This window comes from Prionailurus viverrinus, chromosome C2 (assembly GCF_022837055.1).
Source record: "Prionailurus viverrinus isolate Anna chromosome C2, UM_Priviv_1.0, whole genome shotgun sequence".
NCBI classification, from domain to species: domain Eukaryota; kingdom Metazoa; phylum Chordata; class Mammalia; order Carnivora; family Felidae; genus Prionailurus; species Prionailurus viverrinus.
Genome location: NC_062569.1, coordinates 144136142 through 144280320, shown reverse-complemented (window position 1 = coordinate 144280320; position 144179 = coordinate 144136142). Strand labels below are relative to the sequence as shown.

The window sequence follows — 144179 nt, the reverse complement described above, 5'->3', positions numbered from 1 at the left end:
AGTGGGAACACCACAGCCCTGAGATCTCACAACGCTATTTCAAACTCTAGATTGATGAGTACTAGAGTTCTTGGGAAGCAATATTTACCAACTGAGAGCACTATAATTGTCAGAGTGGCTCTTGTGAGCCTGATCGCATTCTTGCTGACAACAGGGAGGCAAAGAATTAAAATGGTTGCCTAGAAAATTTAGTGGAAGTTCCCCAAGTTACCTGCCACACAGGTTTGTTTTTCCTTAATTATCCACGTAATTGCTTTAGTCCCGCTATTTGCCCTCACCAAGAGATACCTGGGCAGAAGAGTGAGTGTTTTTGGGGGCCGCCTGTTGAGTAGGCTTCAGGCTGCTCATTCCTGGTGCAGCAGCTCCTTGGCTGCCAATGGGATGCTCCTGTCAACTCTCCCTGCACTGGAACTAATGAGGCCTTTCTAATTAATCTAAGTCCCTACTTTTCTGGAATGGAATGGTTGCTTTTAATGTATTTGAAACTATCAGCTTAAAATCAAATCATTTTGTTTAAAAACATAACACTCAGACTGACTTCCTGATATATGAATTTGGAGAATAGTTAAGACAAAAGCTCTCAGGTTATGTCAAGGAAAGAAATGCTTTCTCAAATATAGTTTTTGACAATTCTGTGCAAACCAAGCCAAAGTTCATCAAACACTCTCTGAATTAGTTTGAGTACAGTGCTCACCAAACAGCTATCGCTAAAGTCCCTGGACATTATATAATGGGAAAAAATTAGGGGACAAGTTGAGATTGGAACGGGTAAGAAAGTTAACCAATCCTCTTAGGTAGGAGAAGATACATTTTGGAGGAGTAAAAATATACTCCTTGGCCTGAACATGAAAGTCCACATACAAATCAAAGAGTAAACCAAAAGATTCATAGGTCTTCAGTGTGAAAATACCAAATAATTACAGATCAACACTCTCTACTTGATGGCAACAAGAGGTGCAGTCTTCCATATTCTACTTCCTTTGTGTTTATGAAAAAAATCTCATTATGTGAGTCAGTACAGGGCAGGTTTTGCTGAAGTAACAAATAATCCCAAAGTCTCACTGGCTTATAGCTACAAATGTTTACTTTTTTGCCCACTGTATTAGTCAGAGTTCTCCAGGGAAACAGAATAACTTATAGGTAGATAGACAGATAGATGATAGATAGATAGATAGATAGATAGATAAATAGATAATGATAAATTGTCTCATCTGATCATGTGATTATGAAGTCTGAGAAGTTCCATGATCTATGAGCTGGAGACCCAAGAAAACTGATGGTGTAGTACAGTCTGAGTCTAAAGACCTAAGAACCAGGACAGCTGATGGTACAAATCCCAGCCCAAGGAGAGGATGAGATGAGATGAGATGTCCCAACTCAAGTACTGACACAAAAGAGAGGAAATCTTCATTCCTCTTCCTTTTGTTCCATCCAGGCCCTCAATAGGTTGGATAATACCCACCCAGAGTGAGGAGGGATATTTACTTTACGGAGTCTCCCAATTTAAATGCTAATCTCATGTGGAGATTAGGAGACATACCCAGAAATAATGTGTAGCCAAATATCTGTGGCTCAAGTTGACATGTACGCTTAACTTTCACACCCACACATGTCAAATGAATGTTGGTTGTGACTTTCTTCACTGCACCTTCATTCTGGGACCCAGGGTGCTGGAGCAGCACCAGCTGGAATGTTGTCAAGCCCAGGGCTGAGGGAAAGGAGACATCTAATGCTTCTGCCCTGAAATGGTCTTTCCTGAATTCAGCGGAGCAGGAAAGTAAAATCCTTCCACATCAAAAAGATGGATGAAAAATAAATATTTGGCAAACAGAAACACAATCTACCGTAGCGATGAAATTTTTATGTGGCCCACGAATTAACTCTCATTCTAGACCATGCTTCAGAGACTTTTTCTCAGATCAGCACTGCATTTCTTATCACTTTTCCATGCAAGCCAAGTTCCTCCTGCATCTAAGGAGAGTTGCAAGCCACTCCCTTAATTCCTAAAAGTATGGCAAATACCTGGATGAAAATTTAACACAATTTACTGAAGTCTTGAGAACAAGAAGGAAATTATAATGGAGAAAAATAAAACAACAGTACTGGATAGGAAATATCTCCGCTTCTTTAGTTGAGTCCATTAGCCATACCACTAGCTTTCTTTTTTTCTTGGCCTCCTCTGGCCCACCTATCACCGGGAGCTCCCCATCCCCAGAATATATTCCTCAACCCTCCTTTTCCTCACTGAAAGAAGGACATAATCAACCACATCCTCACTCACAGGCAATACCATCATAATCCCACAGAGATTCAATGCTGCTCACAATGAATTCAGCCCCTGATAATTTTATTCAGAGTTGTTTATTATGTGTGGTTTAAGCTTTTTGATTCTAGGACAGGATTTTGATTCTGCATAAACAAAGGCCCATTGAAGAATAATTTTACTCAAATATGGTAAGTATCTACTATCTGAGCAAGAGAAAATTACAGGTAGATTCAAAATACAATTTGCAAAAAGTCCAATTAAAGATGGTGAAGCAGGGGCACCTGGGTGGCACAGTAGGTTAAGCATCTGACTTCAGCTCAGGTCATAATCTCACGGTTCGTGGGTTCAAGTCCCATATCAGGCTCTGTGCTGACAGCTTGGAGCCTGGAGCCTGCTTCAAGTTCTGTGTCTCCCTTTCTCTCTGACCCTCCCCAGCTCTCTCTCTCAAAAATAAACAAACATTAAAAAAAAAGATGATGGAGCAGCATGGAGACCCTAAGATGGTCTCATCCCTGAAATGCAGCTAGATCAGTACCAAACCATTTGGAACACCTAGGAAATTGATCTGAGGAATAACACAAGAATCTGCAAAACTTGAGCCACAAACTCTGTAGGTACATGGTGCAGAGAGGCAAACTGGGGGACAGAAAAGCCATGGAGGGTAGGGAGCTATTTTTGTAGAGAGAGGAGAGAGAAGTGGGAGAGTGTGGTGCATCAGGATCATGCAAGAGAAGCACTCTCCTGAAAGTAGCTGGAGAGAAAGAGAAAGAAAGAGTGAAAACACTCGCAGGGGACTGAACGAGAAATCTGTTCCCAAAAACCATTGATGGGAAGAAAGGAGAGGGCTTCAATACCACCAGGATTCTATAAACAGTGGAGCACAGAGTCCAAAGTTCCAGAGCTCAGTGCCTGGTGGTGCTCTGGTGAGGAAGTAGGGTGAATCCCCAGAAGCAGGCAGCAGGGTCTGAGGGGTCCATGGGCCACACTGGAAGAAGCAGTTCCCCTACTTGGAGAACATTTGGTAGAGACCATACAGCCTCCCCACAAGCAAAGTCCCAGAGGACCCTGGAGAGCAGCCACGTTTGCCAGTATTGGGACAAAGACACCAGAGTGCGGTGAAACCTGGCATCAGCCGTGTGTCGTGATTTGCCATAATCTCTGAACCTCTGCCCTTGCACGATCACACTAATGTTTTCTGGCCCAAGCCAGCACCCGGCCATTGCTCAGTGAGACTCTCCCCGAGAGAGTCAGCAGGGCACCAAGCTACAAGGGTGTCTGAAGCCTGGGGTTTTGAATCACAACCCCACCTGAAATAAAACACTGGAAGGAGGTGCTGCCTGGCAGGTGGACAGCTTGGACGCGGACAGGGTAGAGGAGGGGAGTGGACAGGGGCCTAAGACAAAGGAGCAGTGCTTGATTGCAGATCAATGAGAGTGTGAAGTTCCTATGCCAGAGACTAGGGAGCTGGGTGAAGCCATTTTCACCTCTCCTATGCACCCACAGGTGAGCCACACTGATCCACCCCAGAAAGCTAAGTAGCACCACCTAGTGGAGAATGGAGCTGTTACACCAAGCCCCACCCAACTGCGCCCTCCAAGCACATCTCCTAGAAGATCAGCCACAGTCACTCCATCTGTTTAGTGTACAGACTACAGAGAGCTTCATAGTTTCAGTTCTAGGGAAAACTGGATGTAACTTCATACGGGTTTCATTCTGTTTGCTGGTTCATTTGTTCAATTTCTTTGTTTCTGTTTTTGCTTAAACTGTTTTCTTTTTTCTTTCTTTTCTTCCTCTTTCTTGGATACAGAAAGAGAAAATTGTGTTTTTATTTTCCTTTTTTCTTACTTTATTTTTTATTTTTAAAAATTTTCACTCTATTTAATTTTCTTTATTTCATATTATTCTATTTTATTATATGATTTTTTTAGTTTTTAAATTTCTTCCTAACTTTTTTCCTCCCTTTTTTTCTCTATCCTATTAAGCTTCTTTCAACAAGCAGACCAAAACACAACTAGGATCTATCTTCCTTTATTTGATTTTTGGGTTTTTTTTATTTTTTAATTTTTATTTTTCATTTTACTAATTTTTTCTTCTTAAAATATGGCAAAACAAAGGAATTCACCCCAAAAGAAAGAACAGGAATAAATGACAGCCAGGGGCCTAATCAACACCGATATAAGCAAGATGTCTGAACTAGAATTTAGAACCACAACAATAAGAATACTGGCTGGGGTTGAAGAAAGCACAGAATCCCTTTCTGCAGAGATAAAAAAAAGTAAAATCTAGTCAGGACAAAATTAAAAATGCAATAACCGAGATGCAATTTCAATGGCAAGGATGAACGAAGGAGAATAGAGAATCAGTGATATAGAAGATAAAATTATGGAGAATAATGAAGCAGAAAAAAAAGAGGAAAACAAAGTCAAAAGATCATGATACAAGACTTAGAGAATTCGGTGACTTATTAAAAAGGAATAACATCTGAATCATAGGAGTCCCAGAAGATGAAGAGAAAGAAAAAGGGGCAGAATGTTTACGTTGGCAAATTATAGCAGAAAACTCCTACTTTGAGGAAGGGCACAGACATCAAAATCCAAGAAGCACAGAGAACTCCCATTAGATTCAACAAAAACCTACCATCGCCAAAGCATATCAGAGTCAAATTCACAAAATACACAGACAAGGAAAGTATTATGAAAGCAGCAAGGGAAAAAAATTCCTTAACCTATAAGGGAAGACAGATCAGGTCCATAGCAGACCTATCCACCGAAACTTGGCAGGCCAGAAAGGAGTGGCAGGATATATTCAATGTGCTGAATTGGAAAAATATGCAGCCAAGATAAAGTCAAGCTTTATCCAGCAAGGCTTTTGTTCAAAATAGGAGCGATAAAGTGTTTCCCAGACAAGCAAAATCTAAAGGAGTTTGTGACCACTAAACCAGCCCTCCAAGAAATTTTAATGGGGACTCTTTAAGTGGAGAAAAGATTAAACAAAACAAAAAAGACCAAAAGCAACAAAGACTAGAAAGTACTAGAGAACATTACCAGAAACATCAACTCTACGTTTGGCACTGTACACAACTCTACACAATGGCACTAAATTCATAACTTTCAGTACTCACTCTAAATGTCAACAAACTAAATGCTCCAATAAAAAGACACAGGGTATCATAATGGATAAGAAAACAAGACCAATGTATATGCTGCTTACAAGAGACTCATATTAGACCTAAAGACACCTGCAGATTGAAAGTAAGGGGATGGAGAATGATCTATAATGTTAATGGTCATCAAAAGAAAGCTGGAGTAGCCATACTTATACAAGACAAACTAGATTTTAAAATAAAGACTGTAACAAGAGATGAAGAAAAGCATTATATCATAATTAAGGGGTCTATCCATCAAGAATATCTAACAACTGTAAATATTTATGTCCCCAACATGAATCACCCAAATATATAAATCAATTAAACACAAACATAAAGAAACTCATTGATGATAATAATACCATAAGAGTAGGGGACTTCAACACCCCACTTACAAAAATTGACAGATCATGTAAGCAGAAAACCAACAAGGAAACAATGGATTTGAATGACACACTGGACTGGTTGGATTTAACAAATATATTCAGGACATTTCATCCTGAATCAGCAGAATACACATTCTTTTAGGGTGCACGTGGAACATTCTCCAAAACAGATCACATACTGGGTCACAAATCAACCCTCAACAAGTACAAAAAGATTGAGGTCACACCTTGCATATTTTCAGACCACAATGCTGTGAAACTCTAAATCAACCACAAGAAAAAATTTGCAAAGACCATGAGTACTTGGGATTAAAGAACATCCTACTGAAGAATGGATGGGTAAACCAAGAAATTAAAGAGGAAATTTAAAAGCACATGGAAACCAATGAAAATGAAAACATGACAGCCTAAAACCTCTGAGATGCAGCAAAGGCAGTCATAAGAGGGAAGTATATAGCAATCCAGGCCTTCCTAAACAAGGAAGAAAGGTCTCAGATACACAACCTAAACTTACACCTAAAAGAGCTGTAAAAAGAACAGCAAACAAAGCCCAAAACCAGAAGAAGAAGGGAAATAAGAAAGATTAGAGCAGAAATCAATGATATTGAAATCAAAAAAACAGTAGAACAGATCAATGAAACCAGAAGCTGGTTCTTTGAAACAAGTAACAAAATTGAGAAACCCCTAACCAGGTTGATCAAAAAGAAAAAGGAAAGGACCAAATAAATAAAATCACAAATGAAAGAGGAGAGATCACAGCCAACACCACAGAAATACAAACAATAATAAGAGAATATTATAAGCAATTATATGCCAATAAAATGGGCAATCTGGAAGAAATGGACAAATTCCTAGAAACATATAAACTACCAAAACTGAAACAGGAAAAAATAGAAAAATTTGAATCAGTAATCAAAAATCTCTCAACAAATGAGAGTCCAGGACCAGATGGCTTCCCAAGGGAATTCTACCAAACGTTTAAAGAGTTAACACCTATTCTCTTGAAGCAGTTCCAAAAAATAGAAGTGGGAGGAAAACTTCCAAACTCATTCTACGAGGCCAGCATTCCAAAACCAGACAAAGACCCCACCAAAACAGAGAACAGACCACTTTCCCTGATGAACATATATGCAAAAATTTTCAACAAGATACTAGCAAACTAGATCCAACAATACATTAAAAGAATTATGCAACATGATCAAGTGGGATTTATTTCTGGGATGCAAGTCTGGTTCAATATCTGCAAACCAATCAATGTGATACATGACATTAATAAGAGAAAGGAGAAGAAGCACATGATCCTCTCAATACATGCAGAAAAAGCATTTGACAAAATACAGCATCCTTTCTTGATAAAAACCCTCAAGAAAGTAAGGATAGAAGGATCATACCTCAAGATCATAAAAGCCATATACAAAAGACCCACTGCCAATATCACCCTCAATGGGGAAAAACAGAGCTTTCCCCCTCAGGTCAGGAACACAAGGATGTCCACTCTCACCACTGTTAATTCGACATAGTATTAGAAGTCTTAGCCTCAGCAATCAGACAACACAAAGAACTAAAAGGCATCCAAATAACCTAGGAGGAAGTCAAACTTTCACTCTTCACAGAGGACATGATACTCTATGTGGAAAACCTAAAAGACTCCACCAAAAACAAGTGCTAGAACCGATACATTTATTCAGCCATGTTGCAGGGTATAAAATCAATGTACAGAAATTGGTTGCATTTCTATACACCCATAATGAAGCAGCAGAAAGAGAAATCAAGGAATCCATCCCATTTACAATTTCACCAAAAACCATAAAATATCTACGTATAAACCTAACCAAAGAGGAGAAAAATCTATACACTGAAAACTATAGAAAGCTTATGACAGAGATTGAAGAAGACACACACACACAAAAGAAAAATATTCCATGTTCATGGATTGGAAGAACAAATATTGTTAAAATTTCAATACTACCCAAAGAAATCTACATATTCAATGCAGTCCCTATCAAGATAATACCAGCACGCTTCACAGAGCTGGAACAAACAATCCTAAAATTTGTATGGAACCAGAAAAGACCCCAAATAGCCAAAGCAATCCTGAAAAAGAAAACGAAAGCTGGAGGCATCACAGTTCCAGACTGCAAGCTGTATTACAAAGCTGTAATCACCAAGACAGTATGGTACTTGCACAAAAACAGACACATAGGTCAATGGAACAGAATAGAGAACCCAGAAATGGACCCACAAATGTATGGCCAACTAATCTTTGACAAAGTAGGAAAGAATACCCAATGAAAAAAAGCCAGTCTCTTCAGCAAATGATGTTGAGAAAACTGGAAAGCGACAAGCAGAAGAACAAACCTGGACCACTTTCTTAACCATATACAAAAATAAACTCAAAATGGATGAAAGACCTAAACATAAGACAGGAAGCCATCAAAATCCTAGAAGAGAAAACATACAAAACTTCTTTGACCTCGGCCACAGCAACTTCTTACCAGATATGTCTCCAGAGGCAAGGGAAACAAAAGCAAAAATGAACTATTGGGACCTCATTAAGGTAAAAACCTTCTGCACAGTGAAGGAAACAATCAGCAAAACTAAAAGTCAGCCAATGGACTGGGAGAAGATATTTACAAATGACATATCAGATAAAGGGTTAGTATCCAAAAATCTATAAAGAATTTCTCAAACTCAACACCCAAAAAAACAAATAATCCAGTGAAGAAATGGGCAAAAGATATGAATAGACGCCCAGATGGCTAAAAAAAAAACATGAAAAAAATCCTCAACATCACTCATCATCAGGGAAATGCAAATCAAAACTACAATGAGATACCCCTTACACCTGTCAGAATTGCTAAAATTAACAACAGGCAGCAACAGGTGTTGGCGAGGATGTGGAGAAAGAAGAACACTTTTGCACTGCTGGTAGGAATGCAAACTCATGCAGTAACTCTGGAAAACAGTGTTCAGGCTCCTCAAAAAATTAAAAATGGAACTACCCTATGACCCAGCAATTACAATACTAGGTATTTATCCAAATGATACAGGTATGCTGTTTCGAAGGGGCACATGAACCCCAATGTTTATGCCAGCACTATTGCCAATAGCAAAAGTTTGGAAAGAGCCCGAATGTCCACCAATTGATGAATGGATAAAGAAGATGTTGTGCATATATATACAATGAATATTACTCGGTGGTCTTAATGAAATATTGCCATTTGCAACAACATGGATGTAACTAGAGAGTATTATGCTAAGTGAAATCAGTCAGAGAAAGACAAATATATGATTTCATTCATATGTGGAATTTAAGATACAAAACAGATGAACATAGGGAAAGGTAGCAAAAATAATATAAAAACAGAAAGGGAGATAAACCATAAGAGACTCTTAAATACAGAAAACACACTGAACGTTGCTGGTAGGGTGTTGAGTCAGGGGATGGGCTAAATGGGCAAGGGGCATTAAGGAGGGCACTTGCTAGAATGAGTATTTACATTTATATGCAAATGATGAATCACTAAATTCTATTCCTGAAATCATTATTACACTATATGTTAACTAACTTGTGTGTGTTGTGGGTATGTGTGTCTGTATATAGCAGATACTTCTGGGGTGATCATATACATAGTATATATATTCATGTAAGTACTATTTTATATTCTGCTTTTTTACTTATGCCTTAAATATATTTCAGTATTTTATATAATTGTCTTAATTAATCTAAAGAGTTTATAATATTCCATTTTGACAAACTGACATAATTTATTAAAGTATTCTCTCAATTTTGTTTCCTTTATTTATAGGATTACAAAAGAAGTTCTCATAAACTGCTTCATACAGATGTATCTTCACTTTTTTTCTTTTTTCTTTTGATCTTTACTTCTGTTATTTTATTGAGGTAAGTTTCTAGGGATAAATTTCCTGAGTTAGAAGTATGAATATTGTTACCTGCACTAACTGTTTTTCCATTTCTTTCTCAACTGGCAGTGATTATAAATAATGTTTACCAAAATATTAGGTAACAGTCTAGTTTGGAACTTGTGTAGTCCAGTTTAGTCTGATAAAATAGTAATCTCCTGTAAAAACAGATATTAATGTTAACTTCTAACATGAAAAAAAAATTTATCATCCCCCAAAATAAACCTTAAAACTTTGCATTGGAATAAAGAAAGCTTCTTTTTGATATAAAGTCCCTCTAATACAGGAAAACATTACATAAGGATCATAACCCTTTGTCTGCAAGTCACAAAAAACAAGTTTACACTAAGTTCTGCAAGAAAGGAAAGTTTGGAGAGCCACGAAGTAGCCCACGTCATTAAAAAAAAAAAAAAAAAAAAAAAAAAAAAAAAAAGCTCGGACATCACCAGAGACCTTGTTAAGAACAAGAATGTAATCAGAACTCTCCACCATCTCTTCCCATCTTCTTCCATCTAGAATTTGGCTTTGTCTTCTCCTACTGTAGACAGATGTCTTCACATGGAGCTCATTCCCAACCGCTCCACACCCATAAAGGAAAGGAGCTGTGGTATATTGGAGGATAGGTTGCAATTCTTCACCCCTCCATGTATCCACACACTAGCTGTGGTCTCCTCATGGGGGGTGCATACTTCCTCTCTGGCTCTGGGCTTCTCCATAGGACTAGCTTTGGCCAATATCATATGGGCAGAAGTGACAGTGTATACTTGGATACATTGCATACTTCTGCTCTGGCTTTGGGCTTCTCCATAACACTTGCTTTGGCCAAGATCATTTGGGCAGAAGTGACAATGTGCCACTTCTAAGCCTTGATCTACAAGACTTTGCATGTTCTCGCCCGCTTTCTTGTGGGACATTCCCTAGCTAGTCTGCTGGAAGGTGAGAGACATATGCAACAGACATGCAAACCTGCAGTGTGGACTAAAGACACCCCAGCTACCACAGCCTGAATCAGTCAACCCACTTCCAACCTGAAGACATGGAAGCCCACCTGAGATTAACAGAGCCTGCCCTGTAGACCTGCAAGTGTATGAGCTCACTGTTTTAAATGCTGTTTTAAGCCACTTTGCTTTTATGGTTCTTTGTTATGCAGCAATAGCTAACTGATACAGATGTTTTCTCTCTGCTGGCTCTAGTCTGAAAAGTCCCAGGGAAGAATGCTTTGACTCTGCTTGCTTCAAAGGCCCACATCTGTCACCAGGCAGTCAGATACATTAAGAACAGGGGACTGGTGCTGGTTGTCAGACAAAAATGGTAACTTTCTACTCAGAGTCAAATGTTAAATGTTCCAGTCATCCATCTTTTTAAACTAACATAAAAAGCAAGTATGGTTAATATAGTAAACAATAAAACCATGTGTCATTGAAATCGCCATCATCACCAGAAACTAAAGAGAAAGAAGGAAAAGAAAAAACAAGTAATATTCCCCAAAACTCTGAGAAACAGCAATATTTCTTTAAAGAATATTAAAAAGTGTATTTGGTAATAAACATTGCTTAAAATCTAAGAAAGAAAAAAATAGAATTTTTAAAAATATCATTTTACCCCAACTGTGAAAATAAGGACTGTATTCCCAGGGAAGTAAAGAGTATTGTCTCCCAATTCACAGGTTTAAAAAGCTGCTTTGAACATCTTATTGCCATCTGGCTACTAGCACCAGCACCCAGCAAGGGATTAGAACAAACTCCTATTTGGTGCCAAATACAGAGCATTGGAAAGAACTGAATTAATGGGAGAAGACGGAGCAGGGAGAAAGAAGCTAGGTAGAGACGGGAGGCAGAGGAGAAAGAAACGATAGGCTCAGATCAGGAATTTATACTCACAGCCAGAGAAAGTACAGAGAGGCGAGAGTTTCACGCGTATTCTGGTCCCAAGGGACTAGATCCCCAGCGGGTAATCCCTGGTGAGCAAGGCAGAATACAACAGAGCAGAGAACCCTAGGACATCAACGGCTGCTTCCAAAGGAATCCATCCAAAATGGAAGCAGGAAGAATGAGAGCAGGATCCATGGGAATAAAATTTGCAGGAGGGAAGGAGATGCCAGCTCCTGTCTAGGGAAAGGATACAATAGCGTCTGAAACCCAAGCACCTAAGAGAGTCGGGCAGAAAGAAGCTAGACCTGCAGCCTGGCCTCCCTGAGAAAGGCCTTTGGAGGATCAATTGCTTTCATTTATGAAGCAGCCAAAAACTATTTCTAAATTTCATTATTTCCAAGGACAGTTCTATTGGTATACTGCCCCAGTGGCCTTTCCTTGGACCCAGGATGAATTGAAAACAGCCTGCAGATAATTGAGTACTTAGTAGAAACAGCTGGGATGGGGCCAGAGCAAGGCAAAGGCTGGAGTTTGGGGCCCTTTAGGGTTCTGCTGCTAAAGACTTAAAGGATTATGTTACGTGTTTATAACTCTGGGCATACGTTGATCCAACTTTTGATATTTGAGTAGGAAATTGGGTTAAGTGCTGGAGGCCTTCTCCCTTGCCTTACATCTTTTTAAGCATTTATGACATCTATAAAGTTTTCCCTTGCCATGAGTTAATAAGAACAAAGGGTTATAAGGGTTCTCCAGAGAAAGAGAACCAATATGTGTGGTGTGTGTGTGTGCGTGTGTGTGTGTGTGTGTGTGTACACATTAGGACCCATTTCTAGAGATGGGGGTGGGATGCACATCACCCATAACATATGGCTTGTGGGTGGGAGTGGGCATGGCTTCTGCACTGGCTGGAGATGTGAACCTTACACACTGGAGAGCTGACCAATAGGAGAAGCCCACTACTGCCAGATGGCAGAAAAAAAAAAAAAGTCAGGGCCTTATCCACTGTCATCCTTCCGTTCTGTGAAGTGGGAACCCCAGATAATTACAGGAAGAAGAAACCAAAGTAATTCAGGGAACCCTTCATCCTATAATAGCCCATCCAACCAGCCTTCAGGGTGAACTTGCTTCAAGCTTATTCACCCCCTGCTTGCTGATCTAAGTCCCAGTAGCTGATCTAAACTTACTTCCTATGAGATTTGCAGACCACTGCCCTTGAGGAGTTGAAGAACCAAACTCTCCCAGCAGATAAGGCCTGATTGCATTCGAAAACGGCTGCAGCAGATGACAGCGAGTCTGTTCAAGTTTATGCTGACCCATGAAGAACCACCTGGCCACCTGTCTCTCTGGCACACAGCCCTCCTTCCTCTTTCCCATGCCCTCCCTCTAAAACCCACCAGCTTTGGCCAGGGAAGATGGTCTTTGAGACATTAGTCCACCATCTTCCCAGGTTGCTGGCTTCCTGAATAAAACAACCTCTGTTTTTCCACATCACTTGTCTCTCAAGTGTTGATTTGCAAGCCACGAGCAGCTGAACCTGAGTTCATAACTGGTTCTGTCTGGTAACAATCCCATCTTTGAGTGCTTACTACGTGCAAGCAAGATACACAAAATACGCATTCTCATCTATGCAGTTATTTATGGCTTCAAATCACTTTCTCAGTTGGTCGGCACTTGCCCACACAACAGCAGTTCCAGACGACAGCACAGCGGACAATATTACCCCCATCAGGGGCGGAAGGGAATCAGCCTTCTCATGCTTCTGCAATGGAAACGCCCCACCGGCATGTCGGCCGTGGAGGAAGGCTCCCGGAGAGTCTGCTGAGAGACAGCACAGAACAAAGTACAGAATGAGGAGGAGAAAAGATTCAAGGCAAGAAAGGAAAGCCACAGAGTTATGGAATAACGTCGCAACAGCAAAGGAAGGAACTGGGTTTGTTTCCTTGCGCTGACATAACCAAGCACCATAAAGTGGATGGCTTCAAACCCAGAAATTCGTTCTTCCCAATTCTGGAGGCTAGACGTCCAAAATCAAGGGGACACAAGGGTGCGTTCCTTCTGAGGGCTGCGAGAGAATCTGCTCCCAGCCTCTCCTCCAGCCTCTGGAGGTTTGCTCAGTCTCAGGCAATCCTTGGCCTGTGGGCACCTCACCCCTATCTCTGTCCTCCTTGTGTCTGTCTCCACATTTGACAAGGATATTATTCATATTAGATTAGAGTCCACTCCCGTGACCTACTGTAACTTGGTTGAGACCGTATCTCCAGGGGCGCCTGGGCAGCTCAGTCTGTTGAACATCTGACTCTTGATTTCAGCTCAGGTCAGGATCTCACGATCAATAGGATCGAGCCTCACATCAGGCTTTGCACTGACAGCACGGCGTCTGCTTGGGATTCTCTCTCCCTCTCTCTCTGCCCCTTCTCCTCTCACTCTTACATGCTCTCTTCAAAGTAAATAAATAAACTTTATTAAAAATAAAGACCCTGTCTTCAGATAAGGTCACATTCTGAGGTACTGGAAACTGGGCCTTCAACATACGAATTTTGGAGAAATACATTTCAAACCATAAGATGTACTTAACTCTTCAGAAGGGAGGGGTACATGTCAGTGACCCCTGGCCACACCTGGAAACTGAGCACTTGAAATGTGGCTGGTCTTCACTGAGATGAGCTATGGACACCAGATTTCAAATACTCCGTGCAGAAAAAGAGAATGTACAATAACTCAACAATCCTTTATTGATTACCTGCTAAGTATTTTTTGATGTATTGGGTTAAATAAAATATAATGCAGAATTAAGACTAATGTCACCTCTTCCTTTTTACTTTTGTTTTTCAGTGTGGTTTCTAGAAAACCTAAAATGCACAAGGCAATTTCACAGGCAACTCACACCTGTATTTTGCTTTATATTTCTTTGAATAGCATGGATCCGAAAGCAGTAATTCCCCAGGTCCCTGCCACCTGGTCACTTTGTGACAAGAGTTTCTGACCTTTTCACATAGTTCCCTGATGATGATTGCAAAATTAAGCATGTCAAATGCTTACAACAAACATCAAACTTTATACCTGTGTACCCTAAGTGTTCAATAAGTTCTCATCTAGCCTAAGCGGTAGACATCTTTGATTGATAAGGATCACACTTCATTTTTACTAGTCAGAACTCAGTTTGGAACAGGCCACCCAATATCATCTCGTATGCGTGGCTTCTGTTTAAAGCAATCACTTTTTCATTTACCTTGGGTGAGAAAAACGAGGCTACGTAGCAAAGGTGACTTTTACTAATGATTGCATCGGAATGGTACCAGCCCTTACTAAAGACGGCTTCCAAGTGAGATTCTGCATATGCTTCCTGCAGATAAATCGTGGGTTCCATGGCGAGCTTACATTAGCATAGATGGATTTTGCTTTATGAAATGCACCAGGTTATAAATACTCTGACCTTGTTTATAAAGGAAGCCGGTTAGTTCACTTAATGAAGACATTAATTTGCCATTCAGCTTGGACTGATTACTCATTAGCTGCTCTCTCCTGACCAACAGCTCTGACTTACAAAGGCAGCCTATCTGATCGTAGCTAGTAGTGTGCTGCCATCTGTAGTTGGGAAAAAGAGAATGCGCAGCAAGTTCTGACAAAGCCAGAAAAATCAAAAAGAGTTACAGTGGGGGGTGGGAGGGGGGGAAGGCTAGAACAAAATACATTCCAAAGTAGGCTGGTATGGACCTTTCCTCATGCCAACGTCACTGTAAGACACTGGTGGACTTATGAGCAAAATGAAACCTAGACGAAGCAAGCCGTGCAATATCACAGCGGCAGAACCTTAACCCAATTCTTGGCGTGGCAGGTGCCGTAAGATCAGCAATGCTGATAAGTCAAATGGCATAAGAGCTACTCTAACCACTTTCGAAGCAAGCCACTGCTCACATTGCCTAGAGCTCATCCGAGGAATCGTTTTATCCACTCTCCTTCCTTTCTCTCCTCCAGGACACCACCATCAGTAACATTCAACAAACATTTTTGGAGATCCTCCTATGTTCCAGACGTTGTCCTGGGTACCTAAGGTGCAGTGTGGGTCACTCAAATCTCCTGCCCTTGAAAGCTCACATTCCCGTAGAGTGAGACAGATAATGAACACTAGACAAAAGAAACAAGCCAAATCTCTGGTACGTTGGAAGGGGACAGGTATTCTGGAAAGAAAATTAAGAGAAGGGTAAGGGGGCTAGAGATAGGATGAGAGGATAAAGGTGGGATGCAATCTTAGCTAGGGGACCCTCCTGAAAAGGTGGCATTGGACAAATGTTGTCAGGAAGGGGTTAAGAGTATCTACGAGAGTTCCAGGAGGAAGGACCACCTGAGCCAAAGCCCCGTAAAGTAACAGCACCTGGCATGTTGAGAAAAAAGAGTCTTATGGAACAGGGGAGCCAGGAGAGGACGAGGGCTAGAGGATGAAACCAGAGAGAAGGGAGTAAAGTCCATCGTGGCAGGCCTGGGAGGCCACTGTCAGGATGTTGGGTTTCAGCTGAAACTTAACTTCTTGCTTTTAGATTTCTGGCTGACATAGCCTTGCGTGTTTCTCTTCCAGGTTTTGTTCTTTAAAATCGTGTTTGACAGGTGCCTGGGTGGCTCAGTTGGTTAACCGTCGGACTCTGGATAATCGGCTTAGAGCATGATCTCACAGTTCATGAATTCGAGCCCCATGTCAGGCTCTGCACTAACAGTGTGGAGCCTGCTTGGGATTCTCTCTCTCCCTCTCTCTCTCTGCCCCTTCCCCCCTCAGGCTTGCTTGCTCTCTCTCAAAATAAATAAATAAGCTTAAAATTGTTTTTAATTTGAAAAAACTAAAAAAAAAATCATGTTTGATAGTTTTATTGTGGTGGTGGCTATTGTCTTTAGATTCACGCATACTGGGGCGCCTGGGTGCCTCAATCGGTTGAGCATTGACTTTGGCTCCAGTCATGATCTCGCAGTCATGAGTTCGAGCCCCAAGTCGGGCTCACTGCTGTCAGTGCTCCGTCTCCCTCTCTCTCTGCCCCTCCCCTGCTTGGCGCTCTCTCTCTGAAAAATAAACTTAAAAAAAAAAAAAAAAAGATTCATGTGTACTGACAAAAGCAAATTTGAATAAATAAGAACAAATCCTCACCTTTGATGGGCTTGTTTTCAATATTTTTCTATTCACAGGGAGATTCTATTCACAGGGAGATTTTAATATGCTTGGTTATAATAATACTGTACAAATTTGCCAAGAACATTTCGCATATTATTCCACATTTATCATAAATAGTTTATTAGCTGAGCAAAACTCCTAAAACAGGATAAAAGTAGCATCTGCCTTTTGAAGTTATTGTGAGGATTAAGCGAAAAAATGCATGAAAGGCACTGAACATAGTGTTTGACACAGGGTGCTCTCTCAATAAATCTTAGCTTTGAGTCTATGTATAGGGATTTCCCTTTTTCCATTTCTAAAGGTTGATTCACGACTATTTACTGGGATAAATAACGTTACAGTGAATGTCTTGGTACATAAATTAAGTTTTAGGATTGTTCCTCGAAATGGATTCCTAGGAGTACCGTTACTGGGTCAAAGTTTTAAATAACAAATCGCTCTCCCAAAGCATGAAAACTTTATTTATTTTTATTTAATTTTTTTTTATTGGCATATGGTTAACACACAATGTTGCATTAGTTTCAGGTGGACAACATAGTGATGAGACTTCTCTGTACATTATGCTGTGTCCTCACAAGTGTAGCTACCATCTGTCACCATACAATGTCACTGGCTATGTTCCTTATGCTGTACCTTTCATTCCTGTGATTTATTCATCCCATAACTGGAAGCCTGTAACTCCCTTGGCCCTTCACCGAATTTTCCCACCCTTCGACGCCCCCCTTCCCTCTGGCAATCATCAGACATCAGATGGTTCTCTGTATTTATAGGTCTGACCTGCTTGTTCGTTTATTCAATTATTTTCTTTTTTAGATTCTGCACACGAGTGAAATTATATGGTATTTGTCTTTTTCAGTGCGGCCTGTTTCACTTAACCTAACACCCTCTAGGTCCAATGTTGTTACAAATGGCAATATCTCATCTTTTTTATAGCTGTGTATTATTTCACTGTGTGTTTCATATATGTTCATATATACAAATATATATTTTAATATATATGTTAATATTTTAAATCCCACCCTCTGTGTGAGAGTGCTAAATTTTACCACCCCTCACTGTTTCCATGTTTTCTAATTTAACAGAAAATTTCAATCTATTGTATCTCTACTTAGCATTTTTTACATTTCAAATGAGATAACAATAATCTTCATCCTCTATATCACATAAATAGGATATATGCCAGGGACGGTCTAAAAGCTTTACACTTATAAAATCATTTGGTACTTAAAACAATCGTGTGAGGTAGATGCTATTAGCAATATTGTTATTATTTTTTTTATTACCATCATCATCATCCCCATTTTACAGATGAGGAAACTGAGATACAGAAAGATTAACTTGCCCAAAGATACATAGGTAGCAAGATGAGGAGGCAGATTTTTAACCCATGCTGCCTGGCCCCAGAGTCCTTGAACTTATGCTTGCTGGGTACCCCTGTTTTCTTTTGTACACTGCCTGTTCGTGTCTATTGTTTGTTCATCCTTCAAAGTTCGGTGTTCTTTTGATTGAGTTTTGTCAAATGTTTATATAGGAAGGATATTAGCCCTTTAGCTTTTACTTGGAAGACTGTTATAAATCTTGCTGCCAAGTTAGTTTTCACTTGTACTAGTGAAGCTCCCTTCCTGCCTCCATTTGTGGGGAAAAGGGAAGAAAAGATGGCATGACCACAGTGGTGCATCTTCCCTCCCCACCTCTGGGTCCAGGATAGAGGATCAGCTCATCTCCCGGGAGCACTGACGCCAGCAGAAAAGGTAAGAAAAGAGCCAAAGGGAGAGGACAAAGTTCAAAAGGCTAGTGGAGGCAGTGGAAGTGCGAAGATAAGAAAGAGAGGAATTCTAGTAACAACAGATGTCATAGGAGAAAATGGATCTGGACTTCCGGGACTGGGCTCACGCACACCTCCCCACCCCCACCCCTCCAGGTCCTGATCTTCCTAGCCTGACACTCTGCAATTTAGGTAAGACATGGTGGTCCTCAAAACAGTTTTGTAGGAAAGGGGCGCCCAGGTGGCTCAGTTGGTTAAGCATCTGACTCTGGATCTGAGCCCAGGTCTTGATCTCAGGGTCGTGAGTTCAAGCCCCACATCGGGTTCCATGCTAGGTGTGAACCCTACTTTAAAAAAAAAAAAAGTTTTGCAGGAGAAAATAATATATGTGATTCAGACTTTCAAAGAGCAAATCATTCACACTACATACTCACGCAGACACCTCTATACATATATGTGCACACACACATACACACACATACCTTTGGATTCACATGTATTTTACATAATTCAGAAAGACAGTAAGTAATCACACAGCATCCAGTGCATGAAAAGGGAGTGCCCTGACTATGAATCAAGATGTTTCCTCGTACGCACCCATGACATCTTTCATACAAGGCAACACTTTTTATTATTTTTTATTTCTCATTCTTAAATATACAGAAGTTTTTACTTTTATCTACTAAAATGTATCTTCCATAATCTTTTACCTCCATTACTTCTCAGTTTACAAAGTACTGGCATGGCCAAAGGTTTGATAAAGATTCACTTACAGTTTATCTTTCCATGATTTGATTTATTACTTAAGTACAATATATCTGGAATTTGTTTTTGATTATAATGTGAAGTAATGAATTTTTCCTCAGTTTATAGCACCATTTATGACACACATATATTCACAAAATGTGAAATTCTTCTTCCCTGAAGAGTTACATATATATTTTATACTATGTAAACAGTGAAATATATAATTCATGTGTATAATGTATATGTTTATATATATTTATAAATATATGTAATATATATTTTATGTATTATATTGTATTAAATATAAATATTACAAACATAATTACATATAATTAATGTGCAATATATATAATATAATATATAAATATACTTAAATATATATTTAATCATAGTGGCTAAAATGAACAAATCAGGAGACTATAGATGTTGGTGAGGATGTGGAGAAACGGGAACCCTCTTGCACTGTTGGTGAGAATGCAAACTGGTGCAGCCACTCTGGAAAACAGTGTGGAGGTTCCTCAAAAAATTAAAACTAGATCTACCCTATGACCCAGCAATAGCATTGCTAGGAATTTACCCAAGGGCTACAGGAGTGCTGATGCATAGGGGCACTTGTACCCCAACGTTCATAGCAGCTCTTTCAACAATAGCCAAATGATGGAAAGAGCCTAAATGTCCATCAGCTGATGAATGGATAAAGAAATTGTGGTTTACATACACAATAGAATACTACTTGGCAATGAGAAAGAATGAAATCTGGTCTTTTGTAGCAACATGGATGGACCTGGAGAGTGTTGTGCTAAGTGAAATAAGTCATACAGAGAAAGACAGGTACCATATGATTTCACTCTTACGTGGATCCTGAGAAACTTAACAGAAGACCATGGGGGAGGGGAAGGAAAAAAAAAAGAGAGGGAGGGAGCCAAACCACAAGAGACTTAAAAACTGAGAATAAACTGAGGGTTGATGGGGGGTGGGAGGGAGGGGAGTGTGGGTGATGGTCATTGAGGAGGGCACCTGTTGGGATGAGCACTGGGCGTTGTATGGAAACCAATTTACAATAAATTTCATATTAAAATAAATAAATAAATAAATAAATAAATAAATAAATAAATTTAAAATAGAATATTCAAGGATGGCTATTCTGTTCCATTGAGATTCTAACCTCAACCCATCTCTACAGTTTTTTTTTTTAAGTTTATTTATTTATTTATTTATTTATTTATTTATTTTTAAGAGAGACACAGAGAGAGTGAGCTGGGGAGGGGCAGAGACAGAGGGAGAGAGAGAATCCCAAGCAGGCTCCACACTGTCAGCATGGAGCCTGATGTGGGGCTTGAATTCACGAACCACAGGATCATGACCTGAGCTGACACCAACAGTCAGACCCTCAACCAACTGAGCCACGCGGGCGTCCCACCATCTCTACAGTTTTAATTCATGAAACTTTATGACATTTTTCAATACATGGTGTGAATAATCTTCCCAACCTCACCCTACCCTTATTTATTTTTTTAATTCAGAATATCTTGTACTATGTGAAAGTATCTAGCCTTCCAGTTGAAGGAAAGACTAATTTTTTTGAAGTTCTCTGACCCTGCCAAACACCCAAAAATCGTATTAGTATTTTAATTGCAAATTCCTGTATTTGGCCAGCATCTTCACATTTTTCCGTTGCCTGGACTGAATCGTGTCCCCTCAAAATTCATATGTTGAAACTCTAACTTCCAATGGGACTGTATTTGGACACAGGGCCTTAAGGGAGGTGATTAAGGTTAAATGAGGTCCTAAGAGGGGGGGGCTCTAATCCCATAGGGCTGCTATCGGCATCATATAAGAAAAAGAAAAAAAAACAGGAGAAATCTCTCTCTGCAGGCATACAGGGAAGTCCATGTGAGGGGACAGCTAGAAAGTAGCTGACTATAAGCCAAGCAGAGAGGTTTCCCCGGAAGCCAACCCTATAACATGGTCTCCAGCCTTCAGAACTTCAAGAAAATAAATTTCTGTTGTTTAAGCCACCCAGTCTGTGGTGTTTTCTTATGGAAGCCCCGGCTGATTAATACATCCCCTCCCCACTCGGAAATGTGATATAGCTCTCCATTTATTTCAGTTTTCCATCACATCTCTCAAAAAGAGCTTTCCAATTTATTTTAAGTAAGTTTCAGCAATTCCTCACTAGAATTATTGCTAGAAATGGCTGTTTTGTTTTTATTATTATATATGGGAAACTTTTTATCTGGATATTGTCTAGCTAATTATTGCTGATAAATAGAAGAACTGCTCACTTCATCACTTATATCTAGCTATTTTGTTGAACAATTATATAAGATAAATTCACATAAAAGCTAAAGAGGAATTATAAAATAAATTATTTAACAGAAATTATGTTAAAAACACACTGCTATAGGGGCACCCGGGTGGCTCAGTTGGCTGAGTGTCTGATGCTTGATTTCAGCTCAGGTCATGATCCCAGGGTGACCTTTGCAGCTTCATGCTGAGTGTAGAACCTGCTTAAGAATCTCTCTCTCTCTCTCTCTCTCTCTCTCTCTCTCTCAAATAAAAAAGCAAACGAAAAAAAAACCCCACATTGTTCTATAAAGTTCTATGTAGTCAGAGTGGGCTTCAAATTTTCTCTGTCTTCCAAGCAAAAAAAAAAAAAAAGTTCTAAGTTTCTATAACTAGTTAGTATTCACTTTTCCTATTTCTAAAGTCTACTTTAGACTTTACTGAAGTCTACTTCAGTATGACTGCAATGCAACCTCTTTCATAAAGCCTCCTAAGAGAGGACACAGCTTCCTCATAAAAGAAATTACTATGTTTTTTAACAGGCTATGCTTTAAACAGGTTACTCTCCAAAAGAAAGGACTCTAGTATCTTTGAAATTTCTACGTGGAGCTCCAGACAAAAAACTAGATTCAGACTCTTATTTCAAAAGGCAGTCATGGTCTATGCACACACCACCCAGTTTTTCTACAATAACAGGTTCTTCTGTGACTGTGACTCACAAATTTTCAACTTACTTCACTCCTACATAGGGAAGCTTCTAGAAAGTTCAGCTAATTACTACACCAGGCCAAATAGTTCATTTTTCAGGTTTTTCTCCTGGGATGATGCAATTAGGACATATACCATCAACTCCCCAAAACCACGCCCACGCTCCCTCAATCCCGAAAAATGGAAAATCCAATCCTATGTACATCATAGTCATTGCCTGGAATCATTCAGCCATCTTCCTCCCTCCAAGGTCATGATTTCAACCGAAGAGGTGTTTCCATGGAGACGGGGAAACCCATCAGTATAAGTCTTCCACAGAGATTTCTCTAAGCTTTCATCAGTTGTGGTGCCTAAAAGTAGACATTAATCCCTCTCCTGAAAGTATGCAGGTGTCGGTAGGTAAGAATACATAGCAACACAAAAGTCAACGGAGAAACATGCATAACCTTTTCTCCTTATTTGAACACAATAACTCACCTTATATATTCATTATATTTAATATATATTATATTATAAAGTATGTATTTATATTATATATATTTAACATATATTCATTTAATTCATCTGCATCCCACATTTCCCCTCCTAAAACCAAATTGATTTTTATTTTACTTATAATTTCTATTAAAGACACATGGATGTTTAGGTTTGTTCTTTTTACTTGTAATGGTCAATACAGCATTTTGTGCTTTTTAAAGTAATGAATACTAGAACCGCCATTATTTTAAAACGGCATTGAGAATACAGTCAATGATACTGGAATAGCGATGTAAAGGCACAGACGGTAGGTATACTTGTGGTGAATACAACATAAGGTACAACCGTGTTAAATCCCTAAGTTGTACACCTGAAACTAATGTAACATTGTGTCTCAGCAGCACTAAAAACAAACAAACGAACAGCCTTTAAACAGATGAATGGTTAAACACAAGGTAGTATATAGATACAATGGAATATTACTCAGCCTTAAAAAGGAATGGAGTTGTGAGACATGCTACCACACGAATGAACTATAAAAACATCATGCTCTGTGAAATAAACTATACACAAAAAGACAAATATTTTATGGTACCACTTATATGAGATTCCTGGAGTGGTCAAATCATAGAAACAAAGTCTAATAGTGGTTATGGTGGCTGGGAGGAGTGGAGAATTGTGAGTTATTATTTATTGGGCGGAAAGTTTCAGTTGGGATGAAGAAAAAAGTTGGAATGAAGAAAAAAGTTTCAGTTGGAATGAAGAAAAAGTTCTGGAAATGGAGAGCAGTGATGGTTGCACTACATTTTAAATGCACTTAATGCCACTGAATTGTACATCTGAAAATAATTAACATTCTAAACTTTGTGTTATACATATTTTACCATAAAAAATAAGTTGATAAAAACAAACCTATTATAATATATAGGGAGTCTCCTACCTACAAGATGCCTATCATAACACCACCATCAAATTCAGGTTCAGCCATATTTCTCCAACTAGATCATAAGATCTTGAACAATCTTGTGAATAAATCTTTACATGTTGTCAAATCACCTCTCAACTGATAGTGTTCATTCTTCACATACTTGTTGCCACTGATTTCTGATAATCTTTTAAATCCTTGACTGCAAAACTCTAGTTTCATTTCAGCTTCCTCTGTTAATTAGCTGTGTTTGAAGATCTTTTCACACATTTGTTGGTGATAGCAGAGCACGTGTTCCCTACACACACTGTTTTTGCTTTTCTGCCTCCCACTTATCAAGTCCCTTCCTCCCCCTAGACTTGGTCATGGTCAAGCTCACCCTGAACAACTCGTGACCAGTGAAATGTCCAGTCCTTCCTAATACCCCTCTTCCATATTTTTCTTGTCTTTTGATTTTCCCTCTCCTCTGGTGCTCCTTCTAATCTCCTTTGTGAGTTCTTCTTTCCTAACCGTCAATATTCCCTTGGGGGTCTGCCCTCGACTATCTTCTCTGCTCCCTATACACACTGCACACGCATGGCTTCAAAAATGGACCACAGATTGGGGCACCTGGGTGGCTTGGTCGGCCACACATCTGACTCTTGACTTCGACTCTGGTCACGATCTCACTATTTGTGAGTTCGAGCCCTGTGTTGGGCTCTGCACTGACAGTGCGGTCTTCTTGGGATCTCTCTCACCTTCTCTCTCTGCCCCTTCCCCACTCTCTAAATAAATAAATAAATAAATAAATAAATAAATAAATACTGTAAAAAAGTTTAAAAAAACTGGACCCTATGTTAAATGGCATCAGCGGGAAGCTTTGACACAAATCTTCCTCCTGAGCCCAGTCTTATATAGCGACTACCCAACGGACATCTCCACACACAGGCACGCTTCGTCCTTCATGCGATGTATACACTACACTCACCATTGAAAGCTGCATCTCATACTCAAACCTGCTTTGCTCTTGTGTTCCCTATCTCATTGAATCCCAACATCTCCTACACCACTATTCAAGAAAGAAATCTGGTCATTGTTGTCCATGATTCTTCTTTCTTACCAGTCCGTCTCCTTACCTGAAATCAGTCACCTCTTTCCTAAATGTTTCACGAACCTCAGTCACCTCTTTCCTAAATGCTTCGTGAACCTGGCCACTCTTTTACTTTCCTCCTAGCACCGCCACCCAGTCCGGTCTCTTGTCCGACAGTCACCACAGTCTATTAACTGACCTCCCCAACACCACTCTTTCACGCCACAAGCCATTCTTCTCACCATAGCCAAAGCAAACTTCCTAAAACACAAGACTGGTCATATCACAACTTTCAAAATTTCCCACCGTCTTTAAGGTGTATCCCAAACTTCACAATATACCTAAGAAAATCTGGACTCTCTCGTCACTTCTCCCGGCTTATCTCATACCACTCCACCAACCTGGAGCCGTCGACACCTGTCCGCATACACCTCGCATTCAATCATGCTAACCACCTTTCAGTTATATGGATACGTGGGGCCCTCTCTTGTCCCTCAGCTTTTGCACCTGCAATTGCCTCGGCATAGAACGCTCTTCCCCAAGCCTCTTTCTCAGCTTCCTGCCTCATCACTGAAATGGCCACTGCTTGACTTCTTGCGATTCCTCCTCATCCTCTGTCCATGAGAGTAAATCTCAGTTTCCTCTTCCCAAAGCTGCCTCACTGCCTGGCAGAAGGCCTCTTGTATAGGATCCCTTTGGATTCCACGCTGAGTGGTTGGACTCCTACACCACTCCTAATTCCTTTTCTTCTCAAATGCGACTCTCTATTCTGCTACCATAGGTGTTCCATTCACCCCTCGTCTTGTTTTGGGTGTTTATTTTCAGGAGCTAGGCACCAGTCCCTTGTGTCCCCCAAACTCTAGGTGACTCACGTCAAGGCTTCTCTAAGGAGCTTCTCAGAGCACCCTCCCTAAACTTAAGATTAGAGTCTTAATACCATAACCGCTTTTTTCTAAAGTCATTCTCTATCTTCCTTAAAAAGCTCCTCTCAGCCTTTTCAACCAGCTTTGCTGGTGGGAGTTGGGGGTTACCTGAGGATTCTGAAACCAGCTCTTGGTCAACTCCTTTTCAAGTGCTGCACAGGGGACAAAGGAAAACTTTGGCACATCAAAGGGACAGGGAAGGGGTCTGACTGGAAGAGAATAACAGAGGAGAGGAGTGATGAGAAATGTAATTGGTGGGCTAGGAAATGATGGAGAACCACAGAGAGGAGTTTGTGGCTTTTTATTTTTTTACAGAAGGGAAGCCACTGAAGTGGTTTGAGCAGAAGAGAGACATGACCTGTTCCCGTGTCCTAAAAGTCACTCCCTTTCCTTTGTGTAGAATGGAATTCAAAGGGCCAAGAGGAAAACCAGGAGAACAGTATGAAGGCATCTTAGCGGCTTAGTGGAGAGATGGAAATGGCTCAGATGAGGTGTTGGTGTCAGGCAAGGAGACCGCTCAGTGGGATTGAAGCTCTGTTTTGCCTGTTAAATTAAAGCTGTGTTTTGTGGTCAAACCAACAGGCGTTGCTGGTGGATTGGGTATAAAAAAAAAAATTAAGGGAGAAATGAGAGGTGACTCCAAGGATTTTGCCTCGAGCGATGCTGTAATTTGCTGAGATGGAAACGGCCAGAAGGAGAGCAGGGTTAGGGTCGGGAAAGAGTACTCCCAAGTCTCGTGGGGGTATGTGAAGTTTGCAGTGATTGTTAGACGTGCACATGGAGAGGAGAAGGCATTTGGAGTCTGGAGTCCACATGCTCTAGTGTCCTGGTTGTCTATTGCTATGTAATAAACCACCCCCAAAATTTAGTGGCATAACTATAATTTTTCTTCATACTCATGGATTCTGTGAATCGGGGACATGGATGGTTTATCTCTGTCCTACAATACCTGAGGCCTCAGCTGGACAGACTCAAACAGCTGGGCATGGTTTAAATGATGTGGAGTCTTCTTTACTCACATAATCTGGCACTGAGCCTGAAATGACTGGAGGGCTGGGCTCAGCTGGTACTGTTAATGGGAGTGTCTACACATGGCCTTTCTCTGTGACTTGGGCTTTCTTACAGCCTGATGGCCTCCGAGTTGTGGGGCTTCTTAATGATGACTGACGGCTCCAAGAGCAAGTGTTCTGGAAATTTGCTTTTTCTTCTTTAAGTGCAAACCGCATGGCCTTTTGTGACCTAGGCCCAAAAGCCACAAAGAATCACTTCCATGGTGTTGTATCTATTGGTCATCTATTGGTCAGCACAGTCACAAGCCCACCCAGCTTCAAAGAGAGGAGACCCAGATCCCACCTCATAATGGGAGGAGTGCCAGAAGAATCTGTGGCCGTACCTAGGATATCCCCAGATGCCCTGCTCGATGGTGGGGACCCACAAGAAGAGCACAGAAAGGCACTTCATTGTAAAGTGAATTGTATTTTTATTACTTTTCTAATATTTATTTATTTTTGAGAGAGGGTGCAAAAGAGCATGAGCTGGGGAGGGCCAGAAAGAGAGGGAGACACAGAATGCAAAGTAGGCTCCAGGCTCCGAGCTGTCAGCACAGAGCCCGACATGGGGCTCGAACTCACGAGCCATGAGATAATGACCTGAACCGAAGTTGGATGCTTAACTGACCGAGCCACCCAGGCGCCCCAGTAAAGTGAATTTTAGAAGTCAGTTTCCTGAAAGACGGAGAGAAAGCTCAGACGACAAGTCCTGAAATAGGAAAAAGAGAAGAAAATGTCCATGTTTTCCTAGCAAGGGCCTCGGTGCCGTGGGATATCCTGGAGCCTGAGAGAAAACTAAGCCTGGTAGTTACAGATGCGGCTGTTGTGTTCAATGGGCCAAAGTCAGGAGACGAGATCCGGTAATGGTCTGGTTTTCCTCTCACCACTTCTGATCCTCTGTCCATGTCTCTTCCCTACCCGCCGGTGGTAGCCTGGGCAAATCCCAAAACTTTGTCATCTTTTCTGACTCTAAGAATGGTTTTATTTTCAGGTATTCACAAGCCCAGAACAGGATCTGTGTGAAGCGTATTTTGCTTTTGAAACTCGGATAGTTTTGCACAAACACCCAGCAGTCAGGCCTCTTGAAACCTCGCGGCCCGGGCAGGTCCTGGCCCCTGCATTGCAGCAACTGTCGGGAGCCCGGGAGCACCCGACGCTTGTGAAAAAGGCGAGCAGCCTGTGGCCTGCAGCCCAGCTCCTCCTGTTTCGTGAACTGGCCTCACCTGCTTGGTCTCCGGCGCTGGGATGGGCCCTGGGTGGATGGCACACGGCTTCCCCCTTCGAGGCCAGGCTCTGCATTTCTCCTCGTCATCTGCTCCCGTTTAGAGTTCTTGCTTTGCTGTTGACCTTTCGTCAAGGCAGATAACCAACCTGGGACCTATCTCTGGGCTCCTCACCCACCACCGGGACGTGGGTGAGGCTCCTTCCAACTGACATCTCACAAGCTCCGCCCAGACATTGCTCTTCACCACACACAGACTTTGTCCCTTGTCACAAAGGCAGGTCCGCATATGGCTTTAGCCTACCCACCTGCTATGACACACACCCGGCACCATGGTGGGCCCCTGTGTGGTGGCCAAAAGGAACAGGGCACAGGCTCTTCTTGCCCTGTGGCTGTCTCTCCCCAGCCTTCCCACCACTAGACTCCGGCATTGAGAAGCAGGTGCGTCTCCCTTCACACACACACACCCTCTCGCAAATTCCTAAGAACACACATCAGATTCACCCAAGAACCTTTTCTTAACTCGCCTCTGAGAGCAGCAGAGGGGGGACATAGAAGTTTCTGCAGCTCAGCCACACCCAGCCAAGAGTGAGAGGTCAGCTTCCGCTTCCAGCAGACAACCCCATCTCTGTGCAAGGTGCCCTTGGCGTCCCTTCTCTGGACTTTAGGAGGAGAAGTCCCCCGCCTCTGCTCCCGACAGCACTTTCTACTTTCATGAAGTCACTTGGAAGAATCTAATCTCTCAATGAATCATAAACTTTCTCTTATCTAAGCTGGAAACCAAAGGTGGTCTGGTTGAAGGGCAAGTTTGGCAACCTTCGGTATGCCCTGCATGGAAGTGTCCATGCTGTCATTTCTCTAGTAGGTGGGAGCATTTGTCTCCTGTTGTCCTCAACTTAGAGGCCTGATATTTTTCTTGATTTATCAGTGTTAGACATTCTATTTAGCACTATCCGGTAGAATTTTCTACAATGATGGAGATGTTCTATGTCTGCACTGTGCAAAATGGCAGCCACTAGCCACATATGGCTACGGAGAACTTGAACTAGGGCTAGTGAGACTGAGAAGTTGAGCTTTCAATATTATTTTAAGTAATATAAGTTAAAATAGCCTCTCGTAGCTAGAAGGTACTGAATTGAATGGCACCATTCCATAGAATAAGATGGCTGAAACTTACTTGATGCTAGCTATGTACCAATGAATAACCGGTCTTCTGATAGGAACTTTTCCAAACATTGTTTCATTTGATCCTACAACTATACAAGATGGACATTTTCTCCATTTCTGCTTACAATGTAAGCCAGGAATAATTTGCAACTCACCGCACCTCCTCCAGCTCTTTTTTCAAATGTCATTTTCTCAGATGGCTTACCATTGCCATTCTACTTAAAACTGCCACCCCTGTCCTTTCATGCTGTTCTTCTCAGGTCTCTTTTCACCATCTAACAACATACTATATGCTTTATAGTTTTGTTAATTGTCCACTTACCCTAACCAGAACATAAATTCAGTGAAGGCATAGATTTTTTTGTCCCCCTCTTTCTCCAATGGATGCCTGGAACCCAGAACAGTGTTTGGTGGTTCCTCCTGGGGCTTACCAGGTTTTTGCTGAATGAATGGATGAGTTGCCGTCTAGACAGACCAGGTCCTGCTCCATGGACGCCCTCTGTTCTGGGGAGCCCTTGTGTGGGTTTGCAAGTGAAGATGGTCAAAAGCCATCCTCAGAGGCTGAGACTGGGCAGAAATGAACTGTTCCACGTGTTCCAGAGAGAAGAATGTGGGTCCCTCGGGCAATCAAGGAGTAGAAGGGAAGAGAGGAAGGAGCCAGCGGTATGGCATGAGGCTGAGACACAGCACGAGTTTGGACAGCCTGTGAAAATTCCCCTCTGTAGGGGGTGGGGGGAGGGTCTTAAGACAGGGCTAATAGTGTTTTCTTTGCAGCCACCTGCATTGCTGTTATATAAATACAATATTTAATTAAAGCCGACTCATAAAAGTCTAGAGCTGTAGGTATATTAATTAACTATTTATTTTGGTGGAACTAAAGGAAGTCATTGAGTTTAATGGCTCCATTGACAATGTGTAAAACCCAGCACACAATAACTGATCAACTGAACTAATCTGATGGAAGCAGGCACCTCAGAGAGGGTAACCATGAGACCGACTCTAAGCCAGTCCTACCACGAGAACCTCACTGACACTCCAGAAATCCAACTCCCTCACCAGTTGAAGGACAGTATTTAAGAAATACGTGTTGAAGAGTCGACTGGATTTTCACAGAGGGTGAATGGACATTTGAGTCAATCTTACTTTGATCTCAAGGGCCAGAAGACCCAATATGGATGATGTACAGATAAGAAACTGTGTCTAGGAGAAATTAAATTCCTATGGCTCTACAGTGTTTAAGCGTCAAAACCAGCCTTCAAAACTAGGTCTGTCTTCTGTCTGAACTCCAGGCCCATGCTCTTTCTGTTTGTCCCCACAGCACTTTCTGAAAGGGCCTGGATTTGTGCCCTGAGTCATTGCCTACATTTGTGCAATTCCTTTAGTCTTTAAGTGCATACTTCATCTTCACCCTATTTAAAGTATGTTCGCAGCTGTCCGAACACAAGGCCAGTCTACTAAGTGCTTATCCTAGCCAAATTCTCCTACCTTATCTTAGCAACTGGATCTCCTTAATTTATATGTGCTCCCCTCCTCATTCTTATAAATTCCAAACCCCATCCTTGATTCCACATTAAGCTCCCTGTCCAGATGCTAATTCATTTATCTGTTCAGCTGAAAGACAGCTGTTTGAGCAGATACCCAGAGTTCTAGGAACAGTATGGAAGACTTTATGGCAGATTGGATTTTCCACAACAGACCCCTCAAATGCCAGATGCCAAGCAGAGTAGGTGGGGTCTTCTAAAAACCAGAGAAGAAGCTCAAAGAAGGCCAAAACAGGGCGTTTAAAAATATTTTCTTCAGAAAAAAAAATTATTTCAAAGGTACCGGTAGTGGTTCTATTCCCTGAAGGTTATCAATTATATGCAATCAAAAGCAAGCAAACGTAAGTATAGTTATTTTGCAAAGGACAGCTATTTGAGATTTACAGTCCAAAGCAAAAAGACAGCAAGTTTCTAAAGTGTGCAAAGAAGTATTGCTTTAGAAAGATTACAGTATAGTGGATAGATACTTCTATATTTAATATAAGTACTCTGAGTATTAATGAGATCTCCTTGCAAGAGATTAATATCACATCAGACACCTGCATATCAAGATGGTAGCTAAAAAATCCTTTAGATGCAGTCTCTTGAAAGAAGGAAATTGGCTGCTTAGGAAAACAGCTGGCTTTCTAGACAAGTGATGAAGTATGAGCCCAGAGGGGAGGGGGAAGACAATGTCTGCTGAAAAGATGGCTGTGTTCAAAGGAAAAAGAAATGTGCTGTGCTCAATTCTCAAAATCTTCTCCATTATCTTTTCATTTATACTTCAAGAACAAGGTAGAAAATAGAGGTGAGGGGAAGAAAAAAAAATGTTTGTGGTTAAGCACAAGGTCACACTTTGTAAACTTGAACCTGTGTTCCCACAGGGGCTGAAGGGAAGGTAGGGGGGGATGGGTGGAGGGTCCGTGATATTCAGTGGGGATGGCTTCTCTGTTTGGGTTTCTTGATGCTTCTCTTGTAAACCTTTCAAAGGTCCAAAACTCACTGCTTCTACATGATTTCCCCGCCCTACGCACCCACCCCACCCCCCTTCCTCTAACCTTCTGCTTCTGGGAGATGGATCTTAACCTTTTTACTCATTCCGTCCCTGGAGAAGTGGTGACCTAGCTGGGTGACCAGTTTGGGAAGAATTACTGGTTGTCATCTGCTCAGCCTGGTCATTCTTCCTCTTGGGATATGCCCATCTCAGAACAGCAGTGGTTGCCCTCTGCCCCCCATACCCTCCTACTGATGAGCAGAGGTGGTACAGGTGGGTCATCCAGTGCTGCTCAGGGAAAAGTCTCTCTCTCCTGGGAACCAGGAGCTGTGGGGGTGGGGGGAGCTACTTCCTAATAGCAGGAAACAAAACAACGTGGCAAACTTACCTCCTGCTGGACTTCCCGCTAGGCTCTCACTCTAAGCTGTTCCTTCAACTAACTATTCTTGATCAGTAAATTGAGGCTTTATTTTGGTTTTCCATCCACCATTCCTCATTTCATTGCTCTCATTGTCCCTAATCCAGGAAAAGAATATTGAAATGCTCCTCTGGAAACCTGTGGGCAGCAATGTTAGACAGAGAAATCAAAATCAGAATAGAATGTGGGTGGTAAAATACGTGTGATCTGGAACGTGTGGACCCATGATATATAGTGGAGGCCAGGGAATTTTTGATGGCGTGTGGAGGCTTATATTGGGCCAGGTGACTGTTCACAGTTCAGAAGGTGGCCTGGGTGAGGGGTTTTAGACCAGCCTGTGAGTATTTTGAATCCGGAGGGTCATGGACCTTATGGTGCTTTATTGACAGAATGTGACTTTCTGTGGAATCCCAACTGCCCTCGTTGGGCCTTTGCAAAGGCTGAGTGAGCCCCTAAGGAAAAGGCATGAAACCTCAGCAGAGGTGTGGGTCACTCCTCACAGACAGTGTCATTCCTTCAGGGACTCAGAAGTTGTACTGGCCCGATGCCAAGAGTCTAACTCTGATGACTCAGAGTTAATAATGAGACACACAAGACCATCACCGCATTTGTGCCACCTGTTTTGAAAGCCAGCCAATCTCCAGCCATTGGAGCAGATATCTCAAAGTTCTATTCCCAGGACACAGTACCCAGCATGCCCAAAGGCTGTAGTCCACACTCAGTGATATCTGAGATAAGCACAGCAGATGGAGAGAATCCTTGTATCAGTTCCCCCCCAATGCCTGTCCGTCAGTGCCCACTTTCTAGAATCTACCACCTGTGAACTTAAATTCAACTGGCAGGAACATCCCCAAGAAGGACCCCTTTGGTGGACCACAAGGAGCACGAGAAAGCGGCAGCAAGGTGGCATAAATTAAATGAAGTTGCCCGCAGCAGGCCTGTGGATGCCCTAACACCAGCAGCAGGCCCTCAGCCCACTGGGCAACCTCCAGGCACCACTGGGCATTTCCGGGGGAAAGGACTCTTCACAGAGCTTGCAGGCATACCTGGGAAGAGTAGTACGTGCTGCTTTCCAGCTCTTTCAAGGCACCTAGATCCCAATGCGCTACAGAATGCTAGCCAGGTTCCAGCTCTTCACCAGTAGTGCCTGGCCAACGTCATGGGCGCTACATGCGTTGCCCCAGATGCCATTCTGCATTGGGGCCCAGGGAGGAAATGGTGGCGGGGCCAGCCTCGGGTGCACTTGTCTTGTCTACAGTTGGCGCTGGATAGTTTAAGTCCGTGTAAGTAAGAAGCCATCCCTCAGAGGTAGCTCTCTCAGGCCTAAAAATTGCCAAGTCTGCCTCACTTCAGAGTTCGCTTGTAGCAAATTCACTGGGCAAAGCAGCTATAAAGCTGTGTCCCACAACCCGGCCTCCATCGGCAGTGTGGACTTCACCTACCACCTGTTTCTTTCTCACATGGTCCAGACCATGCTCTGGATCGCCGGTAGCTCTGAGCAGCTGCTCAAAGCTTGATTACAAGGTCTGGTTGGAAGTTGGATGGAATCTGGTAGACGTGACTCAGTAGATAAGTCTTGAAAACAGAAAAAGCCCTACATGGGGCGCCTGCGTGGCTCAGTCGGTTGAGCATCCAGCTTCGGCTCAGGTCATGATCTCAAGGCTCATGAGTTCAAGCCCTGCGTGGGGCTCTAGGCTGACAGCTCAGAGCCTGGAGCCTGCTTCGGATTCTGTCTCCCCTCGCTTTGCCCCTCCCCTGCTCGCACTCTGTGTCTCTCAAAAAAAATAAAATAAAAACGTAAAATAAAAATTTACAAAAAAAAGAGAAAAAAAAACCCTACACCTCTATCCAAAGACTGAGATTAAGTAAAACAGTAGCAAGGCTAAAATCTGTGCCTCCTTAACCATCCGAGTGATGGGAATATTTTTCTTCAGGCATGATAAAATAGGAGAGATTTTCTCATAAGTCATACTGATTTTGATCAAAAGACTAAAATTAGTAAATTCACATGAGAGGTGAGAAAACGGATATGGAGTGTACAACTCTATTCAATTAGAAGCAATTTTAAATAATTTTATTTATCTGTCAATTTATCACCAATATCTAACATTTATGGTTTTGCTACATTTGGATAAGCACATTAGGAAGAATGTAAATTAAATACTATGAAAGTTGCCTTTTAATGAAACATAATCTTAACAGGATCAGGATATATAAATTTAGTGGTTTTATTGCATTATTAGAAAATTATGTTATGAAAGATACAAAAAAAAATCAATAGATGTTATTATTTGTTTATTTCACCATCAGTATGCCATTTTTTACCATATGGCTTTGTATTTTCAATCTGCCCAATAGATTTCAAAGAATAGTTTATTACATGCCTAATAAAACACTTAAAATATTTACAGATTCAAAATAGATGTTTCAAAACTGAAAAAAGTTGACCTGAGAATTCAATATAGCATTGCCATTTATTTGTTTGACTTTTTTCCCCAAGTTGTTAATGTGGCAAAGTGTCCACATGCAACCTGTATTGTCTACTGCAACAAATATATTTAATTCCTTATTTAAAATTGGTTAAGCATTAAGCTATGTTAGGTTATAAAATTTACAGATGGAGAACCAAGGTTTAATTTATAACCATATTTGTTTTGAATGTAATAATTTAACAACAAATTATTTGCTATAGTCGTAGCATTCAAATAACGAAAACAATTTTAAGGTAATATTATTTTATGGAGTTAGACATAACAGTTTTTTAAAAATCACCAATCATTGTGAAGGCTAATTCATAAAATAAGGAACAATGATCATGTAAATATGCAATATACAAACTGAAAAAAACCTTTCCAGAATTCTGCATGAAGGAAAAGATATACACTGTATACACATAATCCTGTCACTTGTCTTCGGCAGCCAAAAAAAAAAAAAAAAAAAAATCATAACAAACTTTCTTAGAAAAAAACTTCTTTAGAAGTTAATGTTAAAATAGGCATAAATGTGTAATGCTATGCAATATATAGAAAATTTCCCTACCTTATGGCTGAAAAACAAAGATAAAATCCTTTATCTCTCTGTCCCTCTGTATTACAATTTGAAAATCATGTAGGTATGAGGTAGTGTAGTTACTTGTATTACATGCTGGCTATTAAAAGTAATGCTGTATTTTACAAAATATCACACTTGGCCAATAATCAGAATATCATCAAAATAAACCCTTAATGCTAAACTATTTATATGTAGACAGAAATCTAAACCAAGTGTCTTAAAAATCATATTTAAGTTCTGAGACAACTAGGATGTATCATAAAATATTAAGTAACCTTTCAGAGCAGTTATTTACAGTAGCAGTTAAAGCAAAAGGTTATGTGACATTTGCACATACACAAACTGATATGACAGTTGAGTGGACACTGAGGTAGGAAATCAAGGATTCCACTGGTTTTGTATAAGATTTTACATTTTGTAAACCAGAAAAGTTTTTATATTATTTTATATTTTGGAGTTAAAATTTTAAATTACAAGTATCAGAGAGCTAGCTACAAGGGGATATTATCTATCTACCTATCTCTCTCTCTCTCTCTCTCTAGGTATGCCCACGCGATTCTTCTGTAGTATGGGATGCACTATCATAGAATTATTCTCCCTGACAAGTTCTTAAGCACTCTTATAAAAGCTTCTAGAAAATAAACAAGCTCAACTAGTTTTGTCTTACAACTAAGTCAATAACAGAGATAACATACAAATCACTGAAAACATACTAGCAATATCTCCCCCGCGCACCCATCGGAAAGGGTAACATTTGATAAATTACTCCGAAATATGAACTCTGGTCCCCATATGCTGTCACGACTAAGGTCTACTTGCTAGACTTGCTGCTGTGGATGCTGGGCTCCCACGGTAGCTACACAGGCCCTTCACCAGACTCGGGATGCAGTTGCTAAGCCTCTCTCTCAGGTATCTGATCTTGGTAAAATTAAGTACTTTTCCAATCCAAACATGATAAACTACTCCTGTGTACCCTTTAAAACTAGGTTCTACCAATGTGAATATATGCAATTTCTTTAAAACACTGTTGAGAAGGTTCATACTCTGTAGGTTTACTGGACTCTCAAACACCAGAATGGCTGAGAGCCACTGCAAAATGTTGGGGGGGGTAAGTGCTGGGACTATAAAAGCTTTATTTTAAAACGGGACTGAGTGAACACAAAGACCGATCACGAAATGCCCAAGTCAAAGTGATTTGTGTGCCCTTATACACCAGATCCGGGGAAGGGAAAGAGATTAAGTCTGGTTTCCAGATCCAAACCCACAATGGAACGAGACTGAACTTCGTCCTATTTCACAAACCTGCACGGCTGTGTGTAGATACGTTTTCCTCTACAATAATGCTGTTTACAAGTAAACCACAGGACTTCGGAAATAGGATGAAAAATGAACTGCCGCTCCTGACAAACGTAAGCAGTGTTCTTTCCCCACGAGGTCTGCTTTTCTTGCAGGGGTCGTGACCCGTGGCGGGAAGGCAGAGCGCCTGGTGTCTGGGGCAGCCCTCCGGGAGTCCAGGGAGGCCACGACAGGGCTGCCGGCGTGCCCCCTCATGCCTGTGTCCCAAGTCGTACTTCTTCCAGAAGGAAAAGAATGTCAGGAACCAGAAAGATCACGGTGGACCCAGATGTGGTAGAGACTGCAGAGAAAGAAAGGAAGGGGGGAGAATGACACTTGTCTACTGTTGATGCCGCCAGCATTTCTGAGGTCGACCCCGAGGAGGGAGGAGCAGAAGCCTCTGCCCGGGCCAACCGCGTGCCTCTGTGTCCTGCGTATTCCCGACGTAGCTGAGGAGTCGCGGTGCAGGCCAAGCCAGCCCTGGCGTCGGTGGGAGAAGAGCAAAGCTCCAGGATTCGGGCGAGACACTGTCCTCCTCACCCTGCAATTCTGCACAAGTCTTCAGACGGCTGACATCCACTTCAACACACGGCGGAGCTCTACCGGCCTTACTCGGGGAGGCATTTTCTTTTAAACCGCCGTCGTGCGAAAGGTCAGGTTCTGAAACTTGTGCAGGCCACTTCCTTAGCAGGAACTCTCTGCAGACGCTTCAAGCTGTTAAACTTTTGACACGCTGCAGTTTTCACTGTCCAATTCACTTTGCATATGGGAACAGTTACTACCAATAGTGATTGTTCTTTAAAACGGAGTTTTTAAAGCCTTAGGACAGTTTCACATGTGAGTTTTCACGATCCGGGAGGCATGTAATTTGTGCATCTCGTGGAAATCAGGGGAAAGTCAGGGTTGCCTTCAGAGGAATTCCCTTAACAGCAAAGCCAGCGGGGGCCAATAACCAACGCTGTTAAGAGTCAGAGGCTGTATTTTGCTCTTAAGACGTCAAAACTGCAGCGGAAAACGAGACGGTGTGCCGGAAGTGAATGCGCGTTTACTCATCAGTAGTACATTTATCAGTCATCTGCTGGCAGAAGTCCGAGATGCCGCCCCCCTGCCGGCACGGTTCCGAAGGCCCGGCCTGCTCGGGGGCGGCAGGAAGCCGGGACTCGCCGGGGGCACAGCCCGCAGACCCCCCGCCCTTCGGGCCGGGATGGGGATGGCGAGGGCTTGGCTCCCCGGCAGGGAGTGAAGCGGCGGGCCCCTCAGGTAAACTCAAAATCGACGGTAACGCAAGTTCGCCATCAGGAGTACTTTTTTCTTTTTCGGAAATTAAAAATGAAAGTGGGCAATCTGAAGCAGAGTACTTGGCGAGGATCTGTATTTGTTCTTGACTTAGAGCTGCTTCTTTACAGACTTGCTGGCAAAGTCCTGTTAGGTTCTGCTTCGTCTCACCCAGAGTTGACAAAATGTGATCTCTTTCTTTCAGCAAGCTCTCCTTTTCATTTTGCTGTGAGATGGGAAAGAGAATACAAGGACTTGTGTTTAGTAGCTCAGTCGACATTTCTCAAGTAACCAAACATTCGTATCTCCTGGGTCTCCTCATTAAATGAGACCACCAGGGACTTCTACTTCCAACTCAATACAAAAATTTTTTAAATAACCCAGAGGCCCATAATCCCTCATCCAAAACTCTGATGTATCTTGGGGTTCAGAGTTTTTCAGATTTTAGAAAGACAATACGGATGCACATGTACTCCCTCCAGCAGGGTCTGGGGCGGTACCCCACGGTCAGACATCTTTACGTTTCTAAATAAAACACATTAAAATACCAAATAACGCACATAGTAGGAGAAAGAAAGACTTGACAACAGCCTGGTGTCAGGTTTGTTTTTTTTGTTTTTTTTTTTTTCCAGTCAAAACAGTTTATGACAAACTTGCCAGGTTTTCAGAGCTTTTTGGATTTACAGATTGTAAACACAAGTGGACCATACATTTGCGATGGAAAACAACCAAAAAAAGTACGAGTACACCGGTCACAAGTACAGCAGCTCCGCTCCCTGCAGGATTCTAACCATGACCAACATTTGTTGAGCATTTGCTTTGTCCCAGATATTGTGCTAAATGCTTTCAAATATGCAGTCTCAACCACATCATTCACACCATGACTCTGTTGATTTAAGTAATATTACACCCATTTTATAGATGGGACTGAGAGCTTAATAAGTGTGTGTATTAAGTGTGTACTAAGTGTGTACTAACTGAGTTACTAAGGTGTGAAGAACCTGGGGATGAACTTTGTGTCTCTTATTTATTATTTTTGTTCCTGTTATGATTACTATTTAAAGCTTTTATCCCTGTAGGAACGCCTGCCACAGGATGTTTTCAAACTTTTCCTGGTTCCTGCATTTCTGTCCACCATCACTTGTTGCTGCTGCTGCTGCTAAGGCTTTTTCCATCAGTGTCCCACCTTATCCTTCCTATTCTACCGCTGCAGTGCTGCTTACCTAGGATGAGCTAGGAAACCAAATAATCAAGCTATTTATAAGCAAAGAGTAAATAAATGTTGGTAGACGGTCACAGGTTTCTCCCGTGAAATTTATGACAGCTCTCTTGGCTTTCTGCCCACTGACAGGCTCTGGAGAACAGAGGTTGCAAGCTAACATTGAGGCAGGTTGTCTCAGAATGATAATGCGCAATGACCATCCTTTAAATAGATTCTTTTCTGGAACAAAAACAGCTAAAAGGGTAAAAGGAAATTTGCTTTATATAAAAGTGCTGCTACTGTTTCACATAAAACTTTTTCTTAAAAAATTGTATGTGAACCCAGTTACTGAGAGTTAGGTGTTTAAATATCTCAAGGCCATCTACTATTTTGAGAAAATGTGTGGTGAATACAGAGTCCTATAGTAAATTTTACCTTGTCAAGTATTCTCCAATTTGTTCAGATCTTTACACAACTGTTCTGTTTTGAAAATACAGGTATGGGTCAAAAATATATACATTTTTATATACAAATGAATAAATAAGTAAAACCAAGACCAATGTTCTTGGTAACAGAACAGAAGAGAAATATACTTTTGGTAACAGAACGTTTGTCAGTTGTAGGCTTCTGGTAAAATGAGTCTGCAGGTGCCTAGAGGGCACGACCTGTGCTTACTACTACCTACCCAAGAAGGAACACATTTACTGGAATCGGCACCCACTTTTTTTTTATGACCTCCTAGAAGCCAATCCAAATGAGGACGTAAACAAAGCTTCCAGAAGAAAATAAGAAGTATTTTCCCTCAGTCACAACAATACTCAGCCATAGACTCCTCTATCAAAGTTGGGATGAGTTTCCTTTCTAAATAGCGACAGACGAGGGGCGCCTGGGTGGCGCAGTCGGTTAAGCGTCCGACTTCAGCCGGGTCACGATCTCGCGGTCTGTGAGTTCGAGCCCCGCATCGGGCTCTGGGCTGATGGCTCAGAGCCTGGAGCCTGTTTCCGATTCTGTGTCTCCCTCTCTCTCTGCCCCTCCCCCGTTCATGCTCTGTCTCTCTCTGCCCCTCCCCCGTTCATGCTCTGTCTCTCTCTGTCCCAAAAAAAATAAATAAACGTTGAAAAAAAAAATTTTAAATAGCAACAGACGAAATTTTAACTACTGACTGGTCTTTTAAATTAAACGTGGTTAAGCAAATTAATGAAAATCTGAACTTTTTTCCAGAAATGAGAACTGCCACTTAATCTACAGATACTACGGAGATGACAAATATTTTATAACTTCTATCTCTTTAAACACTGATCATCTTGGGGCACCTGGGTGGCTCAGTCGGTTAAGCATCTGACTTCAGCTCAGGTCATGATCTCGCAGTCCGTGAGTCCGAGCACCGTGTCAGGCTCTGTGCTGACAGTTCAGAGCCTGGAGCCTATTTTAGATTCTGTGTCTCCCTCTCTGTCTGACCCTCCCCCATTCATGCTGTCTCTCCCTGTCTCAACAATAAAATAAACATTAAAAAAAATTTCTTTTAAATAAAAAAAAAAATAAAATAAACACCAATAATCTTAAACATTCTCCCGACTTCCACCCCACTAAATAAAGGGTGACATAACTATACTCCTCAAGCACATCCCATACAAGATGTCTTGCTTCTTTCTTTACAACAACTAAAACCAACAGGTACAACCCTGCAATGCCACCATGATTAGTTCTATAAATTAAATGCCCCCAGCTGTGCCTCTGCACTTTTAACTCCTACACAGGTAAGTTTCTAGGCAGTCAGCTGATTTTTCCAGGCCACTCTAATTTTAAAACACAAATTGACTTCAGTAGAATTCAGTTTAATAACTTATTATTAAGGGGCAGCTGGGTGGCTCAGGCAGTGAAGTGTCCGACTCAATCAAGAGTCTTCGGCTCAGGTCAAGATCTCATGGTTCGTGAGTTCAGGCCCTCTTGTTGGGCTCTGTGCTGACGGCACGGAGCCTGCTTGGGATTCGCTCTCTCTCCCTCACTCTCTGCCCCTCCCCCACTCTCTAAATAAATAAATAACTATTTAAAAAAATAACTGATCATTAAATAAAAGTAATTCGACTTAATCACTTCGTGACATCTTTAATTAAGGACACCTCCTAAACATACGACCAGCATCCAGCTACCTATCTCTACAATGTATTTTCATTTTCTTAGAATGCAATCGTATAAAGTACAGGTCTGAGGTTCTGTGGCTTTAACCACAGATTTATAAGAAAAATAAAACTGGTGTTCTAGTACCATTCTGCATTTTATGACAAGTTTACATCCAAATCCACACTTTCAACAGCTAGTGTACAACATTCACTCAAATAGAAGAACTTAAAAATATTTTAAATAGAACTCACCCAATAAAGGTAACGAGTGAAAGAATTTGGCACCCAAAGGGCTAGCTGACAGTGACAATGTTTTAGGTCAAAGAGTACTCACTACTAGAAAATGGTGATCAGTGGTTCCTTATGATGTAAAATCTCTGAACACACAGGTCAGGGAACTATGCAAGTGGCCCTTAAAAATATGAATACAAATGCTCAATTTCACTCATAAGAGAAACAAAAGCAAAAGCCACCCCGAGATACCAATTCTCCCTATCAGCCTGTGAAGAACCCAAGTGGACAATAAACTTCTTGCTGAGGCTGGGGGCAGACACCCACACAGCTGGCAGGAAGGCAAAATGCAACGACCCCAGCAGAGCAGAATTCATTAATATCTAACAAAGTGACATAGCTATTTACCCTCTTCCAGGGACCCATCCTAAAGAGACACCTCCTTCAGCAGGAAAAAACAACGTGCACAGTTATCCACCGCGAGGTCCCAAATGTCCACCAAGAAGAACCTGGCGTGATACTGCTCTGCAGTCACGGCCGAATATACAGAGCTGTGAAAGGAATGACAGCCTCTTTGAACTAAGAAAAATATTTCCTGGAAATCACTTCTTAAGTGAAAAGAGTGAAATACGGAAAAGCGCATATGGAATTTGTTTACGTAGCAGCAAGGATCAGAAGAATAAACATAAAATACTGCTGAAGTTTTTAAACATAAATACTGCTGAAGTTTGATTGAAAATATCTACCTGGCTCATGAGTTCCATTATACTTTTTTACTTTTATTTATCCAAGGTGATGTATATACTGAATGCACTCGTGAGTTACACAAACACACATACATTTCCCACTCTGTCCCCTCAAAGAGCCCAGAAGGAGTTAACACCAGCAGCAAGCATGCTAAAAGAAACCAGAGAATTTTGGATAAAGATGATTCCAAATCTTGGGACAAGCAAAGTACAGGGTGAGCCTGTGACAGATTATTCTAGGCAGCACAGAAACACTAATGGGGTCATGTCAAAAGGACACAGCAGCTAGCCTGAGGGGCCTCTCTCTGGCCAACTTTGAAAAAATACCAACATCGAAAAGACTAATGACGATTATGGCTGTGAGAAATTAAATGAGGAAAAAAATCAATCCCTAAGTCCACAGTGATACTAAAGGCATGGCATGGCGGGAGGGAGGCAAACAGGAGGGAAGAAAAGTCCCCTTTAAAAGAGGAATACCAAACAAACAAATGGATACAAATAAAAGAGTAACAAGCATGTGTGTAAGTGGAACAACAGAATTAGGTCACTATTTTGCAACACCCATTGTGAAGGCCACCAACATATGCTAGAAAACAAAACATGTAGGAGTCGTGGGGAAGAGGCTATTCCTAAAGTGCCTAAGTAACACGTCACAGATTACTGAGCAATTACAGAGGCAAAAAACAGAATCTCGAAAATGATCTGGCAATCCCCATCTGCTCAGGTAGGACACCTGACACAGTGTGCCCTCTACCACGTGGCGTACCATAAAGGACACAACACCAGTTCAGGTTTCATCTCAATTCAACAACTTACACTTTCAGTTTGTGTGAAATACAAAGAATGGAGGAGTGAGTCAAAACCAAGTGGAAACAGTCAGGTAAACATTAAAAGTAGGACATTTTATGAGAAATCTGGCCTGGACTCTTCAAAAAGTTATCATGATTTTAAAAAGGGTTGTGGGGGTCTCAGGTTGAAAGACTAAAAAGGCACAACCAAATGTTCTGTGATGAAGGGACCCTAGTTTGGAGGGGGAAAAAAGCATATAGGTGAAATACATTTGGGAAACTATTAGGGTAATTTGAATAGGGAGTATATATAATACTGAGGATCTATTAACTTTCTCGGTATGATAGAACTATTGGTAAAGATATGAGATAAATATATGTAAGAATGTCTATTTTTAGGAGATGCATGCTTTAGTATTTAGGGGTCAAATGTCATGATGTGGTAGCTTTTAAATGAATCAGAAAATAAAAGCAGAGCAATAGAGACCGACTGAGAAAAGACACTGGGACCGAGATCAACCAACTGTGGTTAGAAAGAGACCAAAACTGACCGACAAGGAAAGAGACAAAGACGGACAGACCAAACAACGAGAGCAGGGACACACACGTGGCTGGAAAGACCAACAGAGAAGTAAAGCAGATGTGGCAAATGTAAATAATTGTTGAGTCAACATGAGGTTGTTCATTGCACTCTTAACTCTTCTAAAAGCTTGAAGCTTTCAGAATGCAGGGGAGGAAGATGAATCTCAGGAAAACATGAGAACACGTAAATCTCTCCTTGTGAGAATATAAGCATTTTATTGGCAAGGACTGTATCTCGGTCATCTTTGATTTCCTGGTAACTCGTACAACATTTAGTATGCTCAGCAGATGTTCACAGAAAGAAGAGGAATTTAAAATACAACTACTAATATTTACTGGGCCCAGGGCACGTGCTGAGCAGTATAATGGCATGTGATCTTTGCACCAGTCCTGAGGGAGATAACTATCCTTATCTCCGTATCACCAATAAGGGAATGTGGGTGGGTATTAGAGGTAGAATAATTTCCCCAAGCCACAAAGCTACCAAGTAGCCAGGGACCATTTCCAGATGTTTGACTCCAAAGCCTCCATCTGACCTCTGTGCCCTAGTGCAACAGGCTCTCAAATTTTAATGTGAATGAAGATTTACCCTGGAAATATTTATGAAACACATGCTTCTGGGACCCTCCCACAGGCGTAGGGTAGGATTAAGGAATGTGCTTTTTTTTTTTTTTTTTTTTTTTTAGTTTTTCTAGTATTTTTTAGGAACGTGTATTTTCAAAGGGACACTCCCAGATAACTCTGATGCCAACTGCCCACAGACCACATTTCAAGGTGTGCTGCTCAAGGATATCACAGAGTGGCAATGGGCAAGTTCCAGAAGGGCTCACTGGGTGTGTTTGGAGATGGCAGTGTGCGTGTGCTCAGAGCAGCCAGCAGCACGTGGCTAGAACAGATTTATCTTTTTAATATTTATTTATTTTTGAGAGAGAGACAGAGAGAGAGAGAAGAGGAGGGGCAGAGAGAGAGAGGGAGACAGAGAATCCCAAACAGAGAATCTGCTGAATCAGAGAATCTGCTGTCAGCATAGAGCCCAACACAGGGCTCAAACTCATGAACCGTGAGATCAGGACCCAAGCCAAGATCAAGAGTACTGACTGAACCATGCACCCAGGCGCCCCAAAACAAGTTTATTTTCAATAAAATAATACAATCTTCACCACACGATGTAAAATACTAAGGACAGATGAGGTCTTTGTACTCCTATACCATCACAATAGATAAAAGCAATGAAACAAAATGATGTCTATATACCTCAAGTCTGAATCCAAGTGCTTTTGTGAATATTCTGATTTCTGATCACTTATACATTGATACCAATAAATATTGGATAACATCTAAGAGAAATACACTTTGGTAATTTTTTTTCTTTAAAAAGCTAAATTCCCGGAGTGCCTGGGTGGCTCAGTCAACTTGAGTGTCTGACTCTTGATTTCAACTCAGGTCACGATCCCAGAGTCGTGAGATCCAGCCCCACATGAGGTTCCACACTAAGCAGAGAGCCTGCTTGAGATTCTTGCCCTCTCTCCCTCTGCCCCTTTCTCCCACTTGTGCTCTCTCATAAATAATTAGTTGAAATTAAATTAAATTAAATTTTTTAAAAAAGCTAAGTTTCCTTCATTTCAGGGTTACCTTTCCTCGAGGCAAAAATACTATTAGAAACATACTAGTTCTTAATTTCTCAAGAAATGTTCAAGAAGAAACATGGACCTTGTAAAGAATCCTTAAAGACAAGAGCTTTGTAAGCCAAACATAACAAAAATTGAATGATCCTTGAACTTTATTGGTTAAAAAAAAAGTCATGTTATTGGTCTATAGATTATTCATATTCAAAATCCTTATAGTAAGTGCAATGACAAATCAATGCCTAACCTCTAATACACCATAAATGTTAAAAGTAATTACCATCAATTTACCCACCAAATAAATATACCTCTTTCTTTTTCTTCAAAGGTTCTATTAGATTCTGACAGGACTTCTTGTTGAAAAATACAACTCATTTATTTATTGAATTTGAACTAACATCACCCACTGTCTTTCATAGTGCATTGAGACTATTAAAGTGTCCTTTATACATGGTAATTATTCTACAAATCTACCGTGAAGACATTTTAGAATCACTATTCTTACCGTGATCAAAACACTGTTCTTCATGTGTTTTTCCAGTCTATTATGCTATTACTCTTACGACAAACTGCAAAAAGTTTGCAGCCAATAGCCACAGACTAAAGTTTACTAAAATATGGGCCCTTCACCTAATCACCAGACCAGGGCAACATATACTGTGAATTCATTTATATGTTAACCTAACCAGTTATTGGCTACATCACCATGGCTGTTTCATTACGAAACAAGTAATTTCCCTTAAGTAGGTTCACTAAAATACTACCCAGAATATAAATACCGGGAAATACTGCTTGTCTACTGACCATGTTTCCAGAAAGTACCCTCTCAATTTAAAAAATACAAATCTGTCGCACTCCTCCATATTCTCCACTCTACTGTTGGTCCTTCTCTCTTTACAAAAGACAACAAGACCCAAAACATCACCCAATAACCAGGGTCTAAATTCCAAGTAAATTTCTTAATGTAATAAAATAACTTAAGGCTCAAACTCTTTTACATCTAGAAAAAGGGGCAGCTTTCTTATTCCTGTTAGCTAAGAAGTAACACATTCTCTGCTTATTTTCACCTGAGAGAGACATCTGTGGCAGGTCTGAACTTTACAAGTGCCCCTTACACTTTGCAGCTAGAGTGTGCCTGTAAAAATCACTAGAACGGAGAGTAGTATGAAGGACAGGACAGTGAGTTCAGGGAAGCTAAAACATAACGCAAGACACTCTGCAAAAAAGAAAAAAGAAAAAGAAGAAAAAGCTAGCATGTTTTCTCTGGAGATATTGGGAAGTGGAAAGAGACTGAGCTGAGCTCAGTCAGCCTGGTGCACATCTGGATGAGCAGATCCCCGGCAGGCGATGTGCTCTGCCTGCCCAGAGGTGGGCTCCTGGCAGCTGGGCTGTAACTATCTGTCCCTTCTCTCTTGTCACAGAAAAGGACACCTAAGCTGAAGTAAGCCAATTAGATGCTCACCTCCTTGGGAATTTAGAACTAAAACTGTAGTGTCCATCCGGACTAGATTCTGGAAGAGAGAGAGACTATTCAGAAGCCACACTGCAGCTACCCTTCCCATCCACATCTAGCAGCACAGTGCAGAGTGAGCAGGTGCATGAAGATGGGGTGACAGAGAAGATTCTCTGGGTTTCTGGTGGCAGTTTTCCACTTTCTTATTCTATACTGTTTACGATGCCTGCTTCACTCTTGGGCTTCTAAATGAGACACCTGTATCCTCACAACAAATTCATCCCTTCATTCATTCATTCATGCTTCAGATGGTTTCTATTTCTTATAGCCAGTGTCCAAATTAATACAACAGGTAAATAGGGTACTGACCACAATAGGTGAATAATAAATTTTTATTTTTCCATTTTTCTGTATATAAAGGCACAGACTGGTTTTTTATTCTTTTCTTTTTTTCTGATGAGGGCAAAGATGAACTGAATGGAGGAAAACACAACACTGTCATAACAACCCAGTACAGCACAAAATAAGAATGCATTTCCCCAGACAGGTTCTTTTTTCTAAAATGTTGCTGATTGATTGCTGTTCATAGCTAGAATGTTTGTGCTTGAGAACTTGCTACAATCACAATTTCAAACTTTCACCAATAATTAACAAAGACTCCAAACTAAATATCCCAAGAATGTTTTTGCTATTTCTCAGTGCTGGTTCCCTGCTGTCTCTACAGCTGCACTCCCATAGTTGTCTCTTTCATACAATGCTTTCTTCCACCAACCACTAGGGGAACAGAGAAACCTGGGTGCAAATTAATCCATTTTTCAATTAATTTGCGTTTTGATGCTGGAATAAATAACAAGATTCAATAACGTAAGCATTCCTCTCCCTCTAGAGTCTCGATAAATCTTGAATTTTATATTCATATCAGCAAATGAGTTCTTTCTCTTAGACGAAAGATCCAAGTTCGTTTATTGGTTCCAGTATCGATCAAAACAAGTTATTCAAGTCTACCGTCAATTTAAATGAACAATTGTAACATTAGCTTTTATAGATACTTAAAAGAGATTAAAGTGTTTCAGAGTTTCTTCAATCTCTACTCAACCACTAAGAATTAGGTAGACAGTTAAAACACACACACACACACACACACACACACACACACACACACACACACAAAAATAGTTCTCAGTGTACATATTATAGCATATCACACTAAAGATGTAGAATACTAGCATAAGCATAAGAGTCTATGAAAACTCTTTTCATCTCCCAAGCTTTCTAAAAACATCATGTAACTTATTTTCTTAAGATGGTAATTGGTGAATTTTGAAATTAACATGTAATTGAGCATCGTATCTGACTCAGGAATTGAAACTGCTATTTCCTCTACAAAAAAAAAAAAAAAAAAAAAAAAAAAAAGACTAACTGAATGGATGCGGTGGAATTTGAGTAACAAGAAACCTGCAAACTTACCAGCTTCTCAATTTCTGATTCCAGATTCTGTATACAGTCCAGTTTTCTCTTGCGACAGCGCTGCGCAGCAATTCTGTTTTTACTTCTCCTTCGAATGTCATGGATGCAGTCCAGTTGTTCCGGGGTCAGCTTGTGCATTTTCAACAAGGATTGAAAATCATTTCGGGAGAGTGAGATTATTCGTTGTGCATTAAAAGGCAGTTTTACCTAGAATGTAAAATAAACATTAGTAATTGCTGCTGAGTAATGTAGTTAGACTCCCATCACGGAAGAGGAAGATCTACATCTATATTTTCCAGAGAACTTCATTTAGACTTTAAAAAACAAAAAAACAAACAAACAAACAAAAAAAGCAGACCTCTATTCCCAGTTTCTATATAATCCCTTATAATAAAGACTGATAATTTGATATTTCTAGCCTATTTTAGAGGGTTCAGAAGTCAAGTACATTGAGAAACAGATTTTTTTAGCAAAATAAAAAATATGAACACAAATATTCATGTATTTAAAATTAAAAAACAGAACTTGTTTTACTCAGACATGTTAACACACATATCTTTAAGCCTCTTTCTAAAGTGTTTTTAATGTGTTTAACCAAACCAAAAAAAAATCTATTTTATACTTTGATTGATACTGATCTAACACTGGTATAACTACCTAGTAATTTCTCAAGCATTTTAGAAAATTAATTTTTCTGTCAAGAAATAGTAGTGTCACATAACTCAAAAATCTACATGCTTCACTTTTTCACTTGTCAGTATAGAAATGGTTAGAAAAACCTAAGGAATATTTTAATGTCATCTTCAACATACTTAAATTTGGAAAAATTTAGGGTAATTTTTTTTAATGACAAAATTGTGGGACAAGTTAATTATATTAATTATTCATATAAAACACTGAACAGTTTCTCTGGCAACCTACTTACTTTGTCTTTCAAACTTACAGAAATTAGTTACACAAAATGTCTTACAATTTCTTAAAAGTTTTATTTTTAACATTCTTTTCACAGTTGCATTAAATTAAAATTAAAATCCATCATATGGATTTATAAATGTCATATAAAAATCTGTAGATGTAACTCATGCACATATATTACTTCTTAAATTAAATCACCAATAATCTCCTTCCAAAGCTAAGGAGGAAAGAAAACCTGTCACTCTTTCAAACCCATGTCATCCAACAGCTAGAAAACCAAAGAAAATGATAAAGAACCAACAAGGCTTTATTATCACTGGAATTATGGTAATGTTTTACAAAAAACCATCTATCAAATACAAACAAACATTTGTACACAAAGTACACAGATCAAGCTTGGTAAGGTTAATCCAGTACCAGCTAACTCATGCCAAATTATTAAGACATTAAATTAATGGCTGAAATGGATAAGGGAAACTAAGAAAAAAATTAATGGCTATGAAAAACTAGGGCAAAGAAAACTCTCCCACATTCCTATACCTAGTCACTGCTAAATCATTGCCAAGTAACTAGTCCCAAATCCAGAGATCCTACAGCAATGACTAAGATTGGGACGTATGTTGCATTTTTCCAGGAGTTACCATGTAACGATCACAGATTCTTTTTTTCTTTTTTTTTTTTTTTTTTACCTTTTGGGACAGGGCATTTGATTTAAACAGCCAATGTGTGAATACACTCCATGACAAAAATAAATACACCCGCTTGAAACATATGAACACAGAAGTCCTTCAAACTCCGTCACACTCTTTTGGTACTGATCACAGTTTTAGAACTGTCTCCGGATTTCCCCCTCCCTCCCTCCCTGAGCCTGCGCATATCATCTCTAAAGGTGCGACAGGAGTCGACCCAGAGTAAATCCTGATTAAGTGGTCAAACAAGGACTCAGCAACACACACGTTTTCCCCTCACCTCACATTCTTGTTCTCTGGCCGAACAGGGTTCGCTGTCACCTTCAGTATCCGTCTCAGAGTCATCTCCCAGGCTAATCACGCAAGCATACGGGCAAGGTTCCTGCTGGGGTTCGGAAACATACTCATCGTTTCCAATTTCCAAGCTGCTAGAACAGCCTTCGGTACTCAGAGTACTTATAAAAGGGCAGTTGACAGAACTTAACGTTGTAAAAGTCCTCTGACCCGGTTCCGGGCTCTCGCTGATCCTGATACCTAACCAGGGACACTCAGACCGTTTCTGGGAGTAGATCTGTTCTGAACCATCTTTGGCCACCGCAGGTGATAACTGCATCTGGCAAGGAGAGTCCGTGCTGCAAATGTCACTCCAGAAGCCTTTTGCTAGGTGTTCTGCCACTTCCCGTTCCACACTACTCCGATCGCTGGAGGCAAGGCTACCATCTTCCCTGGGGCCAGAGTCAGACTTCAAATGTAAATCCTGACTTTCACCAAACGTTTTCTCTTCCCGAACATCTGTACCTGACAAAGGCTTTTCTGTTAACACTGCTGTGTTTTGCATTCCAGCAAAACTCACGTCACCATCACCATATTGGTCGTAGGTGTGTAAAAGAGACAGAGAATAGAGCCCGTGAGGGGCTGCAGAAGAATTGTGGGGGAAAGGAGTCATTTCTGGCTTTTCTGATGGGCACTGAGGAGCAGGATCTTTCTTCTTGGTTTCTTCATGTTCCATTGCTAATTTACCTTCTTCACATTTTAAAATCACCTGCAGATCTGCACAGTCCTGGATTCCTCCCAGACATTCATTTTCAGGAGTCTCATTTGGCTGGGCAGAAGCATGCACGTCTTTGACGCTGGATTCCGCACTACGGACTCTGTCAGTTCCAAATGCTTTCTGGAATTTTCTGTATTTGGGACATAGAGATGGCAAAGCCAGAGCAGCATCCTTTTCTAAGCACATGGATTCACAGGTTTGACTGGCACTGTCCTGGAGAGGAGATGATACTTTTGCATTTCCTTGATACCTATGCAGTTTCCATTGAGGAGTCTGGACATTTTTATTTTCCAAAAATTCCTCCACGTCGTCAATTTCTAAATCCCTCTGGTCCAACAGTGAAAACTTAAGGTCTGCTTTCTGACAGTGTGATGGGATGCATTTTTTTCTTAGGCATTCTTGCTGGTCTGCAGTGGAGTCCAAAAACTTAAACTTGAGAAACTGAAAGCAGGATTCCTCAATATCACGTACACCTAAAAATTCCACACACTTGCACACTTCATCCACATTGTCCTTACTTAAAATCAGTTTGGCAGTGTAGGCAAACTGAATTAAAGGTTCAAATCCTTTAACTGTCACCTGTTAACATACAAAATAAAAACAAATGCATCACTTGAAAGTGGTCTAGTGGATAAATAAAAGTAGAAGGGGAATACAGACACGAAGAACTTACTTGTGATCATTGTAAAATGGGCATTTTAATTTGGTAAGTAAAAACATCCTTCTAGAAAACGTAACACTAATTAGGAGTCTGGAAAAGCATGCTTATCACACCTCATGCGTTGGACCTGCACCCTCCACTTCATAGATTTCACGCTTAATGACACATGAATTACGGTCTGACTCACATGAGGTGAAGACATCAAACACTGCCATTATGGGATGTGTTGCTAATTTTTAAAACCAGTGCTAACCCATAGTTGGCCCTTATCATTTCACTGGCATTGTGTTATTCGTGCTGACCTCTGCCACAGAACTGACAAGCTGTTGATGCTCCAAACTGTTGGTACAAGTTCATGGAAGTATGGATGCTGGGATAAGCTAAACTGTAGACTTAGTACCCATCACAGAGCAGCCCACACCGACCTGCCATAAACAAGCTCTACATACTTTCTCCAAACGCCTCTTAACTTTAAAGGCTCCACGCTCTTCTAGCTGCAGTTAGTAACTACCTAAAAGCCAGCTATTCTAGGGATACCTGGGTGTCTCACTTAAGCGTCCAATCTAGGCTCAGGTCACGATCTCATGGTTCATGAGTTCAAGCCCCACATCAGGCTAGCTGCTGTCAGCGTGGAGCCCACTTCGGACCCTCTGTCCTCCTCTCTCTCTCTCAAAATGAATAAACTTAAAAAAAAAAAAAAAAAAAAAGCAAACAATTCTAGTAAGAGTTCAGTGTAACCAGCACCTCTTGGTCCTGTGAAAGGGCTCTTGGAGTCAGGATATAACAAGGACAGAAATGTTTAGATGCCTGAGCTCTGCAACAGGCTGGTGGGGAAAGAGACAGGTAAAAGCAGGCTCTATAATTGTGAGACCAAATCAATTTTTTTCTACCAATGCACAGTCTCAAGAAAGAAAAAAGGGGCAAGAGAACACTTATGGGGTGTTTTCCTACTTTCCATGAGGCCCTGTCTTATTAAGATGGATGATTTCTAGAACCCTAAACCCACTCAGTTTCTCATCACAGGAAAAGGTCCAAAAGGAGAAAATGAGACACAGTGTGGCCACTCAGAGCATGACCTCTGCCAATGCCCAACCCATTGGCTGTGCCCTCCCTGCTTTGGTCATTTTCTCAAAAAGTCACATAACAGTGGGTCAAGTTATTCAACTGCTCAATAAATATTGTTAACTGACACCCAAAACTAACAATTCTATGTATGACATGTCATCATAAATTCTAGGAAAAAAGTTACAGAAATGAGCTCCCCAGGACAAGAAGGGAGACTGTTCTATTTTTAACTTTATCACGTTACCTTTTATAAAGGTAAAGGTAAAAATAAAGTCTACGGAAAGAGATTTAATTAGGTTCAATTCAATGAAAACCAGGGTAGCCTCCAGAAGCATGGACCTCTCTCCCACCTCTTCCGGCAGAGTGATGCTAAGCTCTGCATCGGCCTGGCCGACGATTCTCGAGTGGAAGTAGCTGCTGCATGCCGCCAGCACAGACCGGTGGGCCCGGTAGCGCTGGCCCTCCACGAGGACGGTGACGTCGCACAGCACGTCCTTCTTCCGCTGGTCGTTGAGGCCAAGCAGGACGTTGGTGCTGTGCACCGAAGATTCATAGGCAAACACTGCGTTCTCACTCAGAGACATCCTGCATAACAAATGGGGTCGGGAAGGCCAGTGAAAGCATGCTTCTCGTCGTCATCAAACCTGCAGAAACACATGTAAGACCTCACTTAAATAAAATCTTGTTAAAAATATTTTTTCTAAGTTTTTTTTGTTTTGTTTTGTTTTGTTTGGAGAGAGTGGGGGCAGAGGGCAGAGAGAGAGGGAGAGAGAATCCCAAGCAGGCCCCACATAGTCAGTGCAGAGTCTGAAATGGGGCTCAAACTCGCGAACCGTGAGATCATGACCTGAGCCGAAATCAAGAGTAGGATGCTTAACCGACTGGGCCACCCAGGAGCCCCTAAAAATATTTCTTTTAATGACAGTGTCAAATATAAATTTAAAAAGCCATCGCAAAAATAAAAGTGAAAACAAAAGTCTCTAGAGAACCTAGATACATTTATTCAATTTATTGCATTTAAAATAGGTTCTTCACGGCAGTTTTTAGTTAGTTTTTCTAATTTTAGGAAAAAGGGTTCTCAGGATGAGGGAGGGAAGAACTCTTTGAACCAACGATTTCATAGCTCTCTGAAAGTGAGACATTTCACATTGAGAAAACACCTACAATGAGCAAACAGACTGGGTCCAGGAAATTTCTGGGTGGCATCCCAATCCTGTTGTTTTATGATGCCAATGGGCGTGTGTGTGTGTGTGTATAGTTCACCAGAGGTCACCCTTTGGGATGGGACTGACGGGACCAGGCATGTGGCCTTCCACCATTCTCCATGCTCCGTTCCCCAACACTTGACAGCTGGTAGGAGCCTTTAGGGCTTTGTAACAAGGGACACATGGTACATAAGGTAAAGTTCCTCCAACATAAAGAAGAAAATGACTTGAGAAAAAGACAAAATTGTCGAGCCAGATCTTAACAAGTCCTTTTTATATAACAAGTCCTACTTTACACTACAAAACACGGGCAGTAAGTACAACTACATCGTCATTAAGAACATGGTTTACCATACATAGAAACTCTTTTCCCCAAATGTTCAAACATAAGTTATCAAAAATGTATATATATTTAAAATACACACCAACATATAATAACCGCCAAACAATTTTCGATCATGTACACATTACAAGCAAAAAAGGAGAGCCACAACAGACATATGTCTACCTATTTCAGTCATGTACGACTGTTCTTATATGCTACATGTTATAAAACATACAGAGACTGAAACTCAGATTAGAAGAGTTCTAGTATTTTCTTCCAGCCACCAGTGGCCAGTGGTGAGTACCCCCAAGGTGTGTGTGTGGACCCCACTATGGCGTGATCAGGCTGAGAAGCTCCTCACAGGCATCATCCCTGTCGTTCACTTTTTGTCCTTCTGAACTCACTCACTGCCTGAGACAACAAGGTCCTCAAAAGTTCAGTGACTGAATGAACGTTATTGTTTCCAGATTCGCTCTACTCCACAAACAAAAACAAAAGGACAAATGAGAACTACCAAAGGTCAGACACACCAGGCCCAGATCACAGGTGACTTCTGCCTCAGAGACAGGCTGTTCTAGTCACAAACACATGAAATGCCATCTATAAATTCTATTCTACTTATGTGTCTATCTACTTATGTGTCTACTTATGTGTCTCAATTTAGCTAAAATGGGAAGTTCCTCAGGAGTAGTCCATGAAAATGAAATGTCCCATTATGTGGTTAAACTCTACCCAAGGTTACGGATCACAACCTATCATTTACTGATTTGGCATACCACATAAAATCATGGCAACTTCAAAATTACGCACTAGAACTAACTCGACTTTTGGGTTGTGCCCATTTGAAAGAGTAGTATATTCCCTTTAGCAATTGGTCTTAATATTTCAGTTATCAACACAAGGGAATTACTGTTAAGAATAGCAAGGAAGAACTATCAAAGGAACTATGCCCCGTGTGTGTGTGTGTGTGTGTGTGTGTGTGTGTGTGTTACAGACCACTCCACCTTCTCTGTACAACTTCCCCAGCCAAGCTGGACTCGACAGTTTGCCTCACCACATCCCTGTACCTAAGTCCCCAGCCTCTTTATTCTTTCCTGGCATCTGCCTTGCAAACCCTTAAAACTAGACTAATCTTACTTTCACATCTCGTCATTCTGCCGAACACAGCACAGCCAGACAAAACTGTAAAAACACGTAGGCTGTTGTCACTATAAATTAATGGTGTGCAATTTCAGGGTCTTAGCGCGGCTTATCCATTCTTTTGTGTGCCCCAATGTTCCGTTGTCCCCAAGAACCTCCCAAGTAGCCACTTCTCTCTTCAGTTAGTGTCTCTCCCAGCAGACAACTATAACTGGGATACAATCTCAGAAAATATTACCCTCCCACCCACCTCCACAGGCTCCCTTCTCCTGATGAAAACAACCCCTTTAAAGTCTGCCCTTGACCTCATACCATCCTTGCCTCTCTGGAATCCAGTCCCTTCTCTTAACACCCTCTCTCACTTAGGTCCAAACTCTGTCTTTATGCTGGCTTCTTCCCATTAGACTTTGTTCATATATATGTTTAAGTCTCTTGAGAAACTGTCCTAGAAACAGTTAACAGCTAACGGCAAGTATTTGTTACGCTCTCATTCTGCACCAGGCACCGGGCTGAGGTGCTGACACAGTTTACCTCATCTACCCCTCACCACAGCCCTCTGACATGGATGCTCCTGTATCGTCCCAACCGTACAGATGAGGAAACTGAGGCTCAGGGAGAAGTATCTCGACCACGGTCAAAAGACCAATCAGATAAAGAACGCGGATCCATAGCAAGCACCTGACTATTCCATATCTGTCTCCAGTTAGTATCTGCTGAAACACACAGTACAGAAAGTCACTGCGGTCCTGTGGGGAGCCAGGCCAGGTATTACTAAAAGACTGTGCGTGAGAATAGGGAAAAGGGCTTTCCCAGAAAGCCAGGAGCAAATGAACTGGACTTGAACTTCAAAAAGAGGACTCTGGACTGTTTAACACTGCAGCCTTGCAACCTAAATGTTCTCTGGCTCCCAAGGAAACTACGGCAGAAACAGGTTCCATACCTTCACTCTGGAGCTGCCGTCAGCCCACGTGTGTGTCTGTGTGACCCTCACTCCTCACCTCAAATTCCATGAAGAATTGATTCTTGGCTTAACCCTCCTGTTTAGGCCGTGTGGGGTGACAGATCACTTCCTAAGTTCACAGCCAGCTTACAGATTGGCCGCGAGATGAGGATTTGGGTGCTAGGCCAACCCCAAGCCCCGCCAGCTGCAGCGACGAGAAGCCAGAGAACCAGGAAGTACAACAGCCACTCAGGGGGACCCCTCTAAGAAGGGTCTCACTAGTGCGGACTGGGCACACGCACGCCACGACTGCTCTTGCTCCCACCAGAACCCTGAAACTCACCCTGACACCTCCCTCAGCCCCTCTATCCAATCTCTTACCGAGACCTGGTACCTCTGAACACTGAAACCCGCCTCTCTTCATCTGCGCTGCCATAATGACAGTCCAAGCCACCGCTGGCTCTCGTCTTGACAAATGCCACCCAGCCTTCTGTAGTAGCTTACAAATGCATGTATGTGCAAATACAGGTATATAAAATAAAAAGCGAAATAAAGTTTCATACATCAGCATTTTATCCTTACTAGTGCAAAGTACTCTAATTTCTACTCTGTTCTATTAAAAAGAAAAACTCCAGTCATGATCCACTCAATTTCAAGAACCACTAACGGACCATCATCTCACGTATGGGAAACACATGTCCAGTGGCTAACACACAGTGTCTAAAATCACACACTGTCGGGGTTCAAATCCCAGCTCTGGCATTTACTAGCCATGTGACCTCTGGGCAAGCTGCTCAACCTTGCTGGGTCTTAGTTTCCCCAACTGTAAAACACGTACAGCAGCAGCACCTCACTGGGTTGTCATGAGGTTTACATGGACAGTGAGGGTAAAGGGCTTAGCAGAGTGCCTGGCCCATAGTAAACAAATAGTCAAGTACTGTATGCCCCTCTAGATCCCCTTCAATTTATACTCTCGCACAAAGTGACTTCTTCCTTGCCAAAACTCTACGATGTCTTCCCAGTTTTTTGCGATCAACTCTAAATCCTTAGCCCGTCCTCCAGACCTTACCCTACTAACACAACCTTATCTTAAGCCTTTGTCTCCCTCTTTTGCTGTTCTCCAGCCTCACCCTCCTTCCTTCCAGCATAAGGCACTAAGCTCCTTCCAACCTCAGGGCCTCTGAGCATGCTGTGCCCGCCCCCTGCACTTTTCCTACTCCTTAGCTGGCTAACTCCTCACCTTTTAGGTCTCAGCTTAAATGTCAAAACCTCGTCTGACTTGTTTTCTGCCCTAATTCAAGCACATAACATAACCGTGCCTGACTCAATGCAGGAACTTGCTTCTGAATGAATGACTTCATGTATTTACTACAAATCCAAAACCTAGATCATCTACATTTTCCTCCAAACACAGTGCAATCAGCTATACTAGTATATATGAAAACAATGCCACTGAGCCAAGCACTCAGAGAAAAGTCCTTGGTTAGCTTTTCCAGAATCAGGAGGAGCAAAAGGGAGCCTCCACCTCTGGGAGCTGGAAATGTGTCTACAAGACAACTGGCCAGAGAAGAGCAAGGCTTGGCAACTATAAACACAGCCAATACAATGGACTTGTATGCACAGACACCATGACCTTGGTCTCATTAGTATGGGGTACTAGACACAGTTATTCTGAAAAATCAATTTTCCTAATTCTGAAAACCATCCAAGTGGTCAGTAATCCATCTGCACCCAATAACATAATGACTAAATCAGGTAAAAGTGGCACACATACTTCTAACATTTGTCAGTGACCTAACACTTCTCAAACCTACAAGGTAAGACATAAACACCCCCCAGGGAACCTTCCAGACCTAAAATTCTGTTAGTTGGTTAACACCAAATTTAGATTCCTATGTTACATCTGAATTTTTCTATATTCTTGGAAATATATGCTATTGTTATCATTCAAAATAAAGGCTTGCTGACCTTAGCAATTTGCTGATTCATTCAGTAATGCTGATAAAGGATGAACAAGCATTTTAAAGCTTCCTGTACTTCGATTTGGAAATACCTTCTGCTCTCTGCTCAATACACATCATAATTTACATTTTAATACAGTTACAACTGGATGTTTTTGCTTTCAAAACAATAAAGAAAATAAATAAAATGCTATGGCTGTATCACATTTTAAGAACTTTAAGGGTAATTTACTTAAAAAAAAAAACTTAAACTTTTAAAAACCTAAGGAGAATGAATATCTGATCATGGGCCAAGTACAATGCAGTGCTTCCTAACAGAAATACAGAAAGTAACTGTAGGAGGATGAAGTTCCACACATACAAGAGCTGGAATTTTATTTCCCTCAAGTCTCAGGACTCTGCTGTGTTTTTTTTTTTAATGTTTATTTTTGAGACAGAGCGAGAGAGCAAGCTAGTGGGGGAGGAGAGAGGGAGACAGAGATTCTGAAGTAGGCTCCAGACTCTGAGCTGTCAGCACAGAGCCCGACGCAGGGCTTGAACCCATGAACTGTGAGATTGTGACCTGAGCCAAAGTCAGACGCTTAACCAACTGAACCACCCAGGTGCCCCTTTAATTATCAACATAGAAGGGCACACAAAATAATCTCACACCAAGGATTCACTTAAAAGAAAAAGACTATTATCCAAACATTCGTGATTTTCACTGAACAACGTTGAATGTCATTTCTACAAGTATACACCTGAGCTACCCAACAGGTTCAATGCCATCAAAACACAAATAAAAGGCAGTCCCTACATTCAAGAACATGACCTACCGATGTTCACAATGAAAATGATGCCTTGGGGCAAAAGAGATGACAATGATCAGTATAATCAACTGACACAGGGGTGTGAACATTCGTGACGGTATTTACTTGCACTAAGTCTCCAAACAAAAACTACTTTCTGGTCTCATTTAACCATAATATTCAATTAATGAGAACAATTATTTCCAAAATAGTTCTGTTATATCCAAAATATACCTAACAGAACTGTGTGTGTGTGTGTGTGTGTGTGTGTGTGTGTGTGTGGTTGGGCACAAAAGCGATTAGTAACCTTGGACAGTCAATACAGCACAAAGGGCAACTGAGTTGTCCTTCGCATAAAAGCAATACTCTCTCTGCAGCCTGGAAGAATTCCTTAGGACCTCCTCCCCCTGCTCTAGTGGCCATCTGGAATTTCTACCTTTTCCTCCTTACTGCTCTGCCTGCCACCAATCTATCACCCTGTCAATTACCTTTGCCTCACTCAGTTTCAGGTCAGGGTCTTCAGTGGCTCAGAAGACAGGCAAATTCCTCTTAGCCTGCCTTCTTGGCTCCCTCCTAAGCTTCAAGCTGTCCTAAGCCAGTTTCTGCTAGAATTTACCCAAGATACCCAGAGTTCGAGTGTTCTTCTGAATCAGGCACACCTTATCTTCTGTTGGTCAAGTGGGTGGCAAAGACCCAACAGTATCGTGTGTGTGCACCTTTAGTTCTCAGTCTTTCCTTTCAGGGCTTTTTTATATATAATATAAAATATATACATACATAACTTTACACATAACATTATAACACCTCACCTGCCAGGAAGAGCCAGGAAGAATAAATAACTCGGTGACCAAGATTTGCTATTTTCTTTAGCTTTTTACAGATCTTAAATATCATGCTTGCTTAATCATATCTAAAATCACATTTAGGGGCACCTGGGTGGCGCAGTCGGTTAAGCGTCCGACTTCAGCCAGGTCACGATCTCGCGGTCCGTGAGTTCGAGCCCCGCGCCGGGCTCTGGGCTGATGGCTCAGAGCCTGGAGCCTGTTTCCGATTCTGTGTCTCCCTCTCTCTCTGCCCCTCCCCCGTTCATGCTCTGTCTCTCTCTGTCCCAAAAATAAATAAATGTTGAAAAAAAAAATTTAAAAAAATAAATAAATAAAAAAAATAAAATAATAAAATAAAATCACATTTAAAAAATTTTTTTTAATGTTTATTTATTTTTTAGAGCGATCGAGCACGCACAAGCGGGGCAGGGGCAGAGACAGATGGGGATGGAGAATCTGTGCTGTCAGTGCAGAGCCCAATGCAGGGCTTGAACTTGTGAACCGTGAGATCATGACTTGAGCTAAAGTTGGACGTTTAACTGACCGAGCCACTCAGGCGCCCCAATCACATTTTCTAAATCCATTTCCCTCAGCCTTATGAAAAACTCCTAAGTATGACTAGATAAGGTACATGAATAAATATATATCGGGGGAAAAAAAAGCTGAATGAAAGCAGAAAAAACAAAAATTTGAATTAAGTAGGAGACCTTACAGCAGCACCAAAAACAAGGACACTATTTTGTAAAGGACTTGTACAGTGACAACTGGGAAAATGACCTGGAAATCTATGTTAAAACTATGTAACTGAAGATGCCACAGTCTTTTTTTAAATGAGGTGTGGGGAATGGAGAAGGTGAGTGAATCACTACAATTTTTGCAGTTCATGGTTCACTCCCTGTTTCCATACAGGGAAAGCTGGACTTTTTTACTTTTCCTGATATCAAAAATTATCCATTTAATCATGGATATTTTATTTACTTGGTCTAATTCCATCTCTGAAAAGATGAAGCCAAAGTGTACATAGAAGGGAGAAGTCTGAATGGTTAGAGAAGTCTGAAGAAGGTCCTTACAGATTCACCAACTAAGAAGTCAGAAACAAAAGGTTTTTTACTTCCCAAGTCAGTAAATCCAACTTTGATAATTCCGGGTAATAAGATTAAGACAGCTTGGAAGGGAGGAGCACCTGGGTGGCTCACTTAAGGTCGACTCTTGATTTCAGCTCAGGTCATAACTCACAGTTGCTGGGATCCAGAATCAAGCCCCATGGAGCCTGCTTAGGATTCTCTCTCTCCCTCTCTCTCTGCCCCTCCCCTGCTCAGGCTCTCTCTTTCTCTCTCTCAAAATAAGTAAAAAACACTTTAAAAAAATCTTTAAAAAAGATAGCTTGGAAGGGAATAAAGGAGGAAAAAAAAAGAAGGAACACAAGAAACCCAAGCTCCAGAAGCAAAACAAGAATAACGGATTCCATGATTATACCTTCTTACTGAATTTAAGAAACAATGAAGTCTTTTATTTGCTTACCATATTTGGCAGCTACCTGATCCTTAACAGGATTGTTATAACTCACTTGAACTAGATGTTATGAAAATATGAACTAGAAACTAGAATTGGCCCACACTAATAAAGCTAGTTTACTGAATATGTATTTTTTATCATGCACTTGTCACTAATTTATATATCAACACTGAGGTATGATTTACATAGAACTGCACTGTAGAGTACAATTCAATGAGTTCTAACACTTGTATATGTGCATGAAACCACCACTACAATCAAGATAAATAAATTAAAAAAAAAAAAAGATATAGAAATTTCATCACTCAAATTCCACAGGCCAGGGCACCTGGGTGACTCAATTCGTTAAGCGTCCAACTTTGGTTCAGGTGGTGATCTCACGGTTTGTGAGTTCCAACCCAGCATCAGGCTCACTGGTGTCAGCACAGAGCCCGCTTCCGACCCTCTGTACACCTTGCTCTCCGCCCCTCACACACACACTCGCTCACCCACTCTCAAAAATAAACACTTAAAAAAAAAATTTTCCACATGCCCCTTTGAGGTCTCTCCTACCCTTTTCCCCTGGCTCCAGGTAACCAATGATTTGCTTTATGTCAGTGTAGATTACCATGCATTTTGTATGATTTTTTATATAAATGGAATCATACATTATGTCCTCTGGTTTCCAGTTTCTTTCATTCAGCCTAATGACAATCACATTGCATACATCAGATGTTTCCCTATTGCCAAATAATATTCCATTGCATGGCTATATCACTGTTTATCCATTTAACTAACAAAGATAGACACAACTTCCAGGTTGGGATTATTGTAGAAAAGCTTCTGTGAACATCCATATGGACATATACTTCATTTCTCTTGGGTAAATCAATACGAAGCGGAAGAACTGAGTGATATGGTAGGTTTATGTTTAACTTCTTAGAAATTGCTAAACAGTTTTCCAAAGCAATTGTATCATTTTATATTGCTACCAGCAGTGTATAACAATTCCAGTTGGTCCACATTCTCAGCAATTCTTGGTAATGCCAGTCTTTTTAATCTTAGTTATCCTAATAAATGTACAGGAGTATCTCACTGTGGTTTTAATTTGCATTTCCTTATGGCTACTGATGTGGAGCATCTTTTTATGTGCTTTATTGGCCATTTGTAGATCTTCTTTTGTGAAATATCTGTTCAATTTTTCTGCTCATGTTTAACTGAGCCGTTTTCTTATCATTGAGCTGTAAAAGCCAGCAGAATTTTGATTAGGACCGCAGTGAATCCATATACCAATCTGGAGAGAACCAATATATAAACTGAGTTTTCTCATGTACAAACATGACAAGTCTCCCCATTTACTTAAGTCTTCTTTCAGCACTGTTCTGATGTTTTTAATTTTTATTTTTGAGAGAGAGAGAGAGAATGAATGGATGAATGACAGAGAGAAAGGGAGACACAGAATCCAAAGCAGGCTCCAGGCTCCAAGCTGTCAACACAGAGCCCGACGTGGGGCTTGAACTCACAGACGGCGAGATCATGACCTGAGCCGAAGTCGGACGCTCAACCGACTGAGCCACCCAGGTGCCCCTTAACGGTAGGGTTTCTAAGATGAGCAACTGATGGGCAGAAAAGGAAGTACAGAAGTTACCCTCCCAGTTAACTTAGGGCTCCTACAAGAAACTCAGAGAGGAAAATAAGCAAAGAGTGAAAATACCCCAAAATTCCCCCAAAGAGTGAAATTCCCAAACTCACTCAGCCTCCTTCAAGGGAAGCCCTCACTCCTATGCCACTTTGGAAGTATTCACCCAGGACATCCTGAGATCCCCCAATCAGGGGCAGACGGCAGTTATCAGAGAGCACACCTCAAACCGAAAGACTGTCGGAACCGCACAAGCACAGCACCCAGCTGCTCCAGAGACCACCAGGGTGGACAGCACAGATCAGCAGCTGATAGCATGACGACAACTTGGCCAGCTGAGCAAGGTACTTTACAACTCCCACATGCCCTCTGTTTTGGGGTAAAATAGGGACGAGAATAGTACTTTCTGTTGAGAGGATCAAATGAAAGTATATATACAATAATAATTTTAATTATATACAATAATATAATATTATGCTAATTATAATAATATTAAACTGTTTTTACGACAGTGCCTGGCACATAATGGGTGCTCAATAATTGTTAGCATTATCTGAATTTGACGCTAGAAGTGTTTTTTGAGGGACACAAGGCCACACTGAAACTCTAGTCAAAGAAGTACAAGAGCACACTCCTCAGCTTTCAGGTGCCCAACACTGACATGGGCATAATAATATGGACACTGGTCATTGGTCTTCAACTTTCAGAATAGACAGATAACAGAAGGCTTAACTACAGTTATAAAATGGAATGCAGACATTATCAATCTTGACAAAATGCAAGTAAAATTGACACGCTAGGAGATGGAATCAGAACTGAAAGGAAAGCTAGTATTTCCATGCAATTTATAATGTGGAGTCAAAAGATACTTAAAAAAAAAAATAGTTCCTTAGTGAGACCAAATTAAAACAAATTTTGGGGTTAGAGAGGTGACCAAGAACAGAAATAAAGAGATTATAAATATAAGTGGGATGATGGTCAACGTCCATGGTAAAAGGAAGTCAACAGATATTGTCTTAGGTTCATAAACTCAGGTATAACCATCAAAGAGATATAGAGGTAACCAACAGAAAAAGTAAATTGCAGAAATGAGTAAAGATGAATATTATCTATGAAGCAAAATCAGAGGTAGGATGATGCACAACAGATGGGGTTGCTTTATGATATATCTTTCTGTATTTTCTAAAGCAAAAACATGTACTAGACTAAAAACATAAACATAAATTAAAAGATATTTAAATAGTAAACAAAAATATTAAAGTTTAGTTAAGTATAAATTATTGATAACGTTCGTGAGTCTTAAATATTTTGAAGATTCTCCAAATAGAAAAGAAATTTGATAAAGAGAAAAATCAACCTTTAACATCTTACATTATTTTGACAAAACCAGGAACGGGGAGGGTAAAGAAATATAGTTAAGATTTCTTTATTCCCAATATAACACTTGGAACAATGTTATACATACTGTTTAATATTTTATATTGACAGCGATACTACTCCAAATAGATTCTTTAAAAAAAAGTGAGGGTATCTTCTAAAGAAACAAGTTGTTGAACTGCCAAACCACTAGGGCATTGGTTCTCTGCCTTACAAAATCTGATGAAATCTATTGTATTTAACCAAGAAAGCCACTCACATCATAAAATTTTGCATTTGCTTTTGGTAGAATTAATTCAACCACGAGGTGATGCTTTCAGAAGACCAGTAAAATTGACAAACTTCTGCAAAGTCTCACCAAGAAAACATGAATACGCAGCATTCCCATTTTCACACAAAACAATACTGTAATGGCTCTTCTCCCCATACCCTCCATGTACAATAAAATTCTCTGCTCCCCTTTATAACAGAACTCCAAAAAGAGCCATTTATATCCATACCATCTTCAGTCCCTTTTCTTCCCGAATTCACTTGAGCCCACTAAAACCAGGCCTTTCCCCCTCCACTCCATGGAAACCACTTTGTGAGGATCAATGACCTCCACGCTGCTAAATGGCAGATTTTCAGTCTCCTTCTACAGCTTCTCATCAACATTCAACAGGTTGACCATTCTCTCCCTGAAATCCTTTCTTCACTTGGTTTCCAGGATACTACAATCCTGATTTCCCACCTCACTGGCAGCCACTTGTCAATTTTCTTTGGTGGATCAACCTTCTCTTCCAAGTCTCTAAATGCTGGACGGTCCAGGAATTCGTCCTCGGGTCTCTCCTCTTCTTTGCACACGTTCCCTAGGTGAACTCATGCAAACTCAAGGCAAGGATAGGATCACTCATGGACTTACTGTACACTCTCAACATTATATTTGGTCTAATTCTGACAGCTCTCTTGAACTTCATATTCATGTACTCAACTGCATGCTCAAATTACTAATTATATATCTAACAGGCATCTCACATTTAAATGTCCGGAAGAAACCTTGGTTCCCCCACCTCTAGTTAGGATATATCAAAATATTAACAACAGTTACATCTAGGTAATTGTTGTTTGTTTCTGCATTGAAATTCTGAACCATAAATACATTTTATTTTATAATCAGAAAAATGTTAAAACAGACAACAACTATAAACAAAACAATGTGCTTTCATTAAAAATGCAGTTGACATTTATTGCACTTGCCTTGAAGGCACCCAAGGAGTCAATTTCCAAGAATGTCAATTACTTTTCCCCCTTTATAATATCATCAGTGGTACTGCCTTATCACTATGTGTGAAATTTATGGGCAACTCTCAAACACGGTAGCCTCCACAGATATCTTCATAGTAATCATGAAAGGAGAAATGAAACTGTATAAGACTCTAAAAATGATGGTTTAATGGGGAAAAAGAGAACTCTGTTACAGGAACATAAGGGGGAAGGATCCATCAAGTCAGGTCTAACCATCTGAATAAGGGCAAGCGTGCATCCATTTGACTTAAGTAGGTAGCTCCTGATCTATTTCATCTTGCAAAGGCTTTTTAAAAGGTTAAAGAGCGAAACAAACACACAGAATTATGAAATGCAAGAGAAAATCCAGTTTAGGTTATTTTAACTACTACCAGCAGGATAACACTAGAAAGAACAGAAGCACTGAGATACAATTAGAGCTTAGCCAGTATTACGAAGTATGTGATCTGTGAGGTACTGGACTTCACGCTTCAGGTTTCCCACGAGAAAAACAACGCTACTTTACTCTAAGGGACAACTGGGTGGCTCAGTCAGTTAATCGTCCAACTCTTGATTTAGGCTCAGGTCACAATCTCAGGGTTCATGAGTTTGAGCCCCATGTCGGGCTCTGTGCTGACAGCGTGGAGCCTACTTGGGATTCTCTCTCTCCCTCTCTCTGCCCCTCTCCTGCTCTCTCTCTCTCAAAATAACTAAGCATGAGAAAACATTAAAACTGGACAAGTATGGGGCGCCTGGGTGGCTCAGTCGGTTAAGCGTCCGACTTCAGCCAGGTCACGATCTCGCAGTCCATGAGTTCGAGCCCTGTGTCAGGCTCTGGGCTGATGGCTCAGAGCCTGGAGCCTGTTTCCGATTCTGTGTCTCCCTCTCTCTCTGCCCCTCCCCCATTCATGCTCTGTCTCTCTCTGTCCCAAAAAATAAATAAACGTTGAAAAACAAACAAACAAACAAACAAACAAAAACTGGACAAGTAGGCCCAAGATAATTGCTGGTTTCACAGAATTAAAGAATTTCTAATTAAAGGAGCACATCCATCCAGTATGACCCACTTCCCACTTGTTACAGATGTGGAAACTAAAACCCTGCGAGGATAACTTAAAGGCTGGAGGGGTCCTCTGCCCCCAGATCCAAATAATACATTTCAATTCACATACATGTCCTTAAGTGGCAGGTGTGCACAGGGGTTTTTTTTTGGGGGGGGGGGGGGCCAGGGGGCAGGTGAAAGTGAAGAGGCATGGAAGAATAAGGAACAGAGAGAAATGCCTCAAGTATCCTACGTGAGATGAGAACAATGTTAGAGTAAAAGGGCATTCAAGGAAGAGCAAACTTCCCTTTATTACTCAACATTTGGTTAATTAATATCTGATTAACACTTCTTGGATTACATAAACAATCTCATGTCATTAAAAGGGATCTGACATTAAACTATGTTGAACTTAAGTCAAAGTCTATACTTATACTCAACTATGTATGGACAATTCAAGGACAGAATGCTAGGAGATATTTCACTCAAAGTTATTTTTTTATTATTTTTTAATATGAAATTTATTGTCAAATTGGTTTCCATACAACACCCAGTGCTCATCCCAACAAGTGCCCTCCTCAATGCCCATCACCCACTTTCCCCTCCTTCCCACCCCCCCATCAACCCCCAGTTTATTCTTAGTTTTTAAGAGTCTCTTATGGTTTGGCTCCCTCCCTCTTTTTTTTTTTTTTCCCTTCCCCTCCCCCATGGTCTTCTATTAAGTTTCTCAGGATCCACATAAGAGTGAAAATATGGTATCTTTCTCTGTATGACTTACTTCACTTAGCACAACACTCTCCAGGTCCATCCACGTTGCTACAAAAGACCAGATTTCATTCTTTCTCATTGCCAAGTAGTATTCTATTGTGTATGTAAACCACAATTTCTTTATCCATTCATCAGCTGATGGACATTTAGGCTCTTTCCATAATTTGGCTATTGTTGAAAGGGCTGCTATAAACATGGGGGTACAAGTGCCCCTATGCATCAGCACTCCTGTATCCCTTGGGTAAATTCCTAGCAGTGCTATTGCTGGGTCATAGGGTAGATCTATTTTTAATTTTTTGAGGAACCTCCACAGTTTTCCAGAGTGGCTGCACCAGTCCGCATTCCCACCAACAGTGCAAGAGGGTTCCCGTTTCTCCACATCCTCTCCAGCATCTATAGTCTCCTGATTTGTTCATCTTAGCCACTCTGACTGGCGTGAGGTGGTATCTCAGTGTGGCTTTGATTTGTATTTCCCTGATGAGGAGTGACATTGAGCATCTTCTCATGTGCCTGTTGGCCATCTGGATGTCTTCTTTGGAGAGTTATTTTCAATACAAAGTATTAAGTGTCCATGTCCTACATTTAAATGAAGTATTATAGATTCTTTATACGTCATTTTGTTTTCCGACTATAAAAAGTATAACCATGATCCAAATTATTTACTTCTGACTGCCTAGAGAAAGTGAAAGTCCTAAAACTAGATCAAGGTCAGATTGACTCTAGGTCTAAGAGTTAATACATATAGTACGCAAAGTAACTGGAAGGAAAAAAAGACAACCAAAAAAGTGCCTTCAAATTCCCAACCCTTCCTTAAACATCATCTTGCTGCAACTCATAATAAATCTGATAAAAAAAAAAAAGGAAAGAAAACAAAAGAGAAGAAAAAAAAAATTAAGAGTAAAAACTTCAAGGAATACCTTTAAATAAGGAAGCAATTATATAGCAGCAAGTAGAATATTGCATGAATCACAGATCTGAAATTTTTTTAAGCATTAAATTGAAATGCTTTATTTAAAAATAACCTAATCCAGCAATCCCTGATAGCCACCATAGTGCTACAGCATCTCAATACACATAGCTAAAACTAAAATGTTTAAATCCCTTTCTTGTTATTTATTAAGTTAACTTGGCAGTCAACATTACCACCTCTAAATGGGGATTTCCAAGCTACAGACTTTCCACCTAAGCCCACATAGCTACTTTCCCAAATATATTTATTACAAGATTTTGTCAAATAAGTAAATATGAGGTCTGTTAAAAAAGAAAAAAGTTGAGGGGCGCCTGGGTGGCGCAGTCGGTTAAGCGTCCCACTTCAGCCAGATCACGATCTCGCGGTCCGTGAGTTCGAGCCCCGCGTCAGGCTCTGGGCTGATGGCTCAGAGCCTGGAGCCTGTTTCCGATTCTGTGTCTCCCTCTCTCTCTGCCCCTCCCCCGTTCATGCTCTGTCTCTCTCTGTCCCAAAAAAATAAATAAAATAAAAAAGTTGAAAAAAAAAAAAGAAAGTTGAAACATTTCTTAGTGCAAATATTATTTAAGGAACATGGAGTAGACAAATACTATTGTTTTTTACCTGAGTCAAAAGTTCTTTTGGCAGTATAGTCTTTTTAAATTCTTTTTTTTTTTTAATTTTTTTCTAATGTTTATTTTTGAGAGACAGAGTACAAGCGAGGGAGGGATAGAGAAAGAGGGAGACACAGAAACCAAAGCAGGCTCCAGGCTCTGAGCTGTCAGCACAGAGCCCGACGTGGGGCTCGAACCCACGAGGCATGAGATCATGACCTGAGCTGAAGTCAGGCACTTAACCAACTGAGCCACCCAGGTGCCCCTAGTCTTTCTAAATTCTATCCAAAAAAGTAATACCATTTTGAAAACCTACCCTAACCATCTATCACAGCCTCTTAGTTATTATCAAATAGGAAAAATTATTAGCAATTAACTGCTATTTTGTGAATTTACAACACTGTTTGTGTTTATATTATTTGTCTGCCTTTCACATAGCATACACAGCACCAAAACCTGGGATTGAAAAAAAGCAACAAGAATGACAAGAATAAAAATCGTTTAACATATCAAAATGCTCTACAAAGTTTGGGAGGCTAGACACTTACTGTATAAACTTAAAGTGGCATTATTCTGGAAGTCCAAAAGACCACTTTTTCTCCTAGTAGGGGAATGTGTGTGTAGAGAGGATGCAATGCTCCTGTCTGTATGTGTAATTTAAGAGGTTGGGTTCCAAACAGTCCTGCCCATCCAAGTCAGTGAATCAACCATTCTATTCAAGCCAGGCTAGCCTTCCCGCTCGGGAGAGCCACAGACATTGCAGGTGGGTATACCCTGCAGATTAAGACAGGGAATCTCCTGGTATGGATACAATCAGAAGCTACAAAATATAAGAAATGGCAGAGAACTTTAGAAGCGTTGAGTACTGAAACAGTCCTCCCATTGGTCATTTTTTCGGTAAAATGGGCATTTTCAATTTTTTAATATTTTTAAATAAAACATTTACATAATCTGACTGTAAAAGCAAGACCTGATCATGTTAGGAAATAGAAGGTAAAGGGGGAAAAAGTCACCTAAAATTCCAAACCAAAAAAAACCCATATTTTTACTTTCTAATCAGAAGGGTGGGTCTCTATACAGTGGTGGTGTAAGTAGCAGGCTAGGATGACACTGTTGACCACCCCCTACTTTTCTAACCAAACTCTGATTGTGCTCACAAACCTACTCTCTACCTGAGGTCTTGTGTTTCTGGGGAAGCGGATCCCAGTCCCAAATGAAGACGAATGACCATACATTTAAGCTAATCACAATGGTCTCATTGCCCTTGACACTGACTCATTTAGGTAAGAAGGGCTTAAGCAAAATGCTGGCCCATGAACAGAGAGGAGAGGGTCAGGACAGCATCTATTACGGAACTTTGGGGAAAGATTTTACTTAATAAGAGACATGCCAGGAAAAAAAAAAATAGTCCTCTCCCAAGGAACTTAGTCACTGACTCATGACACGTGAACTTGTGGGAGCCATCTTGCAACAGTAAGAGGAACTAGCTAAGCACAAAAGAATGACAGATCCAACCTTTTCCCACTGACCTTATTTTTAAATACATACATACACAAACACACACTCTTCCTGATCCAACTTCCCCCTACTAAAATCCCTCTTCTCTACTCTTCTTCAGTGCTAAGCTTCTCCAAAGAGAGGTCAAAACAAGCTGTTTCCTCTGCTTGACCATGCATTCATCAATGACATTCCTAAGACTTTCCTGATTTCTTAAAACTTAGGTTTCCCACATTCTATGGTTCCAAGGCACATTTTACACGTTGCTATTACAGCAATTAATACATGCTATAGTAATGGCTTGTTTCTCTATTAGACAGTAACTTCTGAAACGTTTTGTACTCCCAATATCTACAGAAGTTCCTGGCATACAAAGGCATAAATATTTGCTTCATAAATCAAACGTAAACCCAAAACCTAATACAAAAGCACACCACAAACGTTTAAATGAATTTACCAACTCTACCATTTACACACACCAAAAGTTGAATATGTGTTTGTGTTTAAGTTTGGGGAGAGGAGCAGCAGGCACAAGAAGATAAGAGACCAGAGCGCCTTGAAACTCAAAAACACAATTATTCTTTACTCTCCAGAGACCAGATAGCTGTTCACCGTTAACTCAGCGGAGGGGCAGGGCAAGGGTCTGGGAAGCAAGGGCAGGGAAGCTGGTCTCAGGGTCCCTCTGCCACCGGTGAGCACTGCTACCTACCCATTCCCGAGAGGAAAAGGTGTTCCGGCCCTCCCGGGCTAGGGAAACAGACAACAAACCAGGCCGATGACAACAGGCAGGCCAGGAGAGGCAAAACACGGGTTTTAAAACCCCAAAGAACTATATCCAGAGTTTGAACAGTGCTTAAGACACTCCTTTACCACAAAGAGACAATGAAGCAGGCCAAGGTATAGGAGCTACAGACAGCCTTATCTATCATCTCCTTTGATTCCCCTGGATAACAGCTGGGAATAAAGGCAGGTGACACTACTCAGCTGGGCAAAATGCTTTTCTACTTCAAAAGTCTACTAATGTGGGGAAAATGATTAAAAGAGCCAATGGGTTTTTTTCCTCTCCTTCTAATTAAGTGATAAATCCTATCTAGAGGACAATTCTGAGCCACGATGGGAATAAAACAGAGTAAATAAGAAAATGTTACATTCTTTGAAAATAAAAAGTGTCTTGGGCCAAGATTTGATAACCACTTTACATGTTTAATAAATTGTATTTAAGTGCAAAACACACACTAATGAAATTACTGATCTTACTAAAATTACTGATCTTACTTACTCCAAAATGACAACCTAATAATTATAACCTCATAAATTTATTCAAAGACTAATAAATCTTTTATAGACATATTTTACAACAAACTCTCTAATGGATAGTTTTCTTCCTTGATTTAGCAGACTTCCAAGAGGTGCTGGTGCACTTTAAGGAAGGAATAAGGCATTAGGAATATGAAGACACCAGCAACAGGAAGCTGAGTGGGTGCATATCTCCATTTCTTCGGCGGGACCCTAAGAGTTGACCTCCTTAAGACAAAAACACTTCCCCTTGGAATCCTGGAGGCAGACAAGTCAGTAAAAAGATCAACGGAAAAAAACGGTAGGAGAGAGGAACAAGACAGTTCCCTCACCACACTATTTTGTTCGTTACCAGGCAGGTAGGATATTGTCAACTTCCAGGCTACAAAGGAATCGAAAATGGACTCCATATATAAAAACACTTTTTAGTGTAATTCCGCTTTAATGGGGAATGGAGAAATGGAGTATACATCTGTCTGCTATGACTCTGAGCCAATCTAAGAAAGAAAAAAAAAAGTGGAAATGACTTTATTGGATAGAAGCTGGGAATAATACCTTTATTCCAAAAATATTCTTTTGAATGAGTTTCCTAAGGCATTAAGAAAACCATTCCAATTTATTTTTAAAAGAACACGATTTACACACAGCTTCAACTGCATCAAGGTAACATTTTCTAAATTGTGCCAGCACTGAGAGAGGAACCAGCGTCCGCCCAACTTCACGGCATGCCCACTGTGCTCCTACAACAGCCATTAACAACCAAGATCCTGGCAACTACTATTTCTTCCTTATGTTTGTTTGGGGCAATTTTTATTATCCTATTAATATTCTCTAACCTGTTCCTTATCCTAAACACAACAAAAGATCTGTTCTAGAGGAGTTAGGATATTAAAGGAAAGTGTTAGATATATGAGCAGTCTAACATCTAGACAATCCAAATTATATTTTTACACAGTTCAATTCTAAATCAATTAAGGGTAAAAAAAAAAATCACAAGACAAATATTCTATCTCAGGAGATAAACTAAAAGAATGACTTAAATCCAACTGCCTCCTCAATATTCATACCAATTATGAAAACAGAACGCAGAATTTTAAATGATCAAAAGAGCTTCAACTTGGTACACATTTAATGTAACTTGAGGTACAGCCCATAATGTTCTCTCCTTCACTCTTTGAAAAATCCCCAAGTTTGAAGACCACAGAACTAAAATGAATCTATACTATACTCACGAGTGCAGCAACCAGAAGTTGGCAGGACAAACACAGCCAAGGTACACTCAATGTTCCATGGGAGATAAAACAGGAGATATGTATCTTCATCATCAAGAAACTCCCACTCTGGGGAGCCTGGCTGGCTCAATCAGAAGAGCATGCAGCTCTTAATATTGGGGTCGTGACTCTGAGCCCCAGTTGGGTGCAGAGATTACATACATACATAAATAAGTAAAAAAAAGAAAGTCACACTCTAGCCCAAAGGATGGTCAGAATGTTTGACACAACCTTTCGGAATGACCTACAGGTGTAAGAAGCCATATGACAAACATATCCACTGTTTATTGTGGATAATTTTTTCTGCCTTGGAGTATGCATGTCATTTAAAGAAAATGCAATACTGAGAAGTAATTGGCAGGTATATTTACATTCCAAATGTTCCCAACAAACTGCTTGGGAATGAAAACTAAGAAATGAGTCTGTCTTGATGTTAATATGTCAGGAGCAAGTGGACAGGTTACTAAACCTGCCAGACCACAATGTCCTCAACTCTCACATACAGAATAGACTAGATGCAGAATAGAAAATGTTTTTATTTCTTCCAAAGCCAATTCCAATTAACTGGTAATGACCACCTCTGGGGTATTTGCTGAGATGGTAAGATCCTTTAAGTAAAAAGCCATATCCTGTGTTCCTTGCCCTCAGAAGTTGGGTGTTTGAGTTGCTGCTACTGACTTCCCATCAGAATGTTCTCTGGAACTGTTTTTTTTTAGTAGCAGCAATCTGATGCATATCCACACAATCTCTTCGGTCTCCCTTGTGATCAGTGGCTGCAATTCAGTTCAAAGAGGCTACAAAACGTGGCTGTGTAACTGAGCACTTCCCTGAGTCTGAACAGATAATAATACCTAACATGTATAGTAATGTTTAAGACAGAGCCAATACTGTTCTAACCACTTAACGTATATTAATGCTTTCAATTTCCAAATAGTCTCTATTATATACGTTCTACCATTATCATCCCCATTTTACAGATGAGAAAAGGAGGCACAACTAGGTGAAATAACGTGCCCAAGGGTTTAAAGCGGGTAGGTAATAGAGCTAGAACTTGATCATCGGCTGTCTGGCTCCAGATCTCCCACTTTGAACCACTTTGCTTACTGCTTCTCTGTCAATTGCACACTGACCAAACCCACAACTTCAGTCCTGTTAAACTATACACTGAGTAAACCAGAAGTCCAGGTTTCACGGTGGTGTAAGTCTATGTTTTATCTGCAGTCCTGAAATACTTACTCTCCAAAGGGGCTTGGATTCTGGCAAATAGTGCTTAATTTACCCATTGCCAGGGGCTTTGTTAGACTATTGGGCAAATTTTTTTAAATCAAAAGTTTCATAAATTATCTATTCCACCACAAGAAAATGCACACTCCATTTAGTAGAACCCTCAGGAAATGAGAGTTTTAGGGTTAAAGCAATGCTCCCATTAACAGAACATTAGTCAGAAAATTTGCACTGTGAAGAGAATTTATAACAACTGGTCATTTTGAAGGGCTTTGCCATCACTATTCTAAACATCATTTCTCACAAGACAGGAGTACAAAACGCATATGGCCAATGGGATTTAACTGAATGGTAAATAATAACCATCCCTCAGCATGCCTAGAAGTTGATTTTCTGAATATACACATTCTCCTAAGGGTAAGGGGGGAAATCCCACTTCCCAAGTGGTTTGCTAAATATGTAGTCTTATTAATCCTTACTAAAGGACATGTAAACTTGGCTCAAAAAAATGACAGCACCTGGTTGGCTCAGTGAGTTAAGCGTCTGACTTCAGCTCAGGTCACAGTCTCACGGTTGTGAGTTTGAGCCCCATGTCGGGCTCTGTGCTGACAGCTTGCAGCCTGGAGTCTGCTTCGGATTCTGTGTCTCCCTCTCTCTTTACTCCTTCCCAGCGCGCTCGCTCACTCAATCTCTCTCTCTCAAAAATAAACATTAAAAAAATGACTTCAAGGAGTAACAGAAAAGGGTAACTTTTTTTTTTTTCAACGTTTATTTATTTTTGGGACAGAGAGAGATACAGCATGAACGGGGGAGGGGCAGAGAGAGAGGGAGACACAGAATCGGAAACAGGCTCCAGGCTCTGAGCCATCAGCCCAGAGCCCGACGCGGGGCTCGAACTCACGGACCGCGAGATCGTGACTTGGCTGAAGTCGGACGCTTAACCGACTGCGTCACCCAGGCGCCCCAAAGGGTAACTTTTAAAAAATTTGTTATATACAAGTTACACTCCAATGTGTGGATTATCTTCAGGGGCTCCCACTGCACACTTTTTCATATTATTACATTTCATCGGATCGTATACATTAAACAAGCCAACCACTTGGCTGGTCTCCAAATTCAAAATGCATGGTATCGCATGTAATGGGCAACTCTGTATTTTCTGTATTTCCATCCCTGATATCAACAACTGTGATAAGAAATTTACACTCATGCTTCTAAATTTTAAAGTACAGTATAGGGGCGCCTGGGTGGCTCAGTTGGTTAAGCGTCTGACTTCAGCTCTGGTCATGATCTTGAGGTCTGCGAGTCTGAGCCCATCAGGCTCTCTGCTGTTAGCACCGCGCCCACTTCGGATTCTCTATTTCCCTCTCTCTGCCCCTCCTCCACTTGTGCTCTCTCTCAAAAATAAAATAAACATTAAAAAAATAATAATCATGCAGTATAAAAAGAATAAAACTACATATATAATAAAAATTAAATATTAAGAACATTTTGAAAAAAATGCTAGTTCTTAAAAGGAAATCGGAAGTTTAAACAAAAATATTCCAGTTGCTGAAAGAACGTTATTGGCAGTGGTGAACAAATTCTTTGTTCCCCGACAGAAAAAAAGGAGCATATGCACCTACATTATATAACACACATGTGCTACTATTAATCTGTATCTTGAAGCTTTCTTATTTTACATGAAAGTAACATTATAAAAATCAGAGTCTTAATATTTTCTTCCAAATGGATCATCTTGCACCCCACCTTAGAGACCCTAATACCTAAAAAAGTCATGATTTCGAATCTCCTATAGTCCCAAACTTACAGCAACAAAATTAACCACTTTCCCATGTATGAAATGTTTGAAGTGAATTGTCATCAATAAGAATTAGTCATTCTTTCGACCGCAGGTAAGGGCCAGTCCTCCCGGCCTCCACAAAGTTTGTTCACAATGGGGGCTGGCTGGTAAGCTTGGGTCATTTTTAAAGCAAGAAGTAATGAACTAAGATGTAAAGACACTCCATCACCATACCTAAGAGAATGAGACAGATATATACGGTTTGCCCTTCATTAGACAGCTCTTTCTGGACTTGACCCAAGGAGACCTGTCAGTTCCACTCACATTCACCTAACCCTTGCCCCTGCCAACAGAAACTACTAGCGTATGCATGCAAAGCCAAGGGCCAATGGAAACCAAGAGGGAGTCTCCTTCTGTGCTCTCATAAAGTTTTTATGAAGAACACATTAAGCTGGCTTTTGACATGCAGAAACCATACAACAAAACCGCAAGAGGGGAACCAAAGACGAAGTGCAGGGAAGGTAGTCAATATTTTTATTACAATCTTGTCATCAGGTTACTCCTAGCTGCGGATTTCTCCCTGGGTGTTCGCTCTCTCCAGCGCAAATCTATTCTCAGGCAGTAGGTCACGAGGCCCGCCGCTCTGTGTTTACACACAACCTCAGCACCACTTGGCCACTTCCTCGGGCTGCTGGAGCACTTGACCCACTGATTACCTGTATCAAAACAGACGGTGCCCGCTGGGTCCCCGTCAGCCCTCCGAAGCAACCCCTCTCGAGTGCTCCTTGGCCTTTTATGGTGGAGGCATGTGATGAGAGTATCTGCACCAGCTGTTCTTAATTACCTCTCAGGCTGGGGTGAATGACTCAGCAACCCAACTTTTTTAAGGAGTCATCCTACCTTGTTATCCAACCAACATTCTGAACAACGGTAAACCACTAGACACGGCCCTGTTCAACAACAATATACACGAGGCCATGCAGTCACCGAACCAAAGCCATCCCACTCAAGCTGACTCACCAAGAGTCCCTTTTTCCCCCAAGGCTCCTTGAGCCAAAGGCAGAAGTGGCCAAGTGCCTTGAAGCCCAACCCACCCCAGCCCTTGCACCACTAGCCCACACCAGGAAGAAGTAAGCTTACCTCTTCCCATTTCTCCGCTTGACCATGTGAAGCGCTCAAGCGCTCGGGTCACCAACACGTCCGGCGTTTCCACCCCTTATCTTTCTGAACCGCTTTAAATGCACAGCGTCCAAATATAAGGAGTGTTAAAGCAGATGCACAGAGACCTAGCAGTGGCATCCTCCATAGGTTAACAGTCCCAACACCGATGCGTTTCTCCAAATAGAGAAGCATCCCTACAAAACAAGCCTTTGTTCCTTCAAGCACCACAGAGTAGCCTGTTTTTCCCACACACGTCTTTCACAATTACTACTACACTATACCTTCATCAACCCAAGTTTAACGCAAAAGGCTCACTGCACAAAGGCATTCCGCGCAGGGCTGGCTGCTCGGTGACATAAAACCGCCGCGCAAGAATGAGAAAGCAATGGCACTCGAGTTCCATCAAACCAGCACAAAAAGCTGGTGTCTCTATACGCGGCACCCACCCTCACCGCACCGTGGGAGTCTTAATTACGACGTGTGGGCAAAACTCCAACAAAGGGAGCTCTGGGATGTCCGGTCGTCCACGCCGATCTTCGCTAAACCCAGCCCCGCAAGGAGGTATTTTTGCTGCAGCCACGACCTCGGCCATTCTAAACGAGACTCCACGCGCGACAGACACCCAGGCCAGGCAGACCGGAGGCAAGCGGCTCTCGGGACGCGGCGGGTGCGGAGGGCGGTGGGAGCGGGCGGGAGGACAATACCGAGCCGGGGCCGGCCGCGCGGGCGGTGCTGATGTGTCACAGCCCGGGCGGGCCGCGGCTAGGAGGGCCGGGCTCGGACCCGGGCGCCGCAGAGGCGGGGGCGGGGGGGGGGAGGGAGCCCCGGGACCCCGCCGCCCAGGCCACGTCCCCGCCCCCCCGCCGCGCCCGCCCGCCTGGGGGTAAAGTGCAGCGCGGGCCCGTAAACAAGAGCTCTGGCCGCGCGCTCGGAGCACGGGGCGCAGGCAGGCAGGTCGCCCCTTCCGGCGGACGAGGCCACTTCCAGGAACAGGGGCCGCCGCCGCCCCCCGCCCAGAAGACCGCCGCCCGGGTCCCCCTCCCCGCCTCCCCGGACCTGCCCGCGGGCGGCCCCGACCGCGCGCCGCCGCGCGGACCCTCCCGGGAAGGGCGCGCGGGACGCCGAGCCACTCACCAGAGCCGAGGCGCCGCGCGGCCCGACTGACGGCAGCGAGCGAGCCCGGCGGGCGGCGCGGGCAGCGGTCAGGTGACTCATTCCCTCCCCGCGGCCGGCCGCCCCCTTCCCTTCGCGGCCTTCCCCTCCCTTCCCTTCCCCTCCCCGTTGTCCCCTCCCCTCGGCCGCCGCGGCGGCCGCCGCCACCTCCCAAAGCCTAAAGCCCTCCCGCCCCCCGGAGGCCCCGCCTCGCGAGGCCCCGCCCCGCTCACCCCGCGGCGCTAAGCTCCGCCCCCTACGGAGACCCCGCCCCCACCCGAGGCCCGGCGACGCCACCCGCGAGGCCTCAGTCGGCGCGCTGGGGCCGGCGGGGCTCCGGGCAGCTGCAGCGGTTGTCGTGGCTCCACCCGCCCGAGGCCCACGCGAGAGGCCGCGGGGTCCGCGCGCTGCGCCCCTTTGCGAGCGCAGCCCGCTGCATGAACGGAAAAGCCACCGAGGACAACCTCCTCCTTCCCAAGTGAGGGCAGAAAGGAAAAGGCTGACGGCCTCATGGCCCCAAGTGTTGCCAGGACGCTCGGGATCGAGCAAAACTGCCGCGAGCCCGGAGTCCCGCGGACAACAGGAGGTCCCTCCCCAGACCCTCCTCTGCCATCCCTTAGGGACGCCTTAGGCTGGGCGTCCAGGTTCGGAAAGTAGTATTTGAGCTTGCTGGTAGGATGTATCGAGTGCATCCAGGATTTTGTGGAAAGCATCTGGCAGCCCTACTTCTTCTGTCTGACAAAGAAAACACGGGCGTCTGGCTAACAGGTGTTCCCTTCAGGCTGTGGCTGCCAGGAAACTTGGAGCCAGGTTCAGCGCCCAGTGGTGTCGGCCGGCTCAGCTCAAGCCCTGCTCGGGCTTTCCTCCTCTGATGCTTATCCTGGTGTTTATCCAATTGTCAGTTTTAAAATTATGTTCCCCAGCCATTTAGCACCTCTGGAGTGCAAAGCACTGTCTCTGCGAAAAGATGCCCACGTGTCAAAGCCCAAGCTTACCAATCTAGAGAGAGAGAGACACTGAGCACACGGGGTCTGAGCCAGCCAAACCGACTGGAGTTAGGTGATCTGTTCAAAGGGATTTTGCTGTTGGCTTCGAGTTTAAGTAAAGAGGAGATGGAGAGAAACTGGTAGCCGAACAGCCTCAGCATCGGGGTGTGCGGACTCATTCTGGAACACGGCAAGGCAGCTCTGGAGCTCACAGTGCAAACAAAGTTACCGAGATAATAAAGTCATGTGTTATCACTAACATGACTGCGTTTGCACTCACTGGTTAGGGACTTTTGAGTTACGTGCAGGATATATGAGAAAGTGACCTAACTGTGAGGAGTGATGTGATTCACTGTGACCTCAAATCAGGGCAGGAGGTGATATTTGCATTGGGTCTTAACTGGGAAGAATGGGGCCCCGCAGTCCCTGGAAGGAGCAGCATATGCAGTAGTCTGGAGTGAAGAGGCAGATGGCATTCCAGACCGGCAGAGTTCATGTGGGGTACAAATATTCACTGAGAAATGAGGAAAGGACATAGACCATGAAAGGATTTGGGTTCTTCCACACGTGAGAGAGTTTTTGAGGCTTCACTCTCCTTCCACCCTAAGCCAATGAAATTATAGTATGCTTCTTTCCTCTCACATGTGTACAGTTTCTTCTAGATGAAGAACAGATCCTCCCATTTGGAAATTTTTTTTTTCAACGTTTATTTTTGGGACAGAGAGAGACAGAGCATGAACGGGGGAGGGGCAGAGAGAGAGGGAGACACAGAATCGGAAACAGGCTCTAGGCTCTGAGCCATCAGCCCAGAGCCTGACACGGGGCTCGAACTCACAGACCGCGAGATCGTGACCTGGCTGAAGTCGGTCGCTTAACCGACTGCGCCACCCAGGCGCCCCAGATCCTCCCATTTGGGAAGAACTCTTCCTTCTTTACTCTAGATAATGGTCATATTTTCTAGCACAACCTCTGGTATGCTTCGTTATTTGAAAAGTCTTATACAGGTGTTGGGAATACCAAGACAGCTAGGAATGACTCTCAAATTTTAGTATTTCTAAGAATCTCTGGGGTGCTTATTAAAATGCAAATTCCTGGGTCCTGCCCCCAAAATTCTGATTTCATAGGTCTGAATGGTACCCCAAGGTCTGCATTTTTAATAGTGATGCAGGGGGTCTTGAAACCACACTTGAGAAGTACTGAGTACGAGCTAATGGTGTAGAGTAGGAATAGGGTAAAAATTAGAGAATGAAATAAAACCAAGTCAGAATGGGCCTCGTACACTGTGCCTAGAGTTTGACCTTTATTCCATGGGCTGAAGGGAGCATATGGAGGTCTCTAAGTCATGTGATTGGTTTTAGAAGCTAATTCTAGAGAACTTCATTCATGCCATTTCTGTTGGTTTAGCTCTTTGCATCTTTAAAAATTCATGAGCTATCCAGTCAACAAAATTTGGGGTGTCAAAAAAAGGGCTTTAAGCTGTGGGTGACTGCCAAGGTAAATAAACATAAATTTCACCAACTTGAAAAACTACCAGTTGATACTTCTTCCATGAAAAGGGACTATTATGAAAGCCATACCTCCCCTGCCCATGGTTAGATGATTTTCATGGGAAATGAACATATTTTATTAGAAAACAATGAAGACTTCCTGGAGCAGCATGGGCGAACATACCCTAGTGTTTACCGGATATCTGATATGAAAGGGAAAGTGAGGGGAATGTAACCTCCAGTTGGAGATGTGCACAAAGTCTAAGATCCAAAAAAAAAAAAAAAAAGGCAGAAAAAGGAGAAAAAAGAAGACAGTATTGGAGAATAACTCAATGGGACAAGGGTCAAATTGGCGAAAGCAGTGCTTTCCAGAAACCAGATTTAATGAAAACCAAAGTGTCTCTATGTAAAATCCAAAAACCAGTTGAAGGCTGTGGTGGGCTAAAGACAGCTGTGAAATTTGAGTCACTCTCTTCATCAAGAAGGGGAGTTTCTTTTTCATCCTCTTAAATCTGGGCTGGCCCTGTGACTGCATAGCCAAGAGAACACTGCAGAAGTTGTGCTATGCCAGCTCTGTATCTAGTCTTTAAGAAGCCTGGCATCTTCCACCTACTCTTTCTTGAAATGATCTTTCTGGACGCACACCCTCTCAGAAAGGAGGCACCATGCAGTGAAAAGCCCAGTATGGACCTCTCCAGTCAATAGCCTCAGCAGGGCAACCAACCAGTGGTCAGCATTAAGTGCATCCTGAGAGTGAGCCATTGTGACATTCTGGTGTAGTCTAGTTTATATGACTAGCAACCCCAACCAAAAGAACCCTGAGGCTGAACCCCATCAACTCATAGAACTATAAGATAATAAAATGAGTATTGTTTTAAGCTGCTAGGTTTTCAAGTGGTGTGGGCAAAGAAAATATCTGATGGTGACATAGGGCCCGAAAATGTAGTTACATTTGTAAGAAAAAGCACAACCCCAACAATCAGGACTTAGAGGAAAGTTCAGATCAATAAAACAAAATACATAGAGGAGACTTTAATTGTAAACCTGTGTCAAGTTCCCTGACCTGACACTTAAATTTTCCCCACAATTACAGGTTGGTGGCGCCCCAAATTCCCCTCACTCCTTTGCCAATATTCATGTAATGAAGTCGAGAAAATGTTATCCTCACAGAAGCTAATGCTGGACATTGTACTTAAAATAACTAACTAACTAAATAGCTAACTAACTAAATAAATAACTGAAGTTACTAAATGTTTGATGCAAGTGCCTTCCTGTGGAGGCAGTGATGTTTGTGCTTGGTGCTGAGTCAGAAACAGCACATACAGAGCCTTCAGCCAAGGTCACATGTCCGCACAGAACAGAGAAAAATCCAGCCCGATAGCTTTGTTGCGTGTATTCGTTGATGTTTTCATCAAGGATTGTGTAGCCTGCAGTTGTTGATCTTTCATCTTTAAAATTCATGCAAGTAGTAAATTCTACTCCATAGTATATTTGTTTCAATAAAAGTGTTCTCAAAATTATATATTTGTTTGTTTATATTATTTTATATATTTTATTATATATATAATGTATATATTTTTATTATATTATTTATATAATATATATATTTAGTAAAAGTGACATAATTGGTAGAGGTGCTATATTTTAACTCACAGTTTAGCTCACCTCTGGCCTATACCACTTTATTCATCTAGAGCAGTGGTCTTGACAGAGGCCAATTTTACCCCCCAGGAAATATTGACATTGATAAGGAGGGGAGGGATATCTAGTGGATAAGGACCAGAGATGCTGTTAACATCCTGCAATGCACAATACAGCCCCCATGGATAAAAAAAAAAAAAAGCTTTATGAATAAGGACACTTCATTCCCCCTACACAGCAAAGAATTCTCCGGCCCAAAGTGTCAGTAATGAGGAGGCTGAGAAACCGTGACCTAGATGTACTCATGCTGCAATATGAGAAATGTGTATATATCCTTGATAAAGATGCGCTACCGAATTTTCTGTAGCTTCCTAACAGGTAAAAAAAGGAAATCTGATCGGCCAGTAGGGGTAACTAGGTGTTGGGTTGAAGTGACCCACAGTGCGAGAAAGAAGTAGTGACACCCTAGAGAAGAGAAAATGAGCACAGGCTGTGGGGACCCCCTCCACCACCACCGCCCATCACAGCAACCTGTTCCCAGGACGGGGCTGCCGTATGTAGGAAGTACTTTGGAAATGGAGTAGAATGATGACTGACCTCCGAGATTTTTTTTTAAATATTTATTTATTTATTTTGAGAGAGAGCACACAAGCAAGTGGGGCAGGGACAAGAGAGAGAGGGACAGAGCATCTGAAACAGGCTCTGTGCCGACAGCTTGAACTCACAAACCATAAGATCCTCACCTGACCTGAAGTCAGACGCTTAACCAACAGAGCCACCCAGGCGCCCCAACCTCTGAGTTATAAAGGCTATAAAAGGAGACCTATTGGATCAGACGACAGATAGGCATGTCACCATAAAAATAGAGAATTGTCACTTGGGGCTGCTGGATTTTTCACTATTGGCCACTCCAGATTCCCTCCCTAGCCTTCTCCACCATGCTCTGTGCTGCAGGACGAAAGTATAGCATCCATGGGTTCCTCCACTTCCTTACTTCTGGTTGTATTTGGACAATGGGAGGCATTAGCAGGAACACAGCTGTTTCCTTGCTGGGCCATACGTTGGCTGTAACAATATTCCTCTACCAAAGACCTCAGCTCTTGTTAGACAGCCTTCACCTAGAGCTACAGCCAAAGCAACATCATTCTTCCCACCTTGGTCAGCCCCAGGGTACACCACTGTCGCTTGGCAAGTTACCTGTCCTCACCCTAGTAAGTGGTCCCATATATTTCTCACCAGCTCCCTGACTGATTCACCAGGCCAAGACTTGGGGGATAGCCATAATGAATATATTAACACATATAAAGAGAGAATGTAACCGTCAAAAAGGGGAGTTCTTCAAAATCTGAAGCCAAGAAGCGGGAGAACGAGAGGCGTAAACCCAGGCATGCATCACTTCTGCTGCCCCCAGGAGGGGGGGAGGGGTGGGGAGGATGCATTGGCCAAGGATTTTCTTGCTAAGTACCATTCTACTCCTGAGTTCATGAGGAAGAAAGGAGCTACACGCTACTGTGACTTGTTCTATTAGACTGGCCATCAAGGTCACCCCACTCACATGCCTCTTTGACTTCTTTCTAATGATTTGGCTTCACATACATTTGCCTGAGACTGTTTGGTTAGTGAGCGTCAATATTTGGTACACTTGCTGGCAATATTCTCATTGTGAACTAATAATTATCTTCGCAGTTTTCTTCCTGCCTCTGCAGCTTCGGGTGAGTGGGCATCCAAAAGACGGATCGACACCGATGTGTCGACTGTCAGGTTTTTGCATCTGGAAGTTAAGAATGGGGGAAGTGTGACAAGGCAAAGCCCAATGTGGCTTGATCCAGCTGGTACCTACTTCACAGAAACACTGTGTATTCATCATTAGTGGCTTCAGGACTGATCTTCAGACCCAGGGACACTTTATTCCCACTCACTTTTCTGTCCCTAAATCCCCTTTTGGCAGACGCTGCTAGTTTCCTACCCAATATCTAATCCCCTTCTTCCTTTCTAACATAATTCTAATTGTGCTCAAAAATGCTTAACAACACCTCCCCAGCCTCCATTCATCGTGTGACCTAGCCCTGTTCAACCAGATATAAGCAAATATGCACTCGATGGAACTTCCAGGAAAGCTCTTACTTTCCTGATAACAAAAGACCAAATCAGCTGCTGTGCACTTCTCCCCTCTGCCCTCCCTGCCAAGACTGGAGCTAGAGCTCTTTTCTTTCAATCTTGAGGATGAAAACCACAGGCTAAGGACAGCAGAACAGGAAGCTAGAGAGAAGCTCGGGTCCTTGATGGTTTCCCTGCACAGCTGACCAGCCCTAGTTGTGGGGTTCACTTTCTAATCATGCCAGAGAAAGAAAACCCTCTTCAGTTAAGCTTCAGGAGCTCAGTGTCTAGTACATGAAGCCAAACACAGTCTCAACTGATACCCCTTCTTCATCTCAAGGCTTTGGCAGGTCCCCCAAATCGTTCTGTTTAAACGCATGGGCTGAGAACCCTCCCGGCCTGCATCCTAGGTTATGTGGGAATAAATGGATTGTTATGAGCATACACAACCCAAACATATGACCCTGAAAGCTGGCAAATGAATGGCAGTGAATAGCAGTGTAATAGTGTTGGGTGTAGAAAGGCAAAAAATAGATCTTATTATGAAATTATGAAAAATATTATTATTGACTTCAGGATTGCCATCTCCTTAGATATTACTAGCTCACAAATAAGAAAACAGAGATGCAGAGACGTTAGTAATAATACTCTGATATAATTCCAGGAAATGGCTCTTTGAAACATGGGCCAGCTGCCAAAGGGGGGAAAAAAGAAAGTTAAAATCTTTCAAAACAATTTCATGGATTTAAGCTGTGCAAAAACACTCGGAGGGCAGAAGAAACTGCTTGGAATCATTCTGATCATTTAAATTCTTCCTCTGTTATTATGCATTTTATAACTGAATAATCAAAAATCTGCATCATAATGAATAGATTAGAGGAATTAAAAGAGGCAGATCCACTTAAAGCAGCCAAAATAAAGAAATATATGTCAAATCCACATCTATGCAGTGGGAGCATTAGGAATGAAGAGACGTTGGATTCCATTCAGTAAAAAGAAATACATTCTCTGTACAAATCATTTAAAAATGTTGCCTAAATAGAAGTCGGCTTTAGAATTAATATGAAGCTTAGAGTTCTAAAACATCAATTTAAATTGATTAGAACACCAGAAAATTGCCTCCTGGCTAAATAAGATTTCCAGAAGAAATACCATCGGGAATGTTTTTTATATCCCTTAGGATAAACAAGGAAAGGAAACCGAGGGCATATCTCTAATTAGCTACATGTGCCCCTTGGGTTTCCAAAAACAAGCTCTAACATAATTCGATTCTTTGTCCTCAGCAATGAGAAGTCAAGCATAAAGCCATTTGCAAGCACCACATGATGAGCCACAGACAGGAACAAAAATAATCATAGACCTTTTCCATCAGTCTGTCTATTTAGTAGACAAAAATCCATGTCTCTGTTATCAGATCCAGACAAATCAGGCTTTGCCTTTCTTACTTCTCTACTTGGTGCCTGAAATCCCTTGGAGATTAATTTGGGGGGATGAAAGTTTTATAGGTTCACAAGTTCTCTGTTAAAAATTAAAGTTATTTCAAAGGACAAATACATGAAACCACATCAAGGACGCTCATAATCACTCTAGAGAGAATAAATTGATAAAACTACTCATGGCAGGAGTGCCTGGGTGGCTCAGTCAGTTAAGCGTCCGGCTCTTAATTTTGGCACAGGTCATGAGGGTTCGTGAGTTCAACGCCCGTACTGGGCTCCTCATTGATGGTGGAGAGCCTGCTTGGGATTCTCTCTCTCTCCTTCTCTCTCCGCCCCTCCCTGCTCATGCTCTCTCTCTCTCTCTCTCTCTCTCTCTCTCTCTCTCTCTCAAATAAACTTAAAAATTTTTTTTAATTAAAAAATAAAGATAAAACTACTTATGGTGAATAGGGTTCAAATACATTTTAATAGGAACATGGAAGAAAGTATCTAGATTAGAAAGTTACTCCCAAGGGCCATGACCTTTGGAGGGTCTTAAGATGGGTCTGGGGAGGGCAGTAGAAGGACAGTGACTGCTAACAGTAGGATCCCAATAGAGACTAATTCAGAATTTTTGCCAAGAACTGACACAGCTTTTGGAAACAGTGTTATCTATTAAGTAAGATTTTTCTTGAAAATCCATCTTTAGGCGTGATTTTGCAAATAAGAGCCTCAGAAATTATAAATTCATCACTATTAATAGAAAAATAAGGGACAAATACAAAATACAAGCAGCAAAAAAGATTCAGATACATCTATCGTGATCATGGTACATCTATCTATCAGTCAATATGCTAAACATATGCGTGTATTTAATACTTGATCATTTACAAAACCATTTTCATAGATTTTTTTCATTTGATACACTACGCTGTAAGGTAAATAAAACAAATTATCCCGTTTTTAAAACGAGGAAGCTGGGACGCCCGGGTGGCTCATTCAGTTAAGCATCCAACTTCAGCTCAGGTCATGATCTCACAGTCCATGAGTTCGAGCCCCACGTCAGGCTCTGTGCTGATAGCTCAGAGCCTGGAGCCTGCTTCAGATTCTGTCTCCCTCTCTCTCTGTCCCTCCTCCTCGCTCTGTCCCTCCCCAACTTGTGCTCTGTCTCTCTCTCTCTCTCTCAAAAATGGATAAACATCAAAAAAATTTTTTTAATAAAAAAATTGAAAATAAGTAAAAAGAGGAAGCTGAATTTTCAGGCCAACAGCTAGCCAAGGTTGCCACACAACTCTTTGAACTGCTGACCAAAAGCCCTTTCCTCTATCTGAAACCGTTTCCCTGTGAATCCTGCAAACAAATACAGATAAATAAACTGCAATCCATGGATCTCAATATTGTCCTATCATATTGAATTATATGCATGTGGAAAGCTTCCTATTATACAAGGTACAGTGATATTCTTTATTTTGTAGTAAGTATCACTTGTGATGCTTAAGCACAAATTTCTACAAAATTTGTCTGTCAACTCTCTAATTGTGCTATAATTTGTAGGGGATTTTTTTTTAAATCACTTTTACCTATAATGGTCAAACATGGCAAAATCTTGTCCTCTCTGGAGCCCTGCTGGGAGGGACTATGGAGCATGCCAGGGATGGCCTCGAATAGAAGCTGCTATCTGGATCACCAAGTCCAGGGACTAAGTGTTTATATTAGTCGTGAGTACTTATTAGTCCAATTCAAGTTGACAGGGAGTCATTGATAAGAAAGTGGAAGGAACACAAATTAACACAGGCTGCTTTGGGAGGGAACTTTGTCCTCTCAGACAGGCATTGCAGCACAGTGGTGACAAGCAGGGGCCCTAAAGCCAGACTGTTTGAATCCCGGGTCTACTACTTTACCATTTTGGCTTGTTTCTTCAACCATAAATGGGGGTTATGCTAATATTCATTACCAGCATAGCTGTAAATATTACATGAGTTCATACACAGAGAGTTATTTAGAATGGCACATCGTATAAGTTACATAACTATTAGCTTTGTCATTATGAAAGCCAAGAATATTTTAGACATGTGGCCAAATTAAAAGCAATGGAGGGGTGCCTGGGTGGCCCAGTTGGTTAAGCGTCTGACTTCAGCTCAGGTCATGCTCTCATGGTTTGTGAGTTCAAGCCCTGTAACGGACTCTGTGCTGACAGCTCAGAGCCTGGAGCCTGCTTCGAGTTCTGTATCTCCCTCCCTCTCTCTCTGGTCTCTCTCTCTCTCTCTCTCTCTCTCTCTCTCTCTCAAAAATGAATAAATATTGAAAAAAAATTTTTTAATCAATGGAAAGGCAGTGATCAGGTTCTGCCCAGCCCCAACTTACTGATTCTGCGAAGGGAATAGAGAGCATGAATTAAGAAGACGACAGATGGCAGATTTTGTAGTTTTGCAGTTATGTAATGGGAATACTAATCATTTATCCGTGTGAAACTACCCAAGAGCTCTTTACCCTAATTTAAATTTCAATTTAAATCTTAGTTATTAACGTGCATGATGCTGGCTTGCAGAATAGAGAATATATGTGTGCTTTGAAATGAGCATCTTCTGAAGTGAAGACAAAACCATGGGAACAGCTTGATGGGGAGTAAGTTGGGGTTAGAGTGGACAATGCCAGTGATCCACTCTGGCCCTTCAGACCCCTGTGACCATTTTTGTGCCCCTCTCTAACTTTCATGTGCTTTTGCTCCCAATGGCCAGCACCTGCAGCCCTTCTGTAGAAGGGCTTTGTTCAGTCTACTGAAGCTAATCCTCCCATCTTCACCACACATGCAGATCCCAAAATGCCTGTGAACCTACCTGCCCTGGGTGGTGGTTAGTAGATAGGCACAGAAGTATAAAAGCCACTCCCTAGCCTCAAGTCAGTACAGTTCCAGCCTCACCTATTCTCCAAGCTCCCCCAGGGGAATCAGGCTGAGTCTACCTTCTGCGGGTTCTTGTTTGGCTCTTCCCCTTCCCTATCCTTCTTCCTCCATTTACTTCCTGACTTTTCCTGGGAAGAAATAGTAGAAATCAGGGTGCCTGGGTGGCTCAGTCAGTTAAGTGTCTGACTTTTGATTTCGGCTCAGGTCATGATCTCGTGTTCGTGGGTTCCAGCCCCATGTCGGGCTCTGTGCTGACAGCACAAAGCCTCTCTCTCCCTCTCTCTCTCTCTGCCCCTCCCCTGCTGGGGCTCTCTCTTTCTCTCAATAAATAAAATAAGCATTTTTTTAAAATAATAAGTAAATCATTTGCACATGAATCCTTGTCTCAAAGTCTACTTCTGTAAAGCCTAATCTAAGACAGAAGTAAACATACTTTTTGTCTTACTTTGCAATTAATATTGCTAATTATGGCAGGCTCTGGGGACAGAAGATGTGAGTTCAAATCTTTCTTTGCCACTTAGCTGTGCCAACTTCTATGTGCCTCGTTCCCATCTGTGATTAATTCAATTCTGCTTAACACAACCACAAACTATCTCAGATTTTGAGTCGCCTAGGTAGAGGAACAAACCAATATGTGGTGAATGCTGGGCACAGGGCTTGATATCATTCTTATTATCTCATGTAATCTTCACAACAAAAGGGGCATATAGGGCCTATCCCTATGTCACAAAGAGGAATTTGAGAGTCAGAGAAATTATTTGCCCAACATTACACTAAATGAGTATTTAAATTCATGGAAGTTACAGAATGTAGAATTATAAGAAGGCAAAAATAAATAAAAACATTTAAAAAAAAGGGGGGGCACCACCTGGGTGGGTCAGTCGGTTAAGCGTCCGACTTCAGCTCAGGTCATGATATCACAGTCTGTGAGATCGAGCCCCGCGTCAGGCTCTGTGCTGACAGCTCAGGGCTTGGAGTCTGCTTCGGATTCTGTGTCTCCCTCTCTCTCTGCCCCTCCCCTGCTCATGCTCTGTCTCTCTCTGTCTCAAAAATAAATAAAAACATTTAAAAAAAAGAATTATAAGAAGGAATCACCAGAAAAGGTAAAATTGCATAATGTCCTTAGTTCTATAAAGATGCCCTTCATTCTGTTCTATACAAGATAAGTGCATTGGAACGCCTGGGTGACTCTGGATCCCAGCTCAGGTCTTGATCTCAGGGTCATGAGTTCAATTCCTGCATCGGGCTCCCAGCTGAGCATGAAGCCTAATTTAAAAAATAAATTTTATATATATATATATATATATATATATATATATATACGTATATATATGTATATATATATATACATATATATACGTATATATATATATATATATATACATGCACATTCTCGTAGACTGCAATGGAAAGTTGAGTATGTAAAGATATGTGAAGTTGACCCTACTGAACATGCTGTTGAGGGAAGAGAGAGAAAAGGGGGCAGATGAAAACTAGTCTACTAAATATAACTGGCAGGAAGGAGATCAGAGAAGGGACAGGGGGCTTTCCATATTAAAATATGGTGGGGAAATTGAGTGAAGGAAAAAAAGGAACCATTGGAGAAATGGAGACAGACTTCTGAGAACAGTGGCGATCATCATTTCCCTGAGAGTGGGGCCAGGAAGCACCTCTGCAGGCTGTGATAAGCATAATTACCAGGGTAAACAAAATAAGAACTCAAGCATGTTCAACCAGGTCCTCCAAAAAGGAGACACCAAGACAGGACTAAACATCTGATTAGGAGGAGAACCTATAGGAAAGGAAGTAGGAAGGGAGCCAGAAAAGACTGGCAGAATCATGAGACCCCAATTCAAGTCTCAAGTAAAGGAAAGAAGGAGAGAAGGTGTCATGGAAGTGTCCTAGAAATGGAGTGCCGGCTTGGGGTGCCTGGGTGGCTCGGTCCACTAAGCATCAGACTTCAGCTCAGGTCATGATCTCGTGGTTTGTGGGTTCGAGCCCCACGTCGGGCTCTGTGCAGACAGCTCATAGTCTGGAGGCTGCTCAGAGTCTGTGTCTCCCTCTCTCTCCCTCTGCCCCTCCCCAGCTCACACTCTGTCTCTCTCTCAAAACTAAACGAACGTTAAAAAAAATCTCTTTAAAAAAGGAAAAAGAAATGGGGTGCAGGCTAATGAAAGGTCAGCAGAAGCATCAGGAAGTCTGAGTCTAAATTGGCACTGGTAGGAGTCCCATGGCCATGTGAGCGTCTCCTTAGTATCCCTCACTGTACTCCATCACTGACAGGGAGCAGCCCATGAGAGGGGTAGACTTGAACGAAGGTACCTTTGAATTTCAAAGTTTAGCAGCTGTGACCTTTAGTCAATTACAATTACTATTTGTCATAGAAAGTCTAGGAGGTACATTCTCATGGCTGCTTTATCAAGTTCCCAAAAGTCTCTGAGTGTTACAAAGTAACATCCTTTCTCATTCTCAAATATTCTCAGTGCTTCTCACTCTCAAATATTCTCAGTGTTTCACAGGAAAGTAACGCAACAACTCACCTTCCACTGAGCACTTTTGTGTAGCCATCACTGTGCTAAACAGCTCACATCTTTTTTCTCTTGAAGTTCTCACAGCAGCCCTGTGAGGGAAATACCATCACTCCCCTTCACAGACAAAGAATCCAAGTCTTAGAGAAGTTAAAGAACTTCCCCACGGATACAAAATTATTAAGGGTTAATGCCAAGAGTCAACTCAGGCATTCTGACTTCCGGTGCTGATTACCATACTGTAAATTATAATAATAGTACCAACTTCGGTATCAGATAAGGTTGTCATGAGATTTTAGTGGGCCAGTCCATGTAAAGGTCCTTAACACAGTGTCTGGCCAGGTAGGAAAGAGCCCGAGGAATGTTATTGTTTGGTAGTTGAGCCAGGACTCACGTCCAACTCTGATCAATGCTCTCGTCTGTACTCTTGGCCACCAGGACTGAACAGTCATGCGTGTAAATTCAGTATTTCAATCAGATAGCATGAGGAGCAGCTGAAGAGGCATTTAGAGAAAGAAAGAAAGAAAGAAAGAAAGAAAGAAAGAAAGAAAGAAAGAAAGAAAAAGGAGGGCTGTAACTAAATCTTCTTTCAAGAAATAGTATCAGTCACACAGATAGAATTCAATGATAGGAGATAATAGAAATGTAAGTTATGCTTCCTTTGGTTCCCTAGGGAAGAAAGTCACACAGGTGTGGCCTTATTACTGCCTATTCATAAATAAAAATAGGTAAGATTTATGAGACTGCCAATGGGAAAAGGTTGAGACAAGCTACTCCCTGCATTCTTTTAGAAGAAAGCAGAAAGGGCGGGGAGGGGGGAGGGCGGGAAGGAACATTTCCAAGAAAAGACATCTGGACTTCTTATATGACCAAGATGGGGTAACAGGGACAAGATTTACCCTCCCACCAGAAACAGCCAAAAAAATCATGAAATGATAGGAAACAATGGTTTTTAGACATTGGATTGTGCCAACGTAGGTCAGTGCTCCCTGAGAGAGGGGAAACACACAAGATGGGTCCTGTGAGTGTTCCAGACTACTGCCTGGAGTGAGGGAACCCAGGTGGGGCTGGTGATCAGCCTGAGGTGAGGAGACAGAGGAGGAATGGAAGATGTTAGCCTAGGGAAACCAAGGCAGCTGGAATTCACAGAGCGGAATGCTGAAGAGAGGGAGCTGCACAACGAGAGAACTCCAGCAACTTGCAGAGGGCCCCCCTTACATCCTCAGTTCAATAATGATCAGTGTCTGTCTGTGAGGAAAATGCTGGAAGATGGGGGAAGAACCACCCGAAAGGAGCAGAGAGAGCAAATACTGGAACTCCTGAAGTCTAGGAATAGTTCAGGTTTCTACAAGCCAGAGTGGAAAAAATCTCATCATTTATGGGGTATTGGGTAGAATTGTCAGAAGGTTATTACTTCAGTAGTGAGACAAAATTTCCCCTAAACTCAAGGCTGCTCCAGTCTCACTTGACAAAGCATAAAGCAAGCCTTGAAACAATCATACTGTTGCCATAGCTGCATCTCAATAAAACTCAAGAATATTTATGAGAATAAAAAAGTACCCAGCACCCCAACAGGTAAAACTCACAATGAACGACATCGAATCAAATATTGCTAGGTATACAAAGAAGCAGGAAAATATGACAACCCATAAAGAAGAGAAAAGCCAGGGGCGCCTGGGTGGCTCAGTCAGCTGAGCGTCTGACTTCGGCTCAGGTCGTGATCTCGCGGTTTGTGAGTTCAAGCCCTGCGTCAGGCTCTGTGCTGAAAGCTCAGAGCCTGGAGCCTGCGTCTAATTATGTATCTCCCTCTCTCTCTCTCTGCCCTCCCTTGCTCATGCTCTGTCTCTCCCTCTCTCTCAAAAATAAACATTAAAAAAAATTGAAGAAGAGAAAAGCCAATCAATAGAAAAATATCCAAAAGCTAGGTATGCAAATGATAGAATTAGTAGACAAGAACATTAAAACTGTTATTGCAACTATATTCCATACATAGAGGAAAAATTAAACGTTTTAAGTAGAGATGTGGTTTTTAAGACCCCAATCCAGCTTCTAGAGAAAAAAATATGATGCCATAAGTGAAAATTCCATCATTTAGACTGGATTGACATCAGATTGGGTATTATAGAAGAAACAAGTTGTTAATTTGAAGACACAGTAAAAGAAGCTATCCAAGATGAAATGGAATAAACAACTGGGAAAAGAAATAAACAGAGCACCAATTAACTGTGGGACAGCCTCAGCAACCTAACAGAAATGTAATTGGAAATCTCAAAGAAAAGGAAAGGGAAGGAAAACATTTGAAGATACAATGGCTGGAAAGTTTTCCAAATTTGATGAAAATGATAAACATAAACACCCAAGAAACTCAAAAAATCTCAAGCACAGAGAAAAGCATTTTAAGTGTACAATGCAAACAAATTTAGAATGGACTGATTGCACAACCATAAACGTTGCCAAGATAAGGAGATAATACCTAAAATCATGTTCAAAACAGCTAGGAGTTCTTTTATTCAGCAAGTCAGATAAAGTAAGAAACCCCCATCCAACCAACTCAAACACATGTGAGGTTAAACAATTTTTTAATTAAAAATAAAATCTACTTTGATATCAAAAAACATATGAGGTTATATATAAGGAAAGAGTAAGTAGAAATGTCAGATAAAGTTTATATATATTAAAGTGTAGAATGAAGTCAAGATGAAATCTACTAAAAAGGATGGCTTAAATACCTCATATGATAATGGTGAAACTATCTCTATCCCTAACCTATTTCTTCTTTTTAAAATTTTGTTAAAGTATCTATTTATTCTTGAAAGAGAGAGAGAGAGAGAGAGAGAGAGAGAGAGAGAGAGACAGAGTATGAGTGGGGGAGGGGCAGAGAGAGAGGGAGACACAGAATCCAAAGCAGGCTCCAGGCTCTGAGCTGTCAACACAGAGCCCAATGCGGGGGTCGACCCCACGAACCATGAGATCACGACCTGAGATCACGAAGTCAGACACTTAACCAACTAAGCCACTGAGGTTCCCCTGTCCCTGACCTATTTCTAAGCTTTAGGTCTGTGCTATGACCTCCTGGCATATTCATGTTCTCAAAGTTTCTTAACTCAGTACCTCCGTCTTATTACCATACTACCCACATCACCCCATCTCACTCCTCACCTCTAACTCCTCCACTGTTTATATTGCAATCTCCATTAATGGTATCAACCGTCTTCCAAGAGTTCTTGTTCTCACCTGTTTCCTCTGGCTTCCTCAAAACCAATCACCAACTCCTATGGATTTTACCTCTGAAATATCCTTAATATCAAGTAGCTTTCTCTGCCTCTGTCTATTCCCACCGTCTCAGGCCTTCATCATTCCTTTTATTTTAATATAATATAAAACTTTTATTGAACCAAACTATACAGGGGTGCCTGGGTGGCTCTTCTGTTTGGAACCTCTCTCAAAAATAAACATTAAAAAAATTTTGAAGCAAAGCATACAAACAAAAAAAAAATGTACAAATCATAAGCAACTTAAAATTTTTAACAAAGTAAAAATACACCTGTTTAACCACCATCTAAATCAATGTATAGAATGTTTCCATTCCCCAGATGGCTCCCTGCTATCATCTCTCAATAATTACCTGTTTCTCCAAAAGATAACCACTATTCTAAAACCTCACACAACAGATTAGTTTTGCCTGTTTCGTGAACTTCTGTGTAAGTGGAATTATACAGTATATGATCTTGTACCTGGCTTCTTTTTCTCTGTGTTATTTTTGCAAAATGCATCTCGGTTTTTAGGAGTGGCAACCATATGCACATTGCATTGCTATGTATGAAGAATGTACCACAATGTATGTATCCATTTTACTGTTGGTAGACATGTGTTTCCAGTTTGGGGCTGCTATGAATAAAGTTGCCATGAACATACCTGTAAATGTTTTCTTGTGAACTTACCCACACATTTGTATTGGATATAAAACTTGGAGTGGGATTCTTAGGTCAAAGGGTGTGTAGAGCTTCAACATTAGTAGAAAGTACCCAACAATTTTCCAAAATGGCTATTGAGTTTACCTTCTTGCTATTGGTACATGAGACTTCCAATTGTTTCATTACCAAAACACTTGGCACCATTGGTTTTTAAAGTTTTATCCGTCCTGGTAATGTGTAATATTTCCTTGTGGTGTTAATTTGCATTCCTATGACAATAAACCCATTTCATAAATTTATCAGCCATTTATTTTTGTAATTTTTTTAACGTTTATTTATATTTGAGAGAGAGAGACAGAGTGCAAGCAGGGGAGAGGCAGAGAGAAAGAGAGGGAGACACAGAATGTGAAGCAGGCTCCAGGCTCTGAGCTGTCAGTGCAGAGCCCAACATGGGGCTCGAATTCACGAGCTGTGAGATCATGACCTGAGCCGAAGTCAGATGCTCATCCAACTGAGCCACCTGTCATATGAAGTCTCGTTGGAGTCGTTTGCCACTTTCTATTGGATTGCCTGTATTTTCTTAATGAGTTCTAGGAAGATTTTCAGGATACATATACATATTCAGGATACATATACAAATTTCAGGATACAAATACATATTCAGGATACATATCTTTGTCAGTTTTCTCTCATTCTGTGGCTTGCTTTTTGAATCTGTCAGTTGGTTTTGTTTTTGTTTAATCAACTTTCTAGTAATAAAATTTATATACAATTAACTTCGCAGATTGTAAGTGTACAATTTTGTGAATTATGAAAAATGTATACACATGTGTACTCCACAATCATTTGGGGAACTAATTACTGGAGGTAAAAGCCAATTCAATAGGACAAGAAACATAAATAAAAGTAATGATAAATGGATAGAACCAAAACCTTATATTATGTAGAATATTGTAATATTGTATTTTATGTAATATTACAATATGTAATATTGTATTTTTATGTAGAATATTGTAAGAAAAAAATTAACTTACAAAAATTAGTAAATGAATTTAGTGAGGTCACAGAATACAAGATTCATATACAAAAATCAACTGTCTTGAACACATTTTCTTAAATTTATTCTTACTATGTTATGATAGTTGATACCATTATAAATGGTATTGTTTTTAAATTTTATTTTCCAGTCATCTGTTGATAATACAGAGAAAATCAGCTCTTTGCTTTTCTACCCACGACTATCCCACCCTCCATAGCATCACACCCAAAGCCATCCATTTACCTCTTCTTTGCTTATTACTTACTTTTAAGACCCAGCTCGAAAACCGTCTTCTGTTTGGAACCTTCCCCAACCTTCCCAGAAAAAAATGAATGGCTCTGTGCTACCTGCTTCTCAGAATATCCAACATGAAAAATAAATTTTTAAAAAATTAGGAGTATTTTGTTAAAGTTACATTGACAGTCTCAACCTTTAGAAATTATATAATGACTATAAACCAATTATAACATTCAATATAGACATATCTTTTTAAAAAATAGAATCATTCAATTGAGAAAATATAATTAAGAGTGATAAAATGGTATTTTAAATTTTAGGAGGTAGATTCATCTTTTATGATTTTTTATTTTCATGATAAAGTTGTTCACTCATTAGCCCAGCATTAATTACCAAACTCCAATTTTATTATATACTATGCTAAAAAAACCCAAAACTTAACCTTCACTGTATATTTGAAAATATTAACACTATACAGATAATTTTTCAAACTTAAACTACAAATTCCTTATTAAGGTGAAATATATTTTAAATTTAATGGGCTTGCTGCTAAATGACAAAATATCTTAAGTGTTTCAATAAGAAAAATGAAATATGAAATAAAAAGAAATATTTTAATGAAGCAGTATGAATGTTCTTCAAAGAACCACCAAAAAGAAGGAAGACTTAAATAATGCCATTTTATATTTCTTTCTCTCTTATTCTTTTTATTTTTGGTCCTGCTTTCTGGAGAAAACCTATTGGTGGTGAGTACCTTCCTTTCTATAGGTCTAGCTCTTCAAATTATTTTTTTTAATGTTTATTTATTTCTGAGAGACAGAAAGAGAGCGAGAGAGCGAGCATGAGCGGGGGAGGGGCAGAAAGAGAGGGAGACACAGAATCCGAAGCAGGCTCCAGGCTCCTAGCTGTCAGCACAGAGCTTGACATGGGGCTTGACCCCACAAACTGTGAGATCATAAACTGAACTGAAGTCAAACACTTAAACGACTGAGCCACCCAGGCACGCCCTAATTCTTTTAATTAGATGAAGGAACGAATAGAAAGGTCTTGGCACAATGTCTACCATGGTAAGTGCTCAAAAAAAAAAAAAATGACAGCTATTATTCATTATATAAATAATTACTAGAAACTGAGGCTTCCAGTAAGGCATAGCCATGAATAATTTAGAGGTTTTAACTTAATTCAAAAAATGAGAAATACAAAAACCTTTAGAAGTACTCACTGAAAATATGAGTTCAACAGTTTGTAGCCATTCTAAGTATTTTGTGATTTTGTTTTAAAATAAAAGTATTACTATGCCTAAGGAAAAGCTACTTGAGTTATAGTTTGATGTGTAATCTAAACCCTTTCATTTCCATTATCTGGCATACTGAAACTGCAAACCTCATTGTCATACTGAGATGTTTGAACAATGTTTATATCATACAAACAGTGAAACATAACAGAAGCAAAGGGTTATTCTGAGACAATTTATTATTACCATGTGGATAATAAGGTGCTTAGTATGAAGAAAATAACCACTGGAAGCATGACTTTAAAGAACAATAACAATTAACTTTGTATTACATATCAACTACATACTACAGTAATCAACAAATTCCTGTAAACTATAGAAGCTCAAAACAACAATGAGCACTTATTATCTCAAAGTTCGGTCAGAACATACCCATGTTGTGTTAATCTGTTCCTCTCAGCGTATCCATAAATAGGTGGATTTTAAGAAGAACGATTTAAGAGGTACAGGTACAAGTGGTGGGTATATCTCAGATTTTCTTGCACAGTCTCAATGTCCACTTTTGAAACAAAATAATTTCACATTGGAAGTATTTTTAAGCAACTGTTGCAGAAGACTTCTTGCATACCGCATGTTTCTTTTGAAAAGTAGGTGCTTTCTTATTGTTGAAATGTCATATTTACTTTGAAGGGATAAGTTAAGTGTGTTCGTCAAAAATATGTGCTACATAGCATGGCTCTAATAGCCATTTATCTTTACAAGAAAAGTGAGCAAATTTGTATTGTTTGTATTATGCACGCCATCTTTTAATACATTTTTTAACTACGTTGGTTCAAATAAGCCAGGAATTTCTCTGCATTACCAAATATTTTCATGATTTAATAGTTTCACCCCTGTGATTGCTTGCTAAGTAGACAAATTCTGCCTGTCCCTGCAGTGTGATTTTGCAGAATTTCCCATCAAAAGGCAAAGGATTTTTTTTAACCTTTGAAGCTAGGCTTGGCCATGTGACTTGCTCTGGCCAATAGGAGATTAGCAAAGATGATGCAAGCCAAGACTTAAAAAGTGTTGTGCATTGGGCTTCCCCTCTCTTTTCTGCTCTTTGCTCTTCACTAATTACCAGGTGTAGACGCCCAGACTAATCTGCTAGAGGATCGGGACCATGCGGAGCAGAGACGGATTATCCCTGCTGAGGTTCCCCACTCCCCAGCCTGCCAGTTTGTAAGCCAAGGTATCCTAAACCATCCAACCCCGTATGAGTCAGCTCAGACCAGAAGAACCACTCAGCCTACCCACAGAATCATGAGAAAGAATAAAGGTTGCCGTTTTAAACCACTAAGTTTGAAGTGGTTTGTTACACAACAAAAGCTGATTAATACACTCCATCTCAAATACAAAGTATTACACATTCTACACTCAAAGGTCTTATTTTTCTAAATTAACACAAAAACAACTTCTTGTTGCATGTAACTAATAATATGTCCCCAGATTCTCAAAAATAGACCAATGGTGATAGGAGCCACTGTTGACCCTTGTTCCTTCCAGGGAGCACACATTCTCGAACGTAATGACCCATTGAAGACACTAGTATTAATCTGTGTGTTTCATATCAGTAAAGCTCAGTTTATATTTTTCAGTTTCAGTAAAGTTAAATAAAAATAAAGGCTCTAATATCTTCTTAATTTACCTCTCTTTTGGAGCTCAGTGGTCTAGTGAATAATGAAAGTTATGTTTATTCTTCTGCTTTCTTTTGGTTTCCTTCTCTCATGATACTGAGAAAGGCTAGAAGGATACGGAAATTTCTATTTTCCTCTTCACCAAATATCTGTTCCTTTCATTTGATGCTATTGAATTAACATCTGATGCTATTTGATATTCAGTTTTTACTATATTCTAGAGTTTTCATTAAAAGTAGCAAAGTAAAGTACACTTTTATGCTCACAATTTTATGATAATTATGTTGAAACTCGTTTTTTCTTTAATTCATCTTTAGTGACCTAGAGTGATCAACTTTCCAATTTTTCCAGGGACTGTGACAGTTCCTGGCATTTAAGACTCCTAGTGCCAAGTCAGGGAAAGTCCCAGGCAAACAGGGACGGGTTGGTCACCCTCACTGATGACTGTTCAGCTGGCTTTCAAAGGACTTGAGCACTTTGGTACTTCTTTGGCCCAGTGACTTCCGTTTGAGCTTTTCTGTGGAGAGCTCTGAGGAAACAGAGAAGGAAGTGGGAAATGTTGGATAGTGTTCCATTTTCTAAACGATTTTAGTAAGAAACATGCTGTAAACCTTTACTGAAATAATACCTCAGTATTCTGAGCAGTAATTTCTTTAAACCTGTAAGGTAATTGGGATGATTCCGAATGTCACTTGTCATGGGGAACATTCCTCGGAGAGAAAGGCTGTATAACCTTAAATAGAATTGGATGGTCTATTAATGTGACATAGACAATTATGAATCTTCCCTTCAAAATGCAAAGACAATTATCTAATTTAAATATTTGTTTAAATAATGCTTATATCTGCCATACTAATTTAGAGCAGATTTATATTGAAGTTATATTTTTATATACTATATATATTTTTGCAGCAAATTAAAGTTCCTTACATAATTAACTTTATAGTATATTTCTATTCATTTTATTGGCATTGAAGCATTAAATTGCCTATTTTTAAAGGGGACATAGAAATTTTACTTACATCTTTTCTTTCACAGTGTTTTGGTCAGAGTTATGAATCATTTATGAATCAGCAATATAACCCCCAATTATATCATTAGTCCTATGAGAAAATACTGTTTTTAAATGATGAGAAACTGATAATACATTGCAAATAAAAGTGGGAATATTTTTATATTATAATATGATGTTCAAAAATGCAACGTCCATTATTTTCCACTTACATACATTTTACTCAGCATGTGTGTGTGTGTGTGTGTGTGTGTGTGTGAGAGAGAGAGAGAGAGAGAGAGAGAAGAATGAATCCTATCCACTAGCAACAGAAACTTCCAACACTGAAACTCTGCTTCTCAGTGCTCCTTAAACTTTGATGTGCACACAAATCACCTGGGGAGCTTGTTAAAGAGCAGGTTCTGACTAGGGGGTAGGTTTGGCATAGTTGCTGAGGTTCTGCCTTCCTAACCAACTCTCAAATGACATGGGCCCTCCTAGGCTACTGACCTCCCTTTAAGCAGCAAGTTCTAGTAAGTCCAGCTGAAGCAGAATGCACTTCCCCACAGCCACTCCTCTGGCTTTACCCCATGGTATATTCCTTTTTAAAAAAAAATGTTTATTTTTTGAGAGAGAGAGTGCAAGGGAGGGGCAGAGAGAAAGGGAGAGAGAGAATCCCAAACAGACCTCATGCTGTCACTGCAGAGCCTTGATGCAGGGCTTGAACTCATGAACCCTGAGATCATGACCTGAGCCAAAATCAAGATGCTTAACCAACTGAGCCACCCAGGTGCCCCAACCTTGTCATAGATTCTTAATATCATCATTACCTACCTGAATAATCCTATTTCCTTATTTGGTGTATTGTCTGTCTCTCTACCAGGTCCATGAGGACAGGGACATTTTGGGTCTCATTCTTTCCTATATCTCCAGTGTCTACAACATGATGAGCTATTGCTTCTAAAGATCTGTTGGTTAAATAACGTATTTGCATGAAGATGTGGTATATGTACAGAGTTGATTACTGGATACACACCATGTATATATCAAGCAGGGTATTGATGGTTAAGAGCATGGCTCATAAGTGCGCTACTTAGCTCTGTGACACTGGCAAGTGACATAACATCTCCTGCTTCTCTGTCCTCATCCATTAAATAAGGGTAATAATAGCTACATTTACACCACTATTGAAGGGGGGATACTAAATAAGTTACTATATGTGACATACTTAGAAAGGTGCCTGGCATGCAATAAATATTATGTAAATGTGAGCTCATGAGCTATAATGTTTTACCATAGATAGATATTTTTATTTATGAAACCTAGAAGCTTCTTGAAAGCAGCAGGCATGTCCTGTATTCTATCTGGAAGAGGTCAAGTCTAGATGGATGATTTTCAAACTGTGCTTCTCAGAGAAACAAGGGGTCTGTGTAATCTCCAAGGAAATCCCTGAGGCGTGGGTAGACCAAAAGGTGCACAGAATCCAGAAATCAGGGTTCTGCCTCCATCACCACCATCACTCAAGCAAGGCAGCCCCACCCTCTCTTTTATTACACACTGACATTTCAAATAGTCTTCCTAACTAAAGGGATGTGTTGCTTTAAAAAAAAAAATCTAACTTGAGGAGCCCATAGGTGGATCAGTCTAATATGCATCCAACTGTTGGTTTCACTCAGGTCATGATCTCACGGTTCGTGAGTTCCAGCCCTGCGTCTGACTCTGTGCTGACTGTGCAGAGCCTGCTTGGGATCCTGTCTCTTCCACTCTCTCTGCCCCTTCGCTGGTCTCTCTCTCTCTTTCTCTCTCTCTCTCTCTCTCTCTCTCCCAAAACAAATAAATAAACATTTAAAAATAAAAACTAACTTGAGAGGCACAGCACAAGGTAATCTCCAAATTTTTATTCAGCTGTATAATCTTATCAATTCCTAAATATGAATTCTTAAATAGCACTGCTTATGACTCACAGCACTGTTGGAGGGTCTTCATGTAGATCTTTGATATATTAAGGTTTTTATGTATTATGTATTGATTAGACTATGTTATTAGATTATTATATATAATGTATTATGTATTGATCACCTATTAGTATATATCAGATGAATTGCTGATTGAGTCTTAGTAAGACCAGTGTCAGGAGGGTGGAGACCATGCCTGACTTGAGATGGATTGAGATGAGGAAATAGGTTCTACTCTTCTAAGACAAGTAGCTATGAGGCAAGGAGTTGACCTCTCAGGAGGGTTCAAGATCAAAGCAAGATTCTTTAGTGGAAGCTGGACAAATGCAGGCATTGATTTTTTTTTTTTAAATCCTGTGTATTCGATTCATTTCAGCAAGTATTTATCGTCCAGGTCAGTTATGTGCTTCTGCCTTTTCTTTAGACCAAAATCTCAGCCATGGCTACCTAATAGAATAACCTGGGGAGTTCTCAAACAATCCCAATTCTCTGATAGGTTGACACTCAATCCTTGGAAGGGAATCCTGTGGGGTAGTTATTGTTGCTGTTGTGGTCATTGTTGTCTTACGGCTTCCCTGGGCAATTCTAATGGGCACCCAGGTTTGAAACGGCTATAGACTCTTAAGGTTTGTTTCAAATCAAAATGTCTCAGATATACATCAATGAACTTTCAACTCAAAATTTATTAAATCCATATTTGTTAAATTTGCCTCTTAAGCAGTTGTTTTCTACAATTTTGTTGTTTGAATGTGATGTTTGTTAAATCTTGTGGTCGGAATATTTGATGAACAGATTTCTGATTTTATGATGAAATTCTAGGAAAGATATATTTAAAGATATAGGAATTTGCTTTAATAAAAACATACTTGTCTTCAGGTGGGGGAAAGATGTATATATATAAACACATACATATAGGTACACATCTAAGTACATATAGTATGAACTCCTGGTTATTAATCAATTTACCCAGATATAAAATCTGGAAACTGGAAGATAGAATATTTTTCAACGGGCCCCTCATACTTAACTTTGTTCGGCCTCCTTTGGAAGCACAGCAGGCGAGGAGTGAAAAGATGTGCCGAAAAGGGCTCACCCTGGCTTAGGTGCTGGCTCCGCCCCCCACTCTCTCCTACACATTCCCAAACTTTTCAGACCCCCAGTTTCTTCATCTAGAAGTGATGTCACCTAATGCTCATGGTTTTTCGGAGATACAGATGTGATAATAATTATAAACAACCCAGCAAAGCATCTAACAATATTGCAAAGGCAAATACCTCTCGCAGTAATGATAACAGAACAAACAATGTCCATTTACCATTTTCTAGGTGCCGAGCACTAAGCTGTGTGGTCTTTATGTATCACCTCGTTTAACTGTAATACAACCTAGTCCCTCTTGTAGGACTTGGCCTCTTGATCTCTTAGCAGGAGATAGAAAGAAGAATGGAATTATAAAGTAAGATAAAGCTTATATAGGCTCCCAGGACCTGGCAAGGTCTAGGGTCCACCTTACTGCCTTCTGGGAAACTACACAATACTTATAACATATCACACAATTTTAAAATAAGTCCCATACCTAAATAGCCCCATTCACTTTAAACTTCCATTAAATACGAAGAGATCTGTCACAATTATATAAAATTGGGTGTGTTTATTGCCTAAGCTCAGCATTGTAACTATAGCATTAGGGAAGTTGGAAGTGTTCTTGAAGTCTTTGGCTTGCAGTAGGACCAGGCCCCCCGGGCCATCCACTCGAGGGCACTTAACCCCTGTCCAACTGCCTCAGGCAAGGGCAGGATCTCCTACTTGCTCATTCATATAACTGGTGTTACATTGAACACTGCCTCCCTATCCAAAAAGGTGTTTCCTAAATAGTTAAGTCCAAGAAAATATCATACAGTATTATTTTATCATTACATATATTTTTACATTACATATTTACATTACATACATTACATTACATTACATTATATTACATAACATATATTTTTACATTGTACATTACATTACATATATTACATACATATACATACATATATTTATCATACATGTATTTTATCATTACATATATCATTACATACATATTTATCATTACATTATTTAGCGAACATTTTTCTTAAAATAACAAAAATGTACATTTTAACGAAGGTCACACTCAAACATCCGGTGTCATCTATATTATTACCTGGGTGTAGTCGTCTCAGTTACTAACCTCTAGCATTTCTGAATTGCCGCTCACTCAAATCCTGGTTTTTCCCCTGGTCGAAGTAACTTCAATTCATGCTAAAACTCCTAATTTGGAGGTTAAGTTTCCCAGAACTTTTCTGGTTTCTCAGCGCCTTTGTGTCCAAAGACCCTACAAACACTTTCAACTACCTTTGATGTCCTTTGAAAGTATGATTCATATGGGCACCTGGGTGGCTCAGTCGGTTAAGTGATGCTTGATTTCGGGCAGGTCATAATCTCACTGTTCATGGATCAAGCCCTGCGTCAGGTTCTGTGCTCACAGTACAGAGCCTGCTTGTTATTCTCTCTGTCCCTCTCTCTCTGCCCCTCTCCAGCTTGCTCACTGTCTCTCTCAAAATAAATAAGCATTAAAAAAAAAGGTGTGATTTACAGCCAGACCTTATGATTTATGATGAAAAATATTTCTTCCAAGTTTCAAGTTTCTCTCCCTCTTTCCCTCTGCCCCCATTCTCCCTCTCCATCCTTCCTCTCCCTCCCTCCTCTCTGATTTGTCTCTAGTTTCTGGACCCAGGAAAATGAGAAATATTAACCACAGCATCACTGTTGACTTGAATGAAATATGATCTTCTTCCGATTTATGAGCTCCCTGACAGCTTTCTTCAAAGTCTTAATCAGTGTTTTCTATTTGAAGATTTCTGTACCTTTCTCTAGCCAATTTCTGATCAATATCTCAAATATAATTTTTTAGAGAAAGACCTTTATTTTTGTTTCCATTTTTAGTTTTATTTGCATTTATTTTATGCAGAATTTACTCCCTGGCCATAAGTTTTTGTTTCTTCAGTTTCTTCTGGGATGTCTTTTTCTTCTGTGGAACTTCCTCTTCTGGTTTAGGAACAATCTTCTCTTTTTCAGTAAGCATCATCTCAAGGTGGCAGGGAGAGCTCATGTGTGGATTCATCCAACCCTGAGCCCTAGAAGTTCTACACTGCATCTTGGGGGTTTTGTTCACCAGGATGTTCTCAATGACCAGAGAATCTACATCTAAACCCTTAAGTTCAGAGTTACTGTCTGCATTTTAAGCATGTGCAGTAAAAATTCAGCACTCTTTTTGGGCCTCTGACCCTGTGTCCAGCCCCAGTGTTTGGCTGGGCATACATACCAACTCCACCATTATAGCGACAGAATGACATGCGTTGCTTCTGCAAAGTGACATCTTCCAGATACTTAATGGTTTTTCCGATACGCACACCCCTGATGGCCTGAGCAGTTTAATGCGTGTTCTTAAAGTGAACATGAAGATTTGAACCTCTTGATATGCATGATTTTGTTGAGTTTCTAGGTCAAATGAATAGTGAACAATTTTCAGAGATCATCTCAGGCCGTTTATGAGAAGCACTAGAGAAAGACCTTTAGTATAGTTTCCTTTCTGTCACCAAGACCATTGCTGAAAATTCAGCCTACAATAGATTCTAATTCCTTAAAACCTATTTGCCCAGTACATAGTAAATCTTAAGCAAAGATATGGGACATATACTCCACAATGAAATTATAATATTAAATTATAATATAGCATACCCACATCATATGTTACAGCTAAAAATCATTTACGGCATTTTTGTCGAAATCCAGCATTTTATAAATCAATTCTTGAGAATATTTTTAAGGAGCTGATTAGACAACTGCTAATAGACCACACCGAATGCTATGCCTTCTGCTTTGGCTACCAAGGAACCAGATGAAAGTTCAGGCAATAATAATTATAAAAGCTAACATGAAATTAAACAATATCATGTGCAGTCACCATTCAAACTGTTCATGTCGATTAACATTCAATCGTTATAATAATCTAAATAGATGTTTGCCATTATTATCTCCACTTCCCCGATTTAGAAACTGAGGGGCAGTAATTCGCCAGCGGTTACTCACCTAGTTAAGGGTGGGGGCAGGAACCAGGCCCAGGCCAATGGTTCCTTACTCACTGGGCCGCACTGCCTCAGGGCACTGTCTTCTTTCGCTCACTCATTAAACAAATACTTATCTAGCGCCATCTCTTAAGTCAGCGTCCCTGCTCTGATGAACAGCCATCTAATTGGCAGAGTACGGTAACATGACAAACACAACATACAGGAGTGATAGAGGAGGAGACAGCCCAGTCTCGAGGACGTTGAAGAAGCCCCCCACTGCCACTCCCACCACGAGAAGGGATGTCTAAATGGGTCCTCAATCACTAGTGGGAGTAAGCAGGCAAAAAGAAGTTGTGGGGAGGAGCTTCCCAAGGCAGGGAGAGTAACAGGCAGAGGGCAGAAGAAGCTGGAGAGAGAAAGATTTTTAGATAACTCGACTCAGTAGTGTGACCAGGACATTGGTGTTGGGGGGAAAGAGCAGATGAGAGGGGCTGGAGGGACAAGCAGGGGCCAGACCGTGCTACCCAGATCTGACAGTGCCCTTGAAAGATACTAAGCAGATATGACCAGATTTTCTCTTCAGAAAAAGATTGCTCTGGCTTCAGCGTTTTAGAAGACTAGAAATTGAGGGCCCCAGACACTAGACAGGAGGCCGATCTGGTTGCTGGGGCAAGAGATTTTAATTGTCTGAACCAGGCTCACAGTGACTGAAGTAGCCAAAAGTTGCAGATTATTGTTTTATAATATGAAGCAACATTTCACAAAAAGTGAAGCACAAATACTACATATATGATGAGAAATGCATCACACACACACACACACACACACTGCAGATATTTTTAAAAATAATTATTCAAAAGCACCCAAGAGAAAAACAGCCACAAAGGAACTATATTTAAGAATGAACAAAAAAGAGGATAAATCAGGAAGAAATCCTCGAGATTTCATTAAATTGCAGTTACTGTAAATAATCATGTCCCAGAGGAAATCTCAAGGGATATGCTTTTCCTGCCAGCGATAAAGCAAAGGAAATCCTAACCAAAACAAACAAGAAACGATTGCGCAATTTGCTGTAATTAAAAAAGGGGGGGTGATCGATTTGAGGTATCCAACAGGCAAAATCACGTAGGCATAGCCTCCAGAAACTGGAAATACTGGATAAACACGTGCCAGGAGGCTGCACCCAAATCCCAACTCCTCCTTGTACACGAATTTTCTTCCACTTTCCCTTGGCTCATTCCAACAGAAAGCAGCGTTCCTGCCATCAATCAGGAGTTCTAGGTTCATCCCACCCTCTACCACCCATGTCTCTTCATGCCCCTTTTCCCTTAAACTTTGGAATTGTTATTTTAAGTACCAACTAAATCAGGGGTGCCTGGGTGGCTCAGGTAGGTAAGCCTCTGACTCTTGATTTTGGCTCAGGTCATGATCTCACGGGTCGTGGGTTCGAGACAGCATTGGGTTCTGTGCTGACAGCTCAGAGCCTGGAGCCTGCTTCAGATTCTGTGTGTGTGTCTCTCTCTCTCTCTCTGCCCCTCCCCTGCTAGTGCTCTCTCTCTCTGTCGAAAATAAATAAACATTAAAATAATAAGAAATAAATAAATACCAACTAAATCATATTGTTGGGGAGGGTGTCCCATGTTTCTGAATGTCTCTGAACAACATCACTTTATGTATGAGTAGTCAAGTCCCCACAAAACAGGATTAGCTCTTAACACTTTTCCTATGGTCCATGCTCAGCCTTGTTTGAATGTCTCAGTGTTGATGTGCAAAAAGAAATGGAAGCACCAACATTTACTGAACATCTCCAACTCACGAGGCTCTAAGACAGCTGGTCTTCATACATCATCTTATTGTTTCTATCATCAAATCTCACAAAAGAGGTGATATTACTTCCATTTTACAGCTAAGGCCCTATTCCCAAAACTCAGATCTTCAGGTGCAAAGTCAGGTTGAGAACCTTGGTCTGAGTCCAAAGTCTCCACACTTCCTACTACATCATGTTCTAAAGTCCTGTGGTCTAAAGTCCTTGGGGAAAAAGAATGATATTTTCTTCTTTCGTCCATTATAAGGACATTGTGAGGATTAAAGAGAAATTTAGAAGAAATTGACCTCACAAAAATGCAAGATAGAAACTATTTTATGAAGGTCAGTTCCTTTGGAAAATCCCGAGACCTCTGCTTTTTGTCCATATTGCAATTTAAGTAAAAAGGAGTTTTTAAAACTTTCATTATGAATTTATTAAGGTATTTAAAAAACGATAACTCCTATGCAAGAGTGTTGCTATTCTTGAACAGAGGCAGTGGTGGGGAGAAATGGCAATCGATTCCATAGCCAGACACAAAGCCCACAGTCCTGACTTTGCAACTTATGAACTACATAGCATTGGGCAACTTATTCAACCTCCCAGACCATCAGAATCACCTGCTATCTTATGACCTCACCTCGGAAATCATATATGGCATTACTTCTGCGGGTTGTTTTTTGTTGTTGTTTTGGGGTTTTTGTTTTTGTTTTTGTTTGATGATTCAAGCAGTCCCAAGTTCACCCAGATTGAAGGAGAGTGAACAAAAAGCGCAAGTCTCAATGGTAAAAGAGTCTCAGAGAATTTTCAAATACCTACCTGGGTCTGACCTAATACCTAGCATGATAGGAAGTCAGAGACTCTGGCCAAAATGTCAGTAAGAGACAAGATACCCAACTTGTTTACCCTAGGATTACCCAGGAGATGGTTAATATAGTGCAGCTGGGGAAGAAGAGGTTATCGACACAAAAGTTCTCTATTCATGCCATATCACACTGAGAATCCCCAAGAAGACATTTACAACAATTTTCCATATGCAAGAAGAAACCAAAGCCTGAGCACTTAAGTGAAGACCAAGGCAAAGAAATCTATCACTTAAAGATGACCCATCGTCACATGCTTGCCCTCCTGCTTAAGACTCAGTCTCTTTTGAAACATGTAGTGAGTAAGAATATTTTGAACGGAGTAAGTAAGAATATTTGAACTTTTCAAAGTTAAAATAGAAGGAATATATATCTAGTGGGAATTTTAGATTCATAAATATCTTTATAAATCTCTTTAGTACATAATTCTGCCAAATATACTGTAATGCACTAGGATAATTTACTCCTTCTCAAAAAATTTTTAAATATGAGCTTTAGGAAAACAAATGTCTCACTCAAGATCACAAAATGAACTTACGCAAGCCTCATATTTTAGCATATGGCCCAGGGTTCCTAAGGCAGATGCTACCTAGAGAGCAGTGGAAACTTCCTGAAATAATACATCTTGCTAAAATACACTTGGAATAGTCCTTTACACCTAGAATAGATGGGGAAAGTAAGTGCGTGCCCTCCCCTACAGCTGGTAGCTCCAATCTGCTACCCTCTTTTTCCTAGAGAGATAATGACTGTGAATCATACCAGCTCCTGCTTTGAAAACAGTCCACAGACACTAGGAGCAGATGGACTTTCTGGCAGCAGAACACCTCTTCGCTGTCAACCACAGGTGAGTAGTAGACACATCCTTAAATAAACCACAACTGCTAATTCAAGGACTAGCAGGTTACAAAAGTGATAGGCAACTCATGACAGCACGCTATATACATATAAAGAAAGTCTTTGGACTTTGTTTAGAGGAGTTCACACATACTTAAAAATAGTAGCTAATCAGTCTGTTAAAGACCATGCCAGTTTTTGTAACTGTATATTATCTAGAAGGCAAACCAGGAACCTTTCTCTCAGGTAGGCAAACATTGCAAATGAGATTATGAGATGTTCAGGTATGGCTAAGGGAAAACAGTGTGCCACAGGGCAACAAAGGGGGCACTTGGGAACACGAGAAAACACAGATTCAGAGAAACAACAGGCCATCAACTTTGGCCAAGTGTATGGGCAGAACTCCAATCCACATACAAGATTCCTCTTCAACATCAAAATCCCAGTCAGGGATCTAGTAGACAGTTCAAACTATACCCATGGGTGTGTGCACATAGTGGGTTGGAGTCAACGATGGGAGAGAAGAGAAGGAAATGGAATCATTGCTTATAGAACCCACCACCCCTAGCTTAAAAGACTTCTGGAGGATGTGGGGAAAATGGCCTTCCACGAGCTGCTGGGACTAGAACATGTTTTGGCCACTTTGGAAAAACAGACTTGCAGTTTCTTAAAAAGTTAAACATACACTTAACATACGCTTACCACATCCACTCTGAGTATTTACCCAAGAGATATTAATACTTCTATGTGAATGTTCATAGCAGAATTACTCTTAATAGCCCTAAACTGGAAATAACCTAAATGCTCTTCAAGTAGCAAATGGATAAACAAAATTTGGCATATTATTATGATGGAATACTACTCAGCAACAAAAGGAATGAACTACTGATATGTTGGAAACACTTGAAGAAAACTCAAAAATGTTATATTAATTTTTTTAATGTTTATTCATTTTTGGAAGCGAGAGAAAGAGACACAGTGTGAGCGGGGGAGGGGCAGAGAGAGAGGGAGACACAGAATCTGAAGCAGGCTCCAGACTCTGAACTGTCAGCACACAGCCCAATGCGGGGTTCGAACTCGATAACTGTGAGATCATGACCTGAGCCCAAGTCGGACGCTTAACTGCCTGAGCTACTCAGGCACCCCTCAAAAATATTATATTAAGTAAAAGAAGTTAGACACAAATAGTTACATATTGTATGATTCAATTTGTATGAAATTTCTAAGGAAGACAATAGAGACAGAAAACGGGCCAGTGATTACCTGAAGCTAGAAGTAGACAGGAAATTACTGTAAATACGCAACCGTGAAGTTTTTGTTAAGATTTTACATTTCCAGGTTTTAATCAAAAATTGCTACTCATACCAAGAACCAAAAAGACCTTTGGGGCACCTGGGTGGCTCAGTCAGTTAAGCATCCGACTTCAGCTCAGGTCACGATCTCGCGGTCTGTGAGTTCGAGCCCCGCGTCAGGCTCCGGGCTGATGGCTCGGAGCCTGGAGCCTGCTTCCGATTCTGTGTCTCCCTCTCTCTCTGCCCCTCCCCCATTCATGCTCTGTCTCTGTCTCAAAAATAAATAAACGTTAAAAAAAAAAAAAGAATCAAAAAGACCTCAAACTAAATTTGAAAGGCCATCAATAAATGAAAACACTAATGCAGAGTCTGAAGGCATCACTTAAAAATTTCAGGAATAACATACATTCTTATAGGTGAATTTTGAAATTAATAAATCACTTTGGATATATACCTCATTAACACCAAACTTCTACTGTAATTTAGTCAAGGTGGTGTGGTGTCCATGGGAGGAAAGACATATTTTATGCTTCCTCATTTACCCAAGAGAAATGAATACATGTGTCCACAAAAATACATGTATACAAATGCTCACAACAGCTTTATTTGTAACAGCCAAACACTAGAAACCCCCTAAATGTCCACAAGGAGGTGAATGGATGCACAAATTATGGTGAATCCATACAACAGGATGCTATTTATAATCAAAAAGGACAAACTAATATATGCAACAATGTGAGTGACTCTGAAAAACATTATGCTGAGCAAAAGAAGCTGGACCTTAAAAAAATGCATACAGGGCACCTGGGTGGCTCAGTCGGTTAAGCATCTGACTTCGGCTCAGGTCATGATCTCGCAGTTTGTGAGTTTCAGCCCCAAGTCGGGCTCTGTGCTGATGGCTCAGAGCCTGGAGCCTGTTTCAGATTCTGTGTCTCCCTCTCTCTCCGCCCCTCCTTTGCTCATGCTCTGTCTCTCTCTGTCTTTCAATAATAAATAAATGTTTTTTAAAAAAAATTTTTTTAAATGCATACGATGTGATTCTATTTACCTGAAATTGTAGACAGGAAAACTTATCTTTCATGATAACACAATATCAGTGGTTCCCTGGGGCCACGAGGGATAGCGGGTGATTGCACAGAAGCTGGAAGACACTTTTTGGTGTGATTGAAATGTTCTGTATCTGACTGTAGTGGTGCTTATTACCTAGTTTGTGTCTAGGCCTAGTGGGTCTGGTTTGCATCTTGGCTCCATCACTTACTTGGCCAGGTTATTTAATCTTTCTTTGCCTCAGGTCCCTCATGTGTGAAATGGGTATAATAATAATGCCTATTTTATAAGGTGGTTGTTATTGTTTTAAAAAATGAGCTAATAAATATGAAGATATTAGGCTGAGAGAAGAATTTCCATATGTGTTAGCTATTACTATTGTTAGCAAAGGACAAACAATCACCATATATGTGAGGATGTTTGTTAAAGAGGTGGTTACAAAAGCAAAAACTGGCTTGCATGGAAGTGGAAGCTACAATGCCTTCACCTGATGGAATATTCTGTAGTCATTAACTGCATTGTTGAATGTTAAAGAATCTGTAATGTTAGTATAACTCATAGTATTAATAATTCACATGAAAAAACTCAGGTAAACATTTCAATAAGTGCAGAAATGATATAAAATCCAACATCCATTCTTGATACAAAGCAAAATAGATCAATTACTACATTTAATCGTATCAAAAGCCATCATCAAATTTGATGATAGAACGTTCAATTTTCCATTCAAATTTACCAAAAAAAAAAAAAAAAAGTGTTGTCACTACTGCTAGAATCCATTGTTCTGGAAGGAAAATCGAATGTAATCAAATAAGAAAAATAAACAAGGAGTCTACATGTTGGAAAGGGAGATGCATAATTGTCATTATTTGGAGATCACATGATTGCATAAAAGGATTAAATAAAGTAGCTAGTTAAAAAAATGCCATTTATAAAAATGAATAATTTTCCTACATACAGATCATAACAAAAGAGAAAATAAAATCTTACAATAGCAGAACAACAACAACAAAAAAGAATTAGGAATCATCTTAATAGTGAATATGTAGAACAAATATGAATAAAATATTCCAGCTCTACTAAGGACACATAAAAGGCGAATTGACTAAATGTTCCTATATAGACCAACTTAAAACTATAAATGTATCAAGTCGACCTTCAAAAAGTTAATTAAAAATGGAACAAGACTTTGTGAGGTATTTAACAAAGCTATATTAAGCTCATCTGAAAGATCAAATATACCAGAATAGCCAGGGAGGATAAAATCCAGAGAAAATAAAATGAGAAAGGACTTTTTTACATCAAATATTAAAACATAAAACTACAGGAACTTTTTTTTTTTTTTTTTTGCAGGACTGGTATATTAGCTGTCTATTGTGGTATAACTAATTTTCCCCAAACACTGGCTTAAACAACAGAGGAAGTTCATCTCATAGCTTTTTGGGGTGATGAATCTGGGTTTGGTTTAGCTGGGTTTTCTGACTCCGGATGTCTCACAAGGCTACAAAGTACCAGCTAGGGTTCCAGTCTTCTCAAGTCTCAACCAGGTAGGACCTGCTTCCAAGGTCAAGCATTTGCTTGTTGGAAGGATTAAACTCCTCACAGGCTGTAACCGAGAGATCTCCCTCATTTCCTTGCCACATCCCCTCTACAGAAGGCAGCTCACAACATGGCAGGCCATCAAAGCAAACAACTGAGAGTGAGAAAAAGAGAAAGAGAGGTAGGGAGAGGGAGAGAGAGAGGAAGAATGGGTCCCAGTAAGATGGAAGTCATAGGTTTTGTAATCTAATTGCTGACGTGACATCCCATCACTTTTGCAGCAAATGACTAGGTCTGGCCCACACTCAAGGGGAGGGCATCACACAAAGGCATGAATACCAGGATCAAGGGGGGCCTTGATATAGGATATTAAGATATAATACAGATGGCATTCCATATTAATGGTAAACGGTAAAGAGCTCTATTGATTACAATGTCTTTGCCAAATCAAATCATTTCCAAGTCATATTTTCAAATAACTAGCCAGCCATCTGGGGAAAAAATCTGGGCCACACACCTACTTCTTCCATACAAAAATTAATTCCTGATGGGTTGAAATTGTACGTGTAAAAAGAATAATAAATGCTAGAAGTAGACACCAGATTTTTTAACAATTAATATGTTAGAGTAAGAAAAGCATTTTTTGACCTAACACAAAATGCAGAAGATATGAAAAAAAAATCTGGTATCATTTGCCTATATAAAAACTTTTAAACATCCATATGAAATGAAAAAAAATTTAAAAATAAATATTTGCTACACATGTGACAAGAAGCTATTTCCTTAATATGAAAAATAGTGCTTTTAAGTAAGGAAGGAAAATATTAACCCAATAGAAAAGATACCTACCTGAACGTAATTAAAGAAACGTGATGTCAGAGAGAAAATGAGATACCATTTTACCAAAAAGAAAATGGTAAAAATTGTAAAGTGTTACAACCTACAGCTGGCAAAAGTACAGACAGGATGTAAATCCAGGCTATCTTTGGGATAACCTTTTGACAAATTCTTTCAAAGTTAAAAAGTGTGTGTATAACCTTTGACCCAATTCTACTGTTCCTAATCTATCCTGTGGATTTCATGAAAGTACACAAAGTACACACACACACACACACACACACACAACCATCATTTGGATTGCAATCTAGGCTACCACGTATTGTCTACATTGTGCCTGCACTGGGCACCCTGAGAAAATAGCAGGGAGTAGAGGGTGGGGTGGTAATCACCTGCTCTAATAAACAAACATCCCGGTTTGGGGCTCAATCTGTTGAGAAAAGTGAATCGGTTAGGGTCCTAGTAGGAATGGATGGCACATTCACTTTGGGCAATGTGAGCTCTGCCTACTTACAAAGGTAGAGCACAGTGTAGAGAAGCCAGAGAGGATAGTGCAGTGTCCTAGGACTAGAAAGACAAAAAAAAAAAGAGAGCAGCTCTCAGAAAAGTGAGGTAGGACCTCAAGAGAGAAAGTTTAAGACAGGAAACCAGCCCTCGGGAAGCAGGCAGGAAGAGCCTAGGAAGTAAATACCCCAACCTCTCCTTACTTCCTCCTTCCAATCTCCTGCAGCTGCTCCCATTGGCCAAACCCCACAAAAGGAAAGAGCATATTGATGTGATCCGTATACAGATCAGCCTCCCAGGGAACAGAGCAAGGTGGGGAATGATGGAGGGTGACACTGGAGGGACTCATAGAAGACACCCTTCATAAAAGAGTGTCATTTTCTAACCCATACAAAGGCATCATGGAGTAGGCAGCTGCCTTAGTGCCCATATTTTATAATTACACACCAAAAAGAAAGAATTTAGGAGTAGCTGGGTGGCTCAGCCAGTTAAGCATCCAGCTCTTGGTTTCAGCTCAGGTCATGATTTCCCAGTTTGTGAGTTCAAGCCCCTCATCAGGCTCTGCACTGACAGTGTGGAGCCTGCTTGGGATTCTCTCCCCCTCTCTCTGTTCCTCTCCTGATTTTTCTCCTCTCTATCTAAAATAAATAAATAGGCTTTTAAAAAAAAAGAAAATTTAAATGTTCATCACTAGAGGACCATGGACCAAATTACTGTACGTTATACAATAGAATTTTATCGAGCCTTAAAAAAAAAAAAAAATGAGAAAACTGTATAGGGACCAGTCTGCAAAAGAAACCACTGAGACATTTTATTAAGTTAAATAAAGTATGAATGATTTTCTAGTGAACACATACTTAGATAACATGTAATATAGAAAATGTTACATTATGTAAGAATACACTTTTATATGCCTGAAAATTTCTGAAAGGATACCTGAGACTCTTAAAAGTGGTTATCTCTAAAGGGGAGGGGAGGCCGTGGGAAGACCAGTTAAGAAACTTTAGGAACAGTTAGGAGACTTTATATTTTCATTTTATATTACTCTTATAATAAAATAAAAATAATTTAAAAGGTTACTTTGACAAAAACTATTTTTAATATTCTCTACCAGAGATACAATAATACTATGGAAAATACACATGATGTAATATTTAGACATGGAAAAACTAATATACAATATGATTATAAAAATATAATACAGGCAGCCAGGTGGCTCAGTTGGTTACACGTCTGGCTTTGGCTCAGGTCATGATCTCACAGTTCATGAGCTCAAGCCCTGCATTGGGCTCTGTGCTGACAGCTCAGAGCCTGGACCCTGCTTCAAGTTCTGTCTCCCTCTTTCTCCGCCCCTCCCCCCCCCACTTGCGCGCTCTCTCTCTCTCTCTCTCTCTCTCTGTGTCTCTCTCTCTCTAAAATAAACTTTAAAAATATTTTAGAAAGCGTATATTGGGGATAAAGCTGAAAAAAAAAAAGGAAGCACCAGATGTTATCAGTGGTTGCATATAGACGGAATTATTGGCATATTTTAACTGTTTCATATTTCTTAAATATTTTCAAAGAAAATATGGTATTTTTTAAATTTTATGTTTATTTATTTTTGAGAGAGAGAGAGATAGAGTGTGAGTGGGGGAGGGGCAGAGAGACACACACACACACACAGAATCCGAAGCAGGCTCCAGGCTCTGAGGTGTCATCACAGTCTGATGTGGGGCTTGAACTCACAAACTGCAAGATCATGACCTGAGCTGAAGTCGGACACTCAACCGACTGAGCCACCCAGGTGCCCTGGTATTTTTTTAAATGTTTATTTATTTATTTTGAGAGAAAGGGAGCATGAACAAGGAAGGGAAAGAGAGAGAGGGAGAGACAGAATCCCAAGCAGGCTCTTCTGTCAGCATGGAGCCCAGTATGGGGCTTAATCCCATGAACCCTGACATCATGACCTGAGCCTAAATCAGGAGTCAGACACTTAACCGACAGAGTCATCCAAGCGTCCCAGAATATGGTACTTTTTTTAATGGAAAAAGGAAATATTCTCAAGTGATGGCTCCAAACTTTTAAAAGAAGTAGAAATCATTTTCAGATGAATTCTTCCAATGATAAAGAAGACATTTAAATATTTTCTGGATGAATTTTGAATGTTTAAAGTTGAAAATAGTTTATTTGGGAACCCCAAATATAATAAGATATTAAAACATCTTCATTCTCATTACATAAAAACTACAGAAAAGTGGATATTGTTCAGTCATCACTGAATTTTTTTTAATGTACATATACATTATTAGCACTTTACTAAACCAAGTTCTGGTTTCTTAGTTTTGTTCTTCATTGGACAAAGAACCAGATTACAGGAAAAATTTGAAAGCTGGAAATGTTGACTTTAAACATAAAAATTGTAGTCCTAGCTCAAACAGAAGAGGGAATTCTATTCTAAAAATCTCTCCACATAGCCTTCTTATCAAAAGAGGAGAAACGGGTATAACTTTTATGATTTCAAGAGCTTGGATGGAACCCTAGATTTCCAGAATCTGTAACAGGAGAAAGACAAAGGCGCATTTGTCATTTTTGTTAGTGATGCTGACTCCCACCCACCGTGCTCACCACACAGAAGGAAAGCCATGGTGTAAAAATTCTGTTTCTCATTTGTAACTAAATGAAATATTGAAACATTGCTGTACAATATAACTTTTAAGGGAAGGTTAGCCAATTTTCTTCTTGGAAGAAGAAATGAAATCATCCAAAAAAAGCACTTTGGGAAGTAGGAAGAAAATGGGGAAATAAACCCTTCCTCTTGTGAATAAAGACTCAGTGTTACCGTATCCAATAGTGAATAGAATGAAAATAGAAAATGTTTAATAGGGATCTTAATGTCTGTTAAAAGAAGCAAGAGAAGTCAAACAAAATTTGCTGACTACTCAGATTAGAAGTTCATGTGACTAAAAGACAAAAATTCTACTGGACAAAAAGCAACCATTCAATAATATGCATTATGCTTTCTGCTGAGTATTTACTCTCTGTAAACAAGAATCATTATATAGCAAAGAGGAAATGGCTGCATGAAATATCATTGAATAATTTTTATTTCTAATTAACTCAAGAAATGTACAGTTAAAAGGAATTGAGATTGGGCATAAACCAAAATTTTTCCATTTTGAAATGGTAAAACCACATTCCTACCAGGGGCTAAATCAAAATTCATTGCCTACATATCCTCACTTTCTTTATGGTATGGATTTTAAAGTATAAGAAATCTTCATGTGGACATTCTTTTTAAAAATTTTTAATGTTTATGTATTCTGAGAGAGAGAGAGAGAGAGAGAGAGAGAGAGAGAATGAGTGGGGGAGAGGCAGAGAGCAAAAGAGAGAGAATTCCAAGCAGGCTCTGTGCTGTCAGTGCAGAGCCCAATGTGAGGCTTGAACTCATGAGCCAAGAGATCAAAAGCCAGATGCTTAACCAACTGAGCCACCCACGTGCCCCTCATGTGGACATTCTTAAGACAGACGAAAAACTCTTTCCCATTTTTCATCTTATACATCCAATTTAAAAGGTAACTTTTAAATGTAAAATATGAATTTGACTATGATTTTCAGTGTTATTTCTTTTTTTAATTATTTTTAATGGACTTTTTTTAGAACAGTTTTAAGGCTCAATGCAAAATTGAAAGGAAGGTGCAGAGATTTCCATATAGCCCCTGTCCCAATTCATGCATAACCTCCCCCATTACCAACATCCCCCATCAGAGGGCTACATATGTTATAACCAATGAATGATACTGATACATTATCACTCAAAGTCCATCTTTCACATTAGGGTTCACTCTTGGTGTTGTATATATTATGGGGTTGGACAAATATATAATGACATGTATTCACCATCAGAGCATCATACAGAATAGTTTCACTGTCCTCAAAATCCTCTGTGCTCCATTTTTTCTCTTCCCCAATCCCTGGCATCTGCTGATTCTTTTATTGTCTCCATAGTTTTGTGTTTTCCAGAATGTCATACAGCTGGAATTATATAGTACAGAGCTTTTCAGGTTGTCTTCTTTCATTTAGTAATAGGAATTTAAGTTTCTTCCATATGTTTTCATGGCTTCATAACTTTTTTTAAAATGTTGAATAGTGGGAATGCATGCTGGTGCAGCCACTCTGGAAAACAGTATGGAGGTTCCTCAAAAAACTAAAAATAGAACTACCCTACGACCCAGAAATTGCACTACTAGGCATTTATCCACAGGTTACAGATGTGCTGTTTCGAAGGGACACATGCACCCCCATGTTTATAACAGCACTATCAACAATAGCCAAAGTCTGGAAAGAGCTCAAAGGTCCATCGTTGGATGAATGGATAAAGAAAACGTGGTATATATACAATGGAGTATTACTTGGCAATCAAAAAGAATGAAATCTTGCCATTTGCAACTATGTGGATGGAACTGGAGGGTATTATCCTAAGTGAAATTAGTCAGTCAGAGAAAGACAAAAATCATATGACTTCACTCATATGAGGACTTTAAGAGACAAAACAGATGAACATAAGGGAAGGGAAACAAAAATAATATAAAAACAGGGAGGGGGACAGACTCTTAAATATGGAGAACAAACAGAAGGTTAAGGGGAAGGGTTGTGGGAGGGCGGGATGGGCTAAATGGGTTAAGGGGCACTAAGGAATCTACTCCTGAAATCATTGTTGCACCATATCCTAACTAATTTGGGTGTAAATTTTAAAAAATAAAAAATAAAATTTAAATAAATAAATAAACAAACAAACAACATTTTAAAAAATGTTGAATAGTATTCCATTGTCTGGATGGGCCACAGTGTACTTATCCATTCACTTCCTAAGGGATATCTTTGTTGCTTCCAGATTTTGGCAATTATGAATAAAGCTGCTATAAACATTTTTGCGAAGGTTTTTGTATGGACAATTTTTTGATTCCTTTGGGTAAATACCAAGGAACACAACTGCTGGATTGCATGGTAAGAGTATGTTTACTTTTGTAAGAAGTCACCAAACTGTCTTCCAAGTGACTACACCATTTTTGCATTACCACCAGCCAAGAACCAGAGTTCCTCTTCTTCCACAACCTCGCCAGCATCTGGTGTTTTCAGTGTTCCAGATTTTGGCCATTCTAATAAGCGTGTAGTAGTATTTGTGGTAGTAATTCACTGTTGTTTGGGACGCTTGTGGCACACAGACTCCTGGAGCTTTGGGTGGCCAACTATTAGGGATCTGGTGTGCCAGTCAACCTCTAAACCTGACGACTTGCTGTGGCCATGCGTTCGGCCTGCTGGTCGACCTCGAACCTGAAGCATCTTTTCATGTGCCTACTTGCCATCTATATGTCTTCTTTGGTGAGGTGTTCAGTGTTATTTCTTGATGGGAAAAAGTATTTCTCAGAAGCCCATTCTGCAGAATATTTCTGCAGAAGCATAACCTTGAGAGTGGCCAACCTCAAATTACTATCTTTGCATAAATTTTGCAAAGCTGCCAGGTGGAAGAACTTGTTTTCTTTTGGAAGAGAACCAGGGATTTGCTGCAGCCAACAAATGGCTAGAAACAAGAAAACCCGAGTTTCAGACTCTGTTCACTCTTAGAAGTTCAGGGCGATTGCTTCATCTGTAAAACATCGACAGGTCCCAGATGGTGATAACACCCTATCATTCTCATTGGGCAGCATTGTGTACTTATTCTTACAAGTCCAAGCTCAAGTGAAGATTGCTTTACAGCCTGGCTGTATGTTTCCTTTCAAGATCTCTCCTGTCAAGATCACTTATTTAAACATTTCAGCTCAGTTGAGATAATACCCTTTAATAAACCTGTAAGATAATTACTTCTGTCCTAAGCAAACATTCTAAAGAATGGATACCCTGTAGCCAACAAAGTGTCCTGCATACAGTCAGTTCTTATACATATTTGCTGAAATATATTAAAGAGTATAGTCTACACATTCTTTTCGTCAGGTTTTTCCTTCATAATTATTAAAAGACATCAAATAAAAATGTGTGCTACACTTTCTCTTCCTTAAGCCATTTCTCATGAATAAAAAATGTGAATTAGGTAGAAATAACAAATTTTAGGCATATTCACGGAACACGTCTCTAAATCATCTGCAAGTACCACATTATTAATCTTTGTAACAATTGCTCAGATGTAATAACACAACATAACCATTAGAAGTAATATTCTTATCATAAAACTTAAGTACATTAATACCCACAAAAAAAGCTCAAAATCTTAGGTTGAAAATAAAAATTTATAGAAATATATTTTTTGCTCTTGTTTTTACATTTGATTGCCCCTGGAATGGAATGAAATGAGTAATGATGACAAGTAAAAAATGAAATGGAATAAAAGAGTAAAGAATTCAAGGCTCCATCACTAAGCTGTACCTTCAGGCAATTGATTTTTACCCTGGCTTTCTTTCTATAAAATGGCCATCAGGGCACCTGGGTGGCTCAGTCGGTTAAGCATCCAACATGGGCTCAGGTCGTGATTTCATGGTTCATGAGTTTGAGCCCCCCGTCGGGCTCTGTGCTGACAGCTCAGAGCCTGGAGCCTGCTTCGGAATCTGTGTGTCTCTCTCTTTCTGCCCCTCCCCTGCTCATGCTCTGTCTCTCTGTCTCTCAAAAATAAATAAACATCAAAAAAAATTTTTTTTAAATAAACTGCCCTATATAAAAAAATAAAATGGCCATCATTTTATGACGGATCTCAGTTTGTTGTGTATGGAGAGTGGAAAAAACACAACTCCTGCTTAACGACTCAACTGCTGGTGCTGATGACACAAGAAGCCTGGTTCATCTGTTCCAGTTAGCTCGATGGCTCTGAGAAATAGCTTAGGAATGGCACTCAACCACCCACATTCATTTTGCTGTAATGGTGGTGGAGGTGGTTGTGGTTTTTGCAGTTGAATCTGCAGAGAGTGAGCAGTTCACTGAAATTTATCTGACCAAGATCTGCTATAAGGTGAAAGTATGTAGCTTCTCAAGTTGCAAAAGTGAAACGATTTACAGCCACAACATTGTTGGGTCAGGTCTATGCACAGAACAGTGGATCTTTCTGTTGTTTACAGCCTATGCCCAGATGAGTTCACCTTCTTTGGCTGCCAGGATTAATGCTCCTGCGGAGCAGGTCTGAGCTGTTTTTAGGAGCATGGCTCGGGCAATCTGTTGAGAAACGTGGCCTAGTGCGCATAGGTTTCCCGACATAGGTAATTAGAGCCGATGGTCCAGTTTCCAGAACTATCCAAAATTACAGAGGAGACTCGTGTGGGGTCTGGGCTTGCCCGGCTCTGTCATCATTGTTTCCTGTCTCTCCAGTAAAGGCCTGAGGAGACATTTGCCAAGATGATCACATGAAGAGACCAACTTACCCTGGTAGTCAGCAGATCAGAAACAGAAACTCAGTTGCCTGACTTTTAATCTGTTGTGTATTTCCCAGCCACAGTAGGGGACGATAAATAAACCATTACTATTTTAACCATTTGACTCTGAAAACAACATTTCAGCCCTCCTCCTGGATAGAGGAATGCATCAGAACAGCACCCTTTGCCATATGTTCTGGTTTGTGTGCAGACTGGCCACGGACTTCTTTGGGGGGCTACGAATTTGTCTTATTTTGATTTACACGAAGGTTCGTGAGGAAAAATGTGTCAAAATATGTGAAGTATCCTAGGCCTCCTCTTCCTAATCTTTAACTCACCGTCTTAAATAAAATTGATTTATATTTTTCAAACATGAAGATATAAGAACTCAATGTATTTGTAGGTTCTGGAAACCACAGTTCCTGAAAATGCTTAGTTTTTTTCTCTCAACTTTTTATTTAAATTCCAGTTAGTTGACATAAAGTGTACTATTAGTTTCAGGTGAAGAATGTAGTGATTCATCACTCACATACAACACCCAGGGCTCATCACAACAACTGCCCTCCTTGATCCCCATCATCCACTTAACCCATCCCCCACCCACCACCCCTCCAACAGCCCTTAGTTTGTTCTCTATAGTTAAAAGTCTGTTTTATGGTTTGCCTCTCTCTCTTTTTTGCTCCCATGTTCATCTTTTTTGTTTCTTAAATTCCACATATGAGTGAAATCTTATATTTGTCCTTTCTCTGACTGACTTATTTCACTTGGCATAATACATTCAAGCTCCATCCATGTCATTGCAAATGGCAAGATTTCATTCTTTTGGATGGCTGAATAATATCTCATTGCACACATATACCACATCTGCTTTATCCATTCATCAGTTGTTGGGACATTTGGGCTCTTTCCATAATTTGGTTATTGTTGATAGTGCTGCTATAAACATTGGGGTGCATGTATCCCTTTGAATCAGTATTTTTGGGTAAATACTGAGCCGTACAATTGCTGGACCACTGAGTGGTTCTATTTCTAACTTTTTGAGGAACTTCCATACTGTTTTCCAGAGTGCCTGCACCGGTTTGCATTCCCACCAACAGTGAAAAGCATTCCTCTTTCTCCACATCCTTGACCACTTTCTTACACCATACACAAACATAAATTCAAAATGGATGAAAGACCTACATGTGAGACAGGAAATCATCAAACTCCCAGAGGAGAACACAGACAGAAACCTCTTTGACCTCAGCCATAGCAACTTCTTATGAGACATGTCTCCTGAGGCAAGGGAAACAACAGCAAAAATAAACTATTAGGATTCTTCAAGATAAAAACAAAACAAAACAAAACAAAAACCTTCTAGAAAGTGAAGGAAAATTATCAACAAAACAAAATGTCAACTTTCAGAAGGGGAGACAATATTTTCAAATGGCATCTGATAAAAGGTTAGAATCCAAAATATATAAAGAACTTATAAAACTCAACCCCCCCCCCGAGATAATCCAGTTAAAAAATGGTCAGAAGACATGAATAGACACTTTTCCAAAGAAGGCATCCAGATGGCCAACAGACATGTGAAAAGACACTCAACATCACTCATCATCAGGGAAATACAAATCAAAACTACAATGAGATTTCACTTCACACCTGTTAGAAAGGCTAAAATTACTTTTTACTTAATACTTAAAATATTCAAAAACAATAACAAGTGACAAAATCCAACTGAAAAGTAACAGGATACTGCTCTTGTTCTCCCCACAATGTGTGCATTTCTCACTCTTTCATACAATGTATAATCGACTAAAAGAAGAGTCAATTGACTCTCTAGCTTTTTTTATTAATAAAGCATGAAAGAAGTGTTTCCATTAATGATGAATCCAAACCCTTAAAGAGATGGTAATTATGGGCAGAGACATCATAAAAAATGGGAAGAAATGGTACTCTTCTACCTTCTCAAGTTCACGACACATATGGAGTGGAACCATCTCATGTTAGCACAAGAAGGGACTTAAAAAATATCTACCTCCCAACTTCTCATTTTATAGAGACATGAAGAGGAGGAGTTTGGCCCATATCAGAAAACCCCTTTGAGACTTCTGTAGAACCAGAAGGTAGACTTCCTGTCTCTTTCCATTAAACCAGACCTTCATCGCCTCAGTCAAGTTCACAGGGTTCTAGAAGAGAATCTGCATCCATTCCACTTTTTTGCCAATAGCACCCAATCTTCGGCTGTTTCACAATGAAGAAACAATAAAAGGGAGGTCAAACAAGGGATATGTATGGAGGATCAAGGACTACTTCCTTATTGCTTTGAGTATAAAAGTAAAATTCAAGGTGTCCCACAAAGTCAGGAAACAGGATAAACTCATTTTCATCCATGTATCATATATATGTCAAACATAGTCTGTATTTCTTCAACTTTCAGGCCTTTTAAAAAGTATAATAATTATACTGTTTACTGCACTTCCAGAATTTTTGGACAGTCAGTAGTGTTTTATAAGAGTCTTTCCCCACCCCCCAGCCCTCAGGTTAGCAATTAGGTCCATTGCTTTAAATGGCAAATCCACCTCACATGAAAGCATTTTGAGCCTATTATTTGAAATTGTAGCTAACACATTGTTTTAATTGAAGTTTATCCTGTGTTTCCTGACTTTGTAAATACATTACAGAATGGAGACTGAAAGACAAAAGCAAGAAGTTATTTGTCAAGAAATGCCGTAAATGAATAATGTAAGCTGGCTTAGACAAGTGCCTAAAATTTATTTTAAAACATGCTTGATATATGAATCTACCGTCAAATACTTTTGAACTATTTAAGCCTTAAAAATTACCAACCACATCTTTCAGAATGTGTCGTTTTAATACCTAATGCTGGAGTGGGAATCTCCCTAAGAGCAGGGGAACACATCAGTTTCATTCCCTGGGAGTCCCCAACACTTGTAAACCTGTCTGGCACATAGAAAGAATTCAATACATATTTTTAAATAAATGATGCCATACATAGATAGAGAATTAACTTGATTTGGCTAGCTAAGCAATCAACTCATCTGAACGTTTAGCGGTTGAGCAAAATCCCCAGTGCCTCTTGCTCAAGTATGGGTTGCATAATGAGAATATCTCTGACCATGTAAATTATCTGGGAATTATATCAAACATGTCAGCCTAACAAAGACACCTCAGTGAGTTAGCTTGGGAATGCATCGTCTTCTGCACGTCTGAGGAGATACAGCACATTTGACAGAGAGCCACAATTCATGATTTCATGATATAATTGACATAATTACAGCACTTAAAATAAATTGTCCTTTCTTTTCGATAGATCTTGCCAACTTCTAATGCACAGTGTATCTTTTTAAAAAGAGGATATAAACAGCAAAGAACAAATACATCAAAATTATATAAAGTATGCTAGCATAATTCTTTCTAGAGAAAAATTTCCACATGGTAAGTGTGTCGTTGTCAATATATTTATTTTGTATAGCTCTAATTCTAAGATACTATCTCTTTGATTGGTAAGGCAGAAGGAAAACTCTAAGGGAAGTGATGATTCATAGAGAAACTGAGAAAATGGAAAATGTTGGCCATCAAGATGAGACAGACCAATCAAGCTGGAGGTTTCAATGCTATCCATAACCACCATTCTGCAGTTAGAGATGGAAACTCCACCTGCCTGCCATACGTTCTGGAAAAGCTTAGGTTGATGAAGGGTGTGAGATATATATGGGCAAGGACACCAGAAAAAAATTACAAACTAAAAGAGCTGTGTTCATTTTGAAACAAAACACTGTGTAGATGGTGGCAGGGCTACTGGGGAGGCATGGGCACAAACCCCAGGCAACTTGAGTGTAAAAATGCCAGCCCAACAAGGGTCTGCAAGGCAACTCACTGATTCTTAAGAAAGGGAATTTTGTGCTAAGTCAATCTCTTTGGTGCATTAAGTAGAACCATTTCACTTGGCAATATCTTCTTTTCAATCATGAGCTACACAATCAGATAACCATTGTCCTCATATGAGTTTCACCACCACTGGCCAACTGTGGGGCGTTGGGCAAGCAGTAACTTTCTCTGGGCCTCAGCTCCACGTCTCCAGTGTGGAGAGCATGGTCCCACTTCTCATGTCTGCAGAGACCTTGGCACAGGGTCTGGTGTGCAGGAAAAGGTCAGTAAGAGGTAGCTATTGTTTTTCAAATTTTGTATGCAGGGATATGAAAATTGTTGTTCATTTTTCTTTATACTTTCCCTTAGTATTTTAATACTTACCCAATCAACCAATCATCAGTTAAAAATAGAGAAACTGATGCATTTGTTTCTATGTCTCACTCTTCTGTCATCTTCTACTTCTTGAACCCGTCTTGGAGTTAAGACACCCTGGTCTCTGCCCATGCTGATTCCCGCATCTTCTGGCCTGGCTTCAGATCGCAGTGATGTTATAGCTGCAAAAGCACTATTTCAGAGTCAGCCAGAATAAGAGCAAAATGAAATTCTATTAACACCAAAGCCACCAAATGAAATCAAAAGGTGAAGGCCAAAAAGTGGAAGCAACTCACAGGAAGGGAGATACAGTCTAAGGTAGGAATCAGTGAACCTCAAGGGACTTAGATCAAAACCAGACTTCATCTCATAAAAGGAACATTGGTAGAGGGCTTCCCAGGTGTGAAAACCAAAGAGATCTTCCCTGTCTCCTTCACATGTCAGCACTCAGGGATAGGAAAGATGGAATTTATGGGTCTGAGGCTTCTGCCGAGAGCCTTGCCTTTCTCATGAAGTTACATGTCTGGCATGTCAGCCCAGAATGATAGATTATGTTATTGTTCCCAATATTGGCTCTCTTCCCTAAGGTGACTGCACATCCAGCCCATTTCCAGGGTGCTTGTAATGCCTTTCTACGGGTGGAGTTTACTGCTCTGCCTCACTTATCAGGTTTGGCCATATGACTTATCTGAGCAAATGAAATGCGGGCAGAGGTGACAGTGGCCCTGTTCCAAGGAAGCACTTAGACGGATCACATTTTTTAGCCAATTCTCTGTTATCCCTCTGCCACAAAAAACAACATGTCTCAGCTAAGTGCTGCTCTTTTGCAGACCCCTGAAAAGAGGAGACACTTGGAGTAGAACTGCAGCAACTGATTCACAGTTACCACCATATAATGCAAGTGGGAAGTGAAAACTTGTTGGCATGAACCCCTGAGATTTGGAGATTGTGTGTTACTGCAGCTAAACTGACCAATACACCTGATACCACAAAGCAGTAACACAACTGCGTTGGGATACGCATTCCGTCTCTAAGGGCATCTCATCGCTTAAGGGGTTTGGATTTTAATCTACACATAAGCCAGAGATTAGCTAGGATTGTTTCAAGGTCTATGTTTTCTGTAATCAGAGGTACCCAGGATAAAAGAACAATCATTGTACCATCTTAGAAGAGCTGGGTTGCTAGAAGGTAAACCGTCATTAACCTAGAGAGTCATAATTAAAATTCCACAATCCTGGGAGTTCCCATTATATAGATCAGCCTTGAAGCAGTCAGGGAAGCATAGGTTTATATCTGCCCCACTGCAACCCATTTCTTGGAATTCATAGCAAGTTAATTTGTTCTCCACTCTTGGAGTCTGTGGAACTGACACACACAGTCAGGGCTAAGAGGGAGAAACTGCTTCTTTAAGCTTCCAGTTCTGCCACTGCCTTCATGGCCCCACCTCTTCCTTTTAAGTTGTTTATTTATGGGCCATTCAACAACTCCACTGCTAAGCCAGTGGCCATGGGGTCCACTTACAAATACTTTAAAACTCAAAGTTAGCATGTTTTTCAAATCAATTAAAAGCATTTAAAAATATCTAGGGAAGAAGTCAAGAGCAACCAAAGTCCTTACCACCTGGACAGGCCCATGGGGACTTGCAAGGCCTGACAAATTCAGTCTTGCCAGCACTGGCAGGGAAGAAAGAACCGTGATTCAGAAAATGAGTTGGATAGCAGGAAAGCAGACTGAGCAGAGGGCATTTGTTCCTAGAATGCTGTTGCCTAATCCAGGAAAGACAGACAGGGCTGGGAAGCAGACCTCAAGCATAGCTGTGGGAGCTACGCCCCAATCCTTGGCAAGCTTGGCTTGGTGGTGGGGCCCAGGCCTCATGAAGAGAGCCAGCAGCAAGCTGACTGGTGCACTCAGGGATGAGGTCCATTGTCCCTGGAATGAGTTATTCTTCAGAAGATTAGCAGCAAAGGAGATTCACTCTTTGGCTAGACCAACTTGAGGAGATGAGTCACCCTCTAAGACTTTTGAGTCTGAGAAAAAGAATGAGCAGAAAGAATTCATGAAAGGCAAAGCTCAACGGCACCAAAACAATGATTGTCCAAGGACGTCTTACCACAGAGCAGCCATAGCTGGAAAGGATGTTAGAGCCAGTTTCCCCCATCAGGCCAGGGTCCTTCTTTTATAGATGAGGAAACTAAGTCCGGAGAGGTTAAATGACCCACCTGAGGCCACACAATCAGTGAGAACATGGCAGAGGCAGGGCAGGGCTAGGGACTAAATTTTCCTTCTGGTGGTGAGAGCTCTTCCTTCCACCCTGGCCTGTTCCAAAAATTATATAAGGGCCTTGCAGGAATTCCCAGTGTCCACCCCAAGTCAACAGACAGAAGGTGTGACTACAACAGCAAGGACTTCTGACTCTTGTTATAGTTGACAAGTGATCAGCCCAGGGCATTGACCTTTCCACTCAAGGTTTCCATACAGAATAGAGGTATAAGATACTGCTGGGTAGATGATATCTGCATGTGTGCGTTGGGAGGGGGCGGGGGATCAAACCAGGTGACATCCCCAAACCACTGAAACCATCTTTGAGAATTCCACAAGTCAACCATATTGTCAAAGGTAAGGATCCTCCCTAATGAGAAGTGTGTAAAGCATGAGTAAAATGCATCACTCCCCATTTGAGACTGGGGACAGGAAAGGCAGGTGGGCAGAGTGGAAGGGACCCAAAAGAGGTAGGAAGATGAGGAAATGCTCAACAAAAACACTTACTGACAAATAATGAAAACAAAGAACTTGGCCAGGTGGGTGAAGCTAAATTAGGTCTTCACATGAGAAACAGAGGAAAGAACTCATGTAAATGCTTGTAGGTAGACTGGAAGTTGTTTCAAAACACTAGACTGACATAAAGACTTTAGAAATATACAGAAAAGGCAAATTTCTGTAGATTTCCTTCCCCCTTGCCAGTTGTCATGCTTTCATTTCCTCCCACAGCCAACCCTAAATACCCACTCAGCAAAACAACGCATGACATCGTCGACAGACATCTTCAACTGTCAGGAGAGCAACCTAACTCCATTCTGTAAATATTGTCAGGCTCCAGTGGGAGATGCTCTTTCCTTTATCACTCAGTTGCACTTGGGCTTCACAAAATGAACTTCTCAGGAGGAAATGCTTCTCCAGTACTTGGTGGATTTCTGTTCTCATTTCTGACAATACCCATTTTTTCTACTTAGAGCAGATGATGGCCAGAGTTCCTCCTTGCATAAACCGTACAGTAACCATGACCTCAGAATAGCTTTCCGGGCTGACTGAGCTGTGACACAATTCAAACAGTGGAGGTTCAAGGTTTCAAAGAATCATGGAGACATCTGAACCCTACTGAAAATGGGTTTTCTATCACCTGGTTATCTAATAGGGATTAACACCTGCTTGAAAATCAAGAGAGAAAGAAATTAGATGGCAATGGGATTCCATGCAACTTGGGCTCTTCCTCTGCAAAGTAAGCCAAAGCAGACACAAGAGGGCACTTGAGCCCATATCCATGTTAGAGGCAAACTCCTTGTGACTCCCTCCACCCTCCTACTCCCCCCACCTTGGGTCCCCACTCACGACCATGAACCTGATCCTTAAAGGAACTAAACTCTACCTACAAAAGTGAAAATATTAAGTGGATTGATTTTAAGCTTCACACAATCATGCATTATGCATCAGAGCAATAGTGGTGTTAGGAGTGATATTAGAATGTAAATTTGGTCTTTGCCCAGAGCAGTAATTTTACAGCCACCTCCTGATCACAAAGCATGGGAGGGGTCACAGAGAGAGGATGACTCACACAATCCAAAAGCCTTTCTAGTCTGTAGTTTCAAAATTACCCTCCCCCAAGAAGGGTGAGCAAAGTTGGTGTCAGAGAAACCAAATAGGCCAGCTTGAGTTTCATTTCCCTCCACTTTGAGAGGTAATGATGAAATCTCACAAAAGTAACTGCTTTAAAAACCACCTAGGTTCCCCAGGTTATTTTAGATTACCTCATGGGAAAGAGCAGAGAAGACAAATTTAAAACTCTACTCATCTTTTTTCATCAGTTAAGACCTCAGGTAGGTACATGCTGTGGGCTGAATTGTGACCCTACCCATCCCCAAAATTTATACGTTGAGGCCCTTATCCCCAGTACCTCAGAATGTGACTGGGGAGATAAGGCTTTTAAAGAGGTGATTAAGACAAAATGAGATCTTTACCATAGGTCTTAATCCAGTATGACTGGTGTCCTTATAAGAAGAGGAGATTAAGACACAGATACACTCAGAAGGAAACGACATGAGGACACAGAGAGAAGATGACCATCTACAAGCCAAAGAGAGAGGCCTGAAGAGAAACCAAGCCTGCCGGCAACTTGATCTTGACTTCTGGTCCCCAGGACTGTGAGGACATAAATTTCTGTGGTTTAAACCACACAGTCTTTTGTATTTTTGTTATAGCAACCCTTGCAAACTAATTCAGTATATTAATTTTTCCACAGTTTAAGTACATACTCCAGTGAATAAATCACTATATTAAAAATTTACCGCTAAAAAGTCACTTAAAATATAATCTGCCCCTCGTATCTAATGTTTTGTTGATATCCATGTTTCATCAGAGACATGTCTGAATAACCAAAATAATGGCCTGGTCAGCCTCGAAGTTTGGGCTCTCAAGTCCATAATACTTGTTCCAACTACATGGACATCAACATTCACAGTTTGTTACTACCATTTCCATTTGGCAGATGTGAAAAATGAGGCCTCAACAGGCTAAACAATTAGTTTAAGTTGTGCCACTGGATGAAGAAAGGGCTTGGGTTTGAACCTAGGTAGCCTGAATCAGAAACTGTGCTCTTCACGATCATGAGACATCACCTCCATAAGCAAGGAGCAGAGGGTGTGAGCTTTCGTGGCTGAAAGATTTGATCACTGGCAGAAACAGAGAAGATGCCAAAGTTTCGTTTTGAGGGAAAAACAAATGCTGCTAAAGTTGGATCTCAGATCTGTCACTCCAGTGGAGAGCCCTCACCAGGAGCTGGAGAGCCAGGGCATGGCACGTGGCGAGAATAATGGGGCTTCACCATGGAAGGCATGGAAATAGGTAAGACCCCAAAGCAGAAAATCCTAAACAGTCAAGAGAGTGTCAAGGACTTTGTTTGAGTAGAACAACAATTGAGAAGAGAATGAGGGAGACGCAGCTGTGAAGAAGCCAGAGGGCAGAACAGAACCAGAAAACACAGTGTCCCAAGGATCCAGGGTAAAATAATGTTAAGAATGTGGTGGTAAATCCACTAAATAGTACACGGCTGACTTGTGTTGTTAGAAAATAGAAAATAGTGTTACACTGAACTGTTTTGAGAGAAGGCAAATAGTTTGGTTCAACTTTTCATTATTGATGTATGTGGGTCACGATAGAATAAAAATCAGTAATTAAAAATTTTTACTGTTCTTCATTTATTTAACTGTGGGGGAAAATGTAAAATGCATGAAACTAAAACATATCTTTGGCTTTGAAAATTATTACAATGATCTAACTATGAAAAATGCTATAAAATTAACACTTGAATTCAGAAAAATATGTTAAGGACTTAAAAAACCAACAGATAACTACATCTTGAGAAAATAATAGATATTAGTAATTCAAATGTCTAGTGATACCTAACCCGGAACAAATTGAAACAATAAAACTATAGTAAAAAAAGAAGTAGAAACCTTATTTCTCGAAAAATGTTTGAAAAATAAACGCTATTTCTTGGCTGACTCATCATAAAGGAAAGGTCTTTTTTTTTTTTTAATTTTTTTAAATTTTTTTTTTTCCAACGTTTATTTATTTTTGGGACAGAGAGAGACAGAGCATGAACGGGGGAGGGGCAGAGAGAGAGGGAGACACAGAATCGGAAACAGGCTCCAGGCTCTGAGCCATCAGCCCAGAGCCTGATGCGGGGCTCGAACTCACGGACCGCGAGATCGTGACCTGGCTGAAGTCGGACGCTTAACCGACTGCGCCACCCAGGCGCCCCAAGGAAAGGTCTTTTAATGAAGTATTGTCATTCATGGAAAATAGCACGTCACTCACATTTATTATCATGTTTCAAAAATTAAACTAAACCTTACCACTTACCACCTAAAATCTTTGAGTTGGAAAGGCCAAGCCAAATCACCACACCATATTCACAGGCAAGAATTCCCTTTGCAATATTCCTAACCGATGATCATTCAATAGTCCACACCACTCTTTCCATTAATTATGGAAAGTTCTTCTTAATATTGAGTTTACAGCTATCTCCCCTTAGGCTCAAGCAAATTCTTCCCTTGGGACAGGATAAAATGAGTCTGGATCAAAATAACTAGCCTGTCTCTCGATCTCTTCTGCACATTCCTAATTTTCCCATTGGATCTCCTAGAATGTAGTTTTCAGACCCTCTCTGTTGAACCATTATTATTTATTTGCACTCCATTTTAGCAACACACCCTTAGAATGTGACAATCAAGTTTCAATACAATACTCCAGCTACAGCTTGACTATGATAGCTGTTACTAAACTAACTGTAACTGAGAATCTATTGAGTGCAAGACACTGGGGATATAAAGAGACATAAAACATGGTGTGTAGAACTTAGATTTCATGGTCAATATCTGCAGCATAAGACTGAGTTAAGGTTTCGGCAGAGCTGTGTAGTGTTTTAACTCACAGTTAATGTGTTCACGTTTTATTTTTGTTATCACAAAAAGCTGCCGTCAAAAAGGTTTGTGATGTTAGATCTTATCATTATAAAATTGACCTTTTGAAGTTGACAATAGAAACGAACACATTTCACACCATTTTGTAGCCAGGTGTCCAGCCTGGTGAGATCTTTTCATCTTTTACCCGCAGTTTTATAAACTGTAAATTCGTGGGGCACGTGGGTAGCCCGGTTGGTTGAGCGTCCGACATCGGCTCAGGTCATGATCTCACAGCTCGTGGGTTCGAGTGCCGGGTCGGGCTCCACGCTGACAGCTCAGAGCCTGGAGCCTGCTTTGGATTCTGTGTCTCCATCTCTCTCTGTCCCTCCCTTGCTTGTGCTCTTTCTCTCTCTGTCTCTCAAAAACGAATAAATGTAAAATGTAAAAATTTTAACTGTAAATTTGTAAGTGTGATAAACATGGCTTTTATGTTTATGTCCAAGTCACTGATAAAAATTCGCACAGGAAAAGTCCAAGAATGAAGAACTGTGGTGTACCTGGAGACACTTCCTTCCGGGTTGACCTCCCTCGATTTACATCCTTTCATGTGATTGTCCAACTACCTGAAAAGTCATGTTTGTAGTACCAGCCATACCACACACCTCTCTCGTGTTCACAAGATCATTTAGATCGGCTTTATCCAAGGGAAGACCACAATAAAGATTGCTGGGGTGGGGGTGGATAGTTGTGCCCTTTTTAGTCACTTCTGTACACAAAAAGAAAAAAGAACTGAACCGATGGCTAAGTGGTTTTAAAAAAGCCAAAGGAGGAACCAATCACAAAAACAACAGCAGAAACTGTGAAGAAGCCACACAGCTCAGATGAGGGGGCACAGTATCAAATCATGTGCCAATGGTCATGAAAATGAGGAAATCCTTATTCCCTTAGGACACCCTAAGGGGATATTTCTAGAAAATACGCCCCTTCACCCACCCCCTAGGAATATTGTGGAATAACTGAGGGTGTGTGAAGATGACACGCTGTACATTATAGGACACAGTAGGCAGCAATGATAACAGACGTGGAGGACACCTACCTGAGTCATGGAAGATGACGTCGTGGACTTTGACTTGAGACTCGGTAAGTCTTCTTCCAGGTAATGTTAAGACTGTCCCTTATTGGTTATAAAAGTTAGTTTTAATTTGAAGTTGTTTCTTACTTTATCTTCTTCCATGTGGACTTTGGTCCGATGATGACAACTGCGGGTCCCAGAACCCATAAGATACGTGCTTTGTCTACTATTCTATGGTGATCATACAATCTAGGAAGTCTATGACTTAAAAAAATGAGAGTTACTTTTGACCTTTTCTTAGTAAATGTACATCAGTCAGTTCCTATTGATTATCATCTTCTGTTCCAAGTGTTCCTCAACCATCTATCTAATAAAAGATTCTAGAATTTCTTAAATCCACTTTTAAAACCTTTGCACGTTGTTACGCTTCTTTCACTTCTCCAATTCCCTAATGTCTCAGACAACAAATCCAGAAGACCTTTACACTCTGAGAAGTAATTTATCTAATCCTGAAGGCATGGCAACATTTAAGATCTCTTGAGGCTCTCCTACTCTCTTTTTCCAAACCCCAGTCTTGGTGATAGAGTGGAAAGAATAATTTTGGATTCAGAAATCCATTTATCAAACCCCTGGCTCTACTACTTATTCACTGTGTAACTTTGGGCAAATTGCCAACACTCTCAGCCCTCATTATATTTCTCTATAAATTGGGGTACCTCAGGGAGCCTGGATGGCTTAGTCGATTAAGCATCCAATTCTTGATTTCAGCTCAGGTCATGATCTCACTGCCATGAGATCAAACCCAGCATCAAGCTCTGCACTAGGCCTGGAGCCTGTTTAAGATTCTCTCTCTCTGAGGGTTGCTGGAGGGGTGTTGGGTGGGAGCATGGCCTAAATGGGTGACGGGCATTAAGGAGGGCACTTGTTGGGATGAGCACTGAATGATGTAAGTGATGAATCACTAAATTCTACTTGTGAAAACGTTTTTATATTATATGTTAACTAACTTGGATTTAAATTAAAAAAATAAAATAAAATAAAATAAAATAAAATAAAATAAAATAAAATAAAAATATTTTCTCTGTCTCCCCCCTTTTCCTCTGTCCCTCCCCTGCTTGTGTGCACTCTCTCTCAAAAAAAGATGATAACAATAATAAAATAAATTGGGAATACCTCTTAATTCACAGGATTACTATTCGAATTAATGAAAATATGCAAGTAAACCAAATAGATAACAAAATATTAACAAATAAAATCCAACAATATATAAAATAATTATACGATATGACCAAGTGGGATTTATCCTAGAAATGCAAATCTGGGCCAATCAGTGCAATCCATCATATTGAGTGCCTACCGAAGAAAAACTGTATTGTCATATCAACTAATGCAGAAAGAATTTGACAAAATTCAATATCCATTCTAAATTTAAAGCAAAAACAAAACTCTCTGGAAACCAAGAATAGAAGCAAACTTCCTAAACTTGATAAAGAGAATCAGCAAAAAAAAAAAAAAAAAAAACAAACAAACAAAAAAAAACCCTTCTGATAATTTCATACTTAGTGGCAAAAGATTGAGTGCTTTCCCCCTAAGATAGGAACAAGCCAAGGATATCCACTCTCACCATTCCTATTCAACATTATACCAGAAGTTTTAGCCAATAAAAGAAGGCAAGAAACAGAAATAAAAGGCATACAGATTAGAAACAAGTGAATAAAACTGTCCCTATCTGCAGTATAAATACCTACAGAGAAAGTCCCAAGGTTTCTACAAAAAAGAAACAAAAACAAAAACAAAAAACCTCCTAGTATCATGTTCACATGAAACAAGGTCACCACACAAAAATTGATTGTATGTCTACCTGCTGGCAATAAGCAATTAAAAACCAAATTTACAATCATACTACTGCTTACAATCACTCTAAAAATAGAAAACACTTAGGTATATATCTAACAAAACATGCATAGGTCTGTATGCTGAAAACTACAAAATATTGATGAAAATAATCAAAGGCCTAAATAAATAGAAAGACATACCATGTGTATGGACTGGAAGACTTAACACTGAAGATGTAAATTCTCTGTAATTGATCAGCAGTTCCAATAACATCTCAAAATCCAGTAGCATTTTTGTCAATACACACCAACTTATTTCAAAATTTATGTGAAATACCAAAAGAACTGAAATCGCCAAAACAATTTTGAAAAAGAAGAATAAAGTTGAAGGAGTCACACTATCTTTTTCAAGGATTTACTATAAAGTTACAATAAACATGACGATGTGGTATTAGTGAAAGTTTGGACATGATAATGGGCAGATTTGAAGAGAAGGTCCAAAATTAGACTACACAAACATGGCCAATTAGTTTTGACAAAGTTCCAAAGAAAATTAAATGTAGAGAGGTAATCTTTTCAAGAGACGGTATTGGAATAATTGGACATTTATATGCAAAAACATGAACGTCAACCTAAACTTCACACCTTCACAAAAAATAACTCAAAATGAATCATAGATTTAAATGTAAAACATACAGTGATAAAACTCTTGTATGAAAACATAGGAGGAAATCTTCAGTATCAAGAGTAGACAAAGTGTTCTTGGACATGGCAACAAAAGCACATCCATAAAAGAAAAACAATAATAACTGCACTGCATCAAAATTAAAACCTTCTACTCTCTGGAAGATACCATTAAGATAATGAAAAGATAAGCTATTGACTGAGAGAAAATATTTGAAAATCATATATTGGACATAGTACTTGGATCCAGAATGTATAAAAATCTCTCAAAATATAACAGTAGAAAATCAAATAACCCAATTCAAAAATAGGCAAAAGAGTCTTTTGTGGTTTGTTTCCCTTTTTACTCTTTCCCCCTTCCCATATGTTCATCTGTTTTGTTTCTTGAATTCCACATATGAGTTAAATCATATGACATTTGTCTTTCTATGATTGACTTATTTTGCTTAGCATAATACATTCTGGCTCCATCCATGTCTTGTGAATGGCAAGATTTCGTTCTTTTTGATGGCTGAGTAATATTCCATTATATATATATATACACCACATCTTCTTTATCCATTCGTCAGTCGATGGACATTTGGGTTCTCTCCATAGTTTTGCTATTGCTGATAATGTTGCTATAAACATTGGGGTTCATGTACCCCTTCAAATCTGTATTTTTGTATCCTTTGGGTAAATACCAATAGTGCAATTGCTGGATTGTAGGGTAATTCTATTTTCAGCTTTTCGAAGAACCTCCATACTGTTCGCCAGAGTGGTTGCACCCGTTTTCATTCCCACCAACAGTACAAGAGGGTTCCCCTTTCTCTGCATCCTTGCCAAAACCTGTTGTTTCTTATGTTGTTAATCTTAGCCATTCTGACAGGTTTTGATTTGTATTTCCCTGATGATGAGTGATGTTGAGCATCTTTTCAAGTGTCTGTTAGCCAGATGGTTGTCTTCTTAGGAAAAGTATCTGTTCATGTCTTCTGCCCATTTCTTAACTGGGTTGTTTGGGTTTTTTGGGGTGTTGAGTTTCATAAGTTCTTTACAGATTTTGGATACTAACCCTTTATCAGATATGGCATTTGCAGATATCTTCTCCCGTTCCATAGGCTGTCTTTTACTTTTGTTGATTGTTTCCTTCACTGTGCAGAAATGATAGAGAACAAACTGAGGGCTGATGGAGCAAGGTGGGTGGGAAATGGGCTAGATATGTATAAGGAGGGCACTTGTGATGAGCACTGTATGTTGTATGTAAGTGCTGAATCACTGAATTCTACTGGTGAAACCAATATTGCACTGTATATTAACTAATTAAAATTTAAATTAAGAAAAAGACAAGAAATAACAAGTGTTGGCAAGAATGTGAGGAAAAGGGAACTCTAGTATATTGTGGGAATCTAAGTTGGTGCAGCCACTATGGAAAACAGTATGGAGGTTCCTCAAAAAATAAAATTAGAACCACCATAAGACCCAGCAATCTCACACCTTGGTATGTAACCAAAGGAAACAAAATCAGTGTCTCTAGGAGAAATCTGCACTCCCAAGTTCACTGCAGCATTATTCAAAACAGCCAAGATATGGAAACAATCTAAATGCTTTTCAATGGATGAATGGATAAACAAAATATCAATATATAAACAACACTATATTATTGGGCCACACAAAAGAAGGTAATCCTGCCATTTGTGACAACGTGGATGAGCCTGGAGGGCATTATGCTAAGTGAAATAAGCCAGACAGAGAAAGACAAATACTGTATGATCTCACTTATACATGAAACCTTTAAATAAAAAAAAAAGTCAACTTCATAGAAACAGAGAATTTAGGGGCACCTGGGTGGCTCAGTTGGTCAGCGTCCAACTTCAGCTCTTGTCATGATCTCATGGTCCATGGGTTCGAGCCCCACATTGGGCTCTGTGCTGACAGCTCGGAGCCTGGAGCCTGCTTCGGATTCTGTGTCTCCCTCTCTCTCTGCCCCTCCCTTGCTCATGCTGTCTCTGTCTCTCAAAAATAAATAAATGCAAAAAAAAATTTTTTTGAAGAAAAAAATAAACAGAGAATTTAATGGAGGTTATATAATGGACGTTGCCAGAGACTGAGGAGAGGGGGAAAATGTTGGAATATATGTCAAAGGGCACAAACTATCAGTTAGAAGATAATTTCTGAGGATTAAATGTACAGCATGGTTACCATGGCTAATAATATGGTTTTGTATACTTGAAATCTGCTAAGGCATGCTCTATTATTTTTTTTTAATTTTTTTTTCTCAATGTTTTTATTTATTTTTGGGACAGAGACAGAGCATGAACGGGGGAGGGGCAGAGAGAGAGGGAGACACAGAATCGGAAACAGTCTCCAGGCTCCGAGCCATCAGCCCAGAGCCCGACGCGGGGCTCAAACTCACGGACCGCGAGATCGTGACCTGGCTGAAGTCGGACGCTTAACCGACCACGCCACCCAGGCGCCCCAGGCATGCTCTATTATGACTCAAGACTCCTATATTTATCACTGTCCTTGGTGCCTCCAATTCCTTTTATCTCTGAGTTTTCCCAGTGTTGTTTTTTTTTTTACCAGATATTAGATTCCATAAAGAATGGTTTTCAACTTGAGTCCATTAAAATTATTCGAAAAAGCAAAAAAAAAAAAAAAAGAAAAGAAAAGAAAAGAAGGCAAAAGACTCACACACCTTATCAGAGGATAAGAGGATGTCAAGTAAAGACATGAAAAGATGTTCAAAATTATTTGCCATTAGAGAAATACACACTAACACCAGGATGAGAGAATTCTGCACACCTATTATAATGGCTAAAATAAAAAATACTGACAATACCAAGTTCTGGCTAGGAGTCAGAGCAACTGAAACATTCACATATTGCTGGCAGAATGAAAAATAGAGATACTCTGGAAAACAGTTGGGCAGTCTCTTCTAAAGTGAAATACAGATTTACCATACAACCCAGTAATCCCACTCCTAGGTATTTGGACACTTTGGTTCAGTCAAAAATCCTTATGTGGATGTTTACAGCTGCTGTATTCATACCTATCCCAAACTGAAAAGAACAACAGGTGTTCTGAACGATGAAACAATCCCTGCAACAACCTGGATGAATGTCAAAGGCAGGTCAAAGAAGCCAGTTCCAAAACCAAGATAGCACTGAGAAATGTCAGTGGGTTAGAGAACTATTCTGTATTTTTACTGTTGTAGTGAAATAGTACCTGTATTTAAATTCATAGAACTGTATACCAAAAGACTGAAGACAGCTTTACCTTATACTAATTTAAAATGTCTTGGTGCTAAAATAAAAAGACAATACTCAAAGATGTTTCATTCCTGTTTCCTCATCTATAAAACAGGAGCTTTAAAAGTACTTTACGGGACACAATAAAACAACTGACGGTAATAAGGTTCTGCAAGTAGTCAAGCATCCTCAGGCATTAAGTATAAAACAAAGATAAGTGCATGTATTTAATTTTACAAATTTAATTAAAGATGCAGGCCCCCATGAGAACTGGCTTACAATGAACCTCATTTTGTTTAATGTTCACTTATTTATTTTGAGAGAGAGAGAGAGAGAGAGAGAGAGAATCCCAAGCAGGCTCCATGCTGCCAGCAGAGATCCCAATGCAGGGATCGATCCCACGAACCATGAGGTCATGACCTGAGCCAAAACCAAGAGTTGGAGGCTTAACTAACTGAGCTACTTACTACCCAGGTGCCCCTAAAAAGAATTTTAAAAAGGAGAAGACACATATCACAGAGAAGAATATGGCACAGTTCCTAATTTCACTCCTACCCTCCCCCCGAAACCACACTGGTCCATAAACAAAATCCCAAGAATTCTCACTAACATACCCTCACACACACATTTGAAAAGAAGGATGGTATGTTGCTTATCTTCAGATGTATAAACAACACAGCTGATTCTCTGTGAAGAAGATAAAGTGCCTAAGATGTTTGTAAATTGAGAACCAATGTGAATTTAAGGTCTACCCATGGAATATATCCTGACCAGATAGCGAGAATTCAGGTGCCCAATATTAAAGAGAGCCTCAAAAGTGAAAGCAGAGCCTAAACACACACACACACACACACACACACACACACACACACCATACACTTAGGCTACACTATACTTCTGGCAAGCTAGCTTGTGGTAGTGAGGGAGTAACACTAAAGCTAGGCTAGACACAAAGTCTAGTCCAGATCCGGGTACTGGTAAGAATGACTATTCAGACTCTGTGTAAGTCACTTTCACTTGTTTCACTATCAAATCAGCAAAAAGTGCAAAAGGTCAAGGTTTCAAGTGGACGGGAATATATCCTAATGCCTCCCTTTGCTCCTCAGAGTCGCCTAATAGCCAATGGTATCAGTATCTTAAAGAAAGAAAGGAATCTTCTCACTAGAGGAGGAAAGAACCATGGCCAACAATAAGAGTGAATGAGATTTTTAAAAATAGTAACTGGAATGACAATAGTGAAAAGAAACTGTGGACAAATAGGACAAGAACAAAGAAAATACAATGTATAATTAATAAAGAAACTAATGTAGAAGAAAAACAAAGCAAACAAGAAACCGAAGGAAATTTTTCAGAAGAGCTTTGAATAGTCAACAACAACCACTTGACTTTGACGAAATAAGCGCACAACAATTAGAATATAAAGAACACTATAAGAAAAGGGAAAGTATTTCTCATAAAATAAAAAGAGAGCCAAACAATGCCACTAAAATTAATCAAGTTAAGAACAGTAAGAAACAAATAAATAAGACTGAAAGAACAAAAAACAAAATCCACTTACTTACATCTAGAAAAAGATTATGAACATCCTAGTAATGTAAATAAACATGGGTACTTATAGAATCATAAACTATCAAAATAGGCCTCCAACAAATGCATAATTGGTATCTAGAAGAAAAATAACAAATGAAATAAGCAAAGTATTACAAAAATATGTTATAAGAAAATATACCTGACATTAAAAATTAAATCTGCACAGTGAATAAACATGAAAATTAGGTGTGGAACTCTTTACATTAATATATGTCTGTGTTAAGTTAGTGAATTTCAAGAAATAATGAAGAAATAATTTTTCAGGCATCAGAAAAAGTTAATTACCTCCAAGGAGAAAAAAAATCAGACAGATCTCAGACTTCTGCATAGCAACATTCATGCTCAATTATAAATAAGAATTGTGTGCAGTGTGATGTCCAAATGACAGTCACTAGCAACATAAGACTGTTTAACACTTAAAATGCGGCTAATTCAAAGTGAGTTGTGTTCTAAGTGTCAAATACATGCTGGGTTTTGACAACTTACTATTAAAAAGTTTTTTAAATCTCATTAATAAGGTTTTATGTTGACTACATGTTAACATGATATTTTGACACAGTGGGTTAAATAAAATATACTACTGAAATTAGTTTCGTCTATTCTACATGATATTTTTTATTTATTTGTTTGTTTACTTCTTTATTTTACAGAGAAAGAGCATGAGCGGGAGAGAGGGGCAGAAGGAGAGAGAGAGAAAGAGAATCTCAAGCAGGCTCCGTGCTCAGTGTGGAGTCCCACATGGGGCTCAATCCATGACCCCTGGGATCATGACCTGAGCTGAAATCAAGAGTTGGATACTCAAATGACTGAGCCACCCAGGTGCCTCTGTTATACACAATATTTTTAATGTGGCTACTAGAATTATAATTCTATCAGATAGCACTGATCTACATAGTATTTTAGGAAAGAATATAATAGCTCCAAAAGAATATAATTATAATTATAAATTATATTTATAAATTATATTTATTATAAATTTATTTATTTATTTATTTATTATAAATTATATTTATTATATTTATGAATTATATTTATAATTATAATATCATATAATATAATATAACATAACATATATCCAAAAAATTATAATAGCTATTCAGGTTATTTTAAAGTAATTTGTAACAGGTATACATTTTTTAATGTAAAAAAAAAAAGGAAACTTAGCTCTTATAAACTTTTACTGAAGAAACTGCTTGATGAAATCCAGAAAAGAATCAAAATAAAAAACTCAAAATTGGAGAAGTCATGGTAAAGAGGACTAGTGATGAGCACTGTATCCATTTAAATATGCCAAAAACTGTGGAACTAGGATTGCAAAGGAGATTGTATTATACATCTTGATAATATAAAAGTAACAATATAATAGAGGTTAGCAAACCTTTCCTAAAAAGAGCAAGATAGTAAATAATTTAGGCTGTGGGCCATATTGTCTCTGTCAAAACTATTTAGTTTTACTGCTACAGTTCAAAAGCAGGAATAGACCATACAAAAACAATGTATATGTATAACAATGTGGCTTTGTTAATACTAAGACTTTGTTTACCAAAACAGGACCATATTGTTCCCATCAGGGCTACAACTTACACTGCTGTAACTCAAAAGTTAGAATAGACAATACATAAACAAAGGGGCATGGGCAACTGAGCAAGTTACAATAAAACTTTATTTACAAAAACAGGTAGCAGGCCCTATTTGGTTGTAGTTTCCTAACCCTATAACAGAGAGGAGGGAAAAGAAATGTACGATGATAAAAACCCCCATCTTCTTAGTGGGTATTTTAAAACTACTATCTAAAATTGAAGTATACAGTTTTTAAAAAAACATAAAATCCCTTTTCAAAATTTGCTTAATGTATTTCCCTTTAAAGAGGAGTTTTTACAGAAAATAATATCTTGGGGGTGCCTGGGTGGCTCAGTCAGTTAAACAACTGACTTCAGCTCAGGTCATGGATCTCACGGTTTGTGGGTTTGAGCCGCACGTCAAGCTCTGTGCTGACGGCTCAATGCTGGAGGCTGTTTCAGATTCTGTGTCCCTCTCTCTCTGCCCCTCCCCTGCTTGTGCTGTGTCTCTGTCCACACCCCCCCCACAAAAATAAACATTAAAAAATTGTTTTAAAAAGATAAGATGAAATAATGAAATGAAATGAAATGAAATGAAATGAAATGAAATGAATATCTTTGGGGATTAAGAAATCAGTCTAGGAATATTACTCAGTCATCAAAAAGAATTAAATCTTGCCATTTGCAACGATGTTGATGGAGCTAGAGAGTATAATCCTAAGTGAAATAAGTCAAAGAAAAACAAATACCATATGATTTCACTAATACGTGGAATTTAAGAAACAAAACAAACAGGCAAAAGGAAAAAAAAAAAGAGTAGCAAAGAAACAGAACTCCTAACTATAGAGAACAAACTGATGGTTACCAGAGGGAGGGGGTGGGCCTATAGGGGAAATGGGTTTGGGGGATAAAGGAGTACCCTGTTGTGACGGGCACTGGGTATTGTATGAAAGTGTTGAATCACTAGATGGTACGCCTGAAGCAAATGTTACACTGTATGTTAACTACACGGGAATTAAAATAAA

At 40.4% G+C, this 144179-nt stretch overlaps 1 protein-coding gene across 3 annotated transcripts; it reads right to left on the bottom strand.

The window, feature by feature from the left end:
• Window positions 1-34295: 34295 nt before the first annotated feature.
• BACH1 (BTB domain and CNC homolog 1) lies at window positions 34296-78090 on the bottom strand. 3 transcript variants are annotated; one of them, XM_047875436.1, is made up of 5 exons: window positions 77965-78090; window positions 52623-52916; window positions 49776-51125; window positions 47892-48098; window positions 34296-37904 (listed from the first exon to the last, which is right to left on the bottom strand). In XM_047875436.1, exons 2-5 carry the CDS (start codon window positions 52854-52856, stop codon window positions 37449-37451), a joined length of 2247 nt encoding a protein of 748 aa, XP_047731392.1. In that variant the 5' UTR covers window positions 52857-52916; window positions 77965-78090; the 3' UTR covers window positions 34296-37448. The 3 variants fall into 3 exon arrangements, with proteins under 3 accessions (XP_047731392.1, XP_047731391.1, XP_047731393.1); XM_047875435.1 differs by lacking the exon at window positions 77965-78090 and adding an exon at window positions 76810-77574; XM_047875437.1 differs by lacking the exons at window positions 34296-37904; window positions 77965-78090 and adding exons at window positions 41328-41411; window positions 76810-77578.
• Between the last annotated feature and the right edge of the window lie 66089 nt (window positions 78091-144179).

Coding starts and splice junctions, on each gene's coding strand:
- BACH1 (XM_047875436.1), bottom strand. CDS start 52,856: ATGTCTCTGAGTGAGAACGCAGTGTTTGCCTATGAATCTTCGGTGCAC. Junction 51,126..52,622: donor GCATCACTCTGCCGGAAGAG/GTGGGAGAGAGG, acceptor GTATGTTAACAG/GTGACAGTTAAAGGATTTGA. Junction 48,099..49,775: donor CCAGAGAACAAGAATGTGAG/GTGAGGGGAAAA, acceptor TTTACATTCTAG/GTAAAACTGCCTTTTAATGC.